The sequence below is a fragment of the Podarcis cretensis genome (genome assembly GCF_951804945.1).
Source record: "Podarcis cretensis genome assembly, chromosome: 13".
NCBI lineage: Eukaryota > Metazoa > Chordata > Lepidosauria > Squamata > Lacertidae > Podarcis > Podarcis cretensis.
In genome coordinates, this window is record NC_137182.1 from 13,660,652 (window position 1) to 13,804,830 (window position 144,179).

General features: G+C 46.2%; 3 protein-coding genes and 1 long non-coding RNA gene across 7 annotated transcripts in view; 1 reads left to right on the forward strand and 3 right to left on the reverse strand.

Annotated features, from left to right (window-relative positions):
- Positions 1–501: 501 nt before the first annotated feature.
- Positions 502–15,892, reverse strand: AREG (amphiregulin). The gene is made up of 6 exons (XM_079950116.1): positions 15,645–15,892; positions 13,169–13,348; positions 7,731–7,908; positions 5,414–5,563; positions 2,698–2,797; positions 502–528 (listed from the first exon to the last, which is right to left on the reverse strand). The coding sequence occupies exons 1-5, from the start codon at positions 15,688–15,690 to the stop codon at positions 2,710–2,712; spliced, it is 642 nt and encodes a 213-aa protein (XP_079806242.1). The 5' UTR covers positions 15,691–15,892; the 3' UTR covers positions 502–528; positions 2,698–2,709.
- A 1,962-nt stretch (positions 15,893–17,854) lies between these two features.
- LOC307201207 lies at positions 17,855–104,766 on the forward strand. The gene is made up of 2 exons (XR_013832648.1): positions 17,855–17,884; positions 104,559–104,766. It is a non-coding gene; the product is annotated as an uncharacterized lncRNA (long non-coding RNA).
- On the reverse strand, positions 47,241–66,526 carry EREG (epiregulin). The gene is made up of 5 exons (XM_079950080.1): positions 66,256–66,526; positions 52,078–52,164; positions 50,857–50,980; positions 49,953–50,102; positions 47,241–47,720 (listed from the first exon to the last, which is right to left on the reverse strand). Exons 1-5 carry the CDS (start codon positions 66,509–66,511, stop codon positions 47,627–47,629), a joined length of 711 nt encoding a protein of 236 aa, XP_079806206.1. The 5' UTR covers positions 66,512–66,526; the 3' UTR covers positions 47,241–47,626.
- A 34,157-nt stretch (positions 104,767–138,923) lies between the features above and the next one.
- Positions 138,924–144,179, reverse strand: part of LOC307200892 (bifunctional methylenetetrahydrofolate dehydrogenase/cyclohydrolase 2, mitochondrial-like) — a 21,308-nt gene continuing 16,052 nt past the window's right edge. For 2 of the 4 annotated variants that reach the window (XM_079949938.1, XM_079949937.1), the window contains exons 7-8: positions 143,392–143,517; positions 138,924–139,921 (exon numbers count right to left, since the gene is read on the reverse strand). In XM_079949938.1, the coding sequence (XP_079806064.1) occupies positions 139,809–139,921; positions 143,392–143,517 (239 nt within the window). In that variant the 3' untranslated portion in view covers positions 138,924–139,808. Of the gene's footprint in view, positions 139,922–143,391; positions 143,552–144,179 lie in introns of all 4 variants that reach the window. The other 2 variants (XR_013832467.1, XM_079949939.1) reach the window with 2 other exon arrangements.

Here is a 144,179-nt window from a genome sequence, read left to right on the forward strand (position 1 = left end):
AGGCACACCCTATGCAGTTTATCCCAGGCCGGGAGTCACAGAGCTCTTTAAGCAACCTGAGACTTATTTCAAAGCCTGCTCTGTTTCCCCTCCTTTCACCTCGAGGGGTGTGTGTGTGGAAGTCAGTAACAACACAAAAAAGAAGAAGAAGAAACCCATCTCTTTATGCAGGCATGAACACCTCCCTAAATTCTCCCCCTTGCACACAGACGTCTCTGTAAACTACCTGCCGATAGTTCTCTGGTGACAGATTAACGCACACACGGTCTTTGGGTCGTCTTCCGGTACTGAACAGGGTGGGGCAGCTCTCCGGCGGCTGTGGAAACGACAGATGTTGACTCCTGCAAGTGTGGCGGCATGTTTGACATCCTCTGGCAGCTGCAGAGAGGCCAAGGGCGTGCAAAAGCCCTCCTTGCGGCATCTTCCATGTTGGGCAGACAAGGTCTCAGGCTCTCAACGTGCTCCTCTGAGGTTCTGAGTTTGACCTTCTCCGACGTGCCTCAGCGACAGCCTTTTCAGCTGCATCTCCTAGAAGAGGCAAGAACTGAGTAATAGCTTCAACAGGAACATCATCGTGCCGAGCTGGGAGCTACTGAAAGTGATTCCGAAGAGTTAAAAAGCAGGATTTAGTGGGCCATGGGGACATAAAAAGAGCTTGTTGAATCAGGCCAACGGCCCATTTAGTCCAGCACCCTGTTCTCACAGTGTTGGACTAGATAATAATAATAATAAATAATAATAATAATAATAATAAATTTTATTTATACCCTGCCCTCCCCAGCCAAGACTGGGCTCAGGGTGGCTAACTCCAAATATAAAAACAATGGATTGAAATACAGCTTAAAAAACAAGATTAAAATACAGCACCAAAACATTAAAAGGCAGCCTCATTTCAGGGGAAACTCAACCAAAAACTTTTTTGGGGATAAAAACGTCAAGTCTTCATCCATACTGGTCCTACACGGGCCATCCATACTGGTCCTACACGGGCCAGAAAAAAGCCAGGGAAGTCCCCAAATAGGAGTTCCAACACAGAAGAAGAAAGTGAAAGAGGGGGAAAGGAATCAAATTGATTCCAAGCCAAAGGCCAGGCAGAACAACTCTGTCTTACAGGCCCCGAGGAGATCCCGCAGGGCCCTGGTCTCATGAGACAGAGCATTCCACCAGGCTGGAGCCAGTGTTGAAAAGGCCCTGGCTCTGGTTGAGGCTAATCTGACTTCCTTAGGGTGTTGCTATCTATGGACTTTAAGGTCCTCCGTGGGGCATATCGGGAGAGGCGGTCCAGTAGGTACAAGGGTCCTAGGCCATGAAGGAAGCCTGCAAACGACATGAGCACAACAGCACCCTGCCCCAGAAACTGGTATTCAGAGGGGTGCTGCGGTTCAGTGATGGAGCCCGTGCTTTGGGTGCAAAAAGGTCCTGGGATCAATCTCCAGTCAAGAGAAGACTCTGTCCAATTCCAGCCAGTGTAAGACAAGAAAAAAGCACACCAAGAACTCAGGCCAATGTAAGTTTCAGTAGTGGGAGTGGTCCCTACTCACAAGTCAATAGTCAATAATAACAAAAACTAATCCATTCAAAAGTATGTATTCTGACAAGAATTACAAACTCAAATAGAAATTACAAATTCTAACAGTGATTACAAACTCTAACTCATAAAGATATGTATAACACAATAATTCGTTACAAAGATTTTCAGTAGTGGACCACTCCCACTACTGAAATTTACATTGGCCTGAGTTCTTGGTATATTTAATAACAAGAACTCCAGCTTATTTAAAGCCAGTGGAAGACAGCTCCTGGATGGATTGCGTAATTAGACAGAGCCTTCATATTGACCTGACAATAACAGCTCTGCATCTGACAGCTCCCTAGAGAATGCCTGCAACCGTAGAGCCCGATTCTGATCTCTTGCAGGGTCCATACTTTCAAGGAAACGCTACCCACTGCATTTAACTCTGGAATGACGGAAAGTGGAACTGGAAAATAGTCTGTCTCTACTCACTTCCCCCAGACCAAACAGGGCAACCACATACATTTTGCTTCGGAAGCGAGTCCCACTGTGTTTACTGCGGGCTACTCCCCGGTAGATGTGAACAGGATGGCAGCCAAAGAGGGGGAACAGGATGGCTCAAAATGGAAGCATCATCGGTTCACACCTACAGTGCCAATTAATGTACCACGCACAATTTAGCACTTGCCCAAAAACAGACAAAATGCTGCCCCAGTGATCATTTCGGAAATACAGAATTTCAGAATTTTCTTGCCATACTATACTTTGTTGTCATTCTTATAACAGCTGCCCTGTGAGGTTGGTGGCCGGTATTAATAGGGTATGGGTGGGAATGGGCTAAGATACAGTGTTTTCCTTTAACCCACCTAGTGAACATATAGATGTGGCAAGATGGTGCTTAGTCACTACGCCATAGAAGTTCTGATACAGATGATAGGGATATATAGAAAGCCATTGGCCCATCTGGTTCAGGGGACATACTGGGCAGCTGCTCTAACCCCAAGCTAAGGCACTTTTCCAAATATGATGCATAGCCAGATTTGCAATATATTTGGGGTGTGGTTCCTCTTCTCCTGAAAGGCACTATTATCCCAAAGCGATGCTATCCTCTGTCAGTTCTACGAAGAGGGATTTTTGACTGTTTGCTTCTTGGAGAAGAAAGCATATTGAGAGGCGATACTTACCTTCAGTTCCCTTTAAACATCATTGCTGGAACTTCCGTTTTCTTGCCGGAGCCTCCTCCTTTCTTCCTTTTCATCGCACACAGAACACTTTTTCCTTACCCTGTGAAGTAACAACATTGGAATCCGTCACGAAAACCGAGATTGCCCCCTCCAAAAGTATACAAAATGCCCCTTTTACAAACTCCAGTGATCTGAAATCCAAGCGTAACGTTGCCTATTATATCTGGAGACAAAGCAACTTGCCTCGTGCATGGTATAGCATATTTTTTGCTCTATAAGATGCACCAGACCACAAGACGCACCTAGTTTTTGGAGGAGGAAAACAAGAAAAAAAATATTATGAATCTCAGAAGCCAGAACAGCAAGAGGGATCGCTGCACAGTGAAAGCAGCAATCCCTCTTGCTGTTCTGGCTTCTGGGATAGCTGCGCAGCCTGCATTCGCTCCATAAGACGCACACACATTTCCCCTTACTTTTTAAGAGGGAAAAAGTGAGTCTTATAGAGCAAAAAATACGGTAATTTTGAGAAGGCCATTGGGAAACAGAGTTTGTACTTTCAGTTTACTGTGCATTAAAATACATTAAAATACCTTGGTTTGCGAACAGTCTTGTTTGCATACATTTTGGATTACAAACATGTCAAACCCGGAAGTGAGTGTCCTGGTTTGCGAACTTTCTTTGGATTACAACCCATTTTTTGGGGGGATTACAAACATTTTTTTTTTGGAGGCCCCATTGGCGAAAGCGCGCCTTGGGTTACAACCTGTTTTGGTTTGTGAATGGACCTCCGGAATGGATTATGGCTGTAAACTAAGGTACCACTGTATACAAACCCTTTTAAGGAACTCAGGTTAGGGGGTAGAGAAGGGACTAACGGAGTCCAAGCATTAATTCCTGTGAAATGTCCTACTGCTTGGGCCAAATCTGCTGCAAGGGGTGGGAAAAGAATGAGAGGGCCCTTCAGAGTAGGTGTACTGAGGTTTGTGCAACTCTCCCCACTGGGATAGGGTAAGGAAGGAATCTTCTAGAAGCCTCTGTCTAGATAACATCATGTTCTATATGAGCACCAAGGATCTGCAATCATGGAATCAGAAGAAGGTAGACTGGGCCTCTAAGGTTTTGCTTTGTGTCAACGATGAGTTCCTGATCCATTTATCTCAGCTAACCACCATCCCAGGCTGACACTTCAAGGCCCCTTCACAAACAGGTGTGGCTTCCGACAGGCTGGTCAGCTGTTCTCAGCTTACCCTCACAAGGCTCTTGTGAAGCTAAAATGGGGAGGCAGAGAATCATGTCGGCCATCTTGAGTCCCTTGGAGGAATGTGATATATACAGAAGCGAAACTTCGGGAGGCAGTGAATTGGCTTTGCATTTCTGTTCTTAGTTCAAGAACATTTGGCTAGTTTGCAACATCGCTGCCAGCAACAGATACCATGGACAGATCCATTTGTGCATGCTTTGTATGCCTAGTAAAAAAGAACTGACGGGTACCCGCAAATGGTATCATTTGCTGGCCTCTATGGAAACTGGCTATAAACTGTTGATTTATCCTAAATTATTAGCACTGAGCTGTGAATTTCTATGGTTTCGAATGATCCGGAATGCCCTGCCTTACTATTTGTAGATTAAACTGGGTGAGGCAGCATCTAAGGTGAATTCTTACTATGAACGATACAAAGAGCAGCAGTGCGATTGCCACTAAACCCCCTTTCCCCATGAGTGGGACATTGCTTTATGCTATCACATGCAGTAAACCTATGCAGATGGCACACTTAGCCAGGCATTGGCTGGCATGGTGTGATTGAGTGATACTGCCTGAATCCCATCCGTCCTCCTATCGGGGGCCCCTCAGAGTGTGGGCCACTCCTCATGATATCACCAAATCACAAGGCTCCATGGTTTACAAATGCAACACTAGCTCATGACACCACCCCACATTGAACCCATTATCCACCCCCAACTATTTGGTGACCACCATGTACCCATTGTTTAAATTAAGCTTGTTCCAGAGCTTTACATCTTAAAGGTTAAAGTTAAAGGGTAAAGGGACCCCTGACCATTAGGTCCAGTCGTGGCCGACTCTGGGGTTGTGGCGCTCATCTTGCTTTATTGGCTGAGGGAGCCGGCATACAGCTTCCAGGTCATGTGGCCAGCATGACTAAGCCGCTTCTGGCAAACCAGAGCAGTGCATGGAAATGCCGTTTACCTTCCTGCCAGAGTGGTACCTATTTATCTACTTGCACTTTGACGTGCTTTTGAACTGCTAGGTTGGCAGGAGCAGGGACCGAGCAACGGGAGCTCACCCCGTCGCGGGGATTCGAACCGCCGACCTTCTGATTGGCAAGTCCTAGGCTCTGTGGTTTAACCCACAGCGCCACCTGCATCCCATCTTAAAGGTTAGGAGGACGTAAACTTTGACCAGTTCCTGGAGACCTGAAGGACACCGTCTGCAGACTGCATTTCAATTCAAAAGTTTCTGAAATGTTGAACTTACATGAGTGTTCACCAGGTTGTTTGCTTAGACCGTTGATTTGGATTACATTCATATGGCATACTTTAGGACAAACTTGTAGTGCAAACCAACACCCTATTCCTATAACACACTCAAAAAAGGACTACAGGAGAATGTGTACATATGTGAAATATTGTGTGTGCTTCTGCCACCAATTTACTAGGTTTCTTCAACAAACCGGAGGACCGAAATTGCACTACTTACAGCAATGTTACAATGATCGCAATGGCAGCAAAGGTGAGCAAACCAGCTGTCGACGCAAGTATTGTGGATGTGAAACTTTCGTTGCCAGCGGTAATGTGCGTCTTCAAAAACTGCTCAACGCAACGTTCGCCAAAGTAATCTGAGTGGCACCTGAAAATTAACCACACACAAAATTTAGCCGCACAGTTTTTCGAGCGCTCGCTTCAGAGTTTACACCAAGGCAAGCCATTCGGATAAGACTGCTGCAGCTCATCAGCACCACATTGTAAGATGCTGGGGCCCAAGAAGCAGGATCTCACCATGTGCTGTTGTCAGATCCAACAGTGCTAGTGAGGAATTTTCCAGCTGTAGGCTAAGCTGCAATTAGTTTGGCTGGGACGTTCCAGGAAAAGCGTACTTCATTCTTTCTTTTAACACATGAGCAAATTACGAGTTCGGCGGCCCATTGTGCAGCTTACGAATGCCACAATCGTTTAAAACGTACATGGCAAGGACTTGCGGGCGACACAGTGAATCAATCAGAATTGCTAACAAGACACTGAGCAAAACCATAGCTGTCAACTTACAGATTTGAAAATAACGGACCAGCAGCCTTGAAAATAAGGGATCAGCAGCCAAAATAAGGGATTTTCAGAGCACATCTATGTTCAACTTCTGAGCCCCTCCAAGCCAAAGGCAGAAAACCCAGCCAGCAGCCAAACGAAGCCTCAAGTGGTGGTTCCCACAGCGCAGCAACCCGGCAAAGGGGATGCAGCAAGGAAAACCACCATCACCTCTCTGCTGGGAAGCGCTGAACAAAGGTGAGTCCCCAGGCAACACAGCCGATTTGATCGGCACAAGGCATGCAAGCTCCACCCCCCAGTCGTTCTTAGACTCCTTATTGGGTGAGCAACACAGCCAAGCAACACAGTTGGAGCCTCCCTCCTCCCTGGCCAGCAGCAGGGAGGGAGAGGAGCTGCTTCCTTTGAAACCCGGGAAATTTAAGGGACATCATCAATAAGGGACAGCAGTGGGACACAGTGCTGGGATAAGGGACTTATGAGCAAACCCCACCAAAGTTTGGGTACCTTTGTCCCTGGGAACCCTCTCCTGCCATTGGACAGCTTACATCATTAATTATTGTTCTAGATGTCTCTATACAGCCCTTGGAATTTTCCCAAGGACACACCCCTCACCAGCCTGACTTTGCACCCCAGACGTATTTGCTTGGGCTAGTTATGTGCTCTCAGATTCCAGCAATACCTTTCGCCTGCCTGAATGGAAGATACGAGAGGCAGCTGTTACCGTATGCAGAAACTAGACTTCTATACAATTTTTGCCCCACCCATTTTGGCCATTGGTCCTGCCTCCTCCCCCAACCTTTGGCCCACAAAAGGTTGCTCAGAAAGGAACCCATCCATTTCTATTCTTCTTTAGAATACATGTATAAAAACCACAGTTATTCTAACAATGGCATTGGGCTTGTTCCAATCAATGCAGAGACCAGTCAGCAGCACCCATTTCCAGGTTTCTGTGAAACCTTTGTCCAGGAAGGCAAGGTCGGATTAAGACCTTTCAAAGCCCCAAGCACTCCAAAGATTTCGATGCCCACATATATATCCAATTCAAAATAGAAACAATGATAAACCGTGAAATTCCATTTTATTTTTCGAAATGAAACAAAACCAGCAGTAAGATGGGAGATAATGTTTATTTTTGTATACTACCACTTTATTTTCTCCTGCTTTTTTCTAACTGCAAAGCCTTTGATCGGATCCTCAAAACTCACCTTAACGCAACACATCTGCCTCTATGCTTAGCAGAGATAAGGCGTCCAGCCTGCCTTGTGGCATGGTTTTCTGTTGGGATTTTTAATATACTTCAGCTGAGAAAACAAATGCTCAGCTGAGAAATTTGTGACCATTAATGTTAAAAAAAACAGCAATGGGAAATTTCTATGGTGCCCCCCCCCTCCCTTGATGGGCTTATTTTGCTTCATGGTTAATCCAGCCTAGCAGGTTGACTGTGGGTTGATAAGCGCTTTGTTCTCAAACTTTCTCAATAATTTTTAAAAAACGGTAAACTATTTGTCAACAGATCTGTGTTTTCTAGGTTTTGCTGCCCATTTAATAGCTCTGCGCTCAGGACTGTGGCTTTAAACGCCTTCTATTTTTGTTTTTATCCTGCATTTTATTCTGTGAATCGCCCTGAGATCTTATGATGGTGGGCAGTATATAAATCGATCGATCGATCGATCGATCAATCAATCAATCAATTAATTCTGTGCAAAAGTCCAGAATTCAGAAGGACTGCCCTCAAAGGCCGTAGGTCAACTTACTTGCATGTGGCTTTTCGCAGGTGTTCATAATATTTGCAGTCCCCATGTACACAGAAGTTTTTAAACTCTGCTTCACATGGAGTTTTCTTCATGTTTTTCTTCCCCTTGTTGTTTCCCTTTCTTTTTGGCTTCTTTTTCCCGCTCTCTGATTTTGCTGGCTTTTTAAGTTCAAATGGAACTGGAAAGGGGAAAGTGGAAAAAAAAGGTGTTTATTTGCATTGACAAGTTATCTGCCCTTGCTTCAATGAGCTTAGGGTGGTATTTTAACTGCAGATTAGATCATACTGAGAGGGAAATGGGGGAAGAGGGAGGGAGATGTAGCCAAGGACAGTAGCATTTCAACCTCAGTTTCCCATTCAAACTAGTACCATATTTTTTGCTCTATAAGACTCACTTTTTCCCTCCTAAAAAGTAAAGGGAAATGTGTGTGCGTCTTATGGAGCGAATGCAGTCTGCGCAGCTATCCCAGAAGCCAGAACAGCAAGAGGGATCGCTGCTTTTGCTGCATACCTGTCCCTCTTGCTATTCTGGCTTCTGAGATTCAGAATATTTTTTTTCTTGTTTTCCTCCTCCAAAAACTAGGTGCGTCTTGTGGTCTGGTGCGTCTTATAGAGCGAAAAATATGGTGCTGTACACCACTTTGGCTGCAAGTCCAAAGATCAACAAAGGGCCTTCATGCTAGACACCTGCCTATAATACACAATATTCTAACAAGATAGCAATTGGTTATCCTGCTTTAAATTGAAGATGGCCCTGAAAATATTCTTGTGTGGAAGAGGTTTTAGGTGCATTTTTTAAAAACAGCAGCAGCAGCAGCAGCAACAAAAGAAGATGAACAAAAGATGCTTATGTCTTTAGAGGAGACAACTTTGTGCCAGCAGAAACTCAAGGAACAGAGTCTAGGAAACCATGATTTATTTATTTTTATACACTAAGGCCTGATCCAGATATTTAACTCTTGGTGTTCAGGAAGTGCTTCCCTTTCTATTTTTAGACCTAGTACATACCTCACACTCCAGAAGTAACATATGACCAGGAAAGAAGCTGACACAGATGTGAAACAATTTTTGCCTCTGCTTTTTATGTTGATGTGACACACATTTTAGAAAGTCAATGTGCAAAAGCCCTTTGAATATAGCTTCGAGTTTGATTCCCAAATGCAATAAAGCCCGAGCTAGTAATAACTGTTGTTGACTAATTTTATCATAAACATTACTGCTCAGCATGAAGGGCAAATTAAGTAGTGTCAACTAATTATGCTTAGCAAGTCTAATGAAGTGTGGTAATATGGTTAACCCCAAAGATATTTGCATTTCAGAGGGGTTCAAAGGACTGAACAGACAGCCAAGGAGGAATTTTTAAAGAGGATTTCACAGCCATCTCCCAGTTTAAAGATGCATGCTTGTGGGATTCTGCTGCGGTGTGCTAATGAACATGTGCCATTAATGGACGGAAAGACATTCTTAAATCATTCCCACCCAACCCTCCAATACATGCCTGTGAAAAAAACATCAGTTAACACACAACTGAGTTTTAGGATCACTTCCTGAATTTTCCATTTTGCTGTTACAGTGGTACCTCGGGTTAAGAACTTAATTCGTTCTGGAGGTCTGTTCTTAACCTGAAACTGTTCTTAACCTAAGGTACCACTTTAGCTAATGGGGCCTCCTGCTGCTGCCACGTCGCCGGAGCATGATTTCTGTTCTCATCCTGAAGCAAAGTTCTTAACCCGAGGTACTATTTCTGGGTTGGTGGAGTCTGTAAACTGAAGCGTCTGTAACCCGAGGTACCACTGTACTAAGAACACAAAACATAACTAGACGGCCTTTTTTGTTTTTTTAGGTCACGATCGGCAAGACTTGCTAGACTTCATGTTGTAGGTGTGTTTATTGCATTTTAATCATGCTGTTCCTCCAAGAAACTTAAGCAATGCGCATAGCTCTCCCCTCCCCCCCCTTAACAGCAACTCTGAAGTACGTTGGGTCAGTCATTTTCTCTCAGCCTGAGGTAAAAAAAACCACAACCACCTAGGTGTACCTCTAAAAACGTACCATACGAATGACAAACTTGTTTAGAAGACATCATACAGAGACACTCATCAGAGAAACAGGACGGAGTGCAACTCCCTGTCAAGGCACAAAAACTGACACCATAGCATCCTTTCGGCGCACATTGCTCAGCACATGACGGCTACATTGCAATTAGCATTACGAATGACACTTTGAGCCACTGCAGGTAGCTGTCAAAAGTCTTCTGCCAGCTAGGCTCCATGATCCCCAAACCACGTATGTTCTACCTTGGAGGTTCCTCAGCCCCAACCTGGACTACTTGAAAATTGGTGGCTCACTTATGGTTTCCTTTGGAGACTATGGAAATTTGTTGTCCATACCCCCCTCAAGCTGCTATTCATGGACACATTCCAGAGTAAGAACTTAGTTTGTTGACTGTACCTTTTAGGGGTGACAACTTGAATAAGATATTTGGGGGAGAGGGAGGTAAGCCCCACCCCACATAATCAATCACGTGGTGCTGTGCGTGCACACCATTCGGGCTTGGCCCCCTCAAATATTTTTGAGGGATGGCCGAAGAGACCTCAGCCCTGAGGACTGGCTCCTATGGTACCTTTATTCTGCCACGAAGGGGCCAAAGGCTTTCAAGTTGGTCAACAAACTAAGTTGAGGGACCAATGGCCTGATTCAGTACTAGGCAGCTTCAGATGTTCCTACAATGGCTTGCAAAATTCTCAACAGCCCTCCAAGTGTCTCTTGCTTAAATAGTTTTATCCTGCCCCTTGACTCCACAATGGAGCCAGCAATTCCCAGAATTCTTTGGAGGCAGCCAAGACTTGTGCAACCACTAAAAGTTTGCAGCGTAGCTATGCTCCTTTATTTTCTGGAACCAACAACAGTCCATTTCGAAAAAGTGCCAGCAGAGTATTGCTCCTTACCTCAAGAGTCTTAGAAATGGCATGAGCGTTAGGAAGGCAAAATTTTGCTCCTAAACCAACGTTTCCTTTAAACTCAAACACAACAACGTTGTCAACTCTCAGGGTTAAAGGCTCAACTGTGAGCCAAAAATTGAGACTGCTTCTGAACCAAAGGCTGAAGGGTTTAAATCAGGCACCCCCAAACTCGGCCCTCCAGATGTTTTGGGACTACAACTCCCATCATCCCTAGCTAACAGGACCAGTGGTCAGGGATGATGGGAATTGTAGTCCTAAAACATCTGGAGGGCTGAGTTTGGGGATGCCTCGTTGAAATGTATTGGCTCAGCAGCAGAATGCGAACACATTGGGGGCAGTGTATGACAGAAAAATTCACTCTTGGTGAATTCCAGTTCAAACATCTGCACTTCCCAGAATAATGTACAGATGGGAATTTTGTTATCTATTATCTGCTGAAGTTCTTGAGTGTTACAGCCCAGTTCTTGGCTCAAAAAAGAATAAAAATATATTTGAAGAGTATGTACTTGGTTAGGAAATGTGTTTTGAAATGTATATTTAAATACAAGTTTCATAGATTATTATTTTCATGGACTCATGGCCAAGCAGATGCAAAAGCAGTATGAACCAGAAGCAGCCCAGATCACCTACCATATACCAGAATAAATAGCTTATGCTTTGAGTTTGCCAGAAATTTAAAGCTCTATTTACAAACAACACATTCTGCTGCCATCCCAAAACTTAATTGCAACTATGCACCGGGAAAGCTTATCAGATTGATACCCAGGTTTCACTAATTAAATACTATTCCAAATAACTCTCGCCCACAGCGGTTGCAGGAGAACTGCAACCCAAGATATGATCACATTGTTCAGATTTTGAAAACCTCAAATTTAAAAGCTTTAGTAATATTAAAGGAAGGAAATCCTACTGGGCTGTGGTAGTGCAGGGCAAGTTTCTACTTAGCCTCATACTCACTTGGTGTGACTTATGGGAAAATATGTCTAAGACTCATTGTTGCTACGTTATAGGGTAATTAACTTACAGCAGTGTAAATTAATGCCAACTGGTGAGTGAAAAGCAGAATTATTGAGTTTGACAGTGATTTTTCTGGGGGGATGCAGGGGTATGGATACCCCTAAATGTTTTGAGAATCTTTGTACTTTTGTCCATTTACTGTCTTTATTTTTCCCAATTTGAACTATAAAATGGTGATTTTCTTGAGTCAAAATAAGAGTACCCCTAAACACTTTTTGTTTAAAGAAAAAAAGCACTGGAATTTGAGTGTTATATTATTCTGTGGAGACAATGAAAACTTGAATTTGAAGGAGGGAGAAATTGAAATCCATTCATTTCTTCCTGTCCTCAAAATTTTGGTTAATAATAATAATATTTCTTTCTTTTCTTTTACACGATGGGATACCTGACAAAATGTGGGAGCCCCTTGCAATTAAGGTAAAGGATCTCTGGATGGTTAGATCCAGTCAAAGGCAACTATGGGGTTGCAGCGTTCATCTCGCTTTCAGGCCGAAGGAGCCAGCATTTGTCCACAGACAGTTTTCCAGGTCATGTGGCCAGCAGGACTAAACCAATTTTGGCTCAACAGGACACCGTGACGGAAACCAGAGCACATGGAAACACTGTTTATCTTCCCGCCGGAGCGGTACCTATTTATCTACTTGCACTTTGACGTGTTTTAGAACTGCTAGGTTGGCAGGAGCTTGGACAGAGCGACGGGAGCTCACCCTGTCGCGGGGATTCGAACCGCCGACCTTCTGATCAGCAAGCCCAAGAGGCTCAGTGATTTAGACCACAGCGCCACCTGCGTCCCTAGGACCTCTCCTAACATCTTGCTAATAGATAGTTGAGCCCAGCTGCAAGTGCTTGGATCATAGGAAGAAGAACCAACAAAGATGCAGAGCATTCGTGGGACCCTTAAGCTTGCATGCAGGGACGTGGGTGGCGCTGTGGGTTAAACCACAGAACCTAGGACTTGCCGATCAGAAGGTCAGCGGTTCGAATCCCTGCGATGGGGTGAGCTTCTGTTGCTCGGTCCCTGCTCCTGCCAACCTAGCAGTTCAAAAGCACGTCAAAGTGCAAGTAGATAAATAGGTACCACTCCGGCGGGAAGGTAAACGGCGTTTCTATGTGCTGCTCTGGTTCGGCAGAAGCGGCTTAGTCATGCTGGCCACATGACCCGGAAGCTGTACACCGGCTCCCTCGGCCAATAAAGCGAGATGAGTGCCGCAACCCCAGAGTCAGCCACAACTGGACCTAATGGTCAGGGGTCCCTTTACCCTTTACCCTTTAAAGCTTGCATGCTGTTGTAATCAAAGTTGGCCAACTAAAACTCTCTCCTAAATTTCCTTGCAGAAGACACACGTCAGCAACCTTTTTGCACAAAACCCACCACATCCTGGCAGCAGGCTCATCTCCACGTGGCCCACAGCCAAGGACGAAAGAGCTCTCCACAGGCAAAAGCTCAACTTTGACATACCTGTAGCTGAATCACCTACAAGGAATTGAGGTGCCATCGCCACCTCTTCCTCTTCAGTCTCTTCGTAGTCAACTCCCGAGGAAAACACCCCAGTTGCAGGTGTATTAAGCGTCCTCAGGACGGGCATGTTTTGCTCTTGTTCCGTCACATTTAGCCCTGATCCAGCGGCATGCTGGCACACTGCAAGAGAGAAATGAGACAAATCAGGATGCCATTCTTACTAGTCAGCCAAAACCAGCAGAGAGGTGTTTACCTGAAAGTTACATTAGGCAGCTATTACTTATGTAGTCTTATGCAGCCGTGAGTCACCCGAGAAGCAGCTCTCGGCTTTTCTAATGAGCGAATGCATTTATAGTTCCCCGGTATTTTAAAAATGCCTCCCAAGTTTTGGGTTGCTATGCTCCGCTTGACAAAATCAGTGTGCCGCTTACGAGAAACAGATTCTCCACTATAGGCACAAGTCCATGGCTACAATGACTCTGAACTTGGAGGGAAACCCCACTCCTATTAAAAGGACTTACTTGATTCAAAACGGCTTACTTCTGAGAATATCTGGTTTGGGGGATGGCGTGCAAACATGATTACCGTTGCATCTAAGCCATAGATTTCTCCCATCATTCTAAGGATGGCACATTGGATGTTAATGTCCAAGAATCATGGAACTGTAGAGTTGGAAGGATCATTTAGTCCCACCCCCTGCAATGCAGAAATTTGCAGGTGTCCCATGTAGGGAATCAAACCTGCAACCTCGGCCCTATCAGTCCCATGCTCTTAGCAACTGAGCTATCCAGTGCGTCCAGAGATGAAGATTCTCGGGGATCCGTTGACCAAGACAAACAAGCCGCCATTGCGCAGAGCAGTGACAGTTGCTGACATTAGCCGCATCTTAGACTAACACAGTGGGTTTGGACCAAAACACCTGCGCAGGCAATTACTATAGGAGGAACTCCCAATCAGCATAATCCCATATTACCTACTCATTATCCCTTTCAGGGATAACCAACATGGGACCCTCCAGATTTTGCTGGACTGCAACCCCATTGTTCCTGACCCCGTCATTGGGGCTGATGGAAGCTGTAGTCTACAACATCTGGAGTATACAAAGCTGGCTGCCCCCTGCTTCCAGGTCAGACAGAAATTACAGTTGAGAGGGAATGCACCTTTCTAGAAGGGTGTAGCTGTGCATTGTGGCTGCAAGCCTATAAGCACTTTGCTCAAAAGAAGCACAGCCAAACATAGTGGGACTTACTCAGTTGTAAGTATGTTATAAAGACCATAAGCCACATAATTCTTTAACCCCTTTGTTATTTGAACCACGACCAGCTACAATGCAGAAACAGGAATAGTGGTCTATCTTGCAGAGTTGTTGATATAAGAGGTGCTATATGAATTCTAAGCTCAAGGTGCAACGGTGAGCCCCTGACTCAGACTGGAAAGAGCTGGGTTCAAATACCCCACTCAGAGCTTCTTCAGACAACCGGTTCAATTCAGCATTCAACCTGATCTGCTTGCACAAAGTTCACACAGGGGTTACGACTATGCCCAGTCTTTTCGGAGCGTTCATTCCAAATTGTTTATGGGGTGCTTATATGACATTAAGCGTTCGCCCAGATTCACTTGTGGGGAGATACACGTCTTTCCATTAATTGTTCGTTCATTCCACACTTTTTAGTGTACCTCCCTATCACTTTCCTAAAAGTGCTTTTACAAAGTGAATTGTAGCACTAGGGCAACAGAGCACCTTAATCCACCTGAATTACAGAAACCTAAATTTCCGGCATGTGTTCCAGTTTCTGCTGACAAAACAGTAGCAGTCTGGAGGCAGCTTCTGCCAAGAAAGTCAGTAGACTGGGTGACCTTTGGACCAACTGTCCCACCTGTGGGTGAGATGGGCAACCTGTGGTCTTCCAGACATTGTCAGACCCCTGCCATCCCTGACCACCAAACCACCCTGGTTGGGCCTGATGGGAGCTGGTCTGGTTTCAAATTGGATGGGGGACGTTGTGTGTTGAGAGATTGGACTTAGATGAAATGCACGAGAGATGCATGGAGGGAACAGCAGTTTAAAAATAAAATTAAAAATAAAGGAAGCTTTAATTAAGATGTCACAAAACCAGGGAAGAACAAGTATCTAGTACGGTTAGGGAGGCCAGATCAAAAGTGTAGGGCGTGGGAAAAGGAGAGGAACCCCCCCCCCCGCAGCCTTTCAGGTGCCTCCTGTTTCAAAACAATGGTGCTGTTCCCGTCCAACCTCCTGGAATCAGGAAGCCGTCGGGTATTGGAGCCAAGCCGTGAGAAGCGAGAGAAAATGTAGCAAGTTCCCATCGCTGTACCAGAAACGCCTCTCTCTGTGCGTCTCTCTCCAAAGCGCACCGTCTTGGGTCTGTAACCCGAAGTTAACCCCGACATCCCCACCCCACCCCAGGGTCTCATTGCCCGCCCACCCACCTGCCCCTCTTCCCGCCCTGCCGCTCACCTAAGCTCCAGAGCAGCAGCCGGAGGAGGGCGAGCGTGGCGCGCATGGAGGGCACGGGCGCGTCGTCGGGGGGCGGACGGCTAGGCAGGCGCGCAAAGGCGGCTCCGGCTCAGAGGGACTCGACGGGCGCCTGGCGAGCTGCGAGCGCCGTGCGGCAACCCTGCTCCATCCCTGCCGAGAGATATATATGCGGTGGAGGCAGGCAGGCAGGCCGGTCGGACGCAGCTCGACGTCAGGCGGGTGGGGAAAAGGTGCAGGAGCGCCTCCGGAGACGCCACCCAGGTGCGCGCGGCGCAAAGAGCGAGCAGGGCGCGGAGGCGGAGCGGGCGCGGAGAGGCGGCGAGGCGGGCCAAGAGGTGATTCAGCCGCGGCTCACGAGCTGCTACCGGCTTCCCCACGAGCCCGGAGAGAGGGAGCTCCGGCCGGATCCCCGGGGGGCAGAATGAAGGGCGCGGGGTCCCCCCGGGGACACTCTGCTGCGCGCCTGCTCTGGCATTCAGAAACTCCATGTTGCGCTCAGGCCCAAGCGCCACCAAAAGTGCTATACACCTGCTCAGCTTCTCCTCAGTCCTTCTCAAGACTTTGGGGGCATGTCAAGGCAGCTTCTGAGGGTCTGCAAGCCACACTTAAAGAATGTGCCGGGTGGGCCGCTTACACATTGCCAAAGGAAAAAAGTGAGAATCTCCCAGCGCTTCCCCAAAATGACACCCATTCCCAAACTGTTCAATATTTCGAAGTCTCAAAGTGGCATATGGAAATATTAGGTACTATCGCTAATTTTGAAAAATAATAATAATAATAATAACAGAAAATATATTCTGTTGTTGGCAGAGGCGGTGTTGCAACTAGAACGTAGTGCACAGGCAGGACAGAAGGTGGCAAATTTTGGAAAATTTTGGCCTCGCATGGGGTGCCACTGAAATTTGAAAGACCCAAGTCCGCCCCTGGTTGTTGGCGTCTGTCTGTCTTGAGAGGCATCAGAAGAGTGCGCCATTGGAGGCGACGTCAGACCGCTGGAGAGTTACAGCACCTGCTGTGGCTGTAGAGACTGATACAGGAGAGATATGTTTTATTGCAGGTGGGGCATCCGGTTGTGCTGCTGCAGGTGTGCCGGCTGGTGTTCCTTCTCTCTGCTTTTGTCCCAGCGGCCATTCCTCCTGTGGTCACTACTGTGGACACACAACCCGACAGTCTCCAGGCACTGTGGTAATGCACTAGGGAGTTCCACAGGGCGTGGTTAATGTTGCCAGCCTTCATGTCCCGTCTGCAGGCAACGCAGAAGCCAGCTCCATTGGGGGTCCTACCACCTTCCATTCTGTGGAGATGACCAAGCCAGTGTAGACCGTCACTGAGACAGGAGTGCAAGTATGCTGAGAATGTAGGCTTGGGAGAGCGCGTCTTTGGAATTGTGTCCTGCCATGTGATGCCCCAAATCTTTCTGACATGGCGCATATGGCTTGCTCCTGGTGGGTGTAAGTTGCCCATGGCTCACTACCATAAGGTAGTGTCCTCGACATGCAAACCTGGTCAGCGGCATAGCGTGGGTTGTCAGCACCCGGGGCAAGGCAAGTAATTTGCACCCCCTAACCCGGGGCAAGGCAAGTAATTTGCATCCCCTAACCCGGGGCAAGGCAAGTAATTTGCGCCCCTAACCCCTAACCTGATGCCGCTGCCAGCTTCTTCTTGCTGCTGCCTGGGCTGGTCGGGTGTGGTTCTCTCCCACGCTCAGCGCTGCGCTGGGCGGCCGCTGCACTGTCCCTCCCCCAGATAGTCCCTCCCTCGCTCTCTCTCCGCTCCGCACCGCAACGCACGCCTGGCACCCTCCCCCTCCACAGTGGGCGGCGACCCGGCAGCTCGGATCGGATTCGCACAGCCAGCACTGCAGTGAGAGTGAGTGAGTGAGCCAGGTAGGGGCAGAGAGCTGCAAGTGTGAGCGCCCCCCCCCAATGTTGCGCCCGGTGCGGCTGGCCCCCCCTGCACCCCCCACGCTACGCCACTGAACCTGGTAGAACTTCGTCTTGGTAATGGTTGTTAGCACCTCCCATTTCCTTTTGGAGAGACCAGCCATTACTGTAGCTGCCTTGCCAAGATCACATCTTACTATAGTGAGCAGGTGACCTGTGTGTCTGCTCAGTGTGCAATGTCGATGGCGAAGTTCAAGGCTATCTACTCCCTAGTTAGGTTTTATTTTTGTTTAATATTTATTATTACAGTGGTACCTCGGGTTACAGACGCTTCAGGTTACAGACTCTGCTAACCCAGAAATAGTACCTTGGGTTAAGAACTTTGCTTCAGGATGAGAACAGAAATCGCACAGCAGCAGCGCGGTGGTGGCGGGAGACCCCATTAGCTAAAGTGGTACCTCAGGTTAAGAACAATTTCAGGTTAGGAACGGACCCGCAGAACGAATTAAGTTCTTAACCTGAGGTACCACTGTATTCTGAATCTCAGAAGCCAGAACAGCAAGAGGGATCGCTGAGGGATCGCTGTATTTATCTCTGGACAAGGTAAAGGTAGAGGACCCCTGACAGTTAAGTCCAGTCGCAAACGACTCTGGGGTTGCGGCACTTATCTTGCTTTACAGGCTGAGGGATCCGGCGTTTTTCCGCAGACAGTTTTCCCGGATCATGTGGCCAGCATGACTAAGCCGCTTCTGGTGCAATGGAACACCGAAACCAGAGCAGCGCATGGAAATGCCGTTTACCTTCCTGCTGCAGCAGTACCTATTTATCTACCTGCACTTTTTTTTTTTGGGGGGGGGGTGTTTTTGAACTGCTAGGTTGGCAGGAGCTGGAACCATGCAACAGGATCTCACTCCGTCGTGAGGATTCGAACTGCGGACCTTCTGATTGGCAAACTCAAGAGGCTCAGTGGTTTAGACCACAGTGCCACCTGTGTCCTACAGTGCCAGAGGGCTGCCCTCTGTAAAGGAGGACACTAAAAGGTAAAGGTAAAGGTACCCCTGCCCGTATACGGGCCAATTGTGACCGACTCTAGGGTTGTGCGCTCATCTCACTCAAGAGGCCGGGAGCCGGCGCCATCCGAGGACACTTCCAGGTCACGTGGCCAGCGTGACGAAGCTGCACTGGTGAGCCAGCACCCGTGCCGCACACGGAAACGCCGTTTACCTTCCCGCTATAAAGCGGTACCTATTTATCTACTTGCACTTAGGGGTGTTTTTGAACTGCTAGGTGGGCAGGAGCTGGGACCGAACGACGGGAGCTCACCCCGCCGCTGGGATTCGAACCGCCGACCTTACGATCAGCAAGTCCTAGGCACTGAGGTTTTACCCACAGCGCCACCCGCGTCCCTAAAGGAGGACACTAGGCTACCCTAACTATGAGGGCTGTGAATGAAACCCTCAAGTTGCAATCCCTAGTCTCTCCCCTGATTTTAGTCAAACTGTGCCCCCTGTAGTTGGTGGGCATCAAGGCCTGCTCTGTGTTTGAGGAGCCCCTGGCAAAATGGTGACTGCTACCCCTTGCTCCCTCGGCATTGTTGCTCTGCGGTGGGCAGTAGCAACTGAACAGAGTTGTTTAACAGGTGGCTGTGAACCACCTGCGTTGTCCCAGCATAGAGTTGCGTATCGTGGGGAATTTAAAATTGTGGACGGCTCACCGTTGCCTAACACCACTGCTCTAAAGCTAAAGGGACCCTTGACCATTAGGTCCAGTCGTGACCGACTCTGGGGTTGCGGCGCTCATCTCGCTTTACTGGCCGAGGGAGCCGGCGTACCAGAGCAGTGCATGGAAACGCTGTTTACCTTCCCACTGGAGTGGTACCTTTTTATCTACTTGCACTTTGATGTGCTTTCGAACTGCTAGGTTGGCAGGAGCAGGGACCGAGCAACGGGAGATCACCCCGTCACGGGGATTTGAACCGCCGACCTTCTGATCGGCAAGTCCTAGTCTCGGTGGTTTAACCCACAGCGCCACCCGCGTCCCAACACCATCACTCTAGGTAAGATTAAACAAGGCAAGTTGGGTTCATACCAAGCTCAGGTAGCAGTAACACCAATGCCTAAGCAACCAGTTAAAGATACTGGGTGTTGGCCACTGGGTGATGGTAAGCCCCTTTGGACCCTCATGCAATTTGAGCACTGAAGACGCAGGAAACTCTTACTTTTTAAAAACTTCCTTTGCCCAACTTACTCATGCCATTCCCATTTGGATTTCAGAGTTCAACGGAACGAGTTCACAATGCTTTTCTCAGGAAGATACTGGGTTGATTATCCTGTGTGAAGACAGAGGCGTACCCAGGGCCCCTTGTGCCCTTGGCAAGGAGCTGTATTGGCACCCCTCCTCCCTGCTAAAAAAATCACTTTACTGCAATAACCACATTAGAAATTACTACATTTTACATGACGCGGGTGGCGCTGTGGATTAAACCACAGAGCCTAGGACTTGTCGGCAGTTTGAATCCCCGCGGCGGGGTGAGCTTCCGTTGCTCGGTCCCTGCTCCTGCCAACCTAGCAGTTCGAAAGCACGCCCAAGTGCAAGTAGATAAATAGGTACCGCTCTGGCGGGAAGGTAAATGGCATTTCTGTGCGCTGCTCTGGTTCGCCAGAAGCGGCTTAGTCATGCTGGCCACATGACCCGGAAGCTGTACGCCGGCTCCCTCGGCCAATAAAGCGAGATGAGCGCCACAACCCCAGAGTCGGTCACGACTGGACCTAATGGTCGGGGGTCCCTGTACCCTTTACCCCTACACGACCCAAGCACTTGAAGCATCCGGGGTGAGGATGAAGGCAAGGAGGAAGGGCGAAAAAAGCTGCGTGACTTTGCGCGAGAAGGACGGGAAGCTTCAAAAGGAAACATTCTCTTTGAAAGAGAATGTTCCTTTTACTGAAAGGAAGAAAACATCAAATAAAACAGTTATATGGTCACTAGCATATAACTAGCGTAATCACAACCATAAATATTATGTAAAGCAAAACTTACATTTGCTTATGAATGTGCCAGAAACCTGAAAAATCTAACAATACATATTAAGCCCACAAAAAAGGATGATCATACCAAAGGCTTGATTATCCATAGGAAGGTTCAAGGAAAACTCCCATGTAACCAATTAAATAGTGCCTCTGAAAATTGTGTACAACTTAAGGAGTTGGTCAGTTGGCTAGATAGAGGAAAATATGTCCTGAAATGTTTTTTTCCACAGCTAAAGGAGTTGCATATAGTAATGTGAGTGATTTTGGATTTGTGGCCTCAAGGTGGATCCAAAACTGTGTAGTGCGTGCATTAGCTCTCAAAGGGTCATGCTGGGGTAAGTGACATAAAGCACCACATTATGTAAAGTAAACATGTAGTTTACTTCATTATAGTATCTCCAGCATGGAATCTTTTGATGTTAGCATTATTTCTAGGTGCTATCGTCAAAAGCAGTCGCCAGGGCTAACAACAAGGATGGTTTGTGTCAGGCACTGGCAGGACGCTGGAACCTGACTCGGGATAGGGGGCAGTGTTTTGTGTGGCGCTGTGGGTTAAACCACAGAGCCTAGGACTTGCCAGTCAGAAGGTCAGCGGTTCGAATCCCCGCAACGGGGTGAGCTCCCGTTGCTCGGTCCCTGCTCCTGCCAACCTAGCAGTTCGAAAGCACGTCAAAGTGCAAGTAGATAAATAGGTACCTCTCCAGCGGGAAGGTAAACGGGATTTCCGTGCGCTGCTCTGATTCGCCAGAAGTGGCTTAGTCATGCTGGCCTCATGACCCAGAAGCTGTACACCGGCTCCCTCGGCCAATAAAGCGAGATGAGCGCCGCAACCCCAGAGTCAGTCACGACTGGACCTAATGGTCAGGGGTCCCTTTACCTTTACCTATGCCAGCCAGGAGGCAAGAATCGGAGGCAGGGTAAGCTTCAGAGTTGGAGGGTGGAGCACAGGATGGGTCGGAAGAAGAGGAGGAAGAGGCAGGTCAGGCAGGGGAAGGGCCAGGGGTTTCCACCCTCTCCTGCATCACTATCTCGCAGTACCAGGAGGGGAGTGAAAAGGGAGGAGCAGAGGACATTGCCACGCAGGCAGGACACGGGTGGTGTTGTGGTCTAAACCAATGAGCCCTGTGGGCTTGCGGATCGGAAGGTGGGCGGTTCGAATCCCCGCGACGGAGTGAGCTCCCGTTGCTCTGTCCCAGCTCCTGTCAACCTAGCAGTTCGAAAGCACGCCAGTGCAAGTAGATAAATAGGTACCGCTCTGGCGGGAAGGTAAACGGCGTTTCCATGTGCTCTGGTTTCCGTCACAGTGTCCCGTTGCGCCAGAAGCGGTTTAGTCCTGCTGGCCACATGACCTGGAAAGCTGTCTGTGGACAAACGCTGGCTCCCTCGGCCTGAAAGTGAGGTGAGCACCATAACCCCATAGTCACCTTTGACTGGACTTAACTGTCCAGGAGTCCTTTACCTTTACCTTTTACCTAGTCTTTGGCTGCATGCACGCAGCCTGGCAGAAGAAGGTACATAAACTGGTGGAAGGGGAGTGTCTCCTGTTGCTTCAACTGCTCCATAGAGCGCGGACCTGGGAACAGCTGCCTCACTGTTAGATTGGTGTGGAGTAGCAATTGTAAGTATTATCTTTGACAATAAAGCATTAACACTCTGCCATGTACATTCCTTTAGCTGAGAGGTGACTCCTTGCCTCATTCCCCTTCAGAAATTGAACACTAGAAACTGCTGATTATTAACCATCACCATAAAGCATAGAGCAGGGGTCAGCAAACATTTTCAGCAGGGGGCCGGTCCACTGTCCCTCAGACCTTGTGGGGGGCCGGATTACAGTGGTGCCTCGCAAGACGAAATTAATCCGTTCCGTGAGGCTCTTTGTATAGCGGTTTTTTCGTCTTGCGAAGCAAGCCCATTGACAGCTTAGCGGATTAGCGCTATTAGCGGTTTAGTGGCTTTTAGCGGATCAGCTGATAAGCGGCTTAGCTGCTTAGGAAAAGGGGGGGAAAGGGGGGGGGGGAAACCCGCAGGAACTCGCAAGACGTTTCGTCTTGCGAAGCAAGCCCATAGGGAAATTCGTTTTGCGAAGCACCTCCAAAACGGAAAACCCTTTCGTCTAGCGGGTTTTCCATCTTGCAAGGCGTTCGTCTTGCGGGGCACCACTGTATATTTTTGGGGGGGAAATGAACGAATTCCTATGTTCCACAAATAACCCAGAGATGCATTTTAAATAAAAGCACACATTCTACTCATGTAAAAACACCAGGCAGGCCCCACAAATCACCCAGAGATGCATATTTAATAAAAAGACACTTTCTACTCATGTAAAAAGACCCTGATTCCCGGACCGTCCGCGGGCCGGATTGAGAAGGCGATTGGGCCAGATCCAGCCCCCAGGCCTTAGTTTGCCTACCCATGCCATAGAGTAACTTGCTCCCGAGTGAGTGGAAATGACCCAAAGCTCATCTTTAGTAATAGCACCATTCCACATTGTTAACCTGCATCCTTGTTCACACAAGCTCCCATACATGGAAGTGTACCATCGACAGAGACGACAATTCCGAGATTATGGCTCTAGAGTGTGTGCCACGGGGATGTCACCTTGCTCAGCAACTCCAGGAGGGAAATGAAGATGGAATGTTGGCTCTGGTTTAGATGTAAAATAAGGGTTTATATTTTTACATAACCTAGTAAGGTAAAGGGATCCCTGACCATTAGGTCCAGTCGTGGCTGACTCTGGGGTTGCTGTGCTCATCTCGCTTTACTGGCCGAGGCAGCTGGCGTACAGCTTCCAAGTCATGTGGCCAGCATAACTAAGCCGCTTCTGGAGAACCAGAGCAACACACAGAAACACCGTTTACCTTCCCGCCAGAGCGGTACCTATTTATCTACTTGCGCTTGGGCGTGCTTTCGAACTGCTAGGTTGGCAGGAGCAGGGACCGAGCAACGGGAGCTCACCCCGTCGCGGGGATTCGAACCGCCAACCTTCTGATCGGCAAGTCCTAGGCTCAGTGGTTTAACCCACAGCGCCACCCACATCCCCTTACATAAACTAGGCATTTATTATTGTTGTTTCAATTCATTGCCCACCCTTCACTCTAAGGACACCACGGCAGGCTGCAACAATTTAAAATACAATTTAAAAACAGCTTGGAACAAATTATTCACAAGAATAAGGTTGGTCATAAAAACGAGGCTGCTTGGTACAATGTGCAGGCAAGGCTTGGTTTCACATACCTGCTTGGATTAGATTGCAGCTGAACCAACCACAGCACCTCCAGACTGTCACTATTTTGCAGGAGGGGTCCAGACGGACACCATAACTTTAGGTCCGTGCAGTTAAGGTGCATTTAAAGCACTCTTGGCAACCTTAGTGCCACAAATCCAGATGAAATCTGGAAGCACAAAGCAAGCACGAAGATGTATGAGAAGACTTTTGCAACAGAGAGTAGCAAGTCAGGCAAACTGATTGTCACAGCTTAGAGAGACATCACAAGAGGCAACAGGAAGAATGCATGAAAGATGCTCAGGGGAACTCAGACCAGTGGACAGCAAAGGATGACAGACATGATGGCTGCAGACATAAAAACGATTGTCGAAAATACAGTTACCGTATTTTTTGCTCTATAAGACTCACTTTTTCCCTCCTAAAAAGTAAGGGGAAATGTGGGTGCGTCTTATGGAGCGAATGCAGGCTGTGCAGCTATCCCAGAAGCCAGAACAGCAAGAGGTATTGCTGCTTTCACTGCTCTTGCTGTTCTTGCTTCTGAGATTCAGAATACAGTGGTACCTCGGGTTAAGTACTTAATTCGTTCCGGAGGTCTGTACTTTACCTGAAACTGTTCTTAACCTGAAGCACCACTTTAGCTAATGGGGCCTCCTGCTGCCGCTGTGCCGCCAGAGCATGATTTCTGTTCTTATCCTGAAGCAAAGTTCTTAACCTGAGGTACTATTTCTGGGTTAGCAGAGTCTGTAACCTGAAGCGCATGTAACCTGAAGCATATGTAACCCAAGGTACCACTGTATTGTTTTTCTTGTTTTCCTCCTCCCAAAACTAGGTGCGTCTTGTTGTCTTGTGCGTCTTATATAGCGAAAAATACGGTAATTTTTAAGGATGGGGGAATGGAATTGGTGAGGTTTGTGTTAGCTACGGGTGCTCAGGATAGTATCACAAAATGCATTTCATTTTTCAGGAGCAGAAATGATTATTTGTGTATGCGGCAACAGCAGCATGGAGACTACTGGCCCAGAGATGGGAAGAAGATAAAGTCCCGACCAGAGACGAATGCTTGATGAAGATAATGGACTATGCCGAAATGGCAAAAATGACCAGGGAAATCAGAAACCAGGAAGATAGAAACTTTAATAAGGTATGGATAAAATTATAATTTACTTAAGAGAACACTGTAAACAACTAAAAACTTTGGCAGGATTTGAATAACGCTTGTAATAAAAACTAAGGTAAAAATTGATTATTTTAAGAAAATAGAAAATATATGACGTGGTAGAAAAAGTTTGATAATGGAAACCATGGAGCGGGGAGTCTAAGGATTCAGGAAATCCTAAATGTTGATGATTATGATTAATGTTTGAATTCAAATATATGGTGTAAAACTGATTTAAAAAGATTGTAAAAAAATACATTTCATTTTCCTGTTTTTATATACAATGGTACCTCGGGTTAAGTACTTAATTCGTTCCGGAGGTCTGTTCTTAACCTGAAACTGTTCTTAACCTGAGGTACCACTTCCCGCTGCCGCCGCGCTGCCGGAGCACAATTTCTGTTCTCATCCTGAAGCAAAGTTCTTAACCTGAAGCACTATTTCTGGGTTAGCGGAGTCTGTAACCTGAAGCATAGGTAACCTGAAGCGTATGTAACCCGAGGTACCACGGTAATCTATGCTACAATACTAGCGTTTTAAGGCTGGTTTAGCTTTGCTGTCAAAGCTTTTTAATGTTCTGCATAGAAAATTAAAATCTTGTTAATCACTCAGTTTCCTCTTGGAATGCAAAAAATGTACGAGCTGAAAGGAGGTGAAACAAGGGCATACGGATAAATTACTCTAGCCGTAGAAATGAAAGCTGGAGTTCCTGAGGGTGTGTCTGCCACACACCACACCACTGACCTGGGTATTCAAACATGAGTTATCCTTCCTCTCTATTCCAGTTACGGGCACATGACACAGAAGAAACCAGCTAGAATGGGTGACTCAGAGTTACAGCTTGTCTGGGTGTCTCTGAAACTTTCACTTCATTTTCCATTGCTTTCATCACAACTTAGGGAAAAGCAGCTTGTTCTCCTGGTTTTCACCTACACAGAATTTCAGACTGGGGAGGTCATGACTTCCTGAACCTGAAACGCATCCTTCATCGTGAACACTCGATTGTGGAAGCCCCAGCTCATACACTTCTTGTGGTTACAATTCTTAGCAGCGTGCAAATTGTCACTGTGCTAAGTTTTAGGCAACATGCTATACACGCTCATAATATTGATGGAAAATACTATGTTGTGCTTCTCCTAACTTCTAAAGCTAGTCTATTTAGCAGTACTGATAAAGCGAGGCAAATATTATTACAGTGGTACCTCGGGTTACATACGCTTCAGGTTACAGATGTTTCAGGTTACAGACTCTACTAACCCAGAAATAGTACCTCGGGTTAAGAACTTTGCTTCAGGATGAGAACAGAAATCATGCTCCGGTGGCACAGCAGCAGCAGGAGGCCCCATTAGCTAAAGTGGTGCTTCCGGTTAAGAACAGTTTCAGGTTAAGAACAGACCTCTAGAACAAATTAAATTCTTAACCCGAGGTACCACTGTATGTCCGTATTACAGATTGGGGCTGGGGCGCCGAGACTGAGAGGGAGGGAGAGAGAGAAAGAGAGAGAAATTGGCTCGCCTAAGGTCACTCAGTGCTGATATAGTACGATATAAAATTGGAAACACAACAATTTGTCTTGTTTGTTAAGCAGATGGTCTCATTCACTGAAGTTTTTGCTATGTGTGTGTAGATATGTTCTTGTTATTGGTATCCATCTGTATCAAAAAACAATGTTCTTCCAGAGGTGTACCACTGTAATTTGTATTAAATTTTCCAAATTACATTTAATGTAACAAATTTACATTTGTAAATTTACATTTACAAAATATTCATTTAAACAACCTCTTTTTTACAACAACTTCTCTTCTTCTCCTTCTGCAGTTCATTTTGAATACCACACATCCCTGCATATTTTACATGAACTAAACCAGGGGTGCCTAAGCTTTTTTCAAAGAGGGCCAGATTTGATGAAGCGAACATGCATGAGGGCCGACCAGAGTTGCTGACCGTTTTTTAGGATTGTTGACCGGATTAAACCCACTCACTGGCAGGCCAGATTAGGCCCCAAAACAGACTTTGGACATGTCTAAACTAAACCATTCAGGAATCCATTCTTACATCCATCAAAACTAATTGACACTGTTGAATTTACCTTAATGCTACCAGCGCTTTTAAATGAACACAATTTTCACCCATATACATTTTCCAGTCTCCTTTAAACGTGCATTCTTGTTGTTCTCTTATTCTATAAGTCTGCAAGCTGCATGTATTCCATCAATTTAAGTTGCCATTGTTCTTTGGTTGAGACCTCGCTCGTTTTCCATTTTCGGGCTAACAAAACACGGGCCGCCGTAATAGCATGCCTAAGTAGTCTTTTTTGACACCTGGGAATTTCCCTCTGAATTATCCCCAACAAGAAGGACTCTGGGTTTTTTTTTTTGTGGAAATGTACTTTTAAACATTTTGTTCAGTTATCGGCTACTCCTCTCACCTGGTTTAGCCAGCTATCCGAAGCCGCATTTCAGGCAAGTTGCATGTAGTTCCAGACCTAGCGATCAAAACTATTGAAACACCTGGTTAAATAAAACAAAATAAAAGAAAAAAAATTCCTTCCAGTAGCACCTTAAAGACCAACTAAGTTAGTTCTAGGTATGAGCTTTCGTGTGCTTTCGTGTGCATGCACACTTCTTCAGATACACTGAAGTATCTGTGTATCTGAAGAAGTGTGCATGCACACGAAAGCTCATACCTAGAACTAACTTAGTTGGTCTTTAAGGTGCTACTGGAAGGAATTTTTTTTCTTTTATTTTGTTTTGACTATGGCAGACCAACACGGCTACCTACCTGTAACTGGTTAAATAAGGCAGGGCTCCATTAGTTAAAACATCTAAAAGCCAGAGACTAAAGGCTATGGAGGGCTGTGATATCTCTGGGGTGCCACACAAGGCCCTGGCACATGGGTATACTACTACTACTACTACTACTACTACTACTAATAATTTATTTATACCCCGCCCATCTGGCTGGGTTTCCCCAGCCACTCTGAGTGGCTTCCAGCCAAATATTAAAAACAATACAACATCAGACTTTAAAAACTTCCCTAAACAGGGCCACCTTCAGTTGTCTTTTAAAAGTAAAATAGTTGTTTATTGCCTTGACATCTGATGGGAGGGCATTCCACAGGGCAGGCGCCACTACCAAGAAGGCCCTCTGTCTGGTTCCCTGTAATCTCACTTCTCGCAGAGAGGGAACCGCCAGAAGGCCCTCGGCGCTGGATCTCAGTGTCTGGGCAGAACAATGGGGGTGGAGATGCTCCTTCAGGTATACTGGACCGAGGCTGTTTAGGGCTTTAAAGGTCAGCACAAACACTTTGAATTGTGCTCGGAAACGTACTGGGAGCCAATGAGTAACCAGAGTAACTAGAAATCTAGTAGCCCAATGAGTCCACTGGGTCTAGACACAAACCTATCTGAAGCAAGCCACCGTCAACACCATTTACTGAGCTGTGGAACAGTAGGACTCTCCTTAAACATGCTTGACTGTGCAGATACAGTGGTACCTAAGGTTAAGTACTTAATTCGTTCCGGAGGTCCATACTTAACCTGAAACTGTTCTTAACCTGAAGCACCACTTTAGCTAATGGGGCCTCCTGCTGCTGCCGCGCTACCGGAGCACGATTTCTGTTCTCATCCTGAAGCAAACCCGAGGTACTATTTCTGGGTTAGCGGAGTCTGTAACCTGAGGTGTATGTAACCTGAAGTGTATGTAACCTGAGGTACCACTGTAAAGGCAAGAACACGGAGTGAGATTCATTACCCTGGAAGCCCAGCAGACCTGAGTGCAGCAAGTATTTGAACCAACTGTCATACTTCCTCAAGGAATGTAACAACCAGGGACACACAGACATTCAATAAAGAGTAATCAATGTCTCCAGCTAATGAACAGACTCTCCTTTCCGGGAAATATCTTGGTCCCCAGCCCTTTTGCTAGCCATTGGAACATAGAAAGCTTATTACTGAAGATCAGGCGTCTAGATTGGCATTGACTACAATGACTCACATCAGCTCTCCAGAGTTCCAGGAATGGGACATTCTCGGTCCAACAACTGAACCAACTTGTCAGGAGTGCGTGCAGGAGCCAGGCCCTGTGACCGGTAGGGCTTCGCAGGATTGGGACTTTCCTAAGTTTATTCTGAAGAGGCAAGGTGCGGCCACACAGGTGAGGCCGATTGGTAACTCACAGCACCTGGAAGCACCCTAGGGGTGGACATGTTAGGTCCCGGGGCTCAATCCTGCTCTCCGCTGAAGGGTGCAACTGCAGGGACTGGTTCTGAACAGGACAAATATTGAGGATTGATATAGAAATTTAGTAACCATGCCATTGTAGTGGACAAGAAAATCAGACTGTTGCATATTAATTGATGGCTTCCAAATACAGATGAAATTACAGGTTAAGTAATTAATTCGTTCCGGAGGTCCGTACTTAACCTGAAACTGTTCTTAACCTGAAGCACCACTTTAGCTAATGGGGCCTCCTGCTGCTGCTGTGCCACCGGAGCATGATTTCTGTTCCCATCCTGAAGCAAAGTTCTTAACCTAAAGCACTATTTCTGGGTTAGCGGAGTCTGTAACCTGAAGCATATGTAACCTGAAGCGTATGTAACCCGAGGTACCACTGTATATTGATGCCCCCTTCTAATAAAACATTTTTGTAAAATTATTTCCTAATTGCTGGAAAATCAATCCAGTAATTTTTCACACACCCAGCGTGTTCCCTTGGTTTCATTCTTTTTCTCCAGCTAAACGTAGCTTGGCTTTGTTACAGCGTGTGCATCTTAAAAAAAGAAAAGTCTCAGTTTCTGTTTGTTTGTTTAAAGCCTGTGTGTCGGCTCATATTTTTTAATGAAAGCTCAAACAAGCTGACCGGAATGAAACTGGTTTTGACATTTTAGGATAAAATGAAATCATTCGATTAGATTTTTTAAAAAAAATTGGCTAAATTGAATCGTCGAACTGAAAGCTGGTCGAGTTTAAGTTCTGCTGTTGGGCAGGTATACCTAAAATACAAACCTTTTACAACTTTGTTCAGCATCAAGGCTGCTTTCGGGTGTGTGTGTGTGTGTGTGTGTGCAATTTCCTGTATTGACTCAGCTGCATAACTGAGTTCAGGATCTGACCTGCGTTGGCCTTCCACCCATATACCATAGATGGTCTCTCTTGGAATGCATGAGAACAATTGCAAACCGTGCCCTTTCCTCTACTTCCTAGCAGGTGCAGGATAGATAAGGTATTGCACAGAATTTGCACTAGAAGCCTGCTATGACAGCCCTACCCAGAGAGCAAAGTCTATGAGTTGCCTTCCAAGACTGAGCCTCCATGTGATCCAGTCCTGGATTTACATATACAGTCACACCTCATGTTGCGGACGCCTCAGGTTACATGTTTTCGGGTTGCGGACTGCGGGAAACCTGGAAGTACTGGAACAAGTTACTTCCGGGTTTCACTGCTCGCACATGCGCAGAAGTGCTAAATCGCGCCTTGCGCATGCGCAGAACACCAAATCAGCACAGACGCGGCACTTCAGGATGCGAATGCTGCGGGTTGCGGACGTGCCTCCGTCACGGATTAGGTCCGCAACCCGAGGTTCCACTGTGAGCTAAACAAGCTATATATAGCTTAGGGCCCCACTCGCTTGGGGGCCCCCAAAAATTTCAAAGGGGAAAAAAACCTGGATGCACATTTCCAAAATATAAGATAAAAAGCAAATAAAATAAAACCTACATACAGCAACAGTGTTTAGTGTTGTGTATGGACCTATTTGGTCTGTAAATTACCACACAGCACATATTCAACACAAAAAGCAGAGACAATTTGTTGTTGACAAAGGGCAGCTGGACATATAAAGGGCCCCATTACCTTTACCAAACCTAAATCCGGCCCTCCGTGTGACCCCTGGGTGCATGCATGGCGGCCACTGGGTGGAAAGGATAAACCCCCAAGGAAACACAGAAATATAATCTTTATGAAAAATTCACAATTCCCTGCCTCAATTTATGGGGGCGGGGAGACTTAAAATGTCAACACCATTGCAACTATTTTGTCTTTCCCGAACAGGACAAAACAGTAACTTTGAGTTTAGGTACCTTGCCTGCTGTTTGTGAGAACTAGGTCTAAGTGTCTATCTTTCCTTTGCTGCCATTGTTCGGGTTATAATTTTATTCTGTTGCCACAATAGCTTCTGTGCAGAACAGCATGAATTCATAGCCCTGGTATACACACAGAAGCTGCACCCAAATAATGTTCGGTCCTGAAAATCAGACATTTGTCTCCTTTAGTTCAGAAAAGGGCCTCCTACCTTCCAAGAAATGAGTTTTCCACATTTTGTAAAGCATTACCGGATAAGCTTCCAAAGGGTTAACTTTGCAACCACCTCTGCGCTAACCTGCCATTCCTAAAATATTAATCATGAAATTGTGTGCCAGTCATCTCCCACTCCTTCCTGATGATAATTTAATCTGTCATTTTCATCCAAGGCTTTTTGCTGGCATTTGGAGAACTGCTGTTGATGTCTTTTTCTGGGCACCAAAACCATAATCCAGAACCACACTGTTGAATGCGCTTCAGATCTGCTTAGCTCAGTGAAACTCAAGCATTTATATAACAGTGAGATAGACTGTAGCAGTGGAGTAAAATGTTCAGAAATGTCTGTGGCTTGGGGAGGGTGGGGTCCTTCAGATGTTGCTGTACTACAACTCTCATCATTCCTGGTGAGTAGCCATGCTTGCTGGGGCTGATGGGAGATGTAGTACTATAGCAATATCTGGCGAGCTAAAGGTTCCCCAAACCTGCCTTGAAAGGATTGATCTGCACCAAATGGAGGCAAGTTTACTGAATGGTGGATCGATTGACAGCTGTTATTTATATCCTTCCAATTCTTCCAAGGCAGCTTAAAGGTAAAGGGACCCCTGTCCATTAGGTCCAGTCGTGACCGACTCTGCGGTTGCGGCACTCATCTTGCTTTACTGGCCGAGGGAGCCGGCGTACAGCTTCCGGGTCATGTGGCCAGCATGACTAAGCCGCTTCTGGCAAACCAGAGAAGCGCACGGAAATGCCGTTTACCTTCCCGCTGGAGCGGTACCTATTTATCTACTTGCACTTTGACGAGCTTTCGAACTGCTAAGTTGGCCGGAGCAGGGACCGAGCAACGGGAGCTCACCCCGTTGCGGGGATTCGAACCGCCAACCTTCTGACCAGCAAGTCCTAGGCTCTGTGGTTTAACCCACAGCGCCACCTACTAAAAAAAAAAAAACATTTTAAGAGTGCAATAAACATAAACAAAGTAAACAGGAAGGGAGACAGTCCATCAGGAACAGGCTCCAAGGTGACCTGTACCTGCCTCGCTCCATATGTGTTCCCCCCTAGAAAGTTGGAAGAAGGTTTCAGACTTTCTGAAATCAGGGAATGGCATGAAAGCAGAACTGAGTTTGAGAACTCGGCATTCGTTCGTGGCGAGATCATGCAGCTTACAGCACAACCCTAAATACAGTGGTACCTTGGGTTAAGAACTTAATTCGTTCTGAGGGCCATTCTTAAGCTGAAACCGTTCTTAACCTGAGGTACCACTTTAGCTAATGGGGCCTCCCGCTGCCGCCGTGCAATTTCTCTTCTCATCCTGAAGCAAAGTTCTTAACCTGAGGTACTATTTCTGGGTTAGCGGAGTCTGTAACCTGAAGCGTCTGTAACCTGAAGCATCTGTAACCTGAAGTGTCTGTAACCGGAGGTACCACTGTATGTCTGATTGAATTCAATGGGGCTTGCTCTCACATAAATGGAGGGGTGGTGGTTTTGACTGTAGCCTTAGATGTGAATCAGTCAATGTAGCGCAGGGCAGGTTTCAAGAGACTTATGCTAGCATGGTGATAGCAGCTTGAGGCTCTCACGTGAGCTAAATTATGCTCAATGATGTCCATGTTGGCGAGATTTGCCTCCTTCGCGGTTGCCCCTTGTCAGTCTCCATTTTTGCTACCACGGAGGGGGAGAGGTGCTTGTGGGATGTTCTACCTCTGTGCCAAAATAACTTGGCCGGCCTTGGCTGCAATGCAGGCAGCAAATGTCTTGGGCCAGCCCTCCAAAACTCAGATTACACCTGGCTGTGCCTAGCGTGAGGGCTACCTGCAGTGGCGCGCCTCTTAGATATCTTTGCTGCTTTGTAAGCCTTTCTCAAAGGGGACGCAGGTGGCGCTGTGGGTTAAAGCCTCAGCGCCTAGGACTTGCCGATCGAAAGGTCAGCGGTTCGAATCCCTGCGGCGGGGTGCACTCCCGCTGCTCGGTCCCAGCGCCTGCCAACCTAGCAGTTCGAAAGCACCTCCGGGTGCAAGTAGATAAATAGGGACCGCTTACCAGCGGGAAGGTAAACGGCGTTTCCGTGTGCGGCTCTGGCTCGCCAGAGCAGCGATGTCACGCTGGCCACGTGACCCGGAAGTGTCTCCGGACAGCGCTGGCCCCTGGCCTCTTGAGTGAGATGGGCGCACAACCCCAGAGTCTGTCAAGACTGGCCCGTATGGGCAGGGGTACCTTTACCTTTACCTTTAAGCCTTTCTCAAGGGACGCAGGTGGCGCTGTGGGTTGAACCACAGAGCCTAGGACTTGCCGATCAGAAGGTTGGTGGTTCGAATCCCCGTGACGGGGTGAGGGTTTCTGAAACCTTTAAGCCTTTCTGAAACCTTTAAGCTTTTCTCAAAGCTACGGTCATCTCTCTGGCTGCCTGTGTCCTTGGGCTGGCTCTGGCGGGGACAGAAAAGGACAAGGCTTTCCTCGCTGTGCGCCGCTTAAAGTACCAGAGTGGAGCATCACCCAGGAAGGATTTTGTGACCTGATTCTCTGTGTGGCTTGGTGTTTGACAAAGCTCTTTAAACGCTGTTTCATTATTTGCATATCCTTAGGTCTAATGAGGCTAAACGCGTGTTTCAAAACAATGTTTGCACTAGCCTTGTCTTCCTAGGGCACCACTGCAGACTTTATTGCTTTGAGTGGTCTTCTTCCTAATGCAGAGGAACAGCCCGGTCACATTGCAGGGCCAAGTGGCCAAAACAATAACAATAACAATAACAATAACAGTAACAGTAACAGTAACAGTAACAGTAACAGTAACAGTAACAGTAACAGTAACAATAACAATAACAATAACAATAACAATAACAATAACAATTTATTATTTTTACCCCGCCCATCTGGCTGGTCCTGCCAACCTAGCAGTTTGAAAACACGTCAAAGTGCAAGTAGATAATTAGGTACCGCTCCGGCGGGAAGGTAAATGGCGTTTCTGTGCGCTGCTCTGGTTTTCCAGAAGCGGCTTAGTCATGCTGGCTACATGACCCGGAAGCTGTACGCCGGTTCCCTCAGCCAATAAAGTGAGATGAGCGCTGCAACCCCAGAGTCAGCCACGACTGGACCTAATGGTCAGGGGTCCCTTTACCTTTTACATCTGGCTGGGTTTCTCCAGCCACTCTGGGCGGCTTCCAACAGAATATTAAAATACAGTAATCTATTCGACATCAGGCAACCCCAATGGGTGCCTGTGTTAATTGACAGGAAGTCAGGAATTGATGTGTGAATATTATAGGGTGCAGTGAGCTGGGCCCAGTAGGGAAGAGGTCAAGGCATTATTTGGGTTTTTTAAACTCAGTTTTATTAAAGGTTTCCAACATATAATACTATAAAAACCAAACAAAGCTAATATCTAAAGAGAACAATTAAAAAAAGAAAAGGGAGGGGGGAAACAAAGAAGCAACAAAAGAAACACACCCATAAAACACAACATTTTATATTCTGGAAGGAATATTTAAGCGATGAGGCGGACGGTGGTGGGAAGTAGGGGTGTAGTCATAGGTATATCAGTACTCAAATCTGAAATGTTAAATTGTGTTATTGCGGTTTTTGCTGTCTGTGTTTTTTGTGGTTGTTATTATTGAAAAAACGATTAAATAAATTAAAATTTTAAAAAACCTTTTTAAAAAATAAACATTTTATATTCTCTCAGACTTCTACCTTAATCTTCAATTCACAAACAAAGATTCTACTTCGGACAGCTTCCATCTTTCTTAGCCTCATACCCTGAGAAAAGCCACTCAGTGCTGTCTCTGCATCATCTGGTCTTTGCTTTAGGCAGCAAAATGTATTGAGCAGGCGATGGTAAGATCTGCTAACATATGCGATGAGAGGGGATGGGGAGAAATTTGATTCACTTCCTAACTCAGGCTTTATGAAAAAATCGGTGAGCTTTTCCTGATTTTGCAGTTCTTCAGCCAAGTAGGGTACACAGAAATGTAAATACCGGGGTAAATGGGGCATATAATTGCATGTATTGGTGAAAATAACAAAAAAAAAATCAAAGATGCATATATCAGCGCTAGATTTAGGGTAGCGTGGGCGGTGTCCCCACACAGGGCCCAGGAGGCATAAAATAATGATGATCATATACAGTGGTACCTCAGGTTACAAACCTAATTCATTCCGGAACTCCGTTCTTAACCCGAAACCGTTCTTAACCTGAGGTGCACGTTCACTAATGGGGCCTCCTGCTGCCGCTGCGCAATTTCCGTTCTCATCCTGGGGCAAAGTTCTCAACCCCAGGTACTACTTCTGGGTTAGCGGCGTTTGTAACCCGAAGTGTTTGTAACCCGAAGCGTTTGTAACCCGAGATACCACTGTATATATATGTACAGTGGTACCTCAGGTTACATACGCTTCAGGTTACAGACTCTGCTAACCCAGAAATAGTGCTTCAGGTTAAGAACTTTGCTTCAGGATGAGAACAGAAATTGTGCTCCAGTGGCGCGGCAGCAGCAGGAGGCCCCATTAGCTAAAGTGGTGCTTCAGGTTAAGAACAGTTTCAGGTTAAGAACGGACCTCCGGAACGAATTAAGTGCTTAACCTGAGATACCACTGTATAGAGTGCTATTTTTCTAGAAAAAGAGGTGCCGGAATTCACCACTTACATCTCATTCATTCTCTTAGAATGGCAATGGCGCCCACCTGAGAGGTGCTGGAACTGAGTTCTGGCAAGTTCCGGCTTAAAAAGGGCCCCAAATATATATGGTTAAAAAGGCAAAGGTAAAGGACCCCTGACAGTTAAGTCCAGTCGTGAATGACTCTGGGGTTGCGGTGCTCATCTCGCTTTACCGGCCAAGGGAGCTGACATTTGTCCACTGACAGTTTTTCCAGGTCATGTGGCCAGCATGACTTAGCCGCTTCTGGCGAACCAGAGCAGCGCACGGAAACGCCGTTTACCTTCCCACTGGAGCGGTACCTATTTATCTACTTGCACTTTGACATGCTTTCAAACTGCTAGGTTGGCAGGAGCAGGGACTGAGCAACGGGAGCTCACCCCATCGCGGGGATTCAAACCGCCGACCTTCTGATCGGCCAGCCCTAGACTCTGTGGTTTAGACCACAGCGCCACCTGCGTCCCCATATATATACAGTGGTACCTCTGGATGTGAACGGGATCCATTCCGGAGCCCCGTTCGCATCCTGAGTAGAACACAACCCGCATCTGCTTGTGCATGGGTCACGATTCGCCGCTTCTGTGCATGCGCGTGATGTTTTTTTGACTGTGCATGTGCGAGCGGCGAAACCCGGAAGTAACCCGTTCCGTTACTTCCAGGTCTCCACAGAGCACAACCTGAAAATGCTCAACTTGAAGTGACTTTAACCCAAGGTATGACTGTATGGGTAAACTACACCAAAAGAAAGATTGTGAAGATAAGAAATATTTAGGATGGGTCCCAAATTTGTTCCTTGCTCTGGGCTCGACATTACCAAAGACTACTCTTGCACATACAGTGGTACCTCGGGTTAAGTACTTAATTCATTCTGGAGGTCTGTTCTTAACCTGAAACTGTTCTTAACCTGAAGCCCCACTTTAGCTAATGGGGCTTCCTGCTGCTGCCGCACCGCCGGAGCACAATTTCTGTTCTCATCCTGAAGCAAAGTTCTTAACCCGAGGTACTATTTCTGGGTTAGCAGAGTATGTAACCTGAAGCATATGTAACCTGAAGCGTATGTAACCCAAGGTACCACTGTACAGGGCAAAACTGCATACAATCTTGTATACAAACAGGCGAAATTTGCACCCAAAAACTCTGGTGCATTTTCACGAGGGATTTAAAAATACAGTGGTACCTTGGGTTACATACGCTTCAGGTTAGATATGCTTCAGGTTACAGACTCCACTAACAAAGAAATATTACCTCAGGTTAAGAACTTTGCTTCAGGATGAGAACAGAAATCGTGCGGCGGCATGGTGGCAGCAGGAGGCCCAATTAGCTAAAGTGGTGCTTCCGGTTAAGAACAGTTTCAGGTTAAGAACAGACCTCTAGAACAAATTAAGTTCTTAACCCGAGGTACCACCGTATTTCCGCACAGCAGCGGCAGCAGCGGGAGGCCCCATTAGCTAAAGCGGTGCTTCAGGTTAAGAAGAGACCTCCAGAACGAATTAAGTTCTTAACCCGAGGTACCACTGTAAAGATATAAACGCGATGTGCAAATGCGGCGAACTCAACTGACAGCTGGGCAAATGAGAAAGGGAGAGAAAGCCAAAAATGACATATTTTCCCAACTTGAGTGATGAGGAGGCAGTTCTGCCTTACATCATTGGCTAGAGGGGGCGGGGGAAGCGTATGGCATGATGATCAGCACAGGGAAGATGGAGCCAAGAGACATGGCATGTGCCTTGTGTACTGTCTAGCATGCAAATCCACGGTATGCAGAGACAAGCCAGCTTATGCAACTGGGATAGCTCAGTCGGTAGAGCATGAGACTCTTAATCTCAGGGTGGTGGGTTTGAGCCCCACATCAGACAAAAGATTCCTGCATTGTAGGGGGTTGGACTAGATGACCCTCGTGGTCCCTTCCAAATTTCTATGATTCTACATGAGTGGAAAGGTGTTTCTGCATGGCAGCTTTTCTTCAAGGAGCTGCAAATACTAATATTACTACTTTATTGTTTATACCCCGCCCATCTGGCTGGATTTCTCCAACCACTCTGGGCAGCTCCCAACAGAATATTAAAAACACAAAACATTAAAAACTTCCCTTAAAAGGGCTGCCTTCAGATGTCTTCTAAAAGTCAGATAGTTGTTTATTTCCTTAACATTTAATGGGAGGGTATTCCACAGGGCGGGCACCACTACCGAGAAGGCCCTCTGCCTGGTTCCCTGTAACCTCACTTCTCGCAGGGAGGGAACTGCCCTCGGCGCTGGACCTCAGGGTCTGGGCTGAATGATGGGGCTGGATGGAAATGTAAAGAGATTGAGGGCACATTCTTTCACCTTTGGTGGACGTGCCCAAAGATTAAGACCTTCTGGGAGATGATATATAATGAAATGAAAAAGGTATTTAAATATACCTTTCAGAAGAAACCAGAGGCCTTTCTCTTGGGCATGGTCGGCCAATTGGTGTTAAAGGAGGATAGAACTTTCTTTATGTACGCCACAACAGCAGCAAGAATACTTATCGCAAAGTATTGGAAGACACAAGATCTACCCACCCGGGAAGAATGGCAGACGAAGGTGATGGAATATATGGAATTGGCTGAGATGACTGGCAGAATCCGGGACCAAGGAGAAGAGTCGGTGGAAGAAGATTGGAAAAAATTTAAAGTATATCTTCAAAAATATTGTAAAATTAAGGATTGTTAGAAAGATGTTGGAAAAAGAAAATTATGTGGTTTTGGTAGAAATGATATAAAGGATTAAGTAAAAATGAATTGATGAAAGAGAGAACGTAAAGTTACAATATATTAAATTAAATTATTAAGATAAAAACAAGGTTGGAAGGATTTGCTGAAATAACAATTTGAACTAGAATACAAAAACGGGAGGTGTGAGGAGGTCAAGGAAATAAGTAAAAGAAGAAAGTTATGTAAAGGTTTAATCTGTTCTTTTTCTTTTTTAAATGATTGTATTTTTTCTGTCTTTTTATTTTTCTTTTTTCTTTTTCTTTCTTTTTGTAATTTTTCAAAATTTTGAATAAATATTATATTAAAAAAAAAATGATGGGGCTGGAGACGCTCCTTCAGGTATACTGGGCTGAGGCCATTTAGGGCTTCAAAAGTCAACACCAACACTCTGAACTGTGTTCAGAAATGTACTGGGAGCCAATGTAGGTCTTTCAGGACCAGTGTTATATGGTCCCGGTGGCCACTCCCAGTCACCAGTCTAGCTGCTGCATTCTGGATTAGTTGTAGTTTCTGGGTCACCTTCAAAGGTAGCCCCACATAGAGTGCATTGCAGTAGTCCAAGCGGGAGATAACTTGAGCATGCACCACTCTGGCGAGACAGTCTGCCTTTGTGCTGATGCGTTGCCAACTGAAATATACTCGGAGTCGAGAGTCGATTTCATGCTCTTTATTCAGCTCATAGTGGTGAGGAGGAATGGAAGTTTCCCCACAATATCTGCTTTATATACATTATTTACACAATGGGCTGCATGTGATTGGCTAACTCCAGGATTCTCCTGTAGGCCAATCAGGTTGTGGATTCACTTCCACCTGGAGCTGGATTGGGTGGCTCCTGCGGACCAATCAGACTGCTGCATTGTTCTAGGACCAATCAGACTGCTGCATTTTGGATCCTATTCAGCTCAGTACATAACACCAACCTAGAGTCTCCTGGCAAAACGCAGTGCCACTAGGCAGCAGTCTGGACAGCTCCGTTGGTTAGAGCATGGTGCTGATAGTGCCAAGGTTGCAGGTTCGATCCCCCTATGGGAGGGCTGCATCTTCCTGCACTGCCGGGGGTTGGACTAGATGATCGCAAGGGTCCCTTCCAACTCTATGATTCCAACTGCAATGCTTCTTCTAAAGGTAGGCGTGCCTGGAAGCAGACGGCCCCGGGTTCCCCCTTCACCACCCATTCTTCTTTCCGGAGACCTGTGCTATCTTGCTGCCCCGCCTTCCACATCCTGCTGAGTCAGAAATGCCATAACAGAAAATGAAGGCATGACCCTAAATCTGGGGTGGAGAACCTGGATCCCTTCAGGAGCTGATGGACTACAACTCCCAACCCCTCTGGCTGCGGCTGGTGGGAGTTGGAGCCCCAAACAGGTTGCCTGGAGGAAGACACAAGATCTACCCACCAGGGAAGAATGGCAGATGAAGGTGATGGATTTACATGGAACTAGCGGAAATGACTGGCAGAATCCGAGACCAGGGAGAAGAGTCAGTAGAAGAAGACTGGAAGAAATTTAAAGTCTATCTACAGAAACATTGTAAAATTAAGGAATGTTAGAAGGATGCTGGAATGAAGCTATGCGGTTTTAGCAGTAATGTTATAAAGGATTAAGTAAAAATGGATTGTTAACAGGTCAGAATGTAAAGTTACAATATATTAAGATAAATTAGTAAGATAAAAACAAAGAAGGAAAGGATTTGCTGAAACAACTAATGAACTAGAATACAAAAAAGGGAGGTGCAAGGAGGTCAAGGAAACAAGCAAATGATAGATAAGATATGGAAAGATGGATTTGTTTTTAATTGGTTTTATTTTTCCCCCTCTATTTTGTATTTTCTGTTTTTCTTTTTCTTTCTTTTTTATTCTTGTAACTTTTTGAAACACCAATAAATATTATATATATATATATAAACAACAAACAGGTTCCCTGGCCCCCTTGTGTAGCCTACTGCAGGCTCATAAATGGTCATTCTGATGTTCATCTTGTCTCCTGGTTATTCTGGTTTATAAGAACTGGCTTCCAGACAAGTAGGAAGAACGCCTTTACAAAGTTACCCAACTCCTTAATGATGGCCACAAATGATTACAATGGGCAAATGGGCTGCTAAAATAATATATTTAAATGTTTTGGGGCCATTATTTCCAAGGCTGGCTGAATGCCATTAGAGGCCAAGGAACCAACCCATGTAAACCAGTCTGCTATGCTTACTGAGGGACAAATAAGAACAGCTTCGCATTGAGAAACTGATTCGGGCCAGTTGTGCAAGTACTGTTTGTTCTCCCACTTCGGGGAAATTAATCTAACGAAATCACACCGCTATGTGTGAGAGAGTCAAAGGAGGTTTAGTCCTGCAGAACCATTTTATCGTCACCTGGATTATAGGCTTGCAAGATGTTAAGGCGTCTTTTTTATTTTTATTTTTAAAAAAGTAATACCTAAACAAACTTAATCTTCTGAATTTAACGTGCTTAGAAACCATCTATCACTTAAGGAAGCCTTGAACAAACGCAAATTCCTTTCTGCCCTGTCGTTTGCCAGAACTAGATTTTTGTACCAGTTCTTGAAATGTGTAAACCGCGCTGGAACAAAGCTTGAAGACACACATAATGACCGCACGAATCCTAGAGGTGGTTCCTTTCTTTCCCTCCTGCAAGCAGTGCATCAGCAAAGAAACCCGTTAATAATTTTTTGTTTGGTCTTGCCACTGTCGTTGGCATGTTTGCTCTGCCTCCTTGGAAATCCTGTTCTTTGCTGGGAACACCTGATATTGCTGTTGCTCTGATGATGTCAGCAAACTCGAAATAATTTTGCTGTGGCGCTAGGAATTGTTCCCCAGTGGGGGTTCCTTGTCCCTTTTGAGTTTCTGCCCAGAACAAAACCTATTGTATTCGTTTTCTTTAAAATATTTAATCCCCCCTGCACACACATCTATTTTGCACCCGAGATACATTCCTTTGAGAGCTGAAATATGCATGCTGTTTCAATGCAAACAAAGCAAAGGTTATAGATTTCTTCTTACTAAATATGATGATTCACAGAATGGGAATGTCGAAGGGTGATGAAATATTCGTTGTCTGGCTAGGTTGCAAACCACATGATGCATTTTGATCTGTACGAGCGAGCGCTTGAATTCTTTCATTCAAACTGCGCTAGATTGCTCCAGCTCATGTTCGTTTTCTCTGTTTTTGCTCTGATGTCACAGCAGCCTCTAGTGGAAGGACTGAGGGCCAGTTTCTCTTTCCTGTCTCTTGGTATGATCTGATAACGGGAAATGTATTGAGCTGCCAAGATATAGCACCATTTTCCAGAACTGTCCTTAATTCGCAGATGCTTGTACAGTCGTACCTTGGCTCCAGAACGCCTTGGTACTCAGATGTTTTGGCTCCCGAACGCCGCAAACCTGGAAGTTAGCGTTCCGGTTTGCAAAAGTTCTTTGGAACCCGAAAGTCCGACGGGGCTTCCACAGCTTCTGATTGGCTGCAGGAGCTTCCTGCAGCCAATCATAGAATCATAGAGTTGGAAGAGACCACAAGGGCCATCGAGTCCAACCCCCTGCCAAGCAGGAAACACCATCAGAGCACTCCTGACATATGGTTGTCAAGCCTCTGCTTAAAGACCTCCAAAGAAGGAGACTCCACCACACTCCTTGGCAGCAAATTCCACTGTCAAACAGCTCTTACTGTCAGGAAGTTCTTCCTAATGTTTAGGTGGAATCTTCTTTCTTGTATTTGGATCCATTGCTCCGTGTCCGCTTCTCTGGAGCAGCAGAAAACAACCTTTCTCCCTCCTCTATGTGACATCCTTTTATATATTTGAACATGGCTATCATATCACCCCTTAACCTCCTCTTCTCCAGGCTAAACATGCCCAGCTCCCTTAGCCGTTCCTCATAAGGCATCGTTTCCAGGCCTTTGACCATTTTGGTTGCCCTCCCCTGGACACGTTCCAGTTTGTCAGTGTCCTTCTTGAACTGTGGTGCCCAGAACTGGACACAGTACTCCAGGTGAGGTCTAACCAGAGCAGAATACAGTGGCACTATTACTTCCCTTGATCAGAAGCCACTCTTTGGTTTCCGAACATTTTGGAAGTCGAACGGACTTCCAGAACGGATTCCGTTTGACTTCCAAGGTACAACTTGAGAGCCATTGGTTGTTGAGAATAACTTACATAGATGTAAGTTGGATTTTTGTATAACATTTCCTTAGGAATTCCCCTACAACACAAATTAAATGTCAGTGCAATCTGGCAAGATGTTGACGGGGTTGCCCTGGGGGAAGTAGGTCTGGAGTTTTACTTGGGAGAGAGGGTCAGAGATTTGTGGGGGGCTGTTTGGCCAGGAGACAAGAGTTCGAGGCAAGGGAAGCTGCAGAGCTGGAGGGTGGAGCACAGAGCAGGTCAGAAGAGGAGGAGGAAAAGGCAGGTCAGGCAAGGGAAGGGCCAGGGAAGGGAAGGGCAAGGGAAGGGCTTCCCCACCCTCTCCTGCACCAGTGTCTCATAGTACCAGAATGGGAGTGAAAAGGGAGGAGCAGAGAACGTCGCCACACAGGCATAGTCTCTGGCTGCATGTACGCAGTCCGGTAGCGGAAGCTACATAAACTAGTGGAGGGGGAGTGGTCCCCTGTTGCTGCAACTGCTCCATAGGGTTCAGACCTGGGACTAGCTGCCTAGATGCTAGATTGGTGCGCGTAGGTCTCCAGAACTGCAGAAGCGACCAAGTGTTACCTTTGACGATAAGTACTTAGCTATGTGCTGTATGCATTCCTCTGGCAGGAAATCACTCGATGCAATCCTTTACATGCCTGCTCAGAACAGAAGTAAGAGTGTGAGCCTAAAGCCACTTCTGGTTTGTTTTTTTAATAATATTTATTAAAGTTTCAAAAAAGTTACAAGAATAAGAAAAAAAAGAAAAAAATACAAAATACAGAAAAGTAAAAACAATTAAAAACAAATCAACCTTTCCATATCTTGTCTTTCATTTACTTGTTTCCCTGACCTCCTCACACCTCCCTTTTTTGTATTCTAGTTCAGTTAGTTATTTCAGCAAATCCTTTCCATTTTTACTTTTATCTTAATAATTTATCTTAATATATTATAACTTTACATTCTCACCTATTAACAATCCATTTTTACATACCCCTTTGTAACATTACTGCTAAAGCCACATAACTTCATTCCAGCATCCTTCTAACATTCCTTAATTTTACAATGTTTCTGTAGATAGTCTTTAAATTTCTTCCACCTAAAGCCACTTCTGACCTCGGGAGGAAGTGGTGTTGCGGGCTTCCCGCCCTCAACACTCGCGCGGAGGCTAGCTCCCAGCCCCGCGTGAACAGGGGAATCCTCTGCTGCGTCATCCCCTGGCCAGCCAATCGGCTGGCTCAGGGGGTGTGGCTTGCCGCATTTAAGGCAAGCGCGGCAGAGGAGCTCCCTCTTTGCCGCCGATCAGCTGGGGAATTTCCCACCCACCCACCCTTTAAGGTTCCTCCTTTGACCTTGCTATGGACTTCAGTTGGTCGCCGTTAAGGGGCCTGGTAGGAATTTTTCCACTTGGCAAATTGGCACCAGCCATTTGGTTTTTTCGCCTACCTCGTAATAAATCGTCACAACTTCCACGGTTTGGCGGTTTGGCGGTTAGGCATTGGTTGGGGTATTGTTATGTAGATGAATGGGGGGGGGAGCCCCATCACCTCCCCCGGTTGCGAAGGGTAGTCTGGTAAAGGACTCCGGGGGGCGTGACCCCGTCCAAAGCCTATGGAGGCCAGGGCCCAAGGCATGCCCCTGAGTGGTGACCCCTGCAGGAGTGCTCCCCCTGCTCGTGTTAACCCTTCCCGGCCTCTCAAGCAGACAGTCTGAAGCCGGATAGTTGATTAGGACCAATGCCTAAGCCAATACCTCTCATCACCTATAACCAATTTAAGCCCATTAATCTTAATTATGATGTCTCGTGTCTTTATTTCTACTGGTGGGAGGCGGGAACTCGCCACGCGACCCTGCCTGCTCAGTCCTATTGAGTGAAGAGCTGCTTATTCCCAGGTTAAGTGGGTTTAGGATTTGCAGATTTATGCCTGATTCAGTTCAGTGGGGCTTATCTCAGATACACAGGGCAAAGGGTTGCAGGCCGTGTCACGTATAAGAATATAAGGGGCCGTATGATAGGGAAAAGTCTCTCTTGTTTGACTCCCTTAATGCCTGGGCCTCCATAATTTGGTTCTCTCCCTACCCACCCAGTCACTATTTCAATGTTTCCATAGGGAGGAAACTTTTCTACTGTATCATTCCCATGACTTTCAGCACCATCAATATACACATGCAGTCCGACCTCTTTGCCTGAGAACTTCCCCCTCTGGTCCTTCTGCTTGGATGCTCCAACATCTCCATCACCATATCCGGGTACCTCTCCACTTTCACACCTCCAACTCCATCACTCTCTGATGTCCAAAGGTCTTCTGAGATTCCCCTTCCCATATGAACCTACCCGGACCCTTCAATCTTCTGAGGCCCTTCCCATGTCCCCTGCCCCACCCAAGGGGGACTTGGAGAGTCTTCTCATAGTGTGGTCTGCCTGGCACCGTACCTACAAACCTAGTAATGTTGAATGGCAGATTTTTGGCACAGGCCTTCTGCATTTTTGTGCTGCAAGCCTTTTTGTAACAGGTGACAAATCAGTCCGACGCATATTTTTATTCATTATGGTGATGATTATTCCTGGGAACTGCCGCCCAGAATACCTGTGCAATGCCATCTCCCTTCTACTTCCTTCAGATTCAGAGTGCTATGGTATAGAATCATACAGTTGGAAGAGACCACAAGGGCCATTGAGTCCAACCTCCTGCCAAGTGGTTACCTCGGGTTAAGAACTTAATTCGTTCCGGAGGTCCATTCTTAACCTGAAACTGTTCTTAACCTGAGGCACTACTTTAGCTAATGGGGCCTCCTGCTGCTGCTGCACTGCTGGAGCACGATTTCTGTTCTCATCCTGAACCAAAGTTCTCAACCTGAGGTACTATTTCTGTGTTAGCAAAGTCTGTAACCTGAAGCGTATGTAACCCAAGGTACCACTGTATTTGATCGCTGTATTCGGGGCCAGGAAGGATTTCTTTTCCTGCAGGAAAAACTGACTGGTCTGCAAGTTTCCGCCTACCTCGTAGCAATTGTCACAGCTTTTGGCAGACAAGCATTGGGTGGGATCCTGAGCTGACTGGGTACCCCATTAAAGCGGTCCAGAAAGGGGTGTTTCTGTCTGTGTGTCCACATGGCAGCTGATGGGTCATAACAAACTTCCCAGTGGCGCCCCTGGTGGGATTGTAAATCTGGTGCATGTCAGGGTCGCCCCCCTACTTTGGATTTGATATCCGGCTTTATCACTACCCTAAGGGGTGGTGCTGTGGGTTAAACCACAGAGCCTAGGACTTGCCAATCAGAAGGTCGGCAGTTCGAATCCCTGCATAACTGAGTTCAAGATCGGACCTGCATTCGCCTTCCACCCATATACCATAGATGGTCTCTCTTGGAATGCATGAGAACAATTGCAAACTGTGCCCTTTCCTCTATTTCCTAGCAGGTGCAGGATAGATAAGGTATTGCACAGAATTCGCACTTGAAGCCTGCTATGACAGCCCTACCCAGAGAGCAAAGTCTATGAGTTTCATTCCAAGACTGAGCCTTTATGTGACCCAGTCCTGGATTACGTATAAGCTAAACAAGCTATGGGGATGCAGGTGGCGCTGCGGGTTAAACCACAGAGCCTAGGACTTGCCGATCAGAAGGTTGGTGGTTCGAATCCCCGCAACGGTGTGAGCTCCCGTTGCTCGGTCCCTGCTCCTGCCAACCTAGCAGTTCGAAAGCACGTCAATGTGCAAGTAGATAAATAGGTACCGCTCCGGCAGAAAGGTAAACGGCATTTCCGTGTGCTGCTCTGGTTCGCCAGAAGCAGCTTAGTCATGCTGGCCACATGACCCAGAAGTTGTACGCCGGATCCCTCAGCCAATAAAGCGAGATGAGCGCCGCAACCCCAGAGTCAGCCACGACTGGACCTAATGGTCAGGGGTCCTTTTACCTTTTAAGGAGTCTCAAAGCGGCTAACATTCTCCTTTCCCTTCCTCCCCCACAACAAATACTCTGTGAGGTGAGTGAGGCCGAGAGACTTCAGAGAAGTGTGACTGGCCCAAGGTCACCCAGCAGCTGCATGTGGAGGAGCGGGGAAGCGAACCCGGTTCCCCAGATTACAAGACTACCACTCTTAACCACCACACCACACTGGCTCTCAACCAGCTTATCAAACCTCAGCCAAACATACCCAGGGCCTTGGCACATCTGTAAGCAATAAAAGTTGTGGTCTATCTCAACCCTATACCAATGTCCTGAGTCTTATTCCTGACTGCCCCCCACCAGGCTGCGAGCATCATGCTCCTGGGAATGCAAATGCATGCTCTAACATCAAGCTTTGGGCCTTCCTCCTCCTTCATGTAGTTGTGCATTGAAGAGGAAGTTTGGAGGTAGGGAGCAAGATGTCTTCTAAGGAAACTTCTCTGCCATTATTGGCTGAGAAAACCAGGCCTGCTTTCAAGGAAGCCCAGAGTTCCCTGAACCAGAGTTTAAGAACCACGGCACGAGTCAGTTAGAATGGATGGAAAGATTTAATCCTCAAACGAGTGTAGAGTTTCTTCAAGCGAACAGGATAGACATGAAAAAAATTATGTCTTTCCAAAGTGGGTGACATACAAGCAGTGAGAAGATTGCATTCTTTTATATATTATATATAAGTATTTACACACAAAGGAACGCAAGACATCATCGCGTTACATTATCAAACATTGCACAGAAATAAGATAAAAAAATACAATACCAATAAAAACATTATTAATATATATAAAAAAACGGAGTTTTTGACCTGCACGTGTATTTTGATCCGCATCATTTTGAAATTTTGCTTTGGAACATAAATATTATTAATAAAATATTTAATAATAATATTAAATAAATGCCTTCTGGGATTCCCCGGATTCAGACATGAAGCAGCTTATTGTCTTTTTCGGTCTCTGTAGAAACTTCTTTATAGTTACTGCTTGCAGCAAGTCTCCTGCTTTTGTTCTGGTACCTGCGAAGATTAACGGGAAAAGGAGCATCTTTAGAAAGTCAAAATACACTACAGGCAGCCGACTCCACCATGAAGTCCACTGAAATTATTGTTCTTCCAAGGTATCTTCCTTCAAGGCGCATCTGCCCAGTGTCCCAGTCCACTGGCCTTCTGACTTAATATGGAGACACTGGAGCACGCAATATCTGCTGCCATTGTTAACACAGATACACACCAACACACACACGGGCTTGTCCACACTTCTGCTTGTTCTGTGCGTGGAAAGGAAGGGTCGGAGAGGTTTTCTGTTTGCCTCATGCTTCTGAGGCATGGGATTGAGAGTTATTTTGTTTGCCCCACCGCTTTCCCTGGGGAAAACCCCCTGCTTACCACTGAATTGGAACAAACGTCAACCCTCTGAAAAACTGATTGACTTTGTTCTGATCCAGCAGAAAACAGAGGGTTTTCCTGAGGAAAAGTGGCAGGAAGTGTAGATTAGTGCCCTCCCCCCGAGGCAGATTTCCCAGTAGTGATGTATGGAAGTGAGAGCTGGACCATAAAGAAGGCTGATCGCCGAAGAATGGATGCTTTTGAATTATGGTGCTGGAGGAGACTCTGGAGAGTCCCATGGACTGCAAGAAGATCAAACCTATCCATTCTGAAGGAAATCAGCCCTGAGTGCTCACTAGAAGGACAGATCCTGAAGCTGAGGCTCCAATACTTTGGCCACCTCATGAGAAGAGAAGACTCCCTGGAAAAGACCCTGAAGTTGGGAAAGATGGAGGGCACAAGGAGAAGGGGACGACAGAGGACGAGATGGTTGGACAGTGTTCTTGAAGCTACCAGCATGAGTTTGACCAAACTGCAGGAGGCAGTGGAAGACGGGAGTGTCTGGTGTGCTCTGGTCCATGGGGTCACAAAGAGTCAGACACGACTAAATGACTAAACAACAACCCAAGGCAGAGTGGCACAGCTGGGGGCGGGGCTAGCCACCCACGGGAGCAGGAAGAGCATCCCAGGGGGGCAGCAATGTCACCCCTCCTCAGGGATGACACCTGGGGCGGGCTGCACTTGCAGCACCCGCTTCCTCCGCCAGTGCTCCCCACTTCTGCTTATGGTTATGAAGGTGCATTGCTAGTGTGCAAGGTTTCCTTGGGTATATATATATGCATTCTTCTTAATGGCACCTTTCAAAAATAGAGAGGTGCCAGAAACCAGCAGCCCACATCACAGACACAAAATGTCCAGAAGTCATCTATTAAGTAATGGGCAGTCACAATCCTAAGAGCACCATTCGACTAGCGAGATAAGATCATTTGGACTCCCAAAATCTGGTGGGGAATTCAAATGGAGGAAATGTCATAAACATCCTCAGGGGAATTTTTACTACGGCCGAGTGCTGTTGAAAGACTAGGTATAGAAGTGCCAACTTGTAATTGGTTCTCTCTCCCCCCCCCCCTTGTTATTTAAACTGACTTTGCTCCAGTGCCTTTAAGGGCCTGTTGACATGCAGAGACTGAGCAGCTGAACTTTCCCCCATAATCTTATCTACATAACAGGAAAGGTTTCGCCTCCTTAGTTTCTGCAGGTTGTGCTGCTGTTAAAGAGGCAGGACTGACTGTCAGGACTGAGACGAAAACATCAGTTCAAGTGCTCAGCTGGTTATGTTTCAAAAGTGCAGAGATGGGCACATGCCTATTGGTTGTTTTCCCACTAAGAAGAAGAAGAATTTGAATTTGATAACCCGCTTTATATGGTGATGTGGGTTAAACCACAGAGCCTAGAGCTTGCCGATTAGAAGGTCGGCGGTTCGAATCCCGATTAGAAGGTCGGCGGATCAGCTGATAAGCGGCTTAGGGCTTAGGAAAAGGGGGGGGGGGGAGGGAAAAACCCCGCAGGAACTCGCAAGACATTTTCGTCTTGCGAAGCAAGCCCATAGGGAAATTCGTTTTGCGAAGCGCCTCCAAAACGGAAAACCCTTTCGTCTAGCGGGTTTTCCATCTTGCAAGGCGTTCGTCTTGCGGGGCACCACTGTATTGTGAACCACAACTCTCAGCAGCCCCTCTCCAGCACAGCCAATGGTCAGGAATGATGGGTAGTGCAGTCGCAATTGTATCCTCGAAAGATCTCCTGCGAAATGTCCCAAAGGCCCAGCAATTGCAACACAGCCTAGCTCCGAGTACTTTTGTACTCACAGCTCCGGAATGCCTACAACCGAGAAAAACAGAGCCGGCGAAGCAGAGGGAGGCTTACCATCTGTAGAAGTAGTAGATAACAACTGCAGCGGTGATGACGAAAAACAGAACCAGGAGAATAGTGAGCGCCAGGTATTCATTGCTCAGGGGCTGCTGGCTTGTCAAAGTGGAATGGCCACACCGGTCGCCATAATAACCATCTTCACAGCTGTGGGGCACAGGGAAGAGAAGGAGAGAAATCATATCAGACATGTTGTGTATTTGGGTTCTCAAACACAGGTTGCAAGCTGGAGAAGCCCCAGAACAGGAGATGCTACCCTGGTTGAACCCCACTGGAAATCCAGTTGCTTAAACTGTCACCCGGGTGCATGTTTACACCTGCTTGCACCAAATCCAGTTGAAGCTGGTTTGTGGGTGAAAGGGTGTTAGGGAATCTGAAGAGCCTTAGAGCATGTTGCATTTTGTTTAGCAAGAAACAGTAGTCCTAACTGGGACGTTGTGGTCAGTGCTTACTAGAAAGAGAGGTGGCAGAAATCGCTGGAACTCGCCTTGTTCTCTTATACAGTGGTACCTCGGGTTAAGAACTTAATTCATTCTGGAGGTCCGTTCTTAACCTGAGGTACCACTTTAGCTAATGGGGCCTCCCGCTGCCGCCATGCAATTTCTGTTCTCATCCTGAAGCAAAGTTCTTAACCCGAGGTACTATTTCTGGGTTAGCGGAGTCTGTAACCTGAAGCATCTGTAACCTGAAGTGTCTGTAACCTGACGTACCACTGTAATGGCAATGGTGCTTTCCAGGTACCACAGAACTACAACTCCCAGCATGGCCAGTCGGTCAGGGATGATGGGAATTATAGTCCCACCACCTGGAGAGTACCAGCTTTCCCAGCCCTGCTCTGAATCAAGCGCTATGCAAAAATCATGTGTTGTTTTATTATCTTATCCTGCAGCATTCCACTTACGTGCACGAAGGTGTACTCAAAGCCACGAGGTACTTGCAGTGCCCATTAATGCAGTAGTTTTTCAAGTCAGAGCCGCAGTCTGTGGTCTTAACTTCAGCGACACGGGGACTGTGCACTGTTCGAACTATCAGGAAGAAAGAAAGAAAGGAAGGAAGGAAGGAAGGAAGGAAGGAAGGAAGGTGTCATTTTATTTGACAAAGGGGGGTAACTAGTAGCACATCTGCCTTGCAAAAACCCTCCAAGTGTCCCTATTATCCAGGGACAGTCCCAGATTTACAGAAGCCATCCCGGTTCCTGACTTGATTCCAGAATCTCCCACTTTTCCTTAAAAGATAAAGATATAGGGACCCCTGACCATTAGGTCCAGTCGTGGCCGACTCTGGGGTTGCGGCACTCATCTCGCTTTATTGGCCGAGGAAGCCGGCGTACAGCTTCCGGGTCAGGTGGCCAGCATGACTAAGCTGCTTCTGGCGAACCAGAGAAGTGCATGGAAACACCGTTTACCTTTCCGCCGGAGTGGTACCTATTTATCTACTTGCACTTTGACGTGCTTTCGAACTGGTAGGTTGGCAGGAGCAGGGACCGAGCAACAGGAGCTCACCCTGTCACGGAGATTCGAACCGCCAACCTTCTGATCGGCAAGCCCTAGGCTCAGTGGTTTAGACCACAGCACCACCTGCATCCCACTATCCCTGTCCAGTCAATGTAAACGGACCCCTGACCATTAGGTCCAGTTGTGGCCGACTCTGGGGTTGCGGTGCTCATCTCGCTTTATTGGCTGAGGGAGCCAGCGTACAGCTTCCAGGTCATGTGGCCAGCATGACCAAGCCACTTCTGGCGAACCAGAGCAGCGCCCGGAAACGCTGTTTACCTTCCCGCTGGAGCGGTACCAATTTATCTACTTGCATTTTGATGTGCTTTCGAACTGCTAGGTTGGCAGGAGCAGGGACTGAGCAACGGGAGCTCACCCCGTCGCGGGGATTCGAACCGCTGACCTTCTGATCGGCAAGCCCTAGGCTCTGTGGATTAGACCACAGCACCACCTGCGTCCCTCACTTTTCCTTAGAACGTTCCTATTTCCATCAGGAAAATGTTGGCAGGTACGGAATAGGACGTCCCTATTCCAAACATTCATTTTAGCCAAACCAGCGGAGACAGAAGCCCACAGGCATTCTGAAAAAGTTTTCGATATTTCATTAAGTGTCAGAGAATCCGACTCACTCAGAACTGTCGTGCAGTTGCCTGTTTCATTCCTTCCGCATAACGGTGTCACAGTTGTCCCAAGAACGGCTTGAAATAGGTGGAAGCCTGAAGAGAAAGAATGTGTCGGGTTGAAACAAAGACACTAGGAGAGAGGTTTCTTGAATCCCCCCCCCCCCCGCATTAAAACAACAACAACAACAACAGCCATCATTTTACCTTGCAAGTGCTTATGCCATTCTGTTTCAGCTGAAAAGGTGGCATAACTAGATCTTCCTTCAACCTGCCTTTAAAATGCCACCGCTACACCCAACCCTGACTGAGAGCCGATTCACTCCTTGTGGTGCTTGCAGGGCGTGTGTGTAGTGAAAGTGCAAAACAAACATCCCCCAGCCCGTTCCGAGTCCGGCTGAAAACATTTTGCTGCCCGAGGCAGCACGGCAATTGCTCTCCACCACCCACGGTGCAAAATACCCAAGGCTGGCCCAGTTAAAATGCCACAAGCGCTTAAAGATGAGAGTGAAAATACCGTAAAACTAAATTCAAATGTAGCTATTTGCTGCCCAATCAGCTGCCTGAGGCGACTGTTTCAACCTAATGGTAGGGCCGGCTCCATCTTTTTTCAGTCAGCACTCAGGAACCCAGAAAGCTATTGGTTCATCTAGCTCAGTGGTGTCCAAACTTTCTTCAAAGGGGGCCAGATTTGATGAAGTGAAGAAGGGCCGTGAGGGCTGACCAAAGTTGTTAACTTTTTTTTAGGGTTGAAGTTGTTGAGGTTTATTTTTTGGGATTTTACCCAAGGAAATAAACTGACACAGGCGCCGGGTTAAACCGACTGGCGGGCCAGATTAGGCCCCCGAAACGGACTTTGGACATGCCTGATCTAGTTCATTATCGTCCATACAGACTGGCAACATCTCTCCAACGTTTTAGGCAGGGGCATAGCTGTCAACTTACAGATTTGAAAATAAGGGACCAGCAGCCTTGAAAATAAGGAATCAGCAGCCAAAATAAGGGATTTTAGTCAACCAGCAGCCAAACGAAGTCTCAAGCGGTGGTTCCCACAGCGCAGCAACTCGGCAAAGGGGATGCAGCAAGGGAAACCACCGTCACCTCTCCGCTGGGAAGTGCTGAGCAAAGGCGAGTCCCCAGGCAACGCGGCTGATTTGATTGGCACAAGGCATGCAAGCTCCACCCCCCAGTCGTTCTTAGACTCCTTATTGGGTGAGCAACGCAGCCAAGCAACACAGTTGGAGCCTCCCTCCTCCCTAGCCGGCAGGGAGGGAGGGAGAGGAGCTGCTTCCTTTGATACCCGGGAAATTTAAGGGACATCATCAATCCGGGACAGCAGCGGGAAACAGCGCTGGGATAAGGGAGTTTCCCGCCAAATAAGGGACGGTTGACAGCTATGGGCAGGGGATTATTTCCAACCCGAGGATGCCTGGGACCTTCTGTGTGGAAGGTGCAAGTGCTACTACCGAGCTATCACCCTGCCATCAGGATTACCTGGCGTGTGTCCGTTACACCTCCCCAGCAGCTTGCAAACATGCATTTCCATCTCAGACTTGTTTGCTGCACAGGTGCACAGTTGCTTGGGCCTCCCTGTCACGTAAAGTGGGACCCACCATTGAAAAACATACTTGACATGTATCATCATTAATGCTGATTATATATAATGGGACTTTGTGTAGCAGGATATTTTTGTTCACCATCATTCCTAGGTGATCAAGAAGTGGGAATACACTTCTTGTTTTTCACATAATTCATATTGATAACTGGATGGGTGGATAGATAGATTAGATAGATAGATGATAGATAGATAGATAGATAGATAGATAGATAGATAGATGATAGATAGATAGATAGAGAGATAGATAGATAGATAGATGATAGATAGATGATAGATAGATAGATAGATAGATAGATAGATAGATAGATAGATAGATAGATATAGATGGTGGATGGACGGATAGATGATATTAATAATATTATTAATAATAATAATAATAATAATAATAATAATAATAATTTTTATTTATACCCCCCCTCCCCAGACAAGGCTGGGCTCAGGGTGGCTAACAAGCAATAATAAAAACAAATTGAATGAATACAACTTAAAAACAAGATTAAAATACAACATTAAAAAATTGAAAATTTTTAATAATAAAATGCAGCCTCATCACAGGAGGAGAAAGGAAAAAGAAAAAAGAAAGAGGGGGAGGGAATCAAATTGGCTCCAAGCCAAAGGCTAGGAGGAACAACTCTGTCTTACAGGCCCTGCGGAAAGAAATCATATTCTGCAGGGCCCTGATCTCATGAGGCAGAGCGTTCCACCAGGCTGGAGCCAGTGTTGAAAAGGCCCTGGCTCTGGTTGAGGCTAATCTGACTTCCTTAGGGCCCGGGACCACTAGGGTGTTGCTATTTATGGACCTTGAGGCTCTCCGTGGGGCATGCCGGGAGAGGCGGTCCCGTAGGTACGAGGGACCTAGGGACCTAGATAGATAGATAGATAGATAGATAGATAGATAGATGGATGGATAGATAGATAGATACTTCAGCCATGTGAAAGAAAACCTGCCAATTTGCTTATATGAAAGAAAAGTTTTGTTTGCATTCTTAAAGATTATATGAGCTGCACAGTAATTATTATTTTAAACTGTGAGTCAACGCTTGCATGGTTCAAAAACCATGCAAGACGTAGCAGGGAGATTACACGGAGGCTGAAAAGCGAAGCAGAGGCAGCTGTTAAATGGACAGGGATCTTCCGAGGGAATCCGTGTAATCGCTGGAAACAGTGACTCAGCAGCTGGAATGCTTTTTTGCTGACTCAATGTGAGCCGCCACCCTGCAATTGAATGAGATACAGACACCACACAATACCAACAGTGGCTTGTGTGGGAGGCAATTCATTACAGACACAAGGGAGCGTTGCATGGAGTAATCCTTAGGGGACATAAGGGATGTTCAGGGACGCTGGTGTTGCAGACAGATGTGCTGGTGGAAACCTTTTTAGGGTAGAGGGGAAATCCAGGGCACTGCTAGGTACTGTATGTGGAAGACAGGCCCCTGGGGGCAGATTTGCATATGCTAATTTCCAAATAATAATTTAATAAATAATGATAAATAAAGATCTTTTCCTCTCCACTCAAGCGTTGGGTTCCCCTCTGTGAGAAAAGCAACTAACAAATATTATAAATCCTTGTAATAAACAATAATTTATATATATTTTTTAAAAAAATGCAAGTTTTTTTAGGCTGATTTTCAGAGGTGGGAAAACAAATTCTGGTTCTTGCCGTCAGGGCTTAAATTTGTTCTTAGGCCTTCATCTGCCTCGGAGCTCTTCTAATGCATAGGATAAAACTGCACATTTTCATAAGTTGCCTCAGAGTAGGTGGCTGGAGTAGCACCAATACCACACCTTGTAGTACCTCAGAGGAAAGAAGGAAAGAAAGAAAGAAAGAAAGAAAGAAAGAAAGAAAGAAAGAAAGAAAGAAAGAAAGAATTGAGGCCTAATAATGCTTCTGAGAGAAACCAGGCCAAGGAGTTGCACATTCATACATTTAAGAGTGCTTAAATTTCAAGGGTTCCTACTCCCCTCACATTGCTACAATTCTCAGAGTCGTTTAACAATCAATTCCTCTCCATGGAGAACTCTGGGAATTGTAGCTTTGAGAGGGGAATAGGGGCCACCTAACAATTCTCAGCATCCTTGACAAACTGAAACTCCCAGAATTCTTTGGGGGGAAGCCATGACGGCCTAAAGTGGTGTCATAGTGCTTTAAATGCACAGCATGGTGTGAATGTGGCCACAGAAACTGAAGCTCATCTTGCTCGAACGACAAGTTCCTTCCTTGGGCAATTGCAACCAGGCAAGCAAGCAGTAAATGAAAACGGCCAACTCCAAGGGGTGCTTGCTGCGAAGATTTTGCCGTAACCCCCCCCCCCCAATTCCTGGCTCCAAAACAGAGCCATCTTCCTTATCGCCAACTCCTTCCCCTGTACTGATAAAGTTATATGTGTTGCAGAACAGAAGCAACAAACTGTTCCTTTAATCAAATACCCGTTGGGGAGTTTCACATGCTCTTGAGTGCCTCTCAAACAGATTAGCCCAAGAACCGAAGAAGGTGGGGCGTTGTTTGCATTAATACGGCTGCCTGGGTCATTAAACAAATACTGTTATCTTCTCCTTCACAGGCGAGATGCTGCCTATTTCATATTGCCTTACTGGAATGCTATGGTTATTGCCATTGCCGGGCTGGTGGAATGTTAGTGCGCAATGCACATTCCTGCTTTACAGGAAAGTTAGCATTGCTCTGCGTCGCAAGCCGCCTGCCCCAGAATGCAAGTCTGCTTCCTCAGAGGTGGCTTAATGAAGGGAAAATATACACCTCAAAAGGGATGGATTTTCCACTCTTGGCAAGATCCGGTGACACTCAAAGCCAAGTCTTTGGACAGAGGTTGCACGAAAAAGGCCAATGGGCTGGCTGGCTTAGTTTAAACCAGTATGAGACTTAGCTGTCAACTTACAGATTTGAAAATAAGGGACCAGCAGCCTCGAAAATAAGGGATCAGCAGCCAAAATAAGGGATTTTAGTCAACCAGCAGCCAAACGAAGCCTCAAGCGGTGGTTCCCACAGCGCAGCAACCCGGCAAAGGGGATGCAGTAAGGAAAACCACCGTCACCTCTCCGCTGGGAAGCGCTGAGCAAAGGCGAGTCCCCCGGCAACACAGCTGATTTGATTGGCACAAGACATGCAAACTCCACCCCCCAGTCGATCTTAGACTCCTTATTGGGTGAGCAACGCAGCCAAGCAACACAGTTGGAGCATCCCTCCTCCCTGGCCGGCAGGGAGGGAGGGAGAGGAGCTGCTTCCTTTGAAACCCAGGAAATTTAAGGAACATCATCAAAGGGACAGCTATGGGACAGGGCATGGGATAAGGGACTTTCCCACCATATAAGGGACGGTTGACACCTATGGTGTGAGATTGGGCCTCATCCCATTCGCACTGCCTGCTTTCTTCAGGATCGCTAGATGAAAGCAATCTCCTCTCTACACTACTCTTAAATCAGAGATGGGGAAACATATGGCTCTCCATTTGTTGCTGGACTCTTGAATTCCCATCAGCCCTAGCCAGCGTCCCCAATAATCAGGGATCATGGGACTCCAGCAACATTGGTTCCCTCCCCCTGTCTTAAAGACACTGGAGCTTTCACAATATCTAGGCCTGGCGTGCAATGTCACTCTATTGCCTTTGTTCATAGTCTCCCCAGTTATTTTCTTGGGACTCTGTCTCTTCGTTTGCTGCATCTTACCCCATCACTTTCTCTGTCCCTTTTGTTCAGCCCTCATCTCTCCGATTTTATTCCTTTATATCTGAAGGAGCATCTCCACCCCCATTGTTCTACCCGGACACTGAGGTCCAGCTCCGAGGGCCTTCTGGCGGTTCCCTCACTGCGAGAAGCTAAGTTACAGGGAACCAGGCAGAGGGCCTTCTCGGTGGTGGCACCCGCCCTGTGGAACGCCCTCCCACCAGATGTCAAAGAGAACAATAACTACCAGACTTTTAGAAGACATCTGAAGGCAGCCCTGTTTAGGGAAGCTTTTAATGTTTGATGTATTACGGTATTTTAATATTTTGTTGGAATATTATTATTATTATTATTATTATTATTATTATTATTATTATAGCTTTTGAGAGCTCATCTCAACCAGATTTCCCTCCTTGACCTGCCACAAAAAGTTCCTCCTTCTAAGGGACCTAGGTCAGGTTTTAATCTCAACGTATGACTTTTCCTTCCCTCAATGAAGTTGCACGAAGACAATGGCTCTCTGATCGCTTTTGTTCGTTGAGAAGTTGGGGTGTTTGCGGGCAACACACCAGCTCAAATACTCAGGAAAAAAGGCTGCAGTGTGTCACAAGGCTAATGAAAGAACAGAGACTCTTATGCTAACAGCCTCCCATACACAACTTTCTTTGGACAGCGTGAGAGAGTGTTCCCTTGTGACTAAGCACCAGGTACGTTTTCAAGTAGTAAATGTGACCACAGAAGCCCATAATGGGTTGGATCCATGACCAGTTTCATTTTAACAACATTTATATACTGCTTGATCATAAGAAAACCTTTCGGAGGTTTACAAGGGGTGATGACCAAGCCTGATTACCTACCACTTGGGATAGGTGAATTGGAGAGTTTCATGTATTGAGTGCCAACGGAACTGTAGACAAATAGAGTCAGACAGAAGCATAAGGGAAGACTTGGCATGCTTTGAGGAACCCCAAAGCTTGCAGAAAAATAAAAATAAAACCGTTTTGGGGGGATGTCCCTAAGGGGGCACTCACCACTCCTCCAATTTTGACTCAAGAAAATCACTATTTTGACTCAAGAAAATTTATAGTTCAAATCGGGGAAATAAATGCAGTAAATGGACAAAAGTACAAAGATTCACAAAATGCTTAGGGGCATGCGTACCCCTGCGTACCCCCAGAAAAAAGCACTGCTTATTACTATTTACTCATGTTTGTGTGTGCACACACATGTGCACAAGCAATATTTGTAAATGTAAATTTAAATTTTACTCAAACACATTTGAACCATGTCAGTAAAACTACTCTGGAGCAAGTGGCTGTCGAACTGTTGCCTCCATCACATAATTGTTCCATTTATTTGTTCCTTCCACATCCTTCCCCTCCTCCTAAAGCAGCCCAGTTCAGGAAGCAATAAAACAGTAAAAAAAAACCACCTGAAAAACAGTTCCAATACGGGTGCAGACTGGGAAAGATTATCTACCCAAAAGGCTTGTTGAAAGAGGACGTTCTTCAAACTACGGAGATGGCGCTTGAGGCTGAGCACGCAGGACATTAGCCATGATCCTTAGGTAGCCTATAACGTCTTGAGAAATACTGCTGTTCATTGCATATCCGTGCTGAAACCAACTTCCATCCAATTCAAAAATGGAAGCTGAGGTGTGGCCATTTCAGAGAGTCATTGCATGCATGGCAGCCTTGTTGAATTTGAGTTTGACGCAGGGGAACGTGCATTGGGCGAAGACACCTGTGGCCTTCTGTGGTGTGACGATGCACCGCAGGGGAAATGGACCTTGCCGCATTTCAACCCACAAATGTGTACATAGCCTTAGAAAAGAACGTAAGCGAGTGCATTGCTCCTTCTTTCCTTTCTGCTCCCAACATAGCTGTCAACCGTCCCTTATTTGGTGGGAAAGTCCCTTATCCCAGCGTCGTGTCCTGCTGCTGTCCCTTATTGATGATGTCCCTTAAATTTCCCAAGTTTCAAAGGAAGCAGCTCCTCTCCCCACCTCCCTGCTGGTCAGGGAAGAGGGAGGCTCCAGCTGTGTTGCTTGGCTGTGCTGCTCACCCAATAAGGAGTCTAAGAACGACTGGGGGGTGGAGCTTGCATGCCTTGTGCTGATCAAATTGGCTGTGTTGTCTGGGGACTCACCTTTGCTCACCGCTTCCCAGCGGAGAGGTGACGGTGGTTTTCCTTGCTGCATCCCCTTTGCTGGGTTGCTGCGCTGTGGGAACCACCGCTTGAGGCTTCGTTTGGCTGCTGGCTGGGCTTTCTGCCTTTGGCTCGGAGGGGCTCAGAAGTTGAACATACCTGTGCTTGGAAAATCCCTTATTTTGGCTGCTGATCCCTTATTTTCAAATCTGTAAGCTGACAGCTATGGCTCCAACAACTGACGCCGTCATGTTTACACTTGCAAAGAATTGGTGCAGGGTTGGCCAATGTGGTGCCCATGGGCACACAGGTGCCCACAGAGGACTTCCACTGGATCCACATCCCCACCACTGCTTTAGGTTTTAGGCTTGAAGGAAGCATTCTCTCATAACCAATCGAATAGACTGTGGTGCGTGCTCAGTTGTGGGGTGTGTTAGCGAGTTTCTCTAGTTTACAAAGGTTGGCGGCCCCCACTTTCCTCTCCTTGGCATCAGCTTCTGAATGGGTTAAGAAAAAGCATGGCATCTGAAGTTGTTTGGCAACAGAAGCCAGGAAAATAGGATTTAATAGGCCAAAAGCTCACCCACTCTATGCCAAGAGAGCTTGTTGCATGAGCAGAATGATACACCAAGCGTGGCAGCCCACATTTTATGTATTTACCGTATTTTTCGCTCTATAAGACGCACCAGACCGTAAGACTGGTTTTTGGAGGAGGAAAACAAGAAAAAAAGTATTCTGAATCTCAGAAGGCAGAACAGCAAGAGGGATCGCTGCGCAGTGAAAGCAGCAATCCCTCTTGCTGTTCTGGCTTCTGGGATAGCCGCACAGCCTGCATTCACTCCATAAGATGCACACACATTTCCCCTTACTTTTTAGGAGGGAAAAAGTGAGTCTTATAGAGCAAAAAATACGGTAATTCGTTCCAGAGGTCCGTTCTTAACCTGAAACTGTTCTTAACCTGAAGCACCACTTTAGCTAATGGGGTCTCCCGCTGCTGCTGCTGTGCCGCCGTGCGATTTCTGTTCTCACCCTGAAGCAAAGTTCTTAACCCGATGTACTATTTCTGGGTTAGCAGAGTCTGTAACCTGAAGCGTATGTAACCTGAAGCGTCTGTAACCCAAGGTACCACTGTACATGGAACGCTGGCAAGAAGAGTTTGCAAAGCATTGTCATCGGGTCAAAGTACCAGAAAAGCTTGTGGGATAGCTGTGCAGCCTGCATTTGCTCCATAAGACACACACACATTTCCCCTTACTTTTTAGGAGGGAAAAGGTGAGTCTTATAGATAAAAAAATACAGTACTTATTTATATCCTGGCTTTCCTTCAAGGAGCTTGAGATGACAAACTTGGTTCTCCCTCTCCCCATTTTCTCTTCACAACAATCCAGTGAGGTAGGTTAGGCTGAGAGGCATTGACTGGCCCAGTGAGGTCACCCGGGAAGTTTAATGGCTGAGTGGGGACACCCTTGTATTTCCCTCCTTCCTGTACAGTGGTACCTCAGGTTACATATGCTTCAGGTTACAGACTCCACTAACCCGGAAATATTACTTCAGGTTAAGAACTTTGCTTCAGGATGAGAACATAAATCGTGCTCCGGCGGCGTGGCAGCAGCAGGAGGCCCCATTAGCTAAAGTGGTGCTTCAGGCTAAGAACAGTTTCAGGTTAAGTACAGACCTCCGGAACAAATTAAGTACTTAACCTGAGGTACCACTGTATATATTTCATGTGTCGGCTCAGAGATTTGCTGCGCAATGGCTGAAACGCAGGGCGGCTGAGAATTAACTGGCCAGGCATTTAAAAAAACAAAAAAGGGAAAGAAAAAAAAACAGAAACTGAGCAGCTCCTGTTGAAATGGACTTGGCAGATGAAGAAACACCTGCCCTGTAATTAGGAGGCGCAACCGAGTGGCTGAGTTTCCTTGAGAAAAGCTCAGAATCACTCGGCAGAGGGTGGGTGGCAGTGCAACTCTGGGCAACACCTGAGCCACCAAACAACTCAATTAACAAATCCCCTGCCAAAAACAAAACGACAACCAAAAAAACCAAAGAGGGAAGAGGTGTAGGCCTACCTATGAAATTTCTGTTCCTGACACATCACCACAACATCCAGCAGAACCGCAACTTCCCCAGCTGAGGTGACACCGAACATTCTGCCAGGTTGCAAAATTGGCTCTGAGCTTCTCTAGTGACGGACCGCGCAATCCCAGAGCATGATAAATCTGTTAGCTTTGCAGGTGCTCCCGGCAAATGTCAGAAACACCTTCATGCCACGGCTTGTTCGCAGCATTCTAGCACGGCCAAGAGCTGGCTATTCAAGGAGAGGCTGGCTCGGTTATTTATTTATTTTTAACGTCTTTATTGGGTTTTTCAAATTACAATTTTACAGAGAGATATCAAACATAAATCGTAAAAACGAGGTTCTGAGGAATCTCCTGGATTTCCATCCTCCCCTTTGTGGGTCCTGTTATGTATCATTTCCTTCTGCATCTTTTATGCTAGTCCAAATCTTTTACATCTCCATTGCACCCAGAATTCACCCTTAAAGCGATACTCCAATCCTACTCACAGTTTTCACTGCTTACAATGGTCTTTAAGCTAAGTTATAAATTTCCCCCATTCCTTATTAACATTTTGGTCTTCCTGAGGCTGGCTTGGTTATCAATGGACATTAAAAGGGCAGGGAGCAGGCAGGTTTGAACCACACCACAATGGGAACCCTGAGCGCATCGCTTCCTTTTCTCCCATATGAGATACAGTGGAACCTCGGGTTACATACGCTTCAGGTTACATAAGCTTCAGGTTACAGACTCTGCTAACCCAGAAATATTACCTCGGGTTAAGAACTTTGCTTCAGGATGAGAACAGAAATCGTGCTCCGGCGGCGTGGCAGCAGCAGCAGGAGGCCCCATTAGCTAAAGTGGTGCTTCAGGTTAAGAACAGTTTCAGGTTAAGAACGGACCTCCAGAACGAATTAAGTACCGTATTTTTCGCTCTATAAGACGCACCAGACCACAAGACGCACCTAGTTTTTGGAGGAGGAAAACAAGAAAAAAATATTCTGAATCTCAGAAGCCAGAACAGCAAGAGGGATCACTGTGCAGTGAAAGCAGCAATCCCTCTTGCTGTTCTGGCTTCTGGGATAGCTGCGCAGCCTGTATTCGCTCCATAAGACGCACACACATTTCCCCTTACTTTTTAGGAGGGGAAAAGTGAGTCTTCTAGAGCAAAAAATACGGTACTTAACCTGAGGTACCACTGTAATGGTTGACATTCACCCCTATGGAGAAAAGGGGAGCGAGGGAGAATCAGTGCCATTTGCCACGGTGATGGAAAACCCGCCTTGCACCATAAGCAGGTCACAATGTGCCTTACTGGTCCCCGCTTAGAGAAATCCCACTAAGGCAGGGGTACCTGTCTGAAAACTAAGGGCACAGGCAGTTTCTGCATCTCCCATGGGTCCTTACTACAGATAAGTCCCACCTTCCTGCTTGCACCATCCCTCATAAGTACAGGCACATTGCTAATCAGAGCTAACGACTATGGGCACGATCCGGCAGAAAGTTCTCTTGCACACACCCCTTTGGAATAAATGGGCACCGACCTAGGAATTGCATGTATTAAGTAGGAATTCACGTGCATCCGTGCTTCGCCAAACAGGTAGGCCATACAGCGGCTCCTGCAAGTATAGACAGATCTGGGAATTGGAATGCGTGAACGTTCAGCCGAGAGAGAATTCGATCTTCTACACTCCGTCAAACTTCCCCAAGAGCAGAACACCAAACTTTCAGAGAACGTGAATTGCATTGCAGAATTCCGATATATGAGGCAGACTCCAAACCCCCACCCCTTTGCCCTCCCCCTTTGCTTTATATATTACCGGAATAATAAAGTTCGGGAGTCAGTTCAGCCTCACAACTTGCTGGGTGTAATTTAAGACTGGGTCATATATACAGGCAACTCTGCCTTTGTGCGGGGGTTGCGATCCGGGTCATTGCATGCTTGCGTGAAATCAGAAACCCATTGAAAAAGCCTGCAGACACCTCTGTCCATCCTCAGCCATCGTTCTGCCCTTGTAGTGATGTTTCAGTGACATCTTTATGTTGTTTCCGGGTCACTTCCAGGTTCTGTGTTCACTGTGCGCATGTGTGCGCATCTCACTCGCTCCTAAAACAGGAGTTGTCTGTGTGTATGCATATTAGTACTTGAGTTTGATTTTCTTTTGCATAGTTATTTAGCCTTTTCCCCCTACATCTGTGGAGTTGGTTTTTGTTTTATTTCTTATTTTATCTATTAAATGCATTTGCAGTCCTTCATTCAAAGATCTCAGGGCTGTTCACAGCATAAAAAATACAAGGGGAAAACACAAACCAAAATACATAATAAAAACCAAACCGAAGAAACGTTGCTGTCAAATGAACTTTTGGGTTTTCTTTTCTTCTTTTTGCAAATGCATGGCTTTCAAAGTACGTTTTAACGCTCTATAAACTCCTATTTCCCTAAAGTGTGCATGCACACGAAAGCTCATACCAATAACTAACTTAGTTGGTCTCTAAGGTGCTACTGGAAGGAAATTATTATTATTATTATTATTATTATTATTATTATTTTGTTTTGTTTCGACTACGGCAGACCAACACGGCTACCTACCTGTAACTAAATCTAACCAATTAAACATGCTAACCTGTGTCTTTCCACTCACAAAGATTAACGCCGCTGTCAAAGATTAACACCACAGCAATCGTGACAAAGCAACCAAAGGTCTTCTACCTTTGGACCAAAATGATCGAGCCTATGAAATCGGTGTGATCTCAGCAAGTCAGATATTTAGAGTAGAAGCTGTGCAGCAAAGAACATTTGTTGGAACAGGAATGTCCCCTTTGTCCAACTGTAAGGAGCCAGTGACTTGACCCCTGATCAATTGGCACCCTGGATTTTTCTCTCCTGGGTGGCCTGGCAGCAAGGTTCTGTCTCCACTGTCCTCTTTAAATCAGCTACCTCTTCCTCGCTTCTGGTGCAGACCCACTGGGAATATTCTAGCAACAGGCTGAAATCCCTGTCCACACTTTGGGAGATTAGTCTTGTTGAAGGCAGTGGGATTTTGGAGTAAGCACACTTAGAGCGCTAGGGATTTCTCTTAACAGTCTTTAGTACTGTTAGCGAGTGGGTTGGTTGTCCAGTTAAGCCATGTTCGCCTCACCTTGGATGGTGTCACGACTCAAGTATGAGGTTTGCAGCTAGCAGGTGCTCTTTGGCCCAAGCATATTGTCACTTGGAGCTGTGGCTGACACAACCTGCCACCTCCAGGTTGGATTCCTGCTGTGCATTGTATGTGGGGCCGCCTTCAAAAACAGTCCCCTCAAAACCCCCCATGGAAACGAAGAGCAGCTGCAGGAGAGCGTCGCTGCGCCATAACACAACAGTCATTGTGATAAAGCACAAGGGGAGGGGGACCTTTTTCTGTCTGGAGGGCCGCAATCCCTTCAGAACAATCTCCCAAGGGCCACTCGCCAGTGGCGGGCAAAAGCGAGTTGAGCAATCACGGTAAGTTTCCCCTTGGGAATTGTAGGCAAACTTTGACACACACACAATCCTCTCTGTTCGGATGAGCTAGAGGCATCGCCAAAGTTCAAGGACATGTTCCAGTCAGGCAGAAATGTTTGGAGGTGTGAAGCTGAGGCCAGTGAGGGTGTATGTGTGTGTGTGACCTGGGGAGAGTTTCAAGGGCCAAATAGAAAGGCACTGAGGGCCGCGTTAATTCTGTCTTGTAATTCTGACCTGTCAGATTCTACTGTGTCCTCATCCGCCTCACCCTTTATTCCCATGGGACTTGGGGGAGGGGGGGGGGTCCTACAATGGATTGCAATTGTTCTGTTGTTCTGTTGGAGCTGCAGGGATACCAACTTGAATAAAATATTCAAGGCGCCCAGGTAAACTCAGCCCCACATAACTGATCACAAGACACAGCACACACACACACCATTTGAATGGCAAGGCCTATCAACTGAGGGGAAAGGCAGGGACTCCCTCAAATATTTTAGGGGTGTGTGTGAAGGGACCTTGGCCCCTAGGAATTGGCTCCCATGCCAAGCTGTGAGTTTCCCATGCTACCTGCTACAGAATTAAAACACAAGCACTGCAGGATCAGGCCGGGGGCGCATCCTGCTTTCACAGCCGCCAGACAGATTTCCATTGAGAAGAATCTGCATTTTTCTTTAGCCAACCACTCTTGGATTTGTAAGATATGCAACCTGTCAGACGCACACCCCAATAATTCCGGTCCAAGAAGCAACACAGCTTGCCAATTTTCTTTTGTCGGGACTTGTGAGCCATGGAAAAAGGACCTCAGGTAGAAATTCATCAGCAAAAACGTCTTTCTCTCTCCCCAACTCCCTTCCAGCCCGCCCTCCACTGCGCTCTTTCGCCGCGATGAGAGACGGGAAGCTTCACCTGAGAAATGACAGCTTTCACCCCACCCCAGCTGTCAAACCCCGACGCGGAAAAGCGAGGGCTTCCTCCTGCGAGCCGTCGAGAAAGCCAGCAGAGACGCGCAGCTCTCCCGCTGAGCTCCCTTTCCGCGCCGAGCCCGTCGGGGAAACTGGGAGAAAACCCGACGGCAGAGCCAGATCTCCTCCGACGGCGCGTCCCTTTTGGAAGGAAGGAGCCGCCACCCCGCATTCTCCCTCTCTCTGTTGGACGGCGCAACCCTGGAGCCAAAGCAGGTCGGGAGCGCACAGACTTACCCAAAAGCAGAAGGGCGCCTTCGACGGTTTGGGAGCTGCAGCTGCTTGCCATCTTGCCGGAGCCTGTGTGTAGCGGGTTGCCGTCGGAGGGTGAAGGATGCTCGGGCGGCTGGGTCGTACAGGCAGGTGGCGCGGAGCTGCTGCGACCGTCCGAAGAGAGACCTCGCCTCCTTTCCTCCCGGCAGGCGTTTCCTCGGGTTTTTATACCTTTCCCCAGTGGGTGCGGACGCGCAGCGGAAGCTGGCCCGAGGCTCATTGCCTCTGAAATTTCCCCGGTGATGAAATCGGAGGCCGGAGGTGGGGGGGGGGGGCTCCGTCGCCTACCTGCCTGCCGCGTCTTTCTCGCCAGGGCGCAGCGGACAGAGAATTACGCGCGGCGCTGGGCGCGTTGGCTTCCAGAGGGAGGTTCTTAGGCGCGCGGGGAGTCGCGAGAAGGAAGCAAAAACCTCCGCGGTAAAGCTTGCTGGACGGAAGTCGCTCCCGTTCTGCAGAACTACCCTTCTTTTCCCCCCTCAGAAATCTGATTTTACAAATATGAATTAATAACCCTACCGAATATATCAATGTAGAGAGATTACTCTGAATCTCCGGACTTCCTCCCATCCTCTCCATGGGTCATGTTGTCAACACTTCCAACTGCATATTATTTCGTCATCTATATTTTATGTCTCTCCATATTGTCCATAGTATTTGTTACATTGCAAGTGAGATTAAAATCCTGCTAATGTTCTCATTGGACCATAAAAAAGGCTGATCGCCGGAGAATGGATGCTTTTGAATTCTGGTGCTGGAGGAGACTCTTGAGAGTCCCATGGACTGCAAGAAGATCAAACCTCTCCATTCTGAAGAAAATCAGCCCTGAGTGTTCACTGAAAGGACAGATCCTGAAGCTGAGGCTCCAATACTTTGGCCACCTCATGAGAAGAGAAGACTCCCTGGAAAAGACCCTGATGTTGGGAAAGATGGAGGGCACAAGGAGAAGGGGACGACAGAGGACGAGATGGTTGGACAGTGTTCTCAAAGCTACCAGCATGAGTTTGACCAAACTGCAGGAGGCAGTGGAAGACAGGAGTGCCAGGCATGCTCTGGTCCACGGGGTCACGAAGAGTCGGATATGACTAAACGACTAAACGACAACAAATGTTCTCATCTGCTTACAGTGGTCTTCTGAATAAATTATAAACTTTCCCCATTCCTTCTTGAATTTCTTGTCTTCTAGGTCTCTTGAGTTTTCCAGTCAGTTTTGCCATTTCAGCATAGTCTAACAGCTTAGTTTGCCATTCCTCTCTGGTAGGAACTCTTTATTCTTTCCATCTCTGGGCTAGTAGCATCCTTGCTGCTGTTGTCACATACATGAAGAGTATTTTCTGTTCCTTTGGGATGTCGGTACCTATAATTCCTAATAGAAAGGCTTCTGGTTTTTGTTTTTTACAAAAGTTATTTTAAACATCCCCCCCCCCCCCAGTTCATTATATATCATTTCCCAGAAAGCCTTTATTACGTTACATGACCACCACATATGATAAAAGGTACCTTCTTTTCCTTTACATTTCCAGCAGGTATTTGTACTGTTTTATATATTTTTTGCTAATTTACTAGGAGTTAAATACCACCGGTATATCATTTTCATTTAATTTTCTTTCAGCGTACAACATGCCTTGAATTTCAAATCCGTTTTCCATAACCTTTCCCAATCTGAAATCTGAATATTATGCCCCAAATCCCTTGCCCAGTGTATCATTAGAGATTTACCCTGTTCATCTTTTGTATGCCACTCCAAGAGCATGCAAAACTACCCTTCTTAGAAGCTGGGGGACCTAACAATAATCTGAGTGCAAGAGGGCATCAGTTTTTTCTTTCTTTCTTAATGCCACTTGTCATGGGCGTAGCCAGGATTTATGTGAACGAGGGGCAGGCTTTATGGGGGTGGGGGAAGAACCTCAGTTAATTAATATTTTTAGTGATTTTTATTGGTTTAGGGCAGGGGTCAGCAAACTTTTTCAGCGGGGGCCAGTCCACTGTCCCTCAGACCTTGTGGGGGGCTGGATTATGTTTTGAAGGGAAAAAATGAACTAATTCCTATACTGTACCCCACAAATAACCCAGAGATGCATTTTAAATAAAAGCACACATTCTACTCATGTAAAAACATGCTGATTCCCAGACCGTCTGTGGGCTGGATTGAGAAGGTGATTGGGCCGGATCCGGCCCCTGGGCCTTAATTTGCCTACCCATGGTTTAGGGGGGAACTGGCTGCTAATTCGTTTCCAGGCCAAATTCAAAGTTTTTACCTGTAAAGCTTCAAACAGCTCAGGACCACATTACCTCAAGGACTGCCTCTTTGCATATGAACTGGCCTGGATCCTGCAATCACCACCTGAGGCCCTTCTTCATAACTCTCCTCCATGAGAGGTCCAGAGGGTGGCAACAAGAGACAGGGCCTTTTCTGTGGTGGCTCCCTGCTTGTGGAATACTCTCCTCAGGGAGGCTCGCCTGTGGCCTTCGTTATATATCTTTAAGTGAGAGGCGAAAATGTTCCTCTTTTCCCAGGCCTTTGGCTTATTAGAAGACGAAGAAGAGTTTGGATTTGATATCCCGCCTTTCACTCCCCTTCAGGAGTCTCAAAGCGGCTAACAATCTCCTTTCCCTTCCTCCCCCACAACAAACACTCTGTGAGGTGAGTGGGGCTGAGAGACTTCAAAGAAGTGTGACTGGCCCAAGGTCACCCAGCAGTTGCATGTGGAGGAGCGGAGACTCGAACCCGGTTCCCCAGATTACAAGACTACCGCTCTTAACCACTACACCACACTGGCTCTCTTATTAAACAATCTATGACCTCATAAACTGTGCTGGTGGGATGGGGGCGTTGTTTTTAGTTATGTATTTTTGTGTTTTTATACGGTAAACCATCTTGCGATCCTCAAATGAGGGGCAGTATAACATGAAGAAGCTTGAGATTTCGTTTGGCCCCAATTGCCTGCTTCCAGTGTCAACATTCAGTCTTGGCAGATGGGAAAGATCAATGTAAAGCAATGTCTCTGAGCATATGAAGTGTGCATTTCACACACCCCCCCCAAACTGAGGAGCCACAGCTCCTGAACACAGCACATGATGGGAGTTTAACTCCTGTTTCCTACCTCTCCTTTTCTTGCGTGGTGTTTCACCAGCCATGGGAGCGCCCCCAGGTACAAATGGATGTATATAAACAAGACGGCCAGGAACCTCTGTATATCCAGAAATGATGAAACGTTTTCACAAGCGTGGCCACAACAGCCTCTGGCTGTTGTTAATGCAATACAGAAAGCGGGGGGTGGGGGGGTGGATAAAATCCACATGGCTTCTTTCATTTAATTTGCAGAGTGGTGAAAATTAATTTGCAGGCTGAGGAAAACCAAGCGTCAATTGTTTGTGCACATTTGCTCAGAAGTAAGTGTCACCATGGGGACGCGGGTGGCGCTGTGGGTTAAACCACAGAGCCTAGTAGGTCGGCAGTTCGAATCCCCGCGACGGGGTGAGCTCCCGTTGCTCGGTCCCTGCTCCTGCCGACCTAGCAGTTTGAAAGCACGTCAAAGTGCAAGAAGATAAATAGGTACCGCTCCGGCAGGAAGGTAAATGGCGGTTCCGTGCGCTGCTCTGGTTCGCCAGAAGCGGCTTAGTCATGCTGGCCACATGACCTGGAAGCTGTATGCCGGCTTCCACGGCCAGTAAAGTGAGATGAGTGCCGCAACCCCAGAGTCGGCCACGACTGGAGCTAATGGTCAGGGGTCCCTTTAACTTTAAGTGTCACCATGGTCAGTGGGAGAACCAGATAGTGGATTCAGGCTCGTTTAAAAGCAAAAAAACCCACAAGATATAAATGACTTGTTACAGGGGATTAATCTACCATTTAATTTGCCATTATCTCCATACGCTAATGCAGTGCTGTTCCAGTAAGACTGCAGCCTTTTGCCAGTGGCAAGTGAATTGCACTCATTTATGAAGGAATCTAAGCAAGTTTCTATTAACTAACCAATATTTGGAGGAGAAAAATCATCTCCACCAAACAGTCTTTCACAGGGCAAAGGGCCCAATGATAAAAGTCAAATGTACGTGCTCAGAGTTGTGAAAGGCTGTCTGAAAATTAATTGTACACAGTTCAGTCATTTGTGAAATAGTATTCAAAGAGCTTCATCTTTCCTGCCTTGATTTCATCCTTACATCTAAGGAGGGATCAGAATCATTATCTCCATTTTGCAGATGGGATGACTGAGGCCGAGACAGGCTTGCTTGGTTAAGACCCCCCTAGTGAGTTCATGGTAGGAGTGAGATTCCTGCTCTGGTTTTCCGAATTCACAGCAGCCTTTATCAGCTATAGTACACCATCTGTCAGTACCCCTGTACAGTTGTACCTCGGGTTAAGAACTTAATTCGTTCTGGAGGTCCGTTCTTAACCTGAAACTGTTCTTAACCTGAGGTACCACTTTAGCTAATGGGGCCTCCCACTGCCGCCACATGATTTCTGTTCACATCCTAAAGCAAAGTTCTTAACCCGAGGTACTAATTTTGGGTTAGCGGAGTCTGTAACCTGAAGCATCTGTAACCTGAAGCGTCTGTATCCCGAGGTACCACTGTTTTCAATGGGAATTAATCCTCAAAGTCTGCATAAGATGACAGCCTTGGGCTGTAGATCAATTGAAGATAGGCCCAGCAAATCAGAGCAGGGTTTACTTCTGAGTAAATATGCATATATTCAAGTCTCTAAGGTATCGGTAGGCAAACTAAGGCCCGGGGGCCGGATCCGGCCCAATCACATTCCAAATCTGGCCCGTGGATGGTCCGGGAATCAGCATGTTTTTACATGAGTAGAATGTGCTCTTTTATTTAAACTGCATCTCTGGGTTATTGGTGGGGCCTGCCTGGTGTTTTTACATGAGTTGGATATGTGCTTTTATTTATAATGCATCTCTGGGTTACTTGTGGGGCATAGGAATTTGTTCATTATTTTTCCAAAATATAGTCCGGCCCCCACAAGGTCTGAGGAACAGTAGACCAGCCCCCTGCTGAAAAAGTTTGCTGACCGCTGCTGAGTCTAAGGCCACCAAAAGATATAATTGGATCTGTCACTGGATCAATGAATTGCGGGGAGGGGAGCTCAGATGTTGGGGCCGCATCAGCGCTTGGGTGAGGATATTAAAACCCTTCCCTCTGCGCCTCCTGCCCCAGTTGAAAAAGAGAAAAGAAAAGCTATAAAACTCTGCAGGCATCTGTATTGTTCTGTATTCTTTCCACTTTTGAGGAAGCAATATAGATTTGCTGGAAGGGAGTTTTCAAACTCTCATCTTTGTTCCCCCACCCCCAAAACAAACTAATGGAAATTATAATTAAGGAACTATCTATCTGGTACTGGTGCTTTGCGTGGTGTGATGCCCATGTTGATTTATCTATTGATTTTCCAGTTATTCCTAGTAATAGGTAAAGGTAAAGGGACCCCTGACCATTAGGTCCAGTCGTGGCCGACTCTGGGGTTGCGGCGCTCATCTCGCTTTAGTGGCTGAGGGAACTGGCGTACAGCTTCCGGGTCATGTGGCCAGCATGACTAAGCCGCTTCTGGCGAACCAGAGCAGTGCACGGAAATGCCGTTACCTTCCTGCCAAAGTGGTACCTATTTATCTACTTGCACTTTGAGGTGCTTTTGAACTGCTAGGTGGGCAGGAGCTGGGACTGAGCAACGAGAGCTCACCCTGTCGCAGGGATTCGAACTGCTAGCCTTCTGATTGGCAAGTCCTAGGCTCTGTGGTTTAACCCACAGCGCCACCCGCGTCCCTTGTTCCTAGTAATACTTCCTGCAAAAACAGAGCAAGCTTGAAGACAATTTCTCTCCATGGTTTGCTGGGACCCAGGAAAGTCTGACCTGGCTGAGTGTCCAGCTAGGTAAGGTCCCACTTGGAAACTTCCTAGTTATGAAAAGGGTTTGGGGACAGTGGTTTTATACAACTATCACTATGGAAAGAGGCTCTCGGAAAAAGGAAAGCTCTCAGAATAAAGCTCCCAGAATCTTCTTGTTAAATATTCAATAAACCATTTCCGTTCTTTTATCTTGATTTCTTACTCTTCAGGTAAGTTTCTGCCTACATTTCTGCATACAGTATTCCATAAGTTTTTGTATCCATTCTTCCTTTGCTGGGACTTCTTCTTCGTTCCATTTTTGGGCAAGTAACATTCTTGCCACTGTAGTCACATACATGAATAAATTTCTATACAATTTAGGTAGTTCTATCCCTATAATTCCAAGGAGAAAGCCTTCTGGTTTTTTTACAAACAATATTTTAAACATCCTTTTCATTTCATTGTATATCATTTTTCTAATTGTTTTTTTCTATGTTCTTAGCTGTTGTTGTTTTTAACTGTAAGCCACTTTGAGTACCTGTCAGAAAAAAAGGCAGTGTGTGTATGTATGTATGTACAGTGGTACCTTGGTTCTCAAACGTAATCCATTCCGGAAGTCTGTTCAACTTCTGAAACGTTAGAAAATCAAGGTGTGGCTTCTGATTGCCGCAGGCACCCCAGAAACAATAGCCGACAACCGCATCAGACATTCAGCTTCTGAAAAACATTCGAAAACTGGAACACTTACTTCTGGGTTTTCGGTGTTCGGTAGCTGAAATGTTTGAGTACCAAAGCATTTGAGAACCAAGGTTCCACCGAATGTATGTATGTAGGGCCAGATTTAAGTCTGATGAGGCCTCAAGCTCCTGAAGGTAATGGGGACCTTTATATGTCCAGCTGCCCTTTGTCAACAACAAATTGTCACTGTTTTTGTGTTGAATATATGCTATATGGTAAATTATGGACCTAGCAGGTATCTAAAACCATTTGCACATAACAAAATATGTATTTTATCAAAGTAATTGTTGAACTGAAATACAATAAAGTAGAAATACGGTATATTAATGTTGTTGTTGTTTAGTTGTTTAGTCGTGTCTGACTCTTCGTGACCCCGTGGACCAGAGCACGTCAGGCACTCCTGTCTTCCACTGTCTCCCACAGTTTGGTCAGACTCATGCTGGTAGCTTCGAGAACACTGTCCAACCATCTCATCCTCTGTCATCCCCTTCTCCTTGTGCCCTCCATCTTTCCCAACATCAGGGTCTTTCCCAGGGAGTCTTCTCTTCTCATGAGGTGGCCCAAGTACTGGAGTCTCAGCTTCACGATCTGTCCTTCCAGTGAGCACTCAGGGCTGATTTCCTTCAGAATGGAGAGGTTTGATCTTCTTGCAGTCCATGGGACTCTCAAGAGTCTCCTCCAGCACCATAATTCAAAAGCATCAATTCTTCGGCAATCAGCCTTCTTTATGGTCCAGCTCTCACTTCCATACATCACTACTGGGAAAACCATAGCTTTAACTATATGGGCCTTTGTTGGCAAGGTGATGTCTCTGCTTTTAAAGATGCTGTCTAGGTTTGTCATTGCTTTTCTCCCAAGAAGCAGGCGTCTTTTAATTTCGTGACTGCTGTCACTATCTGCAGTGATCACCTTCTACACACCATAAATGCAGATGGGTTGAACACAGTTATGCCCTCTTCCCAGGGAATCCTGGGAATTGTAGTTCCAAACGGTGTGCACCTGAAGATTTCTAAGATCTCCTTGCTCTGGCCAGACTGCAGTTCTGGAATCAGTTGCAGGAGCAAGTTTTCAAAAAGGGAAAACACAGAAACGGTGGCATAATCTCCACAGGCTATATAGTTTTGGAGATTGAACTGTGGTGGGCTTCCCTTTGTTTATTTATTGCAATAATATTTTTATTACATTTTCAACAAAGATAACAAAAACAAACAACAAACACAACAACAACAACAATACCACACACACACACACACACACACACACACAGAGTATCAAATCCATAAAATTGGGTTCTCCGAATCCCGTGACTTCCCTCCTCACCCCCCCGCCCCCCAGTTCCTTAAATTTCCTTTTCAACTGCATATCATTTCTATTCCAAATTATTATTTCTTCTTGGAATAACAGGTTTGGAATTGCTCAAGAAAGATGTTAAATTATTTTTGTATGCCACAACTGCTGCTCAAATTTTACTAGCTAAAAAGTGGAAAACACAAGAATTACCAATGGTGGAAGAATGGCAGATGAAGATAATGGATTTTTTGGAGCTAGCCAACCTAACCGGAATTATTCGCGACTAGAAGGAGGAGGAGTATCAGGAAGAATGGGAAAAAAATAATGACTATTTAGTTAGGCATGTTAAGTTAAATTAATTGGAAACAGCTTGCAGATACTTAATTGGCTCAGGATTATATATAAGTTAAGCGATGAATTAATATGTTTAATTCCAAAATGAAAAGATTTAAGGATGTTAATGTTCAAGTTAAATTTTATAAGAACTGTGATTTGGAAAACCATTAAAAGGATATGATTGAAATTCAACCAAGGGGAAGCGAGGAAGTCACTTAAATGTTAATAAGTGTAATTTTTAATAAGATTATGATTTATGTTTGTTTGTTTGTTTATATTTTTGTGAAAATTAATTTTAAAAAATGAAATAAAAAATGGCAGTGCAGTTTCTGTCTCTTTGTCATGTGCCTTTAAAAAAGCCATGCTTCTGGGTCAAGGCAATGAACGGTCCATATAGCTTTGAGCCTTTCCTGGACGCTTCGCAGGTAGTGTAAAGTGGAAATAAGGCAGTCATGGAATATTCCGTTCACTGCTGGTTGGTCTTCTATTTCAGGGGCAGGAGATCTTGACTACCTCCTCTTCCAGGAGACTGCCCTTTGACCCTTTCCAAGAGCTTGTAACTCAGGCAATTGCATTTGCTTTCTAGAAGAAAAGCTCTAAAGTTCAAGCTCTGCCAGAGGCACACAGCGTGACAGTGAGTATTCAACAACCATATCGCACCAGTCCAGAAAGATCTACGCTGCATCCCAGTACGTTTCCGAGCCACAATTCAAAGTGTTGGTGCTGACCTTTAAATCCCGAAACAGCCTGAAGGAGCATCTCCACACACCCCCCCCCCATCGCTCAGCCCTGAGGTCCAGCTCCGAGGGCCTTCTGGCAGTTCCCTCACTGTGAGAACAGGGAACCAGGCAAAGGGCCTTCTCAGTAGTGGCACCCACCCTGTGGAACGCCCTCCCATCAGATGTCAAAGAAATAAACAACTATCTGACTTTTAGAAGACAGTTCTGTTCAGGGAAGTTTTAAATGTTTGATTATGTTTCTATACAGGGCTTTTTTCTGGGGGGTACACAGGGGTACACATACCCCTAAACCAGCAGTTCTCAACCTGTGGGTCCCCAGATATTGTTGGACTACAACTCCCATCATCCCTGAGCTCTGGCTTTGCTAGCTAGGGGCGATGGGAGTTGTAGTCCAACAACATCTGGGGACCCACAGGTTGAGAATCGCTGCCTTAAACGTTTAGTGAATCTAAGTTTGGCCTCATTGAGGGGCAGTATTTCAATATCAGTAGGAAAGTGAGAGTACAGTGGTACTGAGGCATCTAATCATAAGCCTGCATTTTTATCAAAGCTTATATGTTTAATCAGGGCTTGTATTTTAAAATGAGCTTAAAGATTTTCAAATGTTCATGCCAGGCAGAAGAGCAGCTGCCTAAGAACCTTGGCAAAATGTTTTTACTCCTAGACAAGGGGGCCCCCTGATTTATAGCAGAAAACAATTCTCAAAATCGTAAAAAGGGAATTACAGGCTGAGAGCCAAGGTTACACTGACCCTACAAATTAAGGGTTGATAAATAGTAAAAGCCTAGGGCTTGCCGATCGAAAGGTCGGCGGTTCGAATCCCTGCGGCGGGGTGCGCTCCCGCTGCTCGGTCCCAGCGCCTGCCAACCTAGCAGTTCGAAAGCACCTCCGGGTGCAAGTAGATAAATAGGGACCGCTTACCAGCGGGAAGGTAAACGGCGTTTCCGTGTGCGGCTCTGGCTCTGGCCAGAGCAGCGATGTCACGCTGGCCACGTGACCCGGAAGTGTCTCCGGACAGCGCTGGCCCCTGGCCTCTTAAGTGAGATGGGCGCACAACCCCAGAGTCTGTCAAGACTGGCCCGTATGGGCAGGGGTACCTTTACCTTTTTTAAATAGTAAAATGAGCCATATCTTCTTCCTAAGGTTAAAAAGGCCAAGAGCAAAATTGAAAAGCAACTGGTCTGGCTGGCAGAAAGGCAGAAAGGGAGCATTTTTGGGAAGTCTTTTCTAAAGCTGTTTCTTTCTTAAACTAAGATCCTTTTAAGATTTCTTTTCCTTTTAAAAGGTTATTTATGTATTAAATATATTAGCTTAAATATAATTATGCAAAGGATTTAAGAAATGCTAGATTCTTATTTCATATAGTTGTAAGAGTTGTAACTATCCTGAAATTAAGTCAGCCACCAGCCCAGCCTCCTGTCAGACAGGAGACGCCATCGAGCACTCCTGATATATGGTTGTCAGGCCTTTTGTTTAGAAACCTTCAAATGAAGGAGATCTCTCAATGTTGATGTGAACTCAAAATCCTTGACATATGTTTAAGATAAAAATTCAAGATTAACCATCTGTTTTGGAAGGCAATAGGGCAAGGAGGGCAAGAGGTGAGCTGGTAATTAAGATTCCTTGTTGAGACACATGTAAGATATATTACTACTTATTTGTCATTTATAGATAGCTCTTTGTTTCCCATAAAAGGACAGAAGGAAATGGGTGTATCTTTTGCGATTGGTTCTAGCAAACAGCCAATAGGAATTTCAACCAGGCTGATTGGACAGAGGCAGCCACAGGAGGAGCAAGGGGGCTGGATTAAGGAAATATAAGTGCTGGCCAGAATGGCAGGAGGCCAGGCCAGAGCTTGGTAACCATATACCACTGTGCCTCATATTTATTTGTCTGACAAATAAATTATTATTTTAATTTCTCTATTGCTGCGTTGAATATTTCATTCCAGCTAAGTGTTAACCACAAGCAGGGTGCTACAGTACCACAGGTTACATACGCTTCAGGTTACATACACTTCAGGTTACAGACTCTGCTTCAGGATGAGAACAGAAATCGGGCTCCGGCGGCAGCGGCGGCAGCAGGAGGCCCCATTAGCTAAAGTGGTGCTTCAGGTTAAGAACAGTTTCAGGTTAAGTACAGACCTCCGGAACGAATTAAGTACTTAACCTGAGGTACCACTGTACCCCTAAACAATTTTTTTAAAGAAAAAAAAGCACTGTTTCTATATGTGTTGGAAGCTGCCCAGAGTAGCCGGAGCAAGCCAGCCAGATGGGTGGGGTTTAAATAATAAAATTACTATCAATAATAATATTAGTCAGGAGCTGCAATCCTTCCATCTTGTCCTTGGAAATCAGCAGTGAAGCCAGATTTCTCGCTAGACTGTGTGCGGCTTGGCTGCCCTTAGTAGTGGCTGGTCGGCTGCCCAAAGCCTGGAGTTTCTGGCAAGAGTAATTTCAAACATTGTTCTCGGTCACAAAACCAGCCATCCGTTGGAAGGAATTTGGTCACAGCCTTTGGGCTGTTCCGCCAACCGCAGATCTCGATGGGTGACTGCAGGCTGGGCAAAGGGCTCCCTTTTTATTTGTGCTAAATTTACCCGCTGTGAAATGAATGGCACGAGCACCTGTCCCAGCTGAAAGGGCCTATGGTGGAGCCGGTCGTAGGAGGTGGCATTACACGGGTTCCTTGCCAAGACCCTTCTGCGAAATACCTTGCATGTATGGAAAAGAATGCCAAGTTTGTTGCCAAATGGGTCGTATCTCGCGGCAGGCATTGTGCTGAGGTCACAAGGGCAAGTCTACTGTTCTTATCTAAGCAGCATCAACAGAATGGGAGGAAATACATTCCAGAGATGCAAGGCTGCTCACACCGTAGCTTGGTCGAGACAGGAGTATTTCTTGGACCCTGAGAGAGGACTTGTTGTGTGTATGTACTGTATGTATGTATGTGGGATGTGGTTGGCGCTGTGGGTTAAACCACAGAGCCTAGGACTTGCCGATCAGAAGGTCGGCGGTTCGAATCCCCGCAACAGGGTGAGCTCCTGTTGCTCGGTCCCTGCTCCGGCCAACCTAGCAGTTCAAAAGCACGTCAAAGTGCAAGTAGATAAATAGGTACCGCTCCGGCGGGAAGGTAAACGGAGTTTCCGTGCAGTGCTCTGGTTCGCCAGAAGCGGCTTAGTCATGCTGGCCACATGACCAGCTGTACGCCGGCTCCCTCGGCCAATAAAGCGAGATGAGCGCCGCAACCCCAGAGTCAGTCCAGACTGGACCTAATGGTCAGGGGTCCCTTTACCTTTACCTAGGTATGTATGTATGTATGTATGTACAGTGGTACCTCGGGTTACATACGCTTCAGGTTACAGACTCTGCTAACCCAGAAATAGTACCTCAGGTTAAGAATTTTGCTTCAAGATGGGAACAGAAATCGTGCTCCAGCAGCGCAGCAGCAGCGGGAGGCCCCATTAGGTAAAGAGGTGCTTTAGGTTAAAAACAGTTTAAGGTTAAGAACGGACCTCCGGAACGAATTAAGTACGTAACCAGAGGTACCACTGTATGTATGTATGTATGGATGGATGGATGGATGGATGGATGTACAGTGCCGGATTTACATATAAGCTAAACAAGCTATAGCTTAGGGCCCTACTATCTTGGCCTCCCTCCCAAATATACTTCTTCTTAATAGTATTTCACTATTAAATAGAAGCTGAGGCTCCAATGCTTTGGCCATCTCATGAAAAGAGAAGACTCCCTGGAAAAGACCCTGATGTTGGGAAAGATTGAGGGCACAAGGAGAAGGGGACGACAGAGAGAGGATGAGATAGTTGGACAGTGTTCTCGAAGCTACCAGCATGAGTTTGACCAAACTGCGAGAGGCAGTGGAAGACAGGAGTGCCTAGCGTGCTCTGGTCCAGGTGGTCATGAAGAGTCGGACACGACTAAATGACTAAACAACAACAACATTAATATACCATATTTCTACTTTATTGTATTTCAGTTCAACAATTACTTTGATAAGATACATATTTTGTTATGTGCAAATGGTTTTAGATACCTGCTAGGTCCATAATTTACCATATAGCATATATTCAACACAATAAACAGTGACAATTTGTTGTTGACAAAGGGCAGCTGGACATATAAAGGGGCCCCATTACCTTCAGGAGCTTGAGGCCTCATCAGACTTAAATCTGGCCCTACATACATACATTCGGTGGAACCTTGGTTCTCAAATGCTTTGGTACTCAAACATTTCGGCTACCGAACACCGAAAACCCAGAAGTAAGTGTTCCAGTTTTCGAATGTTTTTCAGAAGCTGAATGTCTGATGCGGTTGTCGGCTATTGTTTCCGCGGTGCCTGCGGCAATCAGAAGCCACACCTTGATTTTCTAACGTTTCAGAAGTTGAACGGACTTCCGGAATGGATTACGTTTGAGAACCAAGGTACCACTGTACATACATACATACATACACACACTGCCTTTTTTTCTGACAGGGACAGTTAAAAACAACAACAGCTAAGAACATAGAAAAAAAACAATTAGAAAAATGATATACAATGAAATGAAAAGGATGTTTAAAATATTGTTTGTAAAAAAACCAGAAGGCTTTCTCCTTGGAATTATAGGGATAGAACTACCTAAATTGTATAGAAATTTATTCATGTATGTGACTACAGTGGCAAGAATGTTACTTGCCCAAAAATGGAACGAAGAAGAAGTCCCAGCAAAGGAAGAATGGATACAAAAACTTATGGAATACTGTATGCAGAAATGTAGGCAGAAACTTACCTGAAGAGTAAGAAATCAAGATAAAAGAACGGAAATGGTTTATTGAATATTTACAGACAAATTGTAAACAGATAAAAACACTGGCAGGATTATTGTAATAACCTGCAGCTACGTAAGAGTACTGTATATATTTAAAGAAGATAAATAAATGAGTAAGCTAAGTTAATTTGAATATGCAGAAGATATTAAAAGTAAATTTAAGGAACCGCAGAAAGAGGGGGAAGGAAGTCAAGTTTTAAAATGTCAAAATGACTGTATAATCAGTGAAATGTATATACCATATACATGAAAAGTAAATACAGTGGTACCTCGGATTAAGAACTTAATTCGTTCCGGAGGTCCGTTCTTAATATGAAACTGTTCTTAACCTGAAGTAACATTTTAGCTAATGGGGCCTCCTGCTACCGCCAGAGCACAATTTCTGTTCTCATCCTGAAGCAAAGTTCTTAACCCGAGGTACTATTTCTGAGTTAGCAGAGTCTGTAACCTGAAGCGTATGTAACCTGAAGCATATGTAACCTGAGGTAGCACTGTGTACACACACACACACACACACACACACACACACACACACATTTGTGTGTGTCTGTTAAAACATATAGATAATTACAATAGCAGCAGCAAAGCAGCAGCCTTTTCATTAAAAGCAGTCAGTTTCCAGGAACCTGTTGGAACAAGAAGGTCTTTACGTGTCAGCAGAAGGAAGCAGCCAATCTCGCTTCTCTAGGGAGGGAGCTCCAGAGTCTGGGAGATGCCACTGAGAAGGCCCTGTCCTGCATCCCCAAACAAGCATGACTGAGAGGGTGGCAAGACTGAAAGGAGGTCCTCCAACAAAGATCTCACTACCCAGGTAGGTTCATCAAGGGAATAGGGCTTTTGATTGTGCCTCAAAACAGACAGGAAGCAAGAGGAGCTCTTTCTAGTAAGGAAGCTACAGTGGTGCCTCGCAGGACGAAAAGAATCCGTTCTGCGATTCTCTTCGTCTAGCGGTTTTTTCGTCTTGCGAAGCAAGCCCATTGACGGCTTAGCGGATTAGCGCTATAAGCACTTTAGCGGCTTTTAGCTTATCGGCTTAGCGGATAAGCGGCTTAGCGGCTTAGAAAAAGGGGGGGGGGGAGGGAAAAAAACCAGCAGGAACTCGCAAGACATTTTCGTCTTGCGAAGCAAGCCCATAGGAAATTCATTTTGCGAAGCGCCTCCAAAACGGAAAACTCTTTCGTCTAGCGAGTTTTCCGTCTTGCGAGGCATTCGTCTTGCGGGGCACCACTGTATATGCTCCCTATAACCAGCCCTGGTCAACAATTACCTTTTAGAGAATTACAGCCAGCACCTGTGCTACTGCGGAGAAAAATTCAGCACACACACAGAATGTGCTCTCCTCTCTCCTGAACAGGAATGGATTACTATAGCAACAATGGTCAACACGGCATCCTCCAGATTGTGGTTGACTACAAAGCCACTTCCGACATCAGGAGGAGGTGGTGGTGTGGGCTTCACGCCCCCAGCACACGCGTGGAGGCTGGCTTCCAGCCCCTGCGCGACCTGGGGAATCCTCCGGCCGCGTCATCCCCTGAGCCAGCCAATCGGCTGGCTCGGGGTGTGTGGCTTGCCCCATCTAAGGCAAGCGCGGCCCGGGATCTCCCTCTTTGGCCGGCGCAGCTGCTATTGTTTCCCACCGCCCGCCCTTTAAGGTTTCCTTCTGACCTTGCTATGGACCTCGGTTGGTCGCCGTTAAGGGGCCTGGTAGGAATTTTCCCCACTTGGCAAATTGGCAATGGCCATTTGGTTTTTCGCCTACCTCGTAGCAAATCATCACAACTCCTTTAGTTTTGGCGGTTAGGCGTTGGTAGGGGTATTGTTATTTAGATGTGTTGGGGGGGGAGAGCGCCATCACCTCCCCCAAATATTGAAAAGTAGTCCAGTAAAGGATTCCAGGGGGCATGGCCTCGTCTGAAGCCTATGGAGGCCAGGGCCTAAAGCACGCCCCCGAGCGGTGACCCCGGGGGAGCCCCTAGTTGATGTGCATCAGCAGGGCTTCCCCTGCTGGTGTTAACCCTTCCCGGTCTTCAAGCTAACAGGCTGAAGCCGGATAGTCGAATAGGACCAATGCCTAAGCCAGTACCGCTCTTACCTGTAACCAATAAAGTTGTGGCCAATTTTAGCCCATTAGCCTTAATCAATGGTGTCACCTGTCTTTATTTCTATTGGGGGAGGCGGGAACTCGCCACACAACTCCCTTCGGTCCCAGACAGTGCTGCCAATGGTCAGGGATTATGTGAATTGTAGTCTGGCAATATCTGGAGAGCACCGTGTCAGCGGAGCCCGAACTACAGAATTAATTTCTTGAGAACCGGTATAGGAAGCATCCTTGCTTCACGATTTGTTGCGTATGCTTCCTTCCTTGTGGCTTGCAATATATACACAAAACTAACCACAAGCAAATGTAACGTTGGCAAAGGCTGGTCTATACCCACAGCCTTCCTGCAGGGGATTTACTCTAAGACCCCTATTACTCAGCGTCTATGTCCATGCACAATGAATGAAGTAGAGGACTTCATACATTTCTTTTTCTACTGCCCTATTTATGAGCTAATAAGAACTAAGCTTCTCCTCTTGATCCCGTCCACCATCACATCTAAGGAAGACTGTTTGAAATCGCTTCTTGTGGACGCAAATCCCCAAGTTACACGTGGGGTGGCAATCTTTATAGTGCAGGCCTTGAAACTCAGGGCTACTCTGACGGGGTAGTGTGTCCTAGACCTGGACCTGTCTTAATTCTTTTATTACCTTTTAACCTAATGTCCCGAGCCTATTTTGGGGCCATTATATGCTTTATATACATTCGCAGTAATATTGCTTTGAATTTTGTTTGGCTGTTTGTCTCTAGCATTATTTATTTATTTATTATTTATTTATTTTATTTATTTATTTATTTATTTTTGTATCCTGCTATGGCTGTATGCTAATGCAATAAAGGTTTGATTGATTAAAAAACTAACCACAAGCAAATGTAACGTTGGCAAAGGCTGGCCTATAGGTGTGATTCTTGCATTTGTTGAGAGAGAAATCCCAAGTTCAGGAGTCTACCTTCAGTTCTGGAGATGGTATGCTAAAGGTAAAAAAGGTAAAGGACCCCTGGACAGTTAAGTCAAGTCAAAGGCGACTATGTGCTCTTCTTGCTTTCAGGCCAAGGGAGGCTCTCTTGCGCCCTTGGCAAGGAGCTCCGCCGAGGCACCCAGAGGAACCTGCGCACCTCACCCAGCTGCCCAGAGCAGCGGAGAAGGAGTCCAGGGAGCACATGTTTGTGCCCAGCCCCCTCAGGGCTGAGCCCTTGGCGGGGGCCAACCTAACCAAGCCTAGGTACACCTCTGCTTAGTTGGATTCCCAACTCAGATTTGGTACTGAAGATCCCTTGGTTGTCTTGGTGGATGTCTTGGAAGAAGGATAGGGGCCTCAACCCTCTTAACTCTTGTGAACCTCTTGTTGTTGTTGTTTAGTCATTTAGTCGTATCCGACTCTTCGTGACCCCATGGATCAGAGCACGCCAGGCACTCCTGTCTTCCACTGCCTCCCGCAGTTTGGTCAAACTCATGCTGGTAGCTTCAAGAACACTGCCCAACCATCTCGTCCTCTGTCGTCCCCTTCTCCTTGTGCCCTCCATCTTTCCCAACATCAGGGTCTTTTGCCATGGAGTCTTCTCTTCTCATGAGGTGGCCAAAGTATTGGAGTCTCAGCTTCAGGATCTGTCCTTCCAGTGAGCACTCAGGGCTGATTTCCTTCAGAATGGATCGGTTTGATCTTCTTGCAGTCCATGGGACTCCCAAGAGTCTCCTCCAGCACCATAATTCAAAAGCATCAATTCTTTGTCGATCAGCCTTCTTTATGGTCCAGCTCTCACTTCCATACATCACTACTGGGAAAACCATAGCTTTAACTATACGGACCTTTGTTGGCAAGGTGATGTCTCTGCTTTTTAAGATGCTGTCTAGGTTTGTCATTGCTTTTCTCCCAAGAAGCAGGCATCTTTTAATTTTGTGACCGCTAAACCTCTTAGTAGTGTTCAAAACCATTGGTAGGACCGAATATACAAAAGTGTTCATGCACAAAACAAAACCCGACGTAGAAATAACCATCCTACCCACAGAAGGATGAACAGTGTGTGTGTGTGTGTGTGAGAGAGAGAGAGACAACCAAAAACCAGACCATTCAACTAGACTGTTACACTTTGGACTATGATTGGAGGATTTCTCATTTGGCAAGGATAGAGCAAGGATGAAGAATCTTGGATCATCCAGATTTTGTTAGATTCCATTGCCCGTTGGCCCCAGCCAGAGCAGCCAGTGGTTAGGGGTGATGGGAGCGGTGGTCCAGAAACACAGGACCACAGAACTGTAAAGTTGGAAGGGATTCCTAGTTGTTATGTACTGAGTTGAATAGGATCCAAAAGGCAGCAGTCTGATTGGTCCACAGGAGCCACCCAATCCAGCTCCAGGTAGAAGGGAATCCGCAACTTGATTGTCCTACAGGAGAATCCCAGAATTAGCCAATCACGTGGGGCCCGTTGTGTAAATAATGTATATAAGGCAGACATTCTGGGGGAACTTCCATTCCTCCTCACCAATATGAGCTGAATAAAGAGCATGAAATCCACTCTCGATTCCGAGTATATTTCACTGGTGACGAGGATGGGATCCTGCTGAGCTGACCACCACACACAGCACCGCAGCACTGCCACCTGCCGCACCGCTGCCTCGCACCGTGTATCCAGGCTTCAGCTCCGGGACCAAGAAACTGAGAATGGCAACCGACAGCAGCTTCTCACCGTTCAACCCAGCATCAGGAGACTAGGAAGCGTACGCCTCCCATTTCACCTTCCCCCTAGAAGCCAAAGGGGTCACCAGCGAAGAAGACGCCAAGAAGAGGGCGATATTCTTCAGTGTCTGCGGAAAGGAGACATTCAAAATCTCCCGGGCTCTCCTTGCGCCTGAAGATGTCGCTACTGTTCCTTACAAAACAATAATGGAACGGCTGAAGGGGCACTTCTCGCCGCAGCCCTCGGTGGTGGCTCGTTGAAATGCCTTCTACGCAAAGTGGCAAGCCTCTGGGGAAACCATAACTGGGTTTGTGACCTCCCTCCACAATGCACAAACCCTTTGCCCAGTGAGGGACTCATATCCATCACCCTGAAATTAAGAACTGCAAGTTCTGCCTGTTGAGCTATCCCAGGCATCTGAAAGGCTGCGTATTCCCTGCTGTTGCCGTGGAGGATGCTGTGATACATCTCTTGGGTTGAGCAATGCAGCCACTTAGGTCAGCAAAATCTATGCCAGTTAATCAGGGCTGCAATTCTCTGTTCACTTACTAGCACTCAGCAGGACTTTCTTTCTGAGCAGGCCTGCTTTGGAGTGGGCTGCAGCCCTAGCAACTCTGCGTGCTAAACAATCTGACGCAGGATGGCCAAGCAGAGTTTACTAGCTGGTGATTCATTTGGCACCTCTGCATTTTGAGGAAGGTCAAGAGGCCCGGTGGTGGGCCGTATGCAGTGTGTGTTTCTACATGCTCCAGTCATAACAAAACTGCGCATTATTCACTGAGGATGTTGCCTGGATAAACATCATCACTGTAGCTGATGGGTTCGGGTGCCTGCAGGCAGGGACACTTGTCAGTTCATGTTTGCAGGATATTAAATAGCCCATACATTTCTCATAGAGATTCCCTCCCTGCCCCATGTCCCCACATTTTAACAACACTGGGGTCATTTCTGGGCTGTGTTGGAGCAGATTCTTGCTTTACTTCCATTAAAGGGGATATTCCGCCACAATTCTCTGCCCTGGATTCATAATGTGCTAATTGCAAGGATGCGGGTGGTGCTGTGGTCTAAACCACTAAGCCTCTACGGCTTGATGATCAGAAGGTTGGCAGTTCGAATCCCTGCAACGGGGTGAGCTCCCGTTGTTCAGTCCCAGCTCCTGCCAACCTAGCAGTTCGAAAGCACGTCAAAGTGCAAGTAGATAAATAGGTACCGCCCTGGCAGGAAGGTAAACAGCATTTCTGTGCACTCTGGTTTCCGTCACGGTGTCCCGTTGTGCCAAAAGTGGTTTAATCATGCTGGCCACATGACCTGGAAAACTGTCTGTGGACAAACACCGGCTCCTTCGGCCTGAAAGCGAGATGAGCGCTGCAACCCCATAGTCGCCTTTGACTGGACTTAACCGTCCAGGGGTCCTTTACCTTAATTGCAAGGGGTTCCTACGTTTTGTCAGGTATCCCATTGTGTAAAAGAAAAGAGAGAAATATGAAATGATTGCTGCTATTGTTCCTGAGGGGATTTTTCACACTTGCAGCAGGTTTCACCCAAATACTTCCACCGACCTCTTACCCTGTAACTAATTTATCTCATAGACTTTGCTATTGTTTATGATTGCTAGGGAAACATTGGATTGCTGCCTGGTGATATTGATTTACTTTGGTTACAGACTGGTATCCATTTGAAGCTAACATGACTGGAACAATTAATTGGAATATTTTTTTCATATTGTGGTGTACTGAAAACCATTATCACCATCTCACCACAGGGCATAATCTTATCTCCAGGGCTATTTAATATCTATATGAAACTGCTGGGAGTAGTCATTATGAGTTTTGGAGCAAAGTGCCATCTGAATTGAGAGAGGCCATGTAGTTCATGGGCCAGAGCCTGGATGCAGTGGTGAGATGGAGGAGGAAAACTAAGCTGAGCTTGAATCCTGCCAAGATGGAGGTGCAGGGGGTGAAGAGAGAAGAAGAAGAGTTCGGATTTGATATCCCGCTTTATCACTACCCGAAGGAGTCTCAAAGCGGCTAACATTCTCCTTTCCCTTCCTCCCCCAAAACAAACACTCTGTGAGGTGAGTGGGGCTGAGAGACTTCAGAGAAGTGTGACTGGCCCAAGGTCACCCAGCAGCTGCATGTGGAGGAGCGGAGACTCGAACCCGGTTCACCAGATAACGAGTCCACCGCTCTTAACCACTACACCACACTGGCTCATGTCCGAGAAATTGGTCAGTTGCACTTCCTCTGAAATAGCAGCCTGGCAGTCTGGGGGTGCTGCTGGATCCAACTTGGTCAACGGAAACCCAGGTGGCTTCCGTGGCTGGCAGACCTTTTCCCAGCTGCCACAGCTACAAGAATTCCTGGCTCGGAATTGCTTGGCCACAGCAAATCATGCATTGGTTGCTTCAAGACTATATTACTGCAAAGCAGTCTATGTGGGGCTTCCCTTGTGTCCCAACTGGCACCCAGACCGATCAAATGCCTGCATTTTATAGTTCTCTGTTAATGAATAATCCATCACAGCGGGTCCTAAGGCACAAGCGATCAGTGGCAAAACTCCCTTCTAATGAGCTGCCCAAGCAGATCGTTACTGGGAGTGCTGTTTTTCTAGAAAAAGAGGCGCCGGAACTCACCATGAACGCCTCCCTTGTTCTCTTACAATGGCAATGGTGCTCACCTGAGAGGTGACGGAACTGAGTTCCGGTGAGTTCTGACTGGAAAAAAAGCCCTGGACTGATCATTTGTACCAGTCATAGGAAGCTGGAGGGACAGAGAATTCCTGCCAACCCCCCCCCCCCACTTAAAAACCCTTAGCTGACATGTTCCATTCAGGTAGACGTTGTTGTTGTTGTTCCACTCATAGCATCTTAGAATTGTAGAACTGGAAGGGACCCTGAGGGTAATCTTGTCCAACCCCCTGCAGTGCGAGAATTTCAACTAAAACATCTGTGACAGATATAATAATAATAATAATAATAATAATAATAATAATAATAATAATTTATTTATACCCTGCCCATCTGGCTGAGTTTCCCCAGCCACTCTGGGCGGCTCCCAATCAAGTGTTAAAAACAGTACAGCGTTACATATTAAAAACTTCCCTGAACAGGGCAGCCTTAAGATGTATTCTGAATGCCCATCCAACTTTCCAGTCACACCTTGTATAATCTTAAAGCAATAAAATCTAAAAGATTTTTTTTTTAAGTATAGATGTACTTTATACTTTAGTTTAAAACACCCCAACATTTCATCTGGATCAATACTAGCTTAACTTGTAACTACGCATTAATTACAAGTGATCTGCTTTGTCTCAGGACATTCGGAGAGGTAAATCTCCATCCTTGGGTTTATTTTTACACATACTTGGGTAATCACGAGATAACAGAGGAAGGCATCACTCACCTCAACCCTGGAGAGCCTAGCTCATGTTTCATTAAGCCCCTTAATCTTGGCATTCCAGTTTAATCAAACAGAAACAGAGGGAGCGCGCCAAATCAAGAGAGAGAGTCAGAGAATCATAAAACTGTAGAATTGGAAGGGACCCCAAGGATGTCAAAGAATTGGCATAATAAGGTCTGATACTGGATTATTTATTGAAATAAAATTAATGAAAAAAATAGGGAGAGTTTTCTCTGGATTTAAAGAGCCCTGGGCCAGGAATCAGAAACCCCACAAGGATGTAGGCAATAGATGAAGAAGCAGAAGGAAACCTACCTGTACTCCAGTTTTTACCAAAACTAAAAGGTAGAACGCAGGTGGCGCTGTGGGGACGCAGGTGGCGCTGTGGGTTAAAGCCTCAGCGCCTAGGACTTGCCGATTGAAAGGTCGGCGGTTCGAATCCCCGCGGCGGGGTGCGCTCCCGCTGCTCGGTCCCAGCGCCTGCCAACCTAGCAGTTCGAAAGCACCTCCGGGTGCAAGTAGATAAATAGGGACCGCTTACCAGCGGGAAGGTAAACGGCGTTTCCGTGTGCGGCTCTGGCTCGCCAGATGCAGCTTTGTCACGCTGGCCACGTGACCCGGAAGTGTCTCCGGACAGCGCTGGCCCCTGGCCTCTTAAGTGAGATGGGCGCACAACCCCAGAGTCTGTCAAGACTGGCCCGTACGGGCAGGGGTACCTCTACCTTTACCTAAAAGGTAGAATAACCATAACCATACGAGGATGAAGCTCAAGATGATGGTGGTGATTTTTTAAAAGGCTTCAATATACTCTTCTCTCCCCCCAAAAGGTTGATTCTGTAATCTTTGGCAAGGCACTAAAAGTTCCAGCCATTCATGACCTTTAGAATGAAGCAGACCTCAGAGATTCATTTGTTTTAATTGTTCTTGTTTATTTGGAATGTGGAGAGGGTCGGGGGGAGACGCCGACATTGTTTTGGTCTACGGATTCGCTTACTAGGTGCCCTGTTGTCTTCCCAACCCAAACCTGATGAGATGTATTTCTGTTATTTCTATAACTGCATCTGTCAGAGCTGCCCCTAGGTCCCAGCTCACAGAGGACCAACGCTAGGCTGTCGTTATGTACAAAAGTCTTTATTGAGGTTCAGTTTCCATTTCAAAGCCGCAGCGCGCAGCTCTACGTCTTACACCCTAGACCGGCGAAGTACCGTCTGAGTCTCCTCCCCTATGACACCAGTTTAAGATCCTAGCCCTGCTCCACCTTTTACGCTGCTCTCTCCTCCTCTGGGTCCTCCTGCCCGCTGGGGCATTGCCCTTTCTGGACTCTTCCAACGCTGAGTCGCTTAGCTCCTCCCCCTCCCTCCGGCGGGCTTTAGGACCCGGTTCCCAATCCTCATTCTCTGCTGTCCCGCGCTCCTGTACATTTGAACTTGCCTCTCGCGCCAACCCAGTGACCTTCCTCCTGACCGTTACACTACTTCTGTCACTGCTTCCCTCTTCCGGGATACTGGCCGGATCTGACCTCCCCTCCGTTGTCTGACTCTCCGATGGAGGTGTGGTCAGCCCTGCCTTATCTTCTCTCCCTGGTGGGGAATGCACTGGCCCCGATCCTTGGGACTCTTCCCCCCCACTCTGCTCTGGTGGGGAAGCTGGTCCTGATTTCCAGCTACTGCTCTGGGAGTCCCTGCTGCCCCCTTGCTCCTGGGGCGTTCAACTTGGGAACCCCCTACCCCTGGCCACTGGCGCCCCCTTCTGTGAATCTTCCGATTCGCTGGAGAGGCTCATGGAATCCCTCGGTCCACTGTCCTCTTCTCCTACGCTCCCCTCGGATTCTTCCCCTTCGCTCTCCATCTCCTCTCTTCCCTGTGCCTCTGCTCCTGAACCCCTGACAGCATCTATGCATATAAATTGGCATAAGGACCAGGGCATTTTTTTCCCAGCTGGAACTCGCTGGAACTCAGTACCGGTACATCTCGGGTGGGCGCCATTGCCATTATGAGAGAACAAGGGAGACGTTCACAGTGCCTTCTGGCACCTCTTTCTCTAGAAAAATAGCACTGGCTAAGGACCTGTGGTGCAAATGGGTCTCTACAGCCACAGCAGACGCTGTGACTCTCCAACAGCCTTGAAATTTCCTATCCAATGTGGGCAGCAGGCTGAGCAGATGAAAAGGTGTGCCGAATCTGTGAAGAGTAGGGCACCCAAGGAAGAGAGCCACTGACCTTATCTCCTCCCCTGCAGACCCACTTGATCACTCTGATTGACCCTTTCATCTTCCCACACACCCCACTTATTCACATCCCAAACAACCCACCCCTCTCTCTCAATCCATCACATTCACTTAACTCGTGAAACAGAGATTAGATTTTATGATAAAAGCATCATGCATCCTGAACCACCCGGTTGTCCCAACTGAAGTCAGATCTACCACATCACACTGGTCAGTGTGATGCAGCAGCAAGCATGCTGGACATGTGTTGCGAAATCTGGGTTCAAATCTCCACACAACTGCAATGCACTGAACGTAGAGACCAATTGCCCTCGCTCAGTTCAACTAATCCCACAGGAAACCAATGTAGCTGTTGTTCCACTGAAATTCTTCACTTTCCCCCCTTGCAAAACACTGATATCACAGGCTTTGAATGGAGTTAGCCACTTCACTCAGAAAAAGTCAATTGTTGCTTTTGCTTTTGCATGGAGGTTTAAAACCCAGCAGTGAAGATGTGGTGTGTTTTGTTCTGGATGTCAGGTCTGGTTTATTGAGGACCTGAAGTCAAGCTTTGGTTAGTAACTGGATCTGGATCCTGTGCACAGTGTAAATCCCATCAACTCAATGAGATTTAAGAAGCCCAGTTGTGCAGGAGTATGTCCTGGTTTTCAGATGTTTGAATGAGTTGATAGCTAGATGTATCAATGGAGCATGCAGATGCTCTTTGTCTTCCAGCTGTGCCCCAGCAAGCCCTTTCTTGTGATAAGGATGGCGTTAAAAGCAAGGTTTCCTAAACTAGTATCGTCTTCCAGGTGTTGCTAGACTACAACTCCCATCATCACTCCCTGGCTGGGGCTAGTGGGTATCTGATAGTATCTGGAGGGCACAAGGCTGGGAAAGTCTGACTTAAAGAGAATTTAGACAAACTCATGAAGTTCTCAATAGCCATGATAGTTAAATGGAAGAAGAAGGAGAAGAGGAGGAGGAGGAGGAGGAGTTTGGATTTGATATCCCACTTTATCACTATCCTAAGGAGTCTCAAAGCGGCTAACAATCTCCTTTCCCTTCTTCCCCCACAACAAACCCTCTGTGAGGTGAGTGGGGCTGAGAGACTTCAGAAAAGTGTGACTAGCCCAAGGTCACCCAGCAGCTGCATGTGGAGGAGCGGGGAAGCGAACCCGGTTCACCAAATTATGAGTCCACTGCTCTTAACCACTACACCACATGCAGAAGTATGCCTCTGAATACCAGAATCTGGGGACAAACAACTTGAAGAGGGCTGTTTCCTCTGTTCCCTGTAGGAGATATGATAGCCATCTTCAAAGATCTAAAGGGGTGTCCTATGGATGATGAAGCAAGCTTGTTTTCTCCTGCTCAGGAGGGTAGGAACTGAACCTATCGCCGAGAAATGAGATTCTGATGAAACACCAGGAAGAACTTTCAGGTGCTAAGAGCTGCTCAGCAGTGGAACAGACCACCTTGAAAGGTGATGGACTCTCCTTCCATGGAGGTTTTGAAGCAGAGGTTGGATGACCACCCGTCATAGATGCTTTAGTTGAGATTCCTGCATTGCAGAGGGTTGGACCAGATGACCCTCAGGATGCCTTCGAACTCTACAATTCTATGATGCCATCTTCCTATGACCAGTAGTGATGTATGGAAGTGAGAGCTGGGCCATAAAGAAGGCTGATTGCCGAAGAATTGATGCTTTTGAATTCTGGTGCTGGAGGAGACTCTTGAGAGTCCCATGGACTGCAAGAAGATCAAACCTATCCATTCTGAAGGAAATCAGCCCTGAGTGCTCACTGGAAGGACAGATCCTGGAGCTGAGGCTCCAATACTTTGGCCACCTCATGAGAAGAGAAGACTCTTTGGAAAAGACCCTGATGTTGGGAAAGACTGAGGACACAAGGAGAAGGGGACGACAGAGGATGAGATGGTTGGGCAGTGTTCTTGAAGCTACCAGCATGAGTTTGACCGAGCTGTGGGAGGCAGTGGAAGACAGGAGTGCCTGGTGTGCTCTGGTCCATGGGGTCACGAAGAGTCGGACACGACTAAACAACTAAACAACAACAACATCTTCCTATGATGCTCATTTACACAGCTGGTAGCTCTTGAACAAGATCTACAGCTAGAGGGAGACCCAGAACCTTTGCCCTCCAGTTTGTTGAGTGCAACAGTGAGGCCAACCTGTGAGCTTTCATCTATGGGGATGCCTCCTTGAGGCCCTTTGAAACATTCAGGCAGGACTTGGATAGGCAAGTTGAGATTTGTCTCATCGTTGAGAGCTTTTCAAAATGCCAAACAAACATATGTATTATATAAGGGAAGCAAAGGAGCCTCTCTGCCCGCGGAAAAGTGATGATGACAGGCTGGGTGAAGAGGAAGAAGTGTCAGGAATTTGGGATGACTAAGTGGTAATTTTCCTTGGGAACTGGCCTCACCGGTTTGTTGGCTCTAGCTTTCGCTAGGACTGGGAGAGCTCTCTTGCCGTGGGTTCCCACAATACCTTCCGGTTTTCCTCTGTGTGGCTTTTCTCGCGATGCAGAGCAGCTCCTCTTCAAAGAAGTGTGGTCCGAAAAAGCAAAGAAATGGGGCACATTGCCCACAAAGAGAACACACATTTGCTTCAAAGCTGGCATATGCTAACAATGACTAGGTCTAGAGGCAAATATAGAGATAATTGCTCTAAGATCAAACCTATCCATTCTGAAGGAAATCAGCCCTGAGTGCTCACTGGAAGGACAGATCGTGAAGCTGAGACTCCAATACTTTGGCCACCTCATGAGAAGAGAAGACTCCCTGGAAAAGACCCTGATGTTGGGAAAGATGGAGGGCACAAGGAGAAGGGGACGACAGAGGACGAGATGGTTGGACAGTGTTCTCGAAGCTACCAGCATGAGTTTGACCAAACTGCGGGAGGCAGTGGAAGGCAGGAGTGCCTGGCGTGCTCTGGTCCATGGGGTCACGAAGAGCCGGACACAACTAAATGACTAAACAACACAACAACAACAACAACAACAACAACAACAACAACAACAACAAATGGAAAGAATAGATCTCATTGTAGTAGTCTTCATGCTTGCTCAGTTTGCTGTCCAGGATTTAACTTCTTGGCTCCTGCTCTGCCTTTATGCCTCTCTGTCTAGAGCAGCCTTTCTCAACCTGTGGGTCCCCAGATGTGGTTGGACTACAACTCCCATCACCCCTAGCTAGCAAGGCCAGAGCTCAGGGATGATGGGAGTTGTAGTCCAACAACATCTGGGGACCCACAGGTTGAGAAAGGCTGGTCTAGAGGATTTGGACCAGAGAGCCCATCAAAACAAGAATTGTCCTCTGACAGCTCTTCAAACAGAAGCGTGTCCTTTGTAAAGTAGGACTTACAGTATGGTCACCCTGCTTGAAAGCTGGCCTTTGGGAAACTGGTGGAATACGCTAAATTAGACAGTCTCTCGGAAAGGATTAAAGATAAGTCAAAGCAGGAGTTCATTTCAAACTGGGAACCTTTAAGGAATTACCTAAAGAATAATTGTTGTAACCTGAATACGGTAATAGCCTTTGAGCAATCTCTGTGAATAATTTAAATTAAAAGAGGAAAATAGGAATATATAAATATTTTTATTGGCAATATATAGTCAAGTTGAGGCAATAGGTTGATTAGAGTGGAATACAAATTGGGAAAGGACAGGTATATGTATCAAGTATATGTATCAAATGTATAGCAGGAAGACCGATATTATTTTGTTGGAGTGTGTTTCGGGAAAAAAAACTTTTTTAATGTATAATAAGACGCGGGTGGTGCTGTGGGTTACACCACAGAGCCTAGGACTTGCTGATCAGAAGGTTGGCGGTTCGAATCCCTGCAACGGGGTGAGCTCCCGTTGTTCAGTCCCTGCTCCTGCCAACTTAGCAGTTCGAAAGCACATCAAAGTGCAAGTAGATAAATAGGGACCGCTCTGGCGGGAAGGTAAACGGCGTTTCCGGGCGCTGCTCTGGTTCGCCAGAAGCAGCTTAGTCATGCTGGCCACCTGACCCGGACCTAATGGTCAGGGGTCCCTTTACCTTTACCTAAGGAAGATATGTCTTTGATGTATCAATGCAAGTATGGAAAATAAAGCCAGAAAGAAAGAAAGAAAGAAAGAAAGAAAGAAAGAAAGAAAGAAAGAAAGAAAGAAAGAAAGGAAGAAAGGAAGGAAGGAAGAAAGAAAGCTGGCCTTTGGGCTTCTGTGACATTAGTTAGCTGGAGCTGACCCCCAGACCTCATTTCCCTATGAGTGGAGCTAGCAGTGACATAGGGAAATTCAGTACTTGCATCACACAAGTGATATGGCTGTCATTCCCTATGCACTTCTATTTGTTTATGCTTGTTTCATCTTCATCATCTTGGCTCAGAAAAGAAGTCATATGAAATGGAATGTTTTTCCACTCCACCCCAGAGTCCCAGACCTGAAGTGCAGTGGGCAGTTGGGTACCATGTTGACTAGGCAATGACAGAATCCCAATCCAGGCTGGCCAATCCAGCAACTCCCTACACTGGGAATGGGGAACTTGTGGCCTTTTTGACATTGGTGGACTACAACTCCCATCAGCCCCAAGCACTGCCCATGTGGCTGGAGCTGATGGGACTCCAGCAGCACTAATAATAATAATAATAATAATAATAATAATAATAATAATAATAATAATTTATTATTTATACTCTGCCCTTCTGGCTGGGCTTCCCCAGCCACTTTGGGCGGCTTCCAACCAAGTATTAAAATACAGTAATACATCAAACATTAAAAGCTTCCCTAAACAGGGCTGCCTTCAGATGTCTTCTAAAAGTTTGGTAGTTGTTGTTCTCTTTGACATCTGATGGGAGGGCGTTCCACAGGGCGGGTGCCACTACCGAGAAGGCCCTCTGCCTGGTTCCCTGTAATTTGGCTTCTCGCAGTGAGGGAACCACCAGAAGACCCCCGGCGCTGGACCTCAGTGTCCAGGTACAATGATGGGGGTGGAGACGCTCCTTCAGATATACTGGACCAAGGCCATTTAGGGCTTTAAAGGTCAGCACCAACACTTTGAATTGTGCTCAGAAACGCCCCACGTTCCCCTTCCTTGTCCTACAAAATTGCTTCAGCTGATGTTACATGCCTGATCCCCTTGGGTTCTTGCTGTGGATTCTGGACCTGGTCCAAGCCCAGCATGTGATCTAGCCTCAGTGATCATCCCTCCTCACGGGACAGGCTCACATGGAGAAAGGCACTCAAGGTATGTAGGTCCCAGGCGATGCCCCAAGCCAGAGGCAGTGTTTGTTTTGCCTGGTAACAGGCAGTTAGATAATGAAAAGGTTTTGCCAGTTAGTAGATTACCCTCTCCACGTTACTAATTGGACACACCTAATGTTATTACAGTTATTGCTAATCATTTATATGCTGACAGTGCCTAAAGTCAAAATCAGAGATATTTTTGGCGTTAGGACAGAACTGGAGAAAAGAACAGCCATTTTCACTGCCCTCGACAAAAGTATTTACAGGCTGGCTATCAGAAAACGCTAGCCAATCCTCATGCTTTCTATTGTACTTCTCTTATTGCCTGTTCTGCCTTCATTATCTCTGCACAGGCCTGGTTGTAATCCGGATCAAATGGACTGAGTTTCAGAAATGCATTCAATGGATGCCAGTGTAATAAACAAAAATCTGCCCTTATTCCCTTATGGGGGACACAAGATCCCTTATAGAGTCCTTTGTAGGTTCTCCATCGGTCAAAGAAAATAACAGAGGCCAACCAGAGAATATTGAGAAGCAAAGCAGCTCGTAAGCCTGATCTTTATTGACTGCTGCAACAGGGTGCTCCCCCACACGCAGAAGAGGAGGACCCAGAACCAAGGTGTGCCTGCCCTTATATAGACATTTTAAATTGCCCGCCCTGCAGTCCAAGACCACCCCCAGATACATCATACTTACATCACAGAAAAGGCGGTCTACACCAGAAATCTGAGTGCGTTGTTTATCTGCTGTCTGGCAGGTTACCTGTTAATGGTCACTTGATTGGATTACCTGGGGAGCCTGGCCAGTTTTTTTTAATGATAAATACTTAGTTCCTGAGCCAGGTCACAGGCTCACCCTATTCATACACAGACATACCCTTAAGACAGGATTTGTGAAGGCAAAGACAATGGGGAGGCTTTTCCATTTTCCTTCGACCTTGTAGAGAAATATTTGAGGTCAATTTGGGAGGGACAAAATGGTTTCAGGATTTTTTCTGTGGGGCTTCAGACATGTGGTTTATATATCTATGTATGTGCTATGTATATATGACCTTAAATTTTTTATTTCACCTGGGAAGTACAAACAGCTCTCAAGTGTTCACACAAGGTAGTTAGGATTTGTCACAGCCAGGGATGTAGTTCCTTTAGGCCAGATGTTGCAGATGTTGCTGAACCACATCTCCCATCAGCCCTAGCAAACACAGCCAATGGCCATCAGTGATGGAAATTGTAATTAAGAATGGGTGGAGATGGCTGGATTTGTCACTGTTGTGTTACAGTGGTTTTCCCCAGCATTGGGCATATCCTGCCATCTTCTGTTTTGTTTCCTGTCCCAGGCTTAAAGTAAAACTAGTTGGGGGCAGACGGCTTTGACGCTGGGCGACGAATAGTAATGGCAGCATTGTAAATAGTGACAAATATAGGATTATGACAACCGTCATGTAATAGGTGATCATACCACCATCAGGAGAACTGAATACAATAACGCTGTTTTTGAAAATCACCATACCAGGCTGAGATCATTCAAACATGAAATGTCAACTCCAGCAGACCCAATCTGAGTTAGGGTAATATGTTCAAAAGATGAACAGGTACAGGGCGGCAAACTACATCCCTAGCGGTAGTGTGCATGTCTTGCAAGCAACTGATCCCAGATCCTAGATCCAGTGTCTGGCATCTCCAGCTAAAGTGATCAGGTAGCAGGTGATATGAAAGAGTTGAGCCTGAGATCCTGGAGAGCTTCTGTTAACCAGAGAAGACAATACCGGGTGATTGATGAGTACAGAATGTCCTGAGGGATGAATTAACTCTTAATTGTCAAAAGTGCACTTACAAACTAGGGGAATGCATGTCCATCAGTCCCACCTCTCTCAGCTGCCCCTAGGTGTGTACTTGATGAAGCAGTTGCTGCAACAGAGAAACCCCATCCCTGACCTTGGCTTATGTATCTTCCCTATATTGGGTGCGGATGGCGCTGTGCTCTAAACCACTGAGCCTCTTGGGCTTGCTAATCGGAAAGTCAGCTGTTCAAATCCCCGCGACGGAGTGAGCTCCCATTGCTCTGTCCCAGCTCCTGCCAACCTAGCAGTTCGAAAGCATACCAGTGCAAGTAGAAAAATAGGTACCACTGTGGCAGGAAGGTAAACAGCATTTCCATGCACTCTGGCTTCTGTCACGGTGTCCTGTTGTGCCAGAAGCGGTTTAGTCATGCTGGCCACATGACCTGGAAAGCTGTCTGTGGACAAACGCCGGCTCCCTTGGCCTGAAAGCAAGATGAGCGCCACAACCCCATAGTTGCCTTTGACTGGACTTAACCGTCCAGGGGTCCTTACCTTTACCTATCTCCCCTATTCAAGTTGCATGCAAGCAGGCAAAGACTGCCTGTTTCTGCTCCTTCCACTTCCTCCTCTTCTTTTTTTTAAAAATAATAATAATTTTTATTAGTTTCCACTGCAATCCAATAATAGCCTCATTGTAACAATACCAATTTATAATACAATTATCAATACCAATCGTTCAAATACCAAATTATATAATTTAGATAAAGTGGGGCCCCGCGTGCTAGAATTGATGGCTTGATTATTTGCTTTATTTCTGCGTTCCAAAACCTTACTAATTTCCATTACACTCCAGTCATAATAACAATCCCTTATACAACCATTGCAATATTCGTGTTGACACATTCATTGATTTATAAAGCTACAAGTGAGGCACTCAAACTATATCCTTGTTCTTCCTGTGTGTGGCAATTATTGCATGGACAGGCGGAGACACGCCCCCCCCAACCCCAGGTCGGCTCCTGTGTGGAATAAAGACACACGACACTGTGTTATGGGGTTAAAATTGGCCACAACTTTATTTAAGATTCAGATGTAGGGAGACCTTGGCTCAGGCATTGGGCGTTTATCCCTCCCAGTCCCCAGCTGCGCATCTGGGGAACATCAGGGTTATCCAGAATGAGTGGGGATTGGATTGGTTCTGGAGAACATCTGTCCAGCAGAAAGCCCGCCCCCCAATTCACTGCAACACTGGGGAGACCAATGACAGCCTCTCGGCGTATGGCCAATGACTCCCCTCAAAACAACCCCTTTAACGGGGAACCCTGGGAACGCTGCCACAGAGGGGGCATGGGTCACCGCTTCACACATACACACCCTTTTAGGGAAGACTAGAAGATTCCACCCAAGGCCTGGAACCGCCAAAGTTGTGACGTTTTGATACAGGGAAGGCAAAGCCTGCCAATGCAGGAAAATTCCTTTCCAGCCCTTTAACAACGACTGCATGATCACTGCAGATGGTGACAGCAGTCACGAAATTAAAAGATGCCTGCTTCTTGGGAGAAAAGCGATGACAAACCTAGACAGCATCTTAAAAGGCAGAGACATCACTTTGCCAACAAAGGTCCGTATAGTTTGAGCTATGGTTTTCCCAGCAGTGATGTATGGAAGTGAGAGCTGGACCATAAAGAAGGCTGATCGCCGAAGAATGGATGCTTTTGAATTATGGTGCTGGAGCAGACTCTTGAGAGTCCCATGGACTGCAAGAAGATCAAACCTCTCCATTCTTAAGGAAATCAGCCCTGAGTGCTCACTGGAAGGACAGATCCTGAAGCTGAGGCTCCAATACTTTGGCCACCTCATGAGAAGAGAAGACTCCCTGGGAAAGACCCTGATGTTGGGAAAGATGGAGGGCACAAGGAGAAGGGGATGACAGAGGATGAGATGGTTGGGTGGTGTTCTTGAAGCTACCAGCATGAGTTTGACCAAACTGTGGGAGGCAGTGGAAGACAGGAGTGCCTGGCGTGCTCTGGTCCAAGGGGTCACAAAGAGTCGGACATGACTAAACGACTAAACAACAACAACAACAACCAACAAAGGAAACATCCTATATTCTAAAAGTGAATCTTGCTTTCCATTTCACATTATTAGTTTTGAATGGGGAAATTGGGCAAAGTCTGAAGATCTATGGATATTTACTTCAGCTCCATGGTTACAGTTAGGAAACGCAACAAGGGATGGGACTACCCAAATGCGGTAAGGGTTTGACTCACCTGCAAAGCCTACGAAAGGACGCTTCATCCACCCCAGAGCCATCTGAGTTGATGCAAATCTATGCATGTGGAGATAGCAGTAGACTGATAACCACAGAACTGGAGCACCCTGGACTTAAATTGGGACCGGCCTGTTCCACCTACATTGTTGCAAGGTGCTGCTGAGGAGATGTTGGCATACACCACCCCCTAGGTTCCTTCATCGCTCTAGGGGTGAGACACCAACCCAACCATTTTGTGGTTCCTCTCAGGTGCCAACATGTCTTGGGCCAGCCCTGGGTACAGTCCTTTTTGAGATGAATGTTAAGAACATAGGCAGAGCTCTGTTGGGTCAGACCAGCAGCTTCCAGGTGCCCATGAGAAGCCAACAAGCATGACCTGAGAACAAAAACCCTCTACCCCTCATTTTCCCCAGTAATGGGCATACTACCTTTGATACTGCTGGTACGATGACTAAGTGTCATGGACTGGTTGGAAGCAGAGGAATGGTGGGAGGAACCAGCTGGGGAACCACCAAGGGAAGAAGGTTCAGAGCCTGGGGACTGGTGGTGAGATGATGATGAGTGGTCACACTGGGAAGAGGGGGAGTCAGAAGCTGAAGGAGTAACAGGGCTTAGTTTGCAAGAGAGGATCTGCGGCAGAGAGAAGTCCAGAAAAGTCAAAACCGGTGAGTGAGAGGGAGGCGAAGAGGCAGAAGAGTTTGGATTTGGATTTGATATCCCGCTTTATCACTACCCGAAGGAGTCTCAAAGCGGCTAACATTCTCCTTTCCCTTCCTCCCCCACAACAAACACTGTGAGGTGAATGGGGCCAAGAGACTTCAGAGAAGTGTGACTAGCCCAAGGTCACCCAGCAGCTGCATGTGGAGGAGCGGAGACGCGAACCCCGTTCACCAGATTACGAGTCCACCGCTCTTAACCACTACACCGCACTGGCTCCAGTGGGCAGAGATGAGTCAGGCTGGTAAAGTGTCTCCCCCTCTTGCTGCAACAAGCTCCCCTCCTCACTTGTCTCCCAGACCAGAAGAGGGCTGAAATGGGTGGAGCAGTGGCACGCTGCACGCAGGCGCAGTCTCTGATTGCTTGAGGAAAGCCTCAGAGAAGAGGGGACTTAGACGGTTGTGGGGAGGTGGGAACATTCAGTCTCGGCAACCAATTCATAGGATCAGACCTACCTGAGAAGAGCTGCTGCGCTCATTAGGCCTGACGCTCGGCCAAGTCTTCAAAGATTGTGTTTTTGCTAATAAAGAGTTAGCTCCAACTTTGAGCAGTGTGATTTACTGCCGGCTCGCTCTTTGACAATAGCCTTATCTGCCATAAAATGGTTGTTGCCATGGGAATTGCTCAAGAGAACTTCCTAATGGATTGGTTCCCATATTCCAAATCCCATTGTTATGTGCTGAGTTGAATAGGATCAAAATGCAGCAATCTGATTGGTCCTAGAACAATGCAGCAGTATGACTGGTCTGCAGGAGCCACCCAATCCGGCTCCAGATGGAAGTGAATCCACAACCTGATTGGCCTACAGGAGAATCTTGGAATTAGCCAATCACGTGCAGCCCATTGTGTAAATAATGTATATAAAGCAGATACTTTGGGGGAACTTTCATTCCTCCTCACCACTATGAGCTGAATAAAGAGCATGAAATCCACTCTCGACTCCGAGTATATTTCACCCATATTCTTCAGTATTGCTGCCATTAATAATACCCACCTCATCGAGTGGTTACCTGATCTCACCTGGCTATCAGTACAGCTAAGCTTCCCCTGTGACTGCCGAGGGATGGAAAGAGCTGCCACTTTTTTCAATTTCTCATTCTTCAAAGCTTAAATTCATTTTTGCAGCCATTTGCAAAAAAATAAAAATAATCCTCATGAAAACTCTTCAGCCTTTTAGTGCAAATTTCTCCCGATAAGCACATTTTTGCATACAGTTTTGATTAATGGTGAAGTCTGGGTAATAAATGATACATACAAAGCAGCTGGAAAACTGAAATTTGATTCGCAAATACCCCTAGGAACCCTAATTTTTAGAAATAACTATTTATACTAGAGGGCAATATACTCCACCAAAGAGGAATCCAAATTATACATAAGACAGGATGTTGAGCAGTGAACTCTGTTGCCTCCATATGTTTGAATCATCCTTGGATTCAGGGAGAAGAAATTTCCAAAAAATCCAGGAATGTACTAGTTGTGTTCTGCAACACAGAGAGTGGGTCCTTACAATCACCAAAAACCAGAAAAAGATGGCACGGATTTGCATTAAAATATGCATTGGTTAATTTATATGTGTATATGCAAGGGACACGTGTGGGTTAAACCACAGAGCCTAAGACTTGCCGATCAGAAGGTCGGTGGTTTGAATCCCTGCGACAGGGTGAGTTCCCATTGCTCGATCCCTGCTCCTGCCAACCTAGCAGTTGGAAAGCACGTCAAAGTGCAAGTAGATAAATAGGTACCGCTCTGGCGGGAAGGTAAACGGCTTTTCTGTGCGCTGCTGCGGTTCGCCAGAAGCGGCTTAGTCATGCTGGCCACATGACCCGGAAGCTGTATGCCGGCTCCCTCGGCCAGTAAAGCAAGATGAGCGCCGCAACCCCAGAGTCGGCCACGACTGGACCTAATGGTCAGGGGTCCCTTTACCTTTACCTATGCAAGTTTAAAATAATGACTACATTCTGGGTTACCTGTGTGCCTGCTGAGTTTTCTGGACAGGTATGAGCTGCTGATGGGCAACTTCGGACCCCTTTCTTTAGAGTTCCTTCTCTTTATTTTTATCCGACAGCCTTTCAGATGGAGAACTGTCCTCAGTAAGGTTGGCCACACCAAGGCGAAAGTTATATTGAGTTGCAACTACACACACACTCATGCAACCACAGTAAAAAAAAACCTGAGAGTCATTGAAGATTTGCTGTTTGTTAGCAACAAATGTCCAGATATTTAAAGTTCCATAGTAAAAAGTTAAAATTGTAAATTCAATAGCAGCAGGGACGTATTTTTTCTTTCTCTTGTCCTACTTCATAAACCACCATGTACATTGGTGCTGTTCTATAAACAATGACAGCTAAGAATATTGCCAAATCTTCCACTGTCACCAACACTCACAATTTCGTTAGAGGGGAATCACTGCTTAAGAGCGTCCGAGGTTTACAAACATAATGTGTTTCCTTTCCAAATGCATCATTTTAATGGCCACAAAGATCTCGTTCGATTAAAATAGAACCTTTACGGAAATCTGATTACACTTTCCTGACGCACTGCTCTTAGGAAACGGAATGCAAATCATAGCGTTCCTTTGATTATCACTTACATCACAAAGCGTGAGATGCCATCTGAATTGCAAATGTTGGAAGATTATGGGCACTTCATGGGGGATCTAAGCACAAAAATTGTGGGGGGTTTCGGCCTGCACTGTTTGGACCAGTTTGTAAACAGGATATTTAGAAACCGTAAACATCCTGTTAGAAATGTTTCCCGGCAAAAATCCAAGGCTCAAAATAAGCTGTTGGGAAGCGTGCCATGATGGAAATGAGGACGCTTACTTAAACATCAGTTTTCCGCGATCGTATTCCAAAGGTTATCTCTGATAAACGCCATATGGTGGGCCTCAAGCAAGTCGCATGGACGCTCTTAATAATATCTTCCTGCTATCTCTAGGTGTTTGCTACATCAGCTGAGCATTGCTCAAGCTTGCTAGGTTAGATCTTTCTCCTGATACAGCTCTAGGTTTCTTTTCATCTCTGGGGAGGTAAAAAACCTCTGCCTTGACCTGCGTTGCACTTACCACAAAGGAGCAGATGTGCTTCTTCCGGTGCTCAGATTGAATTGATTCTGTTTAGAAATGTCCACTGAAATGGAAGTGGTACATATATATCTGAACTGTGCTTGAAAGGAGTTCAGAGAATTGCCAGGTGAACTGAACAGGAATGTCAGGGAACTGCCATCAGTGCCGGAGGGAGAGAGCGGGCTCCGGAGGGGTCCCAGAGAGCGTCCCGGGATGGGGAGAGGCAGCCCATCTTCTGGGGAAGAGAATCAGCGTAGCACCAGTGGAGAAGGGGGGCAGATGGGGGAATCGGCGAGGCGGTCCCATGACTCCTTGCTGGGGACCAGCGGGGAGAGTAAGGGTCCTCCGCTGCCCACACCCTCCTTGCGCAGAAGGCTTCAAAGAGCTTCTTTGCTGGAAGAGGCTTAAGAAACGCCCACTGACGGATTCTGCCAGCGATTGAGACAGCCACGGGTGAGTGGCTGTCCGGACAGAAAAGGTTCACTCAGGCAACCCAGCCAGGTGTTGGCACCGGCTTACGCACGAGCAACCTCTAGAACCATTACAATGAATTAAGTTGGTTTTGGAATAGAACTTGGAACAATATCTTGTTCAATCCTCATGCTATTACGCAGTGGCGTAGCTACCCGCTCTGGTGCCTGGTGTGGGGGGGTGTCCTGCAGCCGGGGGCGGGGCAATCTGCCCATGAGGGCAGGGCAAGCCTCTCTGACGCTTGGAGCCCCTCCGCCGCCTCCCCCTCAGCTGTAGGGCGGACGCAAGTCCCACGCTGCCATATTAGGCAGCGCGGAACCTGCAGGCACCTAAGCCACCATGTCACTCCTTTTTTTATTTTTAGCAATTTCAACATAACAACTTATCAAAACATATCATATTCATTATTTCCCCCCTTTCCCCCCCTCTCTCCCCTCCTCCAGAGATTTCCCTCAGCTCCTCCCTCTGATTTCTCAACACATATTATTCTCTGCATGTTATAAAATTATACAAAGCCTTACATTATCTGTCTACCATGTTATCAGTCCATAAATTTGTGTACAGTGGTACCTCAGGTTACAGACGCTTCAGGTTACAGACTCCGCTAACCCAGAAATAGTACCTCGGGTTAAGAACTTTGCTTCAGGATGAGAACAGAAATCGTGCTCCGGTAGCAGCGGGAGGCCCCCATTAGCTAAAGCGGTACCTCAGGTTAAGAACAGTTTCAGGTTAAGAGCGGACCTCCAGAACGAATTAAGTTCTTAACCCGAGGTACCACTGTATGCTTATTCAAAACCAGGGAGTCCAATTCATTTTGTTGTGTTTTTAAATAATAGCCACCACGTCACTCCTAAAAAGTTTTGTGAGCCCAATTTTTTTTATAAAAACCTAATTTTGTCACCCCCCCTCAGTGATGACATTCAGGGTGGACCACCTCCCCCACCCCCCCTTCCTCCGCTACTGCTATTATGTGTGTGCCTCCCCCTCTTTAGACCAGAGGTTCCCAAGCTGATCCCAAAGAGATTCCTCCTTCCTTGGAGGTTTTTAAGCAGAGGTTGGGTGGCCATCTGTCATGGATGCTTTAGCTGAGATTCCTGCATTCCAGGGGGTTGGACTAGATGACCCTCGGGGTCCCTTCCAACTCTATGATTCTATGAAGAAGGGCCTCCTTCGTGTCCTCACCCAATATGCACGTGAGGGTGGTGGGACCAAGAGAAAGGCCTCCCTTGAAGACTTCAAAATACAGACAGGCCCATCTAGGGAGATACAGTCTTCCAGAATGCCTGGACCCAAACCTATAACCTCTAATTGCCTTTTTATTGGTTCTTTTGCAGCTTATCTTGTGTTTTATTGTACAGTGGTACCTCGGGTTACAAACACTTCAGGTTACAGACTCTGCTAACCCAGAAATAGTACCTTGGGTTAAGAACTTTGCTTCAGGATGAGAACAGAAATCGTGCGGTGGCATCGGGAGGCCCCATTAGCTAAAGTGGTACCTCAGGTTAAGGACAGTTTCAGGTTAAGAACAGACCTCCAGAATGAATTGGATTCTTAACCCGAGGTACCACTGTATTACCATTTGAATTCTGTGTGATGCAAATTGGAATACAATAAGACACAGTGTGAGAAATGAAGGAAGGAACAAAAACGCAATTAAAAACCATACAGCACCTAGCACAGCTCATCAGAATTGCTGCAACGGGAAGAAAAACCATTAAGGGATCCGCTATGACCACCTGCAATTTTCAAGTGGTCCATGGGAGGCGGGAGTTTGGGAACCTCTACTTTAGACTCTTCAGGCCTAAAAATAAGTTAAACAACTGACATTCCAGTCCGTGTGTGTTTTGATGTTTTCTTAGTCTTCTTAAGTATAGTTTATACTTCAGCACAGCAGCTTGTAAAATTCTGGTTGCTGTGGGTGGATTTGCCCAGGACTGTGAACTTTAGGGGGTAGGAGGTCACAGCAAGCCGAGGGACAGGCAACACAACTCAACCATAACGGCTTCCTATGGAGTTCTCGGGGCGAAGGACCTATTCACAAATATATCTGACTGCTCTGTCCTATCCTTTGGGTGGTGGTGGTGTTTTGGACCAAAAAGAGACTGGGGGTTTGGAAGTTGGCCAGGGCAACTGGGTGTGAGGTGACAAGAAAAGGGAGTCTTTAGAAAGGTGTGCTGGGAAGAAGAAGAAGCGGAGAAGAAAGACTGGGGTCATCCATCTTGGGCAGACTGGCTGAAGGCAGGCTGGGAGAGGTGTCTTGGACTGCAGGGCTGCCCCGCTGTGGCGGGACAGGACAAGCCCCTCTTGAAATGACCATTCTGTAAGAGCTGGACTCCCTCCATGCTGATTGAAGGTGTTGTTGTTGTTTAGTCATTTAGTCGTGTCCGATTCTTCGTGACCCTATGGACCAGAGCACACCAGGCACTCCTGTCTTCCACTGCCTCCTGCAGTTTGGTCAAACTCATGCTGGTAGCTTCGAGAACACTGTCCAACCACCTCGTCCTCTGTCATCCCCTTCTCCTTGTGCCCTCCATCTTTCCCAACTTCAGAGTCAACTTCAGAGTCAGGGTATTTTGCCAGGAAGTCTTCTCTTCTCATGAGGTGGCCAAAGTATTAGAGCCTCAGCTTCAGGATCTGTCCTTCCAGTGAGCACTCAGGGCTGATTTCCTTCAGAATGGATAGGTGTGATCTTCTTGCAGTCCATGGGACTCTCAAGAGTCTCCTCCAGCACCATAATTCAAAAGCATCAATTCTTCGGCGATCAGCCTTCTTTATGGTCCAGCTCTCACTTCCATACATCACTACTGGGAAAACCATAGCTTTAACTATACGGACCTTTGTTGGCAAGGTGATGTCTCTGCTTTTTAAGATGCTTTCTAGGTTTGTCATTGCTTTCCTCCCAAGAAGTAGGTGTCTTTTAATTTTGTGACTGCTGTCACCATCTGTACTGATCATGGAGCCCAAGAAAGTAAAATCTCTCACTGCCTCCATTTCTTCCCCTTATATTTGCCAGGAGGTGATGGGCCCAGTGGCCACAATCTTCATTTTTTTGATGTTGAGCTTCAGATCATATTTTGTGCTCTCCTCTTTCACCCTCATTAAAAGGTTCTTTAATTCCTCCTCACTTTCTGCCATCAAGGTTGTGTCATCTGCATATCTGAGGTTGTTGATATTTCTTCTGGCAATCTTAATTCCGGCTTGGGATTCATCCAGCCCAGCCTTTCGCATGATGCATTCTGCATATAAGTTGAATAAGCAGGGAGACAATATACAGCCTTGCCGTACTCCTTTCCCAATTTTGAACCAATCAGTTGTTCCATATCCAGTTCTAACTGTAGCTTCTTGTTCCACACAGAGATTTCTCAGGAGACAGATGAGTTATCCCATTTCTTTAATAGGTGAATAAACCACATTTCTTAAAGCTATGACAGTCTCTGCTGTGTCTGGAATCTTGCTACGTGTCCAGAGGAGGGCAACGAAAATGGTCAAAGGCCTGGAAACGATGCCTTATGAGGAACGGCTAAGGGAGCTGGGCATGTTTAGCCTGGAGAAGAGGAGGTTAAGGGGTGATATGATAGCCATGTTCAAATATATAAAAGGATGTCACATAGAGGAGGGAGAAAGGTTGTTTTCTGCTGCTCCAGAGAGGCGGACACGGAGCAATGGATCCAAACTACAAGAAAGAAGATTCCACCTAAACATTAGGAAGAACTTCCTGACAGTAAGAGCTGTTCGACAGTGGAATTTGCTGCCAAGGAGTGTGGTGGAGTCTCCTTCTTTGGAGGTCTTTAAGCAGAGGCTTGACAACCATATGTCAGGAGTGCTCTGATGGTGTTTCCTGCTTGGCAGGGGGTTGGACTCGATGGCCCTTGTGGTCTCTTCCAACTCTATGATTCTATGATTCTACCTCTCGGCAACTTCTGTAACTTCTGTAACAATAATCAGGGTCTGTGGGTCTGATAAGTGTTTGGATGGGATACCTCATAAGAACCAGGTGCCACCATAGGATGTATGATGGAAGGAAGATGGCATAGAAGCAGAAGAACAGAAATAAATGATCTGGCTGTTCAGACATCAGCTCTGGCTTTGTTTTGCCTTTCCTGTTTGAAGCAATGGATCAAAAGATCAACGTTCTTTTCTCTCTTTGGGGAAGAACATCTGCTATGGTCAAGCATCTGCTTTTGAACTCTACAAATTTTATCATTCTATAATCCCCGACATCTCCAGATAGGGACCCCGGACAGAAACCTAGCAAGCTTCAGCCAATCAGTGTAGACAATACTGAACTAGATGGACCAATGTTCTGATTCGGTATAAGACAGCTCCCTCTTTTTCTCTGTCTTCTCTACCTTCCGCTTTCTGGGCTTCCTCTGTTGACGTAGTCTGAACACGAAAGATGGGCTCTTTCAAACACAGAGGCACACGGAGGACGAGCAAGAAAGCCAGGGGCAACGGGGAGGACTTGCACAACGAGTCACCTTCGCTTTCTGTTATAACATGTTCCCTCTGGGGCGATATTGTTCATTGCGCAGGAAAAAAATACAGTTACGGACAGAGCTCCAGAAAGCCCAAACCTGTAAAAATGGAAAGCTAGATAAGGGAATCCTTTTCAGGTCCTGATGAAGTGACATTTTCAGCTCGGTCCTATGTAGATTTAGAGCCAAATGACACATTACACCTGGAAACCTATGACAGATAGAAATTTCTGGAACGACAATGGGATATCAGCTCCGCCCAACGCATGATGGGTAACAGCAACAACCGGGGGAAAGAAAGATATAACATCTTACAAGGACATCTTACAAACACCACAGACAGAATAACTGCCACACCCAGGAAGAACAAGGATATAGTTTGAGTGCCTCACTTGTCGCTTTATAAATCACTGAATGTGTCAACACGAATAGAAGTTATTAATATTGCAGTTGTTGTATAAGGGATTATTATTATGACTGGAATGTAATGGAAATTAGTAAGGTTTTGTAATGCAGAAATAAAGCAAATAAAGAAGCCATCAATTCTAGCACGCGGGGGGCCACTTTATCTAAATTACAGTAGTACCTTGGTTCTCAAACACCTTGGTACTCAAACAACTTGGAACCCAAACACTGCAAACCCAGAAGTAAGTATTCTGATTTCGGAAGCCGAATGTGCTCTGTTTTGAGTGTTACACTTCCAATTTGATTGTTATGCTGATGTTACGATTTGAGTGCCACACATCCATTTTGAGTGTTATGCTGAGATCTGTCTGTTTTTGCTATTTATTTTGCATTTTTGTTTTCGCTGCTCTTTTTTGTTTGTTTTTGTGACTGTGTGGAACCCAGTTCAGCTACTGATTGATTGATTGACTGATTGTGTGACTGCAGTACATTGTTCATTGCTTTCATTTTATGGATCGATGGTCTCGTTAGATAGTAAAATTCATGTTAGATTGCTGTTTTAGGGGTTGTTTTAAAAGCTGAGAACGGATTAATCCGTTTTGCATTACTTTCTATGGGAAAGCGTGCCTTGGTATTGGAACGCTTTGGTTTTGGAACGGACTTCCGGAATGGATTAAGTTTGAGAACCAAGGTACCACTGTACAGTGGTACCTCGAGTTACAAAGACCTCAGGTTACAAACGCTTCAGGTTACAAACTCCGCTAACCTGGAAGAGTTACCTTGAGTTGAGAACTTTGCCCCAGGATGAGAACGGAAATCGTGTGCCGGTGGCGCAGCAGCAGCAAGAGGCCCCATTAGCGAAAGAATGCCTCTAGTTAAGAACAGTTTCAGGTTAAGAACGGACCTCCGGAACGAATTAAGTTCGTAACTAGAGAGGTAACACTGTACTGACAGACACAGCAACTTAACTACAGTGGTACCTCGGGTTACATACGCTTCAGGTTACGTGCGCTTCAGGTTACAGACTCTGCTAACCCAGAAATAGTACCTCGGGTTAAGAACTTTGCTTCAGGATGAGAACAGAAATCAGGCTCTGGCAGCGCGGCAGCAGCAAGAGGCCCCATTAGCTAAAGTGGTGCTTCAGGTTAAGAACAGTTTCAGGTTAAGAACGGACCTCCAGAACGAATTAAGTACGTAACCAGAGGTACCACTGTAGATATTTTTCCTGGCTTTGTATCCCCTGTCCAAATTCCAGCCCAGCTGAGGCATCTAATCATAAGCTTGCATTTTTATTAAAGCTTATATGTTTAATCAGGGCTTGTATTTTAAGAATGAGCTTAAAAATGTTCTGTTTCATGCCAGGCAGAAGACCAGCTGCCTAAAAACCTTGGCAAGATGTTTTTACTCCTAGACAAGGGGCCCCCCTGATTTATAGCAGAAAACAACTCTCAAAGTCGTAAAAAGGGAATTACAGGCTGACAGCCAAGGTTACACTGACCCTACAAATTAAGGGTTGATAAATAGTAAAATGAGCCATATCTTCTTCCTAAGGTTAAAAAGGTCAAGAGCAGTGAAAAAGCATCTAGCTGGCAGAAAGAGAACATTTTTGGGAAGTCTTTTCTAAAGCTGTTTCTTTCTTAAACTAAGATCCTTTTAAGATTTCTTTTCCTTTTAAAAGGTTGTTTATGTATTAAATATATTAGTTTAAATATAATTATGCAAAGGATTTAAGAAATGCTAGATTCTTATTTCATATAGTTGTAAGAGTTGTAACTATCCTGAAATTAAGTCAGCCACCAGCCCCCCTTGCCAGACAGAAGACGCCAATCGAGCACTCCTGATATATGGTTGTCAGGCCTTTTGTTTAGAAACCTTCAAATGAAGGAGATCTCTCAATGTTGATGTGAACTCAATCCTTGACATATGCATAAGATAAAAATTCAAGATTAATTATCTGTTTTGGAAGGCAATAGGGCAAGGAGGGTAAGAGGTGAGCTGGTAATTAAGATTCCTTGTTGAGACACATGTAAGATATATTACTACTTATTTGTCATTTATAGATAGAAGAATATATAGCTTTTTGATTTCCATAAAAGGCAAGAGGAAATGGGTGTATCTTTTGTGATTGGTTCTAGCAAACAGCCAATAGGAATTTTAACCAGGCTGATTGGACAGAGGCAGCCACAGGAGGAGCAAGGGGGCTGGATTAAGGAAATATAAGTGCTGGCCAGAATGGCAAGAGGCCAGGCCAGAGCTTGGTAACCATATACCACTGTGCCTCATATTTATTTGTCTGACAAATAAATTACTATTTTAATTTCTCTATTGCTGCGTTGAATATTTCATTCCAGCTAAGCGTTAACCACAAGCAGGGTGCTACACAGCAAGAGAGAATGTGACTTCTAAACTCTTCTAAAGCAGAGTTGAATCATCCCTGAGTTAACTTATTTGCTCAAGCTTCCTATGGCAACCAACAACTACACTTGTGAACTTAATATGCATACGTTCAACGCAGAGAGGTGCTGTTATGTACTGAGTTGAATAGGATCCAAACTGCAGCAGTCTGATTGGTCCTAGAACAATAGGATCCAAATTGCAGCAGTCTGATTGGTCCTAGAACAATAGGATCCAAACTGCAGCAGTCTGATTGGTCCTAGAACAATAGGATCCAAATTGCAGCAGTCTGATTGGTCCTAGAACAATAGGATTCAGAATGCAGCAGTCTGATTGGTCCTAGAACAATGCAGCAGTATGATTGGTTGGCAGGAACCACCCAATCATGCTCCAGATATAAGTGAATCCACAACCTGATTGGCTTACAGTAGAATTCCAGAATTAGCCAATCATGTGCAGCCCATTGTGTAAATAATGTATATAAAGCAGATACTTTGAGGGGACATTCATTCATTCATTCCTCCTCACCACTATGAGCTGAATAAAGAGCATGAAATCACTTTGCGACTCTGAGTATATTTCAGGTGCATTCAGTACCACCTCAGACAACATCGTTTATCTATGGAGTGTGCACTGAAACATTGAATTTAATATGGTAACTTTGGGCAAAAGCCCTACCAGCCCCGTAACGTTCAGCTGCTTTGATTCTACTCTTTGCTGCCTCTTCAAGCTCTTAAAGATGTGTAAGGCGATCTGAAGATCATTTCACAGGCCTCAGTCAAGAGGAAACGGTAATCTCTATACAGTATGTCAACTGTAAAGGAATAAGAGAACCATATGGCCTGGAGGAGGAATGTGAGGTATTCAAGGAACAAAGGTTGCCTGCCTTTCTGTCACATATCAAAGCGGAATATAAACATAAACTGTTCTGTTCAAATAAGGTTTGAAAAGCAAGTCCGCAGCAGGAAAGAAAGAAAGGCTTTTTCTGCCTCTCTTCCTAAACCAGGCCCTTTGCAGGGTCAAGGTGTGCAACCAAACAGAAAAATATTTCCAAACCGCATGCAAAGGCCATTGGTCCTGTATTGTCAGAGCGTTGCGGAGATGGATGCCAATAGGAAAATGGAGAGCCTGGGTTGTTAATAGCAAGTTTCTGTCAACCGTGCGAGTGTAATATGCGTCGCTGCAAACTTTTGTAAATGATGTACAAGAAGTGCTCTGAAAAAGAACATGGGACTCTTGGAATTACAGTGGTACCTCAGCTTACATACGCTTCAGGTTACATACGCCTCAGGTTACAGACTCTGCTAACCCAGAAATATTACCTCGGGTTAAGAACTTTGCTTCAAGATGAGAACAGAAATTGGGCTCCGGCGGCAGCAGGAGGCCCCATTAGCTAAAGTGGTGCTTCAGGTTAAGAACAGTTTCTGGTTAAGAACGGACATCTGGAACAAATTAAGTACAGTGGTACCTCGCAAGACGAATGCCTCGAAAGATGAAAAACTCGCAAAACGAAAGAGTTTTTCGTTTTTTGAGTTGCTTCGCAAGACGGATTTCCCTATGGGCTTGCTTCGCAAGACGAAAACATCTTGCAAGTTTGTTTCCTTTTTCTTAAAACCATGCATCCACTTCGAGGAGCAACTCATAGCACGCGGTGTGTGGTAGCCTTTTTTGAGGTTTTTGAAGACTTTGGTGATTTTTGAAGCTTTTTCAAAGTCCGTGCTTTTTGTGCCTGCCAAACAGTCATGTCATACTTATGATAATATTTTATTATCTTGTTAATTGCGCTGTTTTAAATGTGCATTTTATATTTGACTTCACTTGGCAATGGTTTTCATGTTTTTTTTAAATAATGTTTAAGATTTTTTCTGTTAGCTTTCTTTGCGTTAAATATGTATTGTGTAGTTGACCTCCTCTGTAGCGTTTTATTTTGAAATACAGTCATACCTCGGGTTGAAGTAGCTTCGCGATGAATATTTTCGGGTTGCGCTCCATGGTGACCTGGAAGTAACGGAGCGTGTTACTTCCGGGTTTCGCCTCATGCGCAGATGCTCAAAATGACTTCACATGCATGCGCGGAAGCAGCGAAATGCGACCTGCGCACGCGCAGACCGTCTTACGTTTACTTCAGGATGCGAATGGGGCTCCGGAACCATTCCCATTCGTATCCAGAGGTACCACTGTATTTAAGATAATATTTTAGTTTTCTGTTAATTATGTTGCTTTGACCGTATGCTCTATATGTGACTTACTTCAGAAATGTTTGATTCTGGATTGTTTTGCTGGTGTTTTAATATGCTGTAAACCGCTCTGAGTTTTTTCTTAAAAACATAAAGCGGTGTAGAAATGAAATAAAGAAAAAGAATAAGAAACAATAATATTTGTAGACCTAAAAAATAAGAGGGAAACAATTCCACAGTCTGAAGACAGAACTTCCTGGTTATTCTTTTAATGGGTTTGCCCCCTGCTTGCAGGGTAAAGGTGACCACTGCTCATAGAAAGCAAAGGAGGATTTTAGAGAGCTGTAATTGGACACCCCACAAAAGACATTGCTTGCCTTCCGTGACATCACAGCAAACAGTGATGCTGCTAGAAGTGGCCCCATCGACTGCTTCTGCATGAGTAATACATTTTGGGGAAATTGAATCGAGGGTGTGTGATCTTGGTTGCAGGGTAAGGTATTATTTTGGGGAAATAATTCAAGATAACTTTATGTAGGGATAATCTGGGGTGGAACGGAAGGGCAACTGATCTGGGGTCCTCTGGCGTGGGGTGCAAATTAAGTAAATAACTTATCTGTGACCTTGCAAGCAAAGAAAGCCTGAACTATCACCTTTTAAGCTGCGCTCGTGCTGACTAAGTCTAACATTCAGGAACTAAGTGCAAAAATATTTCATTTCTGGTTACCAGCCGGACCTTGTGGGTGGGATTTGCATATAATCCGGGAGACACTCATGCAGCCCAGATGGAAGTTGATAGTCTCACAGAAGCCAATGGGACTACTCATAAGTAAGTACAGTCATATTTCGGGTTGAAGTAGCTTTGGGTTGAGCATTTTCGGGTTGCGCTCCACGGCGACCAGGTTTCCCCACTTGTGCATGCGCAGACGCTCAAAATGACATCACGCGCATGCACGGAAGCGGCAAATCGCGACCCGCAGACACACGAATTGTCACAAAGTTATTCCTGATCTTCAGTCAGAATCTCTTTTCTTGTAGGAAGAATACATTGGTTCGGAAATCAGTGCTAGATAAATGCCCCACCACCGCAGAAAAGAGTAAAAATTGTTGTTGTTGTTGTTTAGTCGTTTAGTCGTGTCCGACTCTTCGTGACCCCCTGGACCAGAGCACGCCAGGCACTCCTGTCTTCCACTGCCTCCCACAGTTTGGTCAGACTCATGCTGGTAGCTTTGAGAACACTGTCCAACCATCTCGTCCTCTGTCGTCCCCTTCTCCTTGTGCCCTCCATCTTTCCCAACATCAGGGTCTTTTCCAGGGAGTCTTCTCTTCTCATGAGGTGGCCAAACTATTGGAGCCTCAGCTTCAGGATCTGTCCTTCCAGTGAGCACTCAGGGCTGATTTCCTTCAGAATGGATAGGTTTGATCTTCTTGCAGTCCATGGGACTCTCAAGAGTCTCCTCCAGCACCATAATTCAAAAGTAAAAGTAAAAATTAAATGCCCTCAAAATGGCAGATATGTGGAAGGGAGGGATGTTTATTATCGCAAGTGATTTCGCAGATGTCATCAGATAGACATCTATTTTTTGCATGGCAGCTGAAAGAGCAACAATCTTGAAGGAGAGGCGATTGGCATGCTCAAGGTCCTATAGCAGGTATCAACTGGGAAGCTCCTCTTCTGGAACTCACATCTGAGTCCTCCTCAGGCATTACTTGTGTGAAGAGGGCCAACATGGCGAAAGGGTCTGCATCTTTCAGCCCACTCCCAAATGTACACAGCTTCTCCTGCCCCTCCTATTGCTGTGGTGGGTCGTCATTTTCAAAGCAGGAAGCCTGTTGTACACACAGGAGCATAGACAGGATGCTAAAGGTAAAGGTAAAGGGACCCCTGACCATTAGGTCCAGTTGTGGACTACTCTGGGGTTGTGGTGCTCATCTCGCTTTATTGGCCAACGGAGGCGGCGTACAGCTTCCGGGTCATGTGGCCAGCATGACTAAGTCACTTCTGGTGAACCAGAGCAGCACACGGAAACGCCGTTTACCTTCCCACCGGAGCGGTACCTATTTATCTACTTGTGCTTTGACGTGCTTTCGAACTGCTAGGTTGGCAGGAACAGGGACTGAGCAACGGGAGCTCACCTGTGACAGGGATTCGAACCGCCGACCTTCTGATCAGCAAGTCCTAGGCTCTGTGGTTTAACCCACAGTGCCACCCACGTCCCTTGTAGACAGGATGCTACTTTTGCCCTTAAACCAGGGAGCACTTTCACTGGCTTGCAGTCTTTCCCTATATTTAATCCTTCCTTCCATGGCAAGTTTCAGCAAACCGATCATTTCACAGCTCGGGGCTCTTGGCATCTTCAGCTCACCCGCTCTCTCCACCTTGGAATTTTTGTGTTTCCTTGCCCACTTGGCCAGCTTCTCGGTTTCTTTGATGTTGCTGGTTACTCATCCCTTGGCGCTTCCTCTCTTTCCAGTCTGGTTTGCCCTGCCTTGATTCCGAGATCTTTATCCGGAACTTGCCTTCCACTTCATTCTGCAAAACACTTTCCCATTCTGAGATCGCAAACTTGATGACTCAAGATCCATATCATCCTCCATCAGTCATTACCTTGGCTTAACCCTCCGTTTTCCAGCTGTCATTGCTTTGCCCGGGATCATTTGGCCTCGTATGTAGACCACTCTGCCCCCCTGTGATTTCCAGCAACTGGTATTCAGAAGCAGTGGTGTAGCATGGGTTGCCACCACCAAGGGCCCCATGGAGGGTGGTGGTTGGGTGGCGGGAGGGAAATGGACAGATTCATACACATTCGACTGCCTAATGGTGTCCAGGTCACCCAGGAGATCGCAGCCGCAGAGATAAGAAAAGAAGAATCGTTCCGTTGTCTGGAGAGATCACTTCCAGGTTTGCATGGAAAAGCTGTTTTCGTATACATTTATGAAGAAACCAGAAGCCTTTCTCCTTGGAATAACAGGTTCTGAACTGCCCAAAAAAGATGTAAAAGTATTTTTGTATGCCACAACTGCTGCATGGATTTTACTAGCCAAAAAATGGAAATCACAAGAACTACCAGCGGTAGAAGAATGGCAGATGAAGATGATGGAGTTTATGGAGCTGGCTGATCCCACCAGGAGAATCCGCAACCAGAAAGAAGAGGAACACCAAGAAGAGTGGAAGAAATTTAAAGACTATTTGAATAAATATTGTAATATTAAAGATATGCAACCACTCGAAAGAATTAATTAGGCCTAGGCCTAAATTAGGATTAAATAAATAAATAAGAAAATGTATGATAAGAAAAGTTAGGAAATATGATTATGACTGTGATATGGTTTTATGAAATAATGATATTGGAAACTGCTATATATAATTACTAAGAAATTCAGATGGAAGAGATTAGAGGAAGTCAAGTAATATGTTTATGAAGATGAATTTTAATTAATTAAGTTTTAGTTTACGTGGTGATTTGATGTATTTTATGTTTCATATTCTTTTTTCTTCTTTCTTCTTTTTCTTTTCTTTTTTTCTTTTATTATTGTTTACTTTTTCTTTTGTTATGTTTTTGTATGAAAAAGAATAAATATTATTGTGGGGGGGGGAAGCTGTTTTCAATAGAGTCCAGCAACGAAAGTGCACAGCTGTATGGAGGCAGCACCAGGTGCTGAAATTTTGCACCCCTAATAGTTTTGTGTCTGGGACAATCACCCCTGTGGGCCCCCAACGCTGTGCCACTGCTCAACCTCATCTGGTGCCAGCCTTTGGGTGCTATGTGAACAAACATGCCCTTCCAAAGGAAAGACTGAAGTACAGAGTGGAGACATGAGGCAAACAGGTAGCGTTGTTGTTGTTTTTTTAAAAAATATTTACCCCTTTTTGTTTTAAAAATTATATCCCACCAGGTAGCTCTGAAAGCAGATTAGAACAATAAAATAGGCAATACAGCGGAACCTCGACTTACATATGCCTCGTCTTGCGGATGTTCCAAGTTGCGTCTGTGCAAACCCAGAAGTAAACACTGGGTTTGCCGCGATTCGCACATGCGCAGAAGCGGCTTCTGCCATCTGCGCATGCACAAAAGCAGATGCCGCTGTCTGCGCATGTGCAGAAGCGCACTACAGCCAAATGCGCACGCACACAAGTTGCCTCTTCTGGCGTCCCGTTTCGACCAGACTCTGGAACAGATTACAGTGGTACCTCGGGTTACAGACGCTTCAGGTTACATACACTTCAGGTTACAGACTCCGCTAACCCAGAAATAGTGCTTCAGGTTAAGAACTTTCCTTCAGGATGAGAACAGAAATTGTGCTCCGGTGGCATGGCAGCAGCAGGAGGCCCCATTAGCTAAAGTGGTGCTTCAGGTTAAGAACAGTTTCAGGTTAAAAACAGACCTCCGGAACGAATTAAGTACTTAACCTGAGGTACCACTCTATGTCCGTAAGTAGAGGTTCCACTGTACTAAGCAAATTTCAAACAATGAACAAAACCTCCAAAATTTAAAACCTAAAAATTTAAAGTCTTGACAGAAATTTCAAAAATAAAGTAAAACACTTGAGTAATGTTCAATGTGTTCACCTCAACTCTCTCCTGAATTTCTTGGCTTTCGAAGGGTCCCCAGACCAATTCTCATTACTGTGCAAGGCCTGGGCTTGACGTTTACCGTAGACTGCGCTAAACTGACATTTATTGCCACTGCTGTCAACACAGATGCAAATCCACTGCCCTCTGGTTCCTTATCTCCAGGTGACTGCTTCTAAATACACCCTCCTCCCCTGCCCGGCCTTTAGTCATCTAATTCTAAGAAGCAGGACCTACGGATCTTTTGAAGAGTCTTAATAGTTCCAGGAACATTTTGACGGAAGCTACAACGGGGACTCGGAAGGGACAGGCCTAGGAAGTGGGGAAGGGGTCTCTCAAGTTAAAGGGCAGGTGGTGAAGTCCGGAAGCTTTCACTCAGGAATTCCCGGTGCTATTTTATTATTATTATTAAAGATTTTCTTGATTTACAAAAGTGTTTGCAATGTCTCTCTCTCATATTCCCCCCCCCCATGTAACATTTTTACAAATCATTTTTACAAATTTCACAGTCCTCTAGAGGACACGGGTGGTAAAGGTAAAGGTAAAGGTACCCCTGCCCGTACGGGCCAGTCTTGACAGACTCTGGGGTTGTGCGCCCATCTCACTTAAGAGGCCAGGGGCCAGCGCTGTCCGGAGACACTTCCGGGCCACGTGGCCAGCGTGACATCGCTGCTCTGGCGAGCCAGAGCCGCACACGGAAACGCCGTTTACCTTCCCGCTGGTAAGCGGTCCCTATTTATCTACTTGCACCTGGAGGTGCTTTCGAACTGCTAGGTTGGCAGGCGCTGGGACCGAGCAGCGGGAGCGCACCCCGCCGCAGGGATTCGAACCGCCGACCTTTCGATCGGCAAGCCCTAGGTGCTGAGGCTTTAACCCACAGCGCCACCTGCGTCCCTTGACACGGGTGGTACTATGGTCTAAACCACTGAGCCTCTTGGGCTTGCCAGTCAGGAGGTTGGCAGTTCAAATCCCTGCAACAGGGTGAGCTCCCGTTGCTCTGTCCCAGCTCCTGCCAACCTAGCAGTTCAAAAGCACGCCAGTGCAAGTAGATAGATAGGTACTACTGTGGAGGGAAGGTAAACGGCGTTTCTGTGTGCTCTGGTTTCCGTTTGGTGTCCCGCTGCACCAGAAGTGATTTAGTCCTGCTGGCCACATGATCCGGAAAACTGTCTGTGGACAAAGGCCAGCTCCCTCGTCCTGAAAGTGAGATGAGTGCCACAACCTCATAGTCACCTTTGACTGGACTTAACCGTCCAAGGGTCCTTTACCTTTTTGCCTTCCTTGAGCTCAGGGGTGAGGGAAATAGGGTGACCCCAAAATCATTTCAGAAGCCAGGATGGCTTTTGTAATTCCAGGACTGCCCCTGGAAAATTGGGACACTTGGAGGGTATGTCGTAGTCCCAAGCCGATGGAGATCACAAACACATCCTCCTTGCTCAGGGCTCAGCAACCTTTTTCGGCAGGGGGCCGGTCCACTGTCCCTCAGAACTTGTGGGAGGCCGGACTATATGGGGGGGGGGGGGTGAACGAATTCCTATGCCCCACAAATAACCCAGAGGTGCATTTTAAATAAAAGCACACATTCTACTCATGTAAAAAGACACTGATTCCAGGACCGTCCGTGGGCTGGATTGAGAAGGCAGTTGGGCCGGATCTGGCCCACAGGCCTTACGTTGTCTACCCAAGTCCTTGCTGAACTTTAGGCTCTTGACGGAGGCTTCCTTATGCCTTTTAAGGAAGTGCTGAGTTTTATGGAGGCTTTTTATGGCTTAATTCTCCGTAAGTTTTCTTTTCAGGTACACTACTTAGAAATGCAAATGATTAAGCGGTATGCACACAGCTTTAAATAGATCCGATAAATGTTGCCTGCTTGGCCCTCAGTTCCGTGTTGAGCCAGCAACATAGAAGCTGGCGCAGCAACCCTGGCAATGAGTGTGTGTGTGTGTTTGGGTGTGCGTGTGCGTGCGTGGATTCAGGCGAGGCCATTGGGGTTCCGGTTCTTTTTTCATGTTAGCTGCAGGTGAGGAAGCTGGGTGAATCTATTGCAGCTGTACGTTAAAGGCAGAGGCAGCTACAGGAATAAGATAGTCACTAGGAGCATGTCGGAGGGACGCGGGTGGCGCTGTGGTCTAAACCACTGAGCCTCTTCGGCTTGCCGATCAGAAGGTCGGCGGTTCGAATCCCTGCGATGGGGTGAGCTCCCATTGCTCAGTCCCAGCTCCTGCTAACCTAGCAGTTCGAAAGCACAAAGTGCAAGTAGATAAATAGGTACCGCTCCGGTGGGAAGGTAAACGGTGTTTCCGTGCACTGCTCTGGTTCGGCAGAAGTGGCTTAGTCATGCTTCATTATACATCTTTAGGCGCCAGGCAAAAACGCTTTTTTTAAACCAGGCCTTTGGTTGATCTGATTTACATCCTATGCCGTTTTAAAATGTGTTTTTTTTGGGGGGGGTATTGGGTTATTTTATTTTTATTAGGTATTTTATGGTTTTATATCTTGATTTTATTCTGTGAACTGCTCTGAGACCCCCAGGTATAGGGTGGTATATAAATTCAATCAATCAATCAATCAATCAATCAATCAGACATACATTTAGCTTTAATTTTGGCTTGGTATATGTCTGCAGATTCAAAATCTTCCATTGATTTCAGTGGGAGTGGAAACTTCAGTGATTTGATTTCAATGGGAGTGGAGCTTAGCCTTTCTGTTCAGCAGTTTTTATTTGCAGGCATAACTAAAATGGTTAGTTCAGCGCAAACTAAAAATGAGCCGTAGTTTCAGAAATCTGCGTAGCAACTGGAAAAAGCTGCAAGCCTCCGAACCTGATTAATGGTGCAACAGTGGCCTCTAGAGGCGTGCGCTCTGGTTTCTGAATGGCACATGACTGAACCCTTCTGCACATTTTATATGAATAAAAAAGTTGTTTTTCATGCGCAAAGCGATTTGCGGTCCACTCGTCTGATCGAGTTACGCTGGCTGGACATCCAAACTGATTTTCTTCTTCTAGCAGATCTTGCAACTATACCACCTTTGAAAATTCTATATTGGTGCATCACCCCATTATGCCAGCATGGGGTTACACCAGGCAGAGGCAAACTCGGCCCGCCAGATGTTTTGGGACTACAACTCCCATCATTCCTTGCTAACAGGTGGTCAGGGATGATGGGAGTTGTAGTCCCAAAACATCTGGAGGGCCAAGTGTGCCTGTTCCTGGGTTACACTGATGCAACAGGGGCCAAAAATGGGTGGTGATTAGGTTACAGCATGGGAGCAGTGGTACTTAGTCAGGATTCTAAGGTTACTGAGACCTCAGTTACACCCCACTCCATGCTTCCATCAATCTTGTAATTTAATTTTATGCAGCAAAAGAATAGTGAATGTTAAAGCATTCCTGCAGAACTTAACTGGGAGCCAAATAGCACCATTCTGTCCCTCTCCTTATTCCACCCAAACCATCATAACAGAGCTTAGAATGCTGATCATATATTGGGCATAGCTGTCAACTTTCCCCCCTTTTTAAGGGAAATTCCCTTATTCCAAATAGGATTCCTCGCAAGAAAAGGGAAAACTTGACAGCTATGATATTGGGGCTCATATGACCCCGCCCTCCACAGGTTCATTCTTCCATAATATTTACAGAATGTGAATTATACAATTGTAGTCATTGTTCTATCGTTTTTAGAATTTGGCTCTTTTGCATTTTACCCCATCTTACTGTACATCTTACTGTACAGAGGGACGCGGGTGGTGCTGTGGGTTAAACCACATAGCCTAGGACTTGCTGATCAGAAGGTCAGTGGTTCGAATCCCCGCGACGGGGTGAGCTACCGTTGCTCGGTCCCAGCTCCTGCCGACCTAGTAGTTCGAAAGCACGTCAAAGTGCAAGTAGATAAATAGGTACCGCTCCAGCGGGAAGGTAAACAGCGTTTCTGTGTGCTGCTCTGGTTCACCAGAAGCGGCTTAGTCATGCTGGTCACATGACTCGGAAGCTGTACGCTGGCTCCCTCGGCCAATAAAGTGAGATGAGCGCTGCAACCCCAGAGTCAGTCACGACTGGACCTAATGGTCAGGGGTCCCTTTACCTTTACCTTTACTGTACATCTCTGGTTATGAAATGATGGATAAATCTTTAAAGAAAGAAATGGCATTTGTGGGAACAGATGAGCAAGCCCTAGCCTCTGACATGGCCCAGTTTCCCCAGTGTCTGTGTATTCAAGCTATGTCAGAAGGAATTATATTCACTTACTAATGGATGAACACACAGCTCCTCCCTGTGAGGAGGGACCCTGGACCAATCAGAGGTCCTGGTCCTCACATGGAGGAGCTCTACATGATTCCCTAGAAGCCATTCAGGCATGCAAGTAGTAGATCTGTGAGTGAAATGATAGCAATAGGAACACATGTTGGAGAGAGAGGTTTAGAAGGTCAACTGCACAATGGCAATTGCTCCAAGCACATCGGATGTTGCTTAGATTTACATCTGCTCTCACCCACCTTTAAATAAACGTTCCCCATGAAAATGCTTAGGCTAGAATAAATCAGAGACACTTAGCTTTGCAAACAAGTGAACATTTTACTCATAGAATTTCCAGAAGTTGCAACAAATAAGTCTCCATCTGCAGGTAGTGAAACAAAGATGTGGAAAAAATAGTTCCAAACAACTTAAAAACAAAAGAACTTGGTTTCCTCACAAAAAGGATCATGCAATCTTTGGGTTAGCAAAGATGCAGGCTGTAAAATCTCATTTTGGAGAGATTCAGTTCAGTTGGTTATCATTGCAGCTGGGAGCCATTGGCCGCACGACTCCTTCTTCGCTTGGCCCTGGGAGCATTAAAAGAAGACTGAGAAGCGGAGGACAGCAGAGGCTGCTGAGAGGCTGGTAGGCCACACCCACTTGCAACCTGAGCTCTGGGCTCAGGTTAACTCTTTTATGCATGCAAGTGTGATTCAGTTACTATACAGTGGTGCCTCGCAAGACGAAAAGAATCCGTTCTGCGATTCTCTTCGTCTAGCGGTTTTTTCATCTTGCGAAGCAAGCCCATTGACGGCTTAGCGGATTAGCGCTATTAGCGGCTTAGTGGCTTTTAGCGGCTTAGCGGCTTAGCGGATCAGCTGATAAGCGGCTTAGCGGCTTAGTAAAGGGGGGGGGGGAGGAAAAAAACCCCGCAGGAACTTGCAAGACATTTTCGTCTTGCAAAGCAAGCCCATAGGGAAATTCGTTTTCCGAAGCGCCTCCAAAACGGAAAACCCTTTCGTCTAGCGGGTTTTCCATCTTGCGAGGCGTTCGTCTTGCGGGGCACCACTGTATATTACAATAACACATGCATTGGGCTGTGAGTCGAACGCCTTCTGATGAAATCCGAATGTATGGGCATCTGGGAAGTGGGGTGCAGGGCTTCCACAAGTCTTCTGCAAGCGTGTGCTTTGCCATCAACATTTGGGTCTAATGTTTGTTTTTCTTTCATTTTGCATTTATTTTGACGCTGTCGAATTTCACACATTGTAATGTTGGCATCCGTCTGTCTCGCGAGACAATGGAGGAGTGCACCTTTGGGGGTGAAGTCAAACTATTGGAAGGTTGTGGTGCTGGCTGTGGCTGCCGCTCAGGAGGAGTGGCTGGGCGCTGGCACCCACCACATTTGATAATAATAATAATAATAATAATAATAATAATAATAATAATAATAATAATTTATTTATACCCTGGCCAGGGCCGGGCTCAGGGCAGCTAACACCAAATATAAATTACAATACAACGTAATAGAAAAAAGAAAAGGGGAAAAAAACACACACCAAAAAAAGTTAATTAAAATATGACTTAAAATACAGCTTAAAATGCAGCCTCATTTTAGTAGTAGCCCATAAATCAAGACCCTAAAGGGAGGAAACATCAGATAGTCACCTGAGCCAGCTATCCATGCTGGTCCTACATGGGACAGCAAAAAAGCCAAGGGAAAATTTATATACCAAATCCCATATAAGGGGTCAGAGTGAGGCCAAACAGGAGGCCAAGCAGAACAGCTCCATCTTGCAGGCCCTGCAGAAAGATGTCAAATCCTGCAGGGCCCTGGTCTCCTGTGACAGTGTCCCACCAAGTCGGGGCCAGTGCTGAAAAGGCCCTGGCCCTAGTTGAGACCAATCTAACCTCCTTCAGGCTCGTGACCTCCAAAGTGTTGTTATTTATGGACCTTAAGGTCCTCCTCAGGGCATACCAGGAGAGGCGGTCCCATAGGTACGAGGGTCCTAGGCGTTTAAGTAAGCTGAAAGGGGTGTGGTCAGACTGTTGCTCCAACTGTCTGGGATGGAGCGCAGAGCTGTAGAATTAGATTGCTGAGGCAGCTAGTTAGCAAGGTGTGTATGGGCATATAACCCTTGCACCTTAGGAGCTGAAGTAGCCAAAGGCGTTGCCAATAAAGAAATAACCTCCCAAACGATTGTCCTCATTGGGCTGGGTGTGGTTGGGCAGCTGGTTTCTGGAAGAGACGATTTGTTTTCCCCCCCTGGGTGCTTGCCCTGGTTCTACCCATCCGCCCAATTCAAAGTGCTGGTTTTGACCCATAAAGCTTTAAACGGCGCAGGACCGCGATACCTCAAGGACCGCATCTTCCCATATGACCCTACCCAGACCTTGAGATCATCTTCTGAGGCCCTTCTTCGTGTGCCTCCTCCTCCAGAGGTCCGGAGGGAGGCAACAAGAGAACGGGGCCTTCTCTGCAGTGGCTCCCTGTCTGTGGAATGCTCTCCTCAGGGAAGTTCTCCTGGTGCCTTCATTACATATCTTTAGGCACAAGGCAAAAACGTTCCTTTTTAACCGGGCCCTTGGCTGACCTAATCAACATCACTAAAATGTGTTGTTGTTGTTTTGTGGGAGGGGGCTATTGGGTTGTTGTTTTTATTTTTATTAGGTGTTTTGTGGTTTTATATATTGATTTTATTCGGTGAACCGCCCCGAGACCTCTGGGTATAGGGCGGTATATAAATGCAATAATAATAATAATAATAATAATAATAATAATAATAATGTGTCCTTCTCATACGAGTTCCCAACAAGCCTTGAATCTTGACGCTGGGGTGTCTGTGTCTTGTCTATGCCAGGCATTGCCAATGCAGAGGCCCAAAGGAGTCCCCTACCCTCTCCAAAATTAGGTTTGAAATATTCTAGAATAAGTTAAGCGCATGTGTGCCCATGACAGTGTCACCAGTTTGCAAAAGCACCCATGGACTCCAAAAGGTTGACAACACTTCCTCCAAGGTGAGGTTTGGTGAGGTCTGGAAGCACTATCCATCTTTCCTTTAACTTTCCTGTGGAGTGAACTGCCCAGTTGAAAGAGTATTCATTTGTGGGTTGTAGGTAAAGGTAAAGGACCCTTGGGTGGTTAAGTCCAGCCAAAGGCAACTATGGGGTTGTGGCGCTCATCTTGCTTTCAGGCTGAGGGAGCCAGCGTTTGTCCACAGACAGCTTTCCGGGTCATGTGGCCAGCAGGAATAAACTGCTTCTGGCGCAACGGGACACCGTGATGGAAACCAGAGCGCACGGAAACACCGTTTACCTTCCCGCTGCAGTGGTACCTATTTATCTACTTGCACTGGTGTGCTTTCGAAATGCTAGGTTGGCAGGAGCTGGGACAGAGCGACGGGAGCTCACCCCGTTGCGGGGATTCGAACCGCTGACCTTCCAATCGGCAAGCCAAATTCAGTCCCCCACATCTCTAGATGCAAAAAAGAGACCCAAGACTCTGCAGAAAACTACCACTCGGAGGCGACAACATTGAACCACATAGATCAACAGTGCCACTTGGGAGGACAGAGAGCACATATTTCGCCTGGTCCATGGTGCAAGGCTTCTGTAGCGTTCTGTTCAGAAGCTAAGGACAAGGCGGGCGAGAAGGGTCCTTGCAGCTAAAGGTAAAGGTACCCCTGCCCGTACGGGCCAGTCTTGACAGACTCTGGGGTTGTGCGCCCATCTCACTTAAGAGGCCAGGGGCCAGCGCTGTCCAGAGACACTTCCGGGTCACGTGGCCAGCGTGACATCGCTGCTCTGGCGAGCCAGAGCCGCACACAGAAACGCCGTTTACCTTCCCGCTGGTAAGCGGTCCCTATTTATCTACTTGCACCCGGAGGTGCTTTCGAACTGCTAGGTTGGCAGGCGCTGGGACCGAGCAGCGGGAGCGCACCCCGCCGCAGGGATTCGAACCGCCGACCTTTCGATCGGCAAGTCCTAGGCGCTGAGGCTTTAACCCACAGCGCCACCTGCGTCCATTCCTTGCAGCTAGCAGCCTGCAAAGTCTTTTGCCGACTCTGGTTTTCTTTGGCCACCACACCTAGTTCATCAGGAAACTCATACACCACCCAGAAGACCTTCACAGTGCTGTCTCCTCACGGCAGACTTTGTAGGAGTGTAGTCTTTCTGTACCTAGGGAAGAAAAGGCAGCATGAATGGAATTGAGATCTAGGCCCCCGCAGTCATTTCTGATTACAGTGGTACCTCTAGTTACTGTTAAGTTGTGGGTGAACATATCAGATGACACAGCAATTCTTCAAACAGCTCTTGTTTATTCACAGGCCAGAACAGAACTGAACTGAAGGGTTCAGCCAGCCTGCTTATATAGAGCTCCACTACAACGCAACAGTAACCATTTTCTGTAACTATCCAATCACTGAACGTCACTTTCAATCCCTTACTTGCATATGTGGACCTGAGTGAAAACTATCTACAGTATCCCCCTGCTGGCCCAGGGTGAGAACTTCAGTACATAACAGTTACGTACTTAATTCATTCTGGAGGTCCGTTCTTAACCTGAAACTGTTCTTAACCTGAAGCACCACTTTAGCTAATGGGGCCTCCCGCTGCTGCTGCTGTGCCGCTGCGCGATTTCTGTTCTCACCCTGAAGCAAAGTTCTTAACCCGATGTACTATTTCTGGGTTAGTGGAGTCTGTAATCTGAAGCGTATGTAACCTGAAGCGTCTGTAACCCGAGGTACCACTGTACATGGAACGCTGGCAAGAAGAGTTTACAATGCATTGTCATCGGGTATCATCGTCAAAGTACCAGAAAAGTTTAGTAAAAAGGGGGTCGTGTTTTTTAGTAAGTGTACTAGTGCAGGGGTCGGCAAGGCTTACCAGCGATGGGATGGATCACTCCCGTGGAGATAATCCGTGGGCCGGACCGGCGCAGCGCAACACCGAAAATCGCGTCTGCGCATGTACGCGACGCTAGAAATCGCTTCTGCGCATGTCAAGACACCGAAAATTGCGCCTGCACAGAAGCAATTTTTGGCATCTGGGCATGTGCAGAAGCGATTTCCAGTATCTGTGCGTGCGCAGACGCGATTTCCGGCGCCACTCGGCGAGTCCCCGCGCCGTGCCGCTCTAGTTTAATGCAGCGTGTGGGGGACTCGCTGAGCGGGTCGCTCGGTTCGGGGGCAGATCGGGGGCTGGTAAAATGGTCTTCCCGGGCCGCATCAGGCCCATGGGCTACATGTTGCTGGCCCCTGTACCATAGCTGTCAACTGTCCCTTATTTGGCGGGAAAGTCCCTTATTCCAGCGCTATGTCCCACTGCTGTCCCTTATTGATGATGTCCCTTCAATTTCCTGGATATCAAAGGAAGGAGCTCCTCTCCCTCCCTCCCTGCCGGCCAGGGAGGAGGGAGGCTCCAACTGTGTTGCTTGGCTGCGTTGCTCACCCAATAAGGAGTCTAAGAATGACTGGGGGGTGGAGCTTGCATGCCTTGTGCCAATCAAATCGGCTGCGTTGCCTGGGGACTCACCTTTGCTCAGCGCTTCCCAGCGGAGAGGTGACGGTGGTTTCCCTTGCTGCATCCCTTTTGCCGGGTTGCTGTGCTGTGGGAACCACTGCTTGAGGCTTCGCTTGGCTGCTGGCTGGGCTTTCTGCCTTTGGCTCAGAGGGGCTCAGAAGTTGAACCTACCTGTACTTGGAAAACCCTTATTTTGGCTGCTGATCCCTTATTTTCAAGGCTGCTGGTCCCTTATTTTCAAATCTGTAAGTTGACAGCTATGCCTTTTACTAGTGAATGCCTGAGCGTACCTTGGCTACATATGGAAGCGACTCAGTATACAAAGCAGTCCTGGGAAGCGTACACGAAAGCTTATCTGTTTTCTGAGAATCCTTGCAATGTTGGTGCAAGTGTGATCATGACACACCTTACTGCTTGCTTGCCTCCCAAAACTAGGAATGGATGGATCAGCCTATTTCTGGCCTGTGTCAGTTATGAATATATTTATGTGAATCTTTGTACTTTTGTTCATTTACTTTATTTATACTTTATTTATTTTCCCCGATTTGAACTATAAAATGGTGGTTTTCTTGAGTCAAAATGAGAGTACTGTACCCCTAAACATTTTTATAGAAGAAAAAGCACTGGATAAGAGAACTGGAACTGTACACCCAAAAACAAGACACATCCGCACCACCGGTGGAACATCCCCTACAAAATGCAACAGGCAAGACAAATACGATTCTCTTTCGTACCTTTTTCTTAGGCAGCAGTAGATGGCAGCAAAAATACCTATTAGCAATATTCCAGCCCCAATTCCGACAGCAATGTAATGGTCATAAGGGTTCTGCGCATGGGAGTTCAACATCAAATGTTCACATCTCTCGCCACTGTAACCTGCGAGGCACCTAGAGTGGGGGAAATATAATAAAATTCCTAAGGAAAGGCTGCCTGGAAGATAAAACCTAGCTTGCAGTAGTCACAACCAAAGGGGCATCAATTAATAGCCAAATCACTCGCCAAAATGGCTTCTGGAGTCCCGTGCCCCAAGAGTAAAGAGCTTTTTCAGGTGCATCATAACATCGAGATTGCTGCACAACTAATAATAATAATAATAAATTTTTATTATGTATAGTTGTTTACCTGCAGGTGGGCACCTGTAGTTCCTTGTTAAATATGCAGATACCATTAATACAATAGCTGTGTTGATCTTCAAGACAGGATTGTACGTTTTCCTGATACGTAGAACTGGCCAGATGTCCTGCTAAAAGGGAGGAATAGATAAGAAAAATTAACATGGACAATAAATGTCCAGAATATTGTGTTACCTTGAAATGTCTGGGGCACAGGGCATTTATTTCTTCTTGATTAACTCTTGCCTACGAGAGAGGTTTTTAAATAAAGCCAGCCTGATACACTTTTGCATGTGAAACATTGCATTTTAAATCCTCCACAGAAATGGAACTTAAAGGAGTTCAGTTCTGTATTATTTCAGCATTCTGCTTGTGCACAAAGTGGATAGATAAGAACAGAGACCTAAGGGTCTGGTGGACCACAAGTTTAACATGTCAACAGTGCGATGTAGCAGCAAAAAAAAGCTATTCTAGGCTGCAGCAACAGAAGTCTAGTGTCCAGATCAAGGGAGGTAAAGGTAAAGGGTAAAGGGACCCCAGACCATTAGGTCCAGTCGTGACCAACTCTGGGGTTGCAGCGCTCATCTCGCTTTATTGGCCGAGGGAGCCAGCGTACAGCTTCCAGGTCATGTGGCCAGCATGACTAAGCCGCTTTTGGCGAACCAGAGCAGCACACCGAAACACTGTTTACCTTCCCGCTGGAGTGGTACCTATTTATCTACTTGCACTTTGACGTGCTTTCAAACTGCTAGGTTGGCAGGAGCAGGGACCGAGCAACGGGAACTCACCCTGTCGCGGAGATTCGAACCACCAACCTTCTGATCGGCAAGTCCTAGGCTATGTGGTTTAACCCACAGCACCACCCGCGTCCCAGATCAAGGGATGTCCCACTTTATTCTGCCTTGGTCAGACCACACCTGGAATCCTGTGTCCAATTCTGGGCCCCACAATTTAAGGATGTTGACAAGCTGGAAGGTGTGCAAATGAGGGCAACCAAGATGATCAAGGGTCTGGAAACTAAGCCTTATGAGGCACGCTTGAAGGAGCTGGGAATGTTGAGCCTGGAAAAGAGGAGACTGAGAGAAGACACGGTATCCATCTTCAAATATCTTAAGGGCTGTCATATGGAGGAGGGAGCATGCTTGTTTTCTCCTGCTCTGGAGGGGGAGGACTTGAAAGGAGATTCCGACAACAACAACAACAACAACAATAATTTGTACCCCACCCATCTGGCTGAGTTTCCCCAGCCACTCTGGGCGGCTTCCAACAAAGATTAAAAATACATTAAAATGTCACACATTAAAAACTTCCCTGAACAGGGCTGGCTTCAGATGGCTTCTGAATGTCAGGTATGTCAGAATGTTTATCTCTTTGACATCTGGTGAGAGGGTGTTCCACAGGGTGGGTGCCACTACTGAGAAGGCCCTCTGCCTGGTTCCCTGTAACTTGGCTTCTCGCTGTGAGGGAACCGCCAGAAGGCCCTCAGTGCTGGACCTCAGTGTCCGGGCAGAACGATGGGGGTGGAGATGCTCCTTCAGGTATACTGGACCAAGGCCGTTTAGGGCTTTAAAGGTCAGCACCAACACTTTGAATTGTGCTCGGAAATGTACTGGGAACCAATGTAGGTCTTTCAGGACCAGTGGGATATGGTCTTGGTGGCCGCCCCCAGTCACCAGTCAAGCTACCGCATTCTGGATTAGTTGTAGTTTCCGGGTCACCTTCAAAGGTAGCCCCACATAGAGCACATTGCAGTAGTCCAAGACTAAACATTTGTCCAAATTTTTTGACAGTAAGAGCTGTTTGGCAGTGGAGCAGATTCCCACAAAAGGTGGTGGACTCTCCTTCCTTGGAGGTTTTTAAACAGAGGTTGGACGGCCATCTGTCATGGATGCTTTAGCTGAGACTCCTGCTTTGCAGGGGGTTGGTCTAGATGACCCTTGAGTCCCTTCCAACTTTATGATTCTCCGGGTCTTCCTGATGAAGCGGCTTCAAAGCACCAATTGCCCTTGCTGCTTCTCCAGCTGTGTTTGAGGAAACTGGGGGTGGGTGGGGGGTGGGGTGACCATGTGACAACAGCCATCACTTCACCCAGCGACATCATCACGGTATAACTCAAGCAGCAGGTAACTTTAGACAGAAAGTTGCAGAGATTTAATTTGTCCAAACATCCTTTTTGAAATGAAATGAACTCCTGCTATTTAAATGATTCGGTATTTGTTTTGATGTAACCCATGATGACGCGGGTGGCGCTGTGGGTTAAACCACAGAGCCTAGGGCTTGCCGATCAGAAGGTTGGTGGTTCGAATCCCCGCGATGGGGTGAGCTCCCGTTGCTCGGTCCCAGCTCCTGCCAACCTAGCAGTTTGAAAGCACATCAGAGTGCAAGTAGATAAATAGGTACCACTCTGGCAGGAAGGTAAACGGCGTTTCCATGCGCTGCTCTGGTTTGCTAGAAGCAGCTTAGTCATGCTGGCTGTACGCCGGCTCCCTCAGCCAATAAAGCGAGATGAGCACCGCAACCCCAGAGTCGGCTACGACAGGACCTTTACCTTTTTAACCCATGATGATGATGAATTGCTTTGGAAAATATTTGAAAGGAAAATATTTGAAAGGGGAAAAAATATTTGAAAGTCCTTTGATGGACTGCCTAGAATGTTAATTGCAATACCTTCCTCATCAGACAGGTTCCTGTAAAAGGATGGACAAACATGCTGGTACACACTTAACATGCCTTTGGACTATACAGATTCTTAGAAGAAAGAAAGAAAGTTCTCACTTAAATCATAAATGTTTATCCCAAAATGTAGTGGGGAAAGTGATATATTACTTAATTCCATTTAAACTGCTGGAAAATAGCCTCAATTTTTTTTTTTTAGCAAATCACCTACTTTTTAAATATTTGCATGTCTGCTCAGAAGTAAGTCCCACAGAGTTCAAGGGGACTTACACCCAGGCAAGTGGGCATCCGATTTCAGCCTGGTTGTAAATTACCTTTGCCCATGAGCAAAACTAAAATGCAGGTGTGTTTTTGAAATACTGAACAGCAGGTAAGAGAACTTGGAATTTAATAAGCAAGAGCTACCCCATTATTAGAAAAGAAAGGGATATTTGGTATATTTCTTTCCTACTACAGTAACACATCAACACCAAAATGGCTTTAAAAATAAAAATGTGCCCTTCAACAGGCGCAACAGAAACTTACTCTCTCACTAATTAATCAACAAAACTTTGATTATTCTGCAAACCAAACCCGTAAGAGTTTTCCACCCTGGTTTAATCACAAAATCATGTATTCTAGAACCTTTTAGCAATCTTTATTCCTGTCTCTATAAAACTCAAAAGTCATACCAGTCATCCGTGCTTGTGGGCCCTTTTCCCCTGTTTTTCTTTCCAAATATTTCTGTTCTGTTTGTGTCCTTTTGCCTCTCGCACATTTATAGAGCACAAACTGCCGTCTTCTGTTCTTTGCAACTGAAGAGAATTGTGCATCTGGCAACAGGCACGAAGCCCCAGAGCACCTAGACATTGATTTAGGAAGCCGCTATCTTGCAGTGGGATCAGGTGAGATTTCTTTTTAAAGCACCAGCTTCCTGTTACCTGCGGGCATCGTTGTGCATTCAAGGACACTGCTTGAGGGGAAAACGTGCTTTGCAATAGGAGAAAGAAGGTGCAAAACTGACTTTGCTGGATGTGCACATATGGAACAAGCCAGACACACGTTTGTGATCCAGTTGCTCATGAGAGAGGGAGCAATCGAAGGGACAGCGCCGTGAGATTTGCTGTAACCAATTTCTAACTTTTAGAAATTTTAGTCGCAAACTCAGGAATCAAAAGTTTTGTGTATCTTTTGTAGGAAATGTATATTTTTTGGTGTGCATTCTGCAATCTCCATTTTGTCTGCAAAGGATTAAAAGGATAATTTGCAGAAATATTGTCAAAAGCCAAATTGTGCCCCACTACCAGATTAAGGATGGGACGCAGGTGGCGCTGTGGGTTAAAGCCTCAGCGCCTAGGACTTGCCGATCGAAAGGTCGGCGGTTCGAATCCCTGTGGCGGGGTGCGCTCCCGCTGCTCGGTCCCAGCACCTGCCAACCTAGCAGTTCGAAAGCACCTCCGGGTGCAAGTAGATAAATAGGGACCGCTTACCAGCGGTAAGGTAAACGGCGTTTCCGTGTGCGACTCTGGCTCTGGCTCTGGCCAGAGCAGCGATGTCACGCTGGCCACGTGACCCGGAAGTGTCTCCGGACAGCGCTGGCCCCTGGCCTCTTAAGTGAGATGGGCGCACAACCCCAGAGTCTGTCAAGACTGGCCCGTACGGGCAGGGGTACCTTTACCTTTACCTTTACCAGATTAAGGGGATACAGGGGGCGCTGTGGTGTAAACCACAGAGCCTAGGGCTTGCAGATCGGAAGGTCGGCAGTTCGAATCCACATGATGGGGTGAGCTCCCGTTGCTCGGTCCCAGCTCCTGCCAACCTAGCAGTTCGAAAGCATGTCGAAGTGCAAGTAGATAAATAGGTACCACTCCGGCGGGAAGGTAAACGGTGTTTTTGTGCACTGCTCTGGTTCGCCAAAAGCGGCTTAGTCATGCTGGCCACATGACCTGGAAGCTGTATGCCGGGTCCCTCGACCAATAAAGCGAGATGAGTGCCGCAACCCCAGAGTCATCCGCAACTGGACCTAATGATCAGGGGTCCCTTTACCTTTCCATACCAGATTAAGGGGATGCGGGTGGCGCTGTGGTGTAAACCACTGAGCCTTGGGCTTGCCGATCAGAAGGTCGGTGGTTTGAATCCCCACGACGGAGTGAGCTCCCGTTGCTCGGTCCCTGCTCCTGCCAACCTAGCAGTTCGAAAGCACACCAAACTGCAAGTAGATAAATTGTTACTGCTCCGGCGGGAAGGTAAACAGCATTTCCGTGCGCTGCTCTGGTTTCGCCAGAAGCAGCTTAGTCATGCTGGCCACATGACCTGGAAAAACTGTCTGTGGACAAACGTCGGCTCCCTCGGCCAGTAAAGTGAGATGAGTGCCGCAACCCCAGAGTCGTTCACGACTGGACTTAACTGCCAGGGGTCCTTTACCTTTTTACCAGATTAAGCTTTGAGAATTGCTGAAATTTCACACCCTCCCAACATTCCTCAGATGACAGACATTTTCAACTGAGGAATATTGGAGGTATGCTGCCCCTTTGGCTTCTGTGTTTCTGCCACCACACCTGCCCTGGAGTTCTCACTCCTGCCAACTGACCCTTATTGACCTCCCTGCTTTTTCGGTCCCCCCACAGAGCATCTCCTACCAGAGGAAGGGTGAGATCCAGCACTACCCCAAAGGGACACAGCACATTCACTACCTGAACAGGTACTTCTGGGAGTGAGACCCCTTATGCTCACTCACATACTTGCCCCCCCCCCCAAATATGGGATCATGTGACAAATGGATGGAGATCTGTCGGTGTATGTCCATCTCTCTTCTGCCTTGCAGATGCCCCCTCCATGTCTGCGTTTTTGCCTCTGTAGGCAGCTCTGTCACTGAAATAATTCATAATAATAATAATAATAATAATAATAATAATAATTTATACCCCACCCATCTGGCTGGGTTTCCCCAGCCACTTTGGGTGGCTTCCAACAGAATATTAAAATACAATAACCTATTAAACATTAAGAGCTTCCCTAAACAGGGCTGCCTTCAGATGTCTTCTAAGAGTCTGGTAGTTGTTTTTCGCTTTGACATCTGGTGGGAGGGCGTTCCACAGGGCAGGTGCCACTACCAAGAAGGCCCTTTGCCTGGTTCCCTATAACTTGGCTTCTCGCAGCAAGAGAACCGCCAGGAGGCCCTCGGTGCTGGACCTCAGTGTCCGGGCAGAACGATGGGGGTGGAGACGCTCCTTCAGGTACAGTGGTACCTCGGGTTACAGACGCTTCAGGTTACAGACTCCGCTAACCCAGAAATAGTACCTTGGGTTAAGAACTTTGCTTCGGGATGAGAACAGAAATCGCACGGTGGCAGCACGGCGGCAGCGGGAGGCCCCATTAGCTGAAGTGGTACCTCAGGTTAAGAATGGTTTCAGGTTAAGAACGGACCTCTGGAATGAATTAAGTTCTTAACCTGAGGTACCACTGTATACTGGACTTTAGGGCTTTGAAGGTCAGCACCAACACTTTGAATTGTGCTCGGAAACGTACTGGGAGCCTGTGTAGATTTTTGTGTGAGGCGGTAGCAGTGGCTGGGTAACTTCCTTAAAACATGAGCAGTAAATTCAGCAGTAAAAAAAAATCAAGTTGAGATGAGAAAGGAATAACATGGACTATTTAAAGTAAGCAGCAGAAAGTGGTAACTAGAAGGAACCATGGAAGGGGGGGGTAAGGGAAGTTGATGTTCCATTCAAGGTTCTGTTCTGTTTATGTAATTATGGAAATTATAAAACTATATATAAACAATTTTCTAAGTGGCACGGAATTCCAGTGGTTGGTCCCCCAACTCATTCCCACTCCTTGCTCCATGCTAAATTGGAGACTTTGGGTTTTTCCTCAAAATAATGAATGCAGAAGGAAGACATTCCAGATAGAGCAGAAATGGAAAGTATAGGGGGATTTTTGTGCTGGGAGAAGGGTAGGGGTTGAATTTGGTTGAGCGTAAAGGAAGTAAATGTTGTTTATAAAAGGTTACAAAAGCATAAAATCATAGAGTTGGAAGGGACTCAGAGGATCTCTGATGAAAGGACTATTCAGCTACTAATTAGTCCCCTTCCCTTTGTGGGAATTAGCAATGCAATTTCACGTTACAGTCCTACCTCGGCTGCCAAACGCCTTGAGAGTCGAACATACCAGCTCCGTAAAGATCGAAAACCGGAAGTGACTGTTCCGGTTTTCTTTTCTTTTTTAAAATAATTTTTATTAATTTTCCATTAAGAACATCCAATTAATAGCAAATCTAATCTAATCAAAATCCAATTCAAAAAATAAATAATAATAATAAAACCAAATTATAATCTGAATTATTATTAAATTTCACATGGACTTCCCACATTCTGGACCTCGAAGAATTCCTCTGTTATATTTCTGCCCTCTTTTTGTTCTCATATTTTCCACATTCCGATCTTAAACTCTCAATGTCCTCAGTCCCTGGCTGACTGAGTCTCAATCATGTTAAACAATCATATATCCTTTCATCTTTCGGGTACAGTTTAGTGTGTGTGTGTGTGTATTCCCTTGATAGTTTGTCAGCGCAGCTTTTTCCTGGCTCACTCTTATCTTCAGTCTGGGCTGTTGTCCAAGCCTGCCATTTGAAGTTTTATGATGCAGTAAATTCCAGAGTTCTTGAATTGAACATTCTTTTGGAAGCCGAACGTCCGACGGGGCTTCCGATTGGCTGCAGGAGCTTCTTGCAGCCAATCAAAAGCTACGCTTTGTAAGTCGAACATTTCGGAAGTCGAACAGACTTCCAGAACGGATTCTGTCCGACTTCCGATGTATGACTGTACTAGTAAGTCACCTTGCATCCTGAAAAATGGAATGTGCAGGTTGAGATACAGCTCAGCATTTTCTCCTCAAGCATGTTCAGTCACATAATTATATCCAAGCATTTTGAAAGCCTCTTAGGTGCTGGGGGGTTGGGGAATTTTGCTGTATCTTTAATTTTTCTGCCTAAAGCAGTATCTGTATCTGGGGGATCTTGCTCTCCAAATGGATTATGTACTATTTTTAACATTTTCCTGAAAGGCAAATGAAACTGGAGGTGGTTTCTCATTTCACTCTTGCACACATTTTTATCTCCTGGTTTTAGCCAGACACACAGCACAGCTTACTTCAGTTATACTGCTCCTTCCTTTGCAGTCAAATGCAGTGAATTCAGTCAGCAGCATCTAACAGGCGTTAATTTTCACCATGTTTGGAAATTGTATCTTTTGTACAATTGTATAGTGGTACCTCGGTTTTCAAACGTCTCAGAAACCGAACATTTTGGTTTTCCGCCAAAAACCCGGAAGTGAATGCTTCCGTTTTCAAACGCGCCTCAGAAATTGAATGGCTTCTGCTGAGGTTTTTTTTTTTCAATTTTCTCCATTGAATTTGCAGACCACCCTCGGCACCTTGGTTTTTGAATGTTTGGGAAGTCAAACGGTCTTCAGGAACGGATTACGTTCGAAAACCGAGGTACCACTGTATCAGGAAATTTTATATGTCTAATGTTTTACAATTTTTTTTTTTATAATAATATTTATTAAATTTTTGTATAACCAATAAAAAACATACATAATAACAAAATATTTTCCATTATCCACATTTCATTCTCAACTTTGGACTTCCTCACATCTCTTGTTCCTGCTTTCTAAACATAGATTTTACCAGCAAATTATTAACTTAATTCATATAATATAATTTTCCAATATTTAATGTCTCAAATTTTGGGATTTAACATACTCTTATTGAAGCTTAATCATAAAATATTACTTATCTAAAATTTATCTTTTCATCTACCAATTAAATTTAAATTTATATTCTTTATAACTAGTTTGTTGGAGCCGTGTTTTTGCTAATCTTACATCTTTCTTAACATTCATACAATTTACAATATTTTTGTAGATAGTCCTTAAATTTCTTCCAGTCCTCCTCCACCAGTTCTTCTCCCAGGTCTCGGATTCTGCCAGTCATCTCCGCCAGTTCCATATAGTCTATCAGTTGCATCTGCCATTCTTCCAGTGTGGGTAATTCTTGAGTTTTCCAGCTTTTACAATTTTTAATGTGCTGTAAGCCACCCAGAGTGGCTGGGGAAACCCAGCCAGGTGGGCAGGGTATAAATAAAAAAAATTTTTTTTTAAGCACATTGATAGATGTCAATTTTCAGGAATTCCTGTGGGAGGCAGTGGAATCAGAACCTAGCAAATCATGTGTGGAAGTATGATGGCTTCGTATATCATTATACTTGTTCCGATACTGGCAATTGCTCATTTTGTGCAAGTGTCGTCACAAATAACCTTGACACAGCTATTATCTTCCACATTGTAAACACTTACCATACTGACCATTATTACATCTGTCTCTTCATTAATCACTATGCGGGTTGGAATTGCAATCCAGCATCATTTGTGGGGCCACAAATTAAGACATCCCTCCTCAGGTGGATGAAGAGAGTACCTGAAGGAGCGTCTCCACCCCCCCCATTGTTCTGCCCGGACACTGAGGTCCAGCTCAGAGGGCCTTCTGGCGGTTCCCTCCCTGTGGGAAGTGAGGTTGCAGGGAACCAGGCAGAGGGCCTTCTCGGTGGTGGCACCTGCCCTGTGGAACACCCTCCTGTCAGATGTCAAGGAGATAAACAACTATCTGACTTTTGGAAGACATCTGAAGGCAACCCTTTTTAGGGAAGTTTTTAATGTTTGATGTTTTATTTTGTTTTTATTCTGTTGGGAGCCGCCCAGAGTGGCAGGGTAAACCCAGCCAGATGGGCAGGGTATAAATGATAAAATAATCATAATCATAATATCTGGAAGGTCAGGGGAGCTGGCAGAGAAGGGGAAGGGGAAGGGGAAGGGGAAGGGGAAGGGGAAGGGGAAGGGGAAGGGGAAGGGGAAGGGGAAGGGGAAGGGGAAGGGGAAGGGGAAGGTGAGAATTCTTTTCCAGTTAAGATGTTAATTCAAGCCACAAAAGATTCTTGGTCTATAAAGCTCTGCTCCACTATGATGTAGGCTTTCATACTGTAACTTATAAAATAGTCACTGCGATTTTCTGCCACACCTCGGTGTAGCCAAATCTAAATGGCAAGGCAATATAGCTAAAGTTTAATACTTAAACATTCCCATCTTATATTTTTGAACATATGAAGCAACAAAAAGAGCACATTTCCCTCAATTAACTTATTGTGGATTTATCCATTCATTTGAAGAAAATCTGTCTTTGTTCAAGCACTTGCTTGGAACTATAGCAATAACTACTAAATGAGTCTTTATATTCAAGCCCCTCCTCCAGCTGGAATAAAGACCAACAGACACCTAGTTGGTCTTCCACCAACTTGAGTCAATGAAAAAATAATAATCAGGTCCTCCCTCCGTATGGTTTAGTTTCAGCAATCATGGGTATTGTTTTAATATTACAGTTCACTGGAATGGAAATACAATTCAGAAGGATTTTTTTAAAGTTGATGATCTATAATGTAGTCATTTTAAAAATATTTTGAATTCTCCAATACAGAATAAATTAATTTTACAGATGTTCTCCTGTCCCTTCTTGACAGAAATGATGCTTCTTCAATGAGAATGAAATTGGTCAGCTCACATCTATTAATCTAAATAGGAATAATGCTGATACTGTGTTTTGGGACGCGAGGGCAATACTAGACATAGAAGCAGACTGCAATGAAGTGTATTAACTCCCTTTGGAATGACTTTTTCACCTCTGACTTGGGATTACAGTACTAAGCATGCTTTCAAAAATCACACACAATTCACTTTGTTTTTAGCGTTTTCATACATGTTCAGTTATCGATACCTGGATTTTCAGAGATAAATTCCTGATTTATTTCTATCGAGCATACTGGGTTCTGGGAGTCCGCCCCCCCCCCCCCTTATGCATAATGTAGTTCAAAGTATGAGCCCTTTATTGTCCTTGGCTAGAGTGTGGCATGCAGTTAAAGCTCAGGCCCAGATCTCCTTTTCTGTTGCAAAAGAGACTCGCATTGGCAAGGGGTGTTTTGCAAAAACCGCACACCTCAAACTTGGACCAGGTGCTTTGACTGGAATTACATAGAGAAATCACACACATCCGGACATGAAGAGAGTAGGTGCATATTCAGCAGCAGAAGTAATAAACATTTTTGTAAGTATGCAAGGAAACCCATTGTCCATATTCTGACATGAATAAATACAATTTAGAAATAAATATATTTGTAATAAAAATAAATGTATATGTATCAATAAATAGAATGGCTTGAATTCATAGATCTTAATAAATAAGCTTCTTGGCCGCAATTAAGGTATTCTTCAAAAGCATAGCAACTGTCATTGGTCCTACACCTCCTGGGACAGGCGTGATGAAACCAGCTTTCTTCTTTACCTCTGGGAATGGGGGGAGCAATAGAAAATGCAAATAAAACTTAAGTTAATATGCTGGTCATCAAACAAAGCAGCCCACAAACAACAGTGTGAGGAACAACATTTCTATTTGCCGGTCAAATTATTAATACAGAGGCCAATAGGCAATACATTTCAAAATGGTTTTGTTTTTTTTCCAATCCCAGGATTTTAGAGTCTGACAATCAAATTTATTATTTCATAAGCTTAATCGCAGTTGATATCTGCGAATCAACTCCGAAGATGGGTTGAAGTCTTCCTTTGTTACAGATTCATTATGAGGCCTTGGCCAAATCAGTCTCCACACACCCCCACCCCCAAATCTACTGTATTTTTTGCTCCATAAGATGCACCTGACCATAAGACGCACCTAGTTTTTAGAGGGGGAAAGCAAGGAAAAAATATTGTGCACAGAGCATGTAAGCGGATCTCGCTTTGCTTGCTTTAAAGCAAGAAAAGCGAGAGCCGCTTATGGCACATGGCTTCTGTTCTGCTTTGTGCAGCTCTCACTTTGCTTGCCCAACCCTCCTCCCGCCTTGCTGTAAAAGAGGAGGAGGAGGGGGAGACACTGGGACAGGTGCTTTGCTTGCTTTACAGTGAGGCGGGAGGAGGGATGGGCAGGCAAAGTGAGACCTGCACAAAGCAGAACAGAAGCCATGTACCGTAAGCGGCTCTCGCTTTGCTTGCTCCCGTCCGTCCCTCCTCCCACTTCGCTGTGAAGCCAGCAGAGCAAGAGTGATAGCTGCACAGCGGCTCTTGTTCTGCTGGCTTCCCAGCAAAGCAGGATGAGGGATGGAAGAGGCTCCGTGTAAGAGGCGCAGCTATCTCTATCGGTGAAGCCAGCAGAGCAAGAGCGATAACCGCGTAGCGGCTCTTGTTCTGCTGGCTTCACAGCAAGCGACGGACGGGAGCCATGGCTCCGGCTGCGGAGGCATCCCTCAGCTCGCGACTGCAGCAGTAGCCGAGGGATCCCTCTGCCACCCAGTGCATTCGCTCCATAAGACGCACAGACATTTCCCCTTACTTTTTAGGAGGAAAAAAGTGTGTCTTGTGGAGCAAAAAGTACGGTATACACTGAGAACAAGAATTTATTAGTGCTAAGTTGTTTACTCCAGTCCTAAAAGTAAAGCCATGTTTATTTCAGAAGAAATTGAGGGACGCTCATAAATCTTGAAAGCATAACTCCTGTTCTCGGTGGGGGGGGGGATGTCACAAGGGGGTGAGAAAAGCTAAAGGTTTGTTGTTTCTCAAGCAACTGTCATGTTTTCATTGAAATTTATGGGAATACAAGATTGGAACAGGTCTGAGCTGATAGTGTAATTTAGGCTTGATCTGAAAAGTGTCAATGTGAGGCCATTTTAGAAGGGTCCGTTCCAAATCAAGTTTAGGGAAGGTTGCCCACAAATACCGTATTTTTCGCTCCATAAGGCACACTGGACCATAAGGTGCACCTAGTTTTTAGAGGGGGAAATCAAGAAACCCCAGAGCTTCTCGCGGCTGCCGGGGGGAAGCCTGGGTTCCCCCCCCCCGGCCCCAAAGAGCAAAGAAGCCAAGACAGCGAGTGGGATCCATCCACGTCAGTCCCTTCTCCCTCCTGGGGAAAAGCCCGCAAGAGGCGCGCTGAGCTTGTGTGCGGCTCTTGGGGGCTTTTCCTGCCTGCCTCCCCCCCTGCATTCGCTCCATAAGACGCACACACATTTCCCCTTTTTAGGAGGGAAAAAGTGCGTCTTATGGAGCGAAAAATACGGTACATCAAAGGATCTATTTTAGGTGGTGTGTTTTAATTCTCTAAATACAGCTAAACTTGGTGGAACAGTATCAACATTTTGCAATGCCTTCAGTACTTTCAATGTTTTTTCAGCTTCTAAAAGCAACAAAATCCATCCTTGACAAACTGGATCCCCAGCTTTGGAAGCACTCATTCTTGGGGCCTTTTTTAAGTGGAGAACTTCAGGCCAAATAGGATATATTAGCCCAGAATACTCATCTCCCTTTAGTTAGCAAGAGCCAAGCAAGGAGAAAATACATAGTTCTTTGAACAAACCTGGGACACAAACCTGATCACCTCATCTGTCTCCTGAGAAATCTCTATGTGGGACAAGAAGCTACAGTTAGAACTGGATATGGAACAACTGATTGGTTCAAAATTGGGAAAGGAGTACGGCAAGGCTGTACATTGTCTCCCTGCTTATTTAACTTATATGTAGAATTCATCATGTGAAAGGCTGGGCTGGATGAATCCCAAGCCGGAATTAAGTTTGCCAGAAGAAATATCAACAACCTCAGATATGCAGATGACACAACCTTGATGGCAGAAAGTGAGGAGGAATTAAAGAACCTTTTAATGAGGGTGAAAGAGGAGAGCGCAAAATATGGTCTGAAGCTCAACATCAAAAAAACGAAGATCATGGCCACTGGGCCCATCACCTCCTGGCAAATAGAAGAGGAAGAAATGGAGGCAGTGAGAGATTTTACTTTCTTGGGCTCCATGATCACTGCAGATGGTGACAGCAGTCACGAAATTAATAGACGCCTGCTCCTTGGGAGAAAGGCGATGGCAAACCTAGACAGCATCTTAAAAAGCAGAGACATCACCTTGCCAACAAAGGTCCGTATAGTTAAAACCATGGTTTTCCCAGTAGTGATGTATAGAAGTGAGAGCTGGACCATAAAGAAGGCTGATCGCTGAAGAACTGATGCTTTTGAATTATGGTGCTGGAGGAGACTCTTGAGAGTCCCATGGACTGCAAGAAGATCAAACGCATCCATTCTTAAGGAAATTAGCCCTGAGTGCTCACTGGAAGGACAGATCGTGAAGCTGAGGCTCCAATACTTTGGCCACCTCATGAGAAGAGAAGACTCCCTGGAAAAGACCCTGATGTTGGGAAAGATTGAGGGCACAAGGAGAAGGGGACGACAGAGGACGAGATGGTTGGACAGTGTTCTCGAAGCTACAAACATGAGTCTGACCAAACTGTGGGAGACAGTGGAAGACAGAAGTGCCTGGCGTGCTCTGGTCCATGGGGTCACGAAGAGCCGGACACGACTAAACGACTAAACAACAACTAAGGGTTTTTTTGTGTGTGAAAGAACTATATTAGCAGAACACTGTTGGTTAATGTTTTAATCATATGAATATATGCACACACACACCACTATTAAAACGCTTAACATAAAAGAAATTTGCAAGAGAAAATGGAAGTACTGATAAGCCCCATGAGATGAACTTTCTCAAAAGTTACACAAGGAAATAGCTGGGTAAAGCACCCTTCAGATTCTCTAGGGTGTCCAATTCCCCTAAATATGCGGGTTAACTTTCAGTATGGCTCTTAATATTTCTCTTTTGGCTAAGGGAAAAATAATGTGTTATTTAAACTCCCTGCTTCAAGAGCAGTTGTAACTGGAACAGATTCCTACCCCCCCCCAAAAAAAAAAACCACTGCCATTTTACTTACCTTCAAAGTCCACATCCCCCACTAAGTTGGTCTTTCCTGTGAGAGGATCGTGGATATGGTTGATCCCGACATCGATCACGGCTGCCCCTTCTTTAACCATATCAGAAGTAATCAGCTTTGGGACACCTGAAACCACCAATCCAATTAGGATTCACAGATCCTGAGGGGTGGGGGGGGGGGGGAGAAATGTGAATTCTTAAGCTTTTAAGCACTTTATATCTGATGAGGGATACTAATACCTCAGTCATTATGTCCATGTTTCATTGGAGAAATGATAGATGGTATGGTTATGCGAGCCAAGGAGATGAGTAACTATACAGCCTTTAGAACATGGGTAGAACATGGGGCCGGATCTGGCCCAATCACTTTCTAAATACGGCCCGCGGATGGTCCGGGAATCAGCGTGTTTTTACATGAGTAGAATATGTCCTTTTATTTAAAACGCATCTCTGGGTGATTTGTGGCGCCTGCCTGGTGTTTTTACATGAGTAGAATATGTCCTTTTATTTAAAACGCATCTCTGGGTGATTTCTGGGGCCTGCCTGGTGTTTTTACATGAGTAGAATATGTCCTTTTATTTAAAACGCATCTCTGGGTGATTTGTGGGGCCTGCCTGGTGTTTTTACATGAGTAGAATGTGTGCTTTTATTTAAAACGCATCTCTGGGTGATTTCTGGGGTCTGCCTGGTGTTTTTACATGAGTAGAATGTGTGCTTTTATTTAAAACGCATCTCTGGGTGATTTCTGGGGCCTGCCTGGTGTTTTTACATAAGTAGAATGTGTCCTTT

Excerpts from the sequence above, each read along its gene's own strand:
- AREG (XM_079950116.1), bottom strand. The coding sequence starts at position 15,690 with ATGCGCGCCACGCTCGCCCTCCTCCGGCTGCTGCTCTGGAGCTTAG. Across the intron at positions 13,349-15,644 it reads GCTGCTGCTCTGGAGCTTAG|TGTGCCAGCATGCCGCTGGA; the intron begins GTGAGCGGCAGG and ends TCTCTCTTGCAG. Across the intron at positions 7,909-13,168 it reads TGTAGGTGATTCAGCTACAG|TTCCATTTGAACTTAAAAAG; the intron begins GTATGTCAAAGT and ends TCCCCTTTCCAG.
- EREG (XM_079950080.1), bottom strand. The coding sequence starts at position 66,511 with ATGAGCCTCGGGCCAGCTTCCGCTGCGCGTCCGCACCCACTGGGGAAA. Across the intron at positions 52,165-66,255 it reads AGGCGCCCTTCTGCTTTTGG|GCTTCCACCTATTTCAAGCC; the intron begins GTAAGTCTGTGC and ends CTTTCTCTTCAG. Across the intron at positions 50,103-50,856 it reads TTGAGTACACCTTCGTGCAC|CTGTGAAGATGGTTATTATG; the intron begins GTAAGTGGAATG and ends TGTGCCCCACAG.